The following is a 138,528-nucleotide window of genomic DNA, read 5'->3' as shown; positions in this document are numbered from 1 at the left end:
TTCAGTATTGGCTTAGGACACTAAAAAATGAGCTCTGTCATTATTTGTCAGGTAAAAAAAGGCAGATTTATTCACAAAGCAGGGGTTATGATGACATAATACATGGTAAATGTTCCATTACATGAAACTTCATACCACGCAGAGTCTGTTCTACCAAACAGCCCCACCGATCTCAGCAGGTCCAGGTCCCACACCCAGGAGCCTTAGGATCACATTGAGAACGAGGGACCCACTGGTAAAGGGAAGTACACGACTGGCAGATGCTTTTGCTATGGCACATCTGGTGCATGTTACAAGATGTTTCCCACTGTATAACTGATGCAGAAGAGTGCAAGGAGTGTCTTGCCCCATCTGGCAGATCTATCCTTGCAGCTAGTTTCAGTAAGAAGTTGTTAAGCCCCGGAGCCTGAAGAACAAATCAAAACGTTGGTCGCAGAGTGACTGCCAGAGGTCATCACAAATGTCTAACATCACATGGTCTGCAGCAACAAAAATGAAAAATCACCACAATGTTTTATCAAAAGCCCAGCAACTAATAACAAATCTAGAATTAATGTATAAGCACCAACCAAAGTGGCATACCTAAAGGTTCCTCCAGATTCTCTAGTCAAGCAAAACATCCCCAAGATGCCAAGAAAGAAGGAACCAAGCTTCAACAAAGCTCTCATAAAAACTCCGAACACAGCTAAGGTGCCTACAGAGAAGCTGCCAGAATAAAACTTCCTGTCACGGTCTATGGACCTTCTTGTGCCTCCTTGTAATCTCTCCTGTCATGCGCTTTTCGATTTACTATCTGTTTCATGTTAGCCATGTTAACCAAACAAGCATTTCATTATTCCAACCAGGTACTTTGTTAGGCCACAAATCCATAGACATGTGTACCAGAACAAGTGCAGCAGTAAAGATAATGCCACAGAGTCTGTGCCAGTATATCCAGAATAAATCTCAATCCTAGTCTAGACAGATACTTATGGTAGGTACTTGATTAGACTTGCACCAGATGATAAGCAGAAACCGGTAACACCCTATAAACAGTGTTGGTCAAGTTACTTGAAAAAAGTAATCAGTAACTAATTACTGATTACTTCCCCAAAAAAGTAATCCCGTTACTTTACTGATTACTTATTTTCAAAAGTAATTAATTACTTAGTTACTTAGTTACTTAGTTACTTTTTAAAAACACGATTTACAACCTGAATAGGTGATAAAGTGATAGATCTGTCAACCCAATTCTACTTTTTCTGCATAATCCATCATACAAAATGTAATCAAATGGAAAAGTCTCTTTTTTTAAAACTTGTTTTATCCGTTTTAATCTTTTAACTTTATGCATCAAGCAAAAATTAAATTATATGCACCATTCTCTGACTGGAAGAAATTAGTTTAACATTTAAACCTATTTTCTGCACATTCCAGCACATAAAATAAAATATTTTTTGTGTTTACACTCAGTCTTTCAAATAGATGCAAGTGAAACACAGCAGAAAGTAAATAAAATCAAAGACTAGCAGTCCTGTTGCTCTATTTTCACCTGTATAGCAGGAGTGGGGCAGGTGGAGGTTTACCCTGGTGCAGGTGTGGCGCAGCGGTCAGTGGAAGAATCCGCGAGTTTCTCTGTGAATTTCCCATTACGTCCTTGCGCACTCGGTGCTTGTTTAGGGGTTTTTTCGGTGTAAAAAGAAGTTTTCTTCCCACGCACAACGGACACTAATGTTTTTGTCACTTTTTATGGAATCAAACTCAAAGTAAGGTCAGTACTTCCACGCTTTAAACGCTGCACGCTCATACTCTCTCCCGCACTCGATATATGATCCATTGTTGATCTGCACACAGCTGTTGTCACAAACGTCGCACTCGCTTACGTCACTGTCATGAGACATTCTTGCAAAAAAATCACGGTTTTAGTAACGCAGTAACGCAGCGTTCCTACGGGAAAGTAACGGTAATCTAATTACCGTTTTTGCAATAGTAATCCCTTACTTTACTCGTTACTTGAAAAAAGTAATCAGATTACAGTAACGCGTTACTGCCCATCTCTGCCTATAAATCAGGAAAATGTTCCTGAGGCATCACCCACATTCTCCGCTGCACTTAGGAGGAAACCTGGCAGATCAGCCACACCTAAGGGATGCAGAGGTCATGCAAACTTGCCCCAAAGGACTTTTTATGTCTTCAGTACATGGATTTGGACATCCACTAAAGCTAACCCAACAAAAGTAATGAAACCCACTAATCCAAAGAAAACGCTGTCTTTTGTGGAACTCCTCAAAGTATTCTGCACAATGCTGAAATAATTAAACTCAAACGAAAAGCTCCCCAGTCTCACCCCCAATGAGGTTGACTATTCTGTGTTTGATAAGTCCACAGGAGGTGGACTGCAAAGGTCAAGCCAGTGGAGTATCCGTAGTCCACAACAGGAAATGCTGCACAGGTTTGAAACCTAGATGCAGTGAGCAGGAGGACAATATGAAACCTTAGATCCTCTATGATGCCCTCCAACACAAAACTCTCCTGACCAGGTGTAACGAGCAACTCATCAAGGGTCACTTTTTGGTGAAAGAGCAGCTCCTCAGAGTTTCTGTGCTGCTTAAGTTTGCAGTGCCAGTAGTGCTAATGAAGTTAGACCAAAATGACGCAGATGGTGCCCTCATGGGTTTATTCATGATGTAATCTAATGAAGCTTGTTCTGTCCGCGCTGGCTAAATTTATCCCTGCTAAACTCTTGGTGAGGACCTTCTCCTTCCATCAGGACTGTTAGTTTATTTTTACAGGTGAGGTGTTTTTGATCAAATGTGCATACAGTCTGACGGAGGCAGTGACGACGTGAACGTGCAGACGGACTGCGAGGAGGGAAGACGTCCAGAGAAACGTGATGAGAGGTGGAGGATCATCGTGTGAGTCAAACTGAAGGATCTATTTTTTCTGTGTGGGCAGGCTGCAGGACACGTCAGTGTTGTTAGAAGCCCCAATAACCTCGACACCACCTCCACTACAAACTGCTACTCTATCACTGAACGCAGACTCACTGCTGCTATTCAAAGGCATTCACCCCCACAGATTCACTCACTCACACTCCACTGCAGCTAAATTAAACCTGACTTCATTTGTCATCTGTAACTCATATCTCAGGGACTCTTCTTTTATTTAGATGTGAGAAAGACGAGTCCTCTGGCGGAAGAGTCGCTTTGTGTCAGCAGGTGAAAAGAATCAGAAAATTTCACTTTTTATTTATTCATGATGATGACAGGATGACCTACATGATCGTATGTGAGGCCCAGAGTTCAGGTTTTCCTGTTATCCCCAAGAAGCAGACAGTGTTTTGTGTCTGTGAGGGCTTATTTCAAACATGTTAAAACATAAACTATACAAACAACAATCACAATAAATAACATAATCAAAAAGGAGCTGGAAGAAACCTAAGCCTGTTTAATCCCCATGTATACATGCTCACTGTATGCTACAGAAACAGATAGAGAGGAAAAATCTTTTATCAGAATAGAATAGAATAGAATAGAATAGAATAGAATAGAATAGAATGCCTTTTTTTGTCACTACACACACATGTACAATGAGATTCAGAGCATCTCCTACTCAGTGCAGACATGAGGCAAAAGTTCTGCAGCACTACATACATATGAACAGTATTCAAACATATAACAAGTACAAATATACAAATATTGGGGGGAAAAATACATAATGTTATGTATTTACAGTGTGGGTTTTTGCACGTAACTCAGTATTGCACAGTGCTGATGGTAGCTGTGTTGTCTGTGTATAGTAGTCCTTGGATTGGGGGCTGGAGCTGTGTTGTCAGTGCATGTGTGAGTTCAGGCTGGTTATGGCTCTTGCAAAGAAACTGTTTTTGAGTCTGTGGGGTTTTGTGCTGATGCACCTGTAGCGCTGCCCTGAGGAAAGCAGGCTGAACATGTTGAAACCAGGGTGGGAGCTGTTCTTGATAATGTTTGCTGCTCTGCTGAGGCAGCGGGAAGAATAAAGGTACATCAAGGAGGTGAGAGGGCAGCTGAAGCCTCACTCTGTCCGCCTTAGTGCAGTTGCTGTACCATACTGTGATGCAGTGTGTAAGCAGGCTCTCCACGAATGAGCGGTAAAAGGTAGGTTGGAGTCCAGCTTCTACTTCCTGAGGACCCTCAGGAAGTGCAGCCGCTGTTGTGCCTTCTTAACGACCGCTGAGATGTTGTCTGTCCAGGAGATGTCAGTGGAGATGAGGACACCAAGGAACCGGAAGCTGTGGACCCTCTCCACACACTCCCTGTTGATGTAAAGGGGGGCTAAGTCAGTGCTGTACCTCCTGAAGTCGACAATGACCTCTTTGGTTTTCTTCGTGTTCAGTGCCAGGTTGTTCTCTGAACACCAGGCTGCCAGCTTCAGGACTTCCTCTCTGTAGGCTGCCTCGTCTCCCTTTGAGATGAGTCTGTGGTGGCATCAGCAAACTTGATGATGAGATTGTACAAATAACAGTGGATTCAGACAATCGCTGTACCTGGTGTCTTTCATTATCCTAGTCATCATGTTGATAATGATGATATTAATATACATTACTAATTATTTGTAAGTACTTGGCCCCCACCTCCCCCCAATGTCAGCACCGGATCCCCACAGGGCTGCGTTCTCAGCCCCTGATGTACACCCTGTACACCTATCCACCCAACCAACTTCATCGTCAAGTATGCTGATGACACCGCCATGTTTGGGCTCATCTCTGATGGGGATGAGACAGCGTACAGGGTGGAGGTATAGAACTGTGACATCATGAAACCATGTTTTTTGAGGACTTGTGTGTGCAAACCAAACTGTTTCCACATTCAGGAATAACAACCCAACCAGGAAGCTGGAAGCCAACCCCGAGGAGAAACTGGGCACAGTGGTTGGCCGAGTATGCAGTCAGTTTGGGACTCCAACACACACAACTGCATCACCCCAACCAACCTGGGATACTGTTCCTGGACTTCAGCTCGGCCTTCAACACCATAATCCCAGATATCCTCCATCGAAAGCTCACCCATCTCACTGTGCCCACCTCCACCTTTCCATGGAACACCAGCTTCCTGATGGACAGGCAACAGCAGGTGAGACTGAGGAGTATCACATCCCACACCAGACCATCAACTCTTCTCCCTCTACACCAGGGGTGGGCAACTCCAGGCCTCAAGGGCCGGTGTCCCTGCAGGTTTTAGATGTGTCCTTGAACCAACACAGCTGATTTAAATGGCTAAATTAGCTCCTCAACATGTCCTGAAGTTCTCCAGAGGCCTGGTAACGAACTAATCATGTGATTCAGGTGTGTTGATCCAAGGTGAGATCTAAAACCTGCAGGACACCGGCCCTCGAGGCCTGGAATTGCCCACCCCTGCTCTACACTGACGACTGCACCTCAGAAGAACCATCTGAGAATACCTGAAGTTCGTGGAGGGTTAGGGAGACCACTGTTACTGGTATGGTCCAGAACGATGACGAATCTGCGTACAGACAGGAGGTGGAGCAGCTGGTCCACTGGTGCAGTCAGAACCACCTGGAGCTGAACCCACTCAAGACTGTGGAGATGGCGGCTGACTTTAGGAGAACCCCGGCTCACCATCCTCAACAGTACAGTACCCACTGTGGATCACTTCTTTTATAATATAAAGCACCTTGAGGCGAGTGCTATATAAATAACACTGAATTTGACTGAATATCTATTAAAAATACATCAACAATAAAAGGATGTCTGTCTACATTACATTACTTGTTCATGTGTTTCTTTTGAGCAGTTTAGACCTGATACAAAAACCTGCAACTGGGATTTTACCAAATCAACGAGCATGTTCCTGTACAGAGTAAACTTCCTGAACACCTGAGCTCACCTGAGACTGTCATTTAAATGGAGGGTCAGAACTTTATTAATGGAAGAGGTTTATCCATAAATCATGTTTGTGACCAGTGTTGGTCAAGTTACTTGAAAAAAGTAATCAGTAACTAATTACTGATTACTTCCCCAAAAAAGTAATCCCGTTACTTTACTGATTACTTATTTTCAAAAGTAATTAATTACTTAGTTACTTAGTTACTTTTTAAAAACACGATTTACAACCTGAATAGGTGATAAAGCGATAGATCTTTCAGCCCAATTCTACTTTTTCTGCATAATCCATCATACAAAATGTAATCAAATGGAAAAGTCTCTTTTTTTAAAACTTGTTTTATCCGTTTTAATCTTTTAACTTTATGCATCAAGCAAAAATTAAATTATATGCACCATTCTCTGACTTGAAGAAATTAGTTTAACATTTAAACCTATTTTCTGCACATTCCAGCACATAAAATAAAATATTTTTTGTGTTTACACTCAGTCTTTCAAATAGATGCAAGTAAAACACAGCAGAAAATAAATAAAATCAAAGACTGGCGGTCCTGTTGCTCTATTTTCACCTGTAAAGCAGGCAGAGGTTTATCCTGGTGCAGGTGAGCCGCAGCGGTCAGTGGAAGAATCCGCGAGTTTCTCTGTGAATTTCCCATTACGTCATTGCGCACTCGGTGCTTGTTTAGGGTTTTTTTCGGTGTAAAAAGAAGTTTTCTTCCCACGCACAACGGACGCTAATGTTTTTGTCACTTTTTATGGAATCAAACTCAAAGTAAGGTCAGTACTTCCACGCTTTAAACGCTGCACGCTCATACTCTCTCCCGCACTTGATATATGATCCATTGTTGATCTGCACACAGCTGTTGTCACAAACGTCGCACTCGCTTACGTCACTGTCATGAGACATTCTCGTAAAAAAGTCACGGTTTTAGTAACGCAGTAACGCAGCGTTCCTACGGGAAAGTAACGGTAATCTAATTACCGTTTTTGCAATAGTAATCCCTTACTTTACTCGTTACTTGAAAAAAGTAATCAGATTACAGTAACGCGTTACTTGTAACGCGTTACTGCCCATCTCTGTTTGTGACCTCTTAACTTTTTAATGTTGCGTGTTCTCACATGCTCTGAAGATGAGTCCTTACAGGGTGGAGTCAAACAGCTGTCACAGAGGACTGGCTCCTCCCACTATTTCCCCACTGCTCTGACGCTGGGTTTCAGGTGACGATCACATCTGCAGGATTTAAACGAACATGTGTGACGGTCTCGAGCCTGGCCCTCTAAGTCGTGCTACACGAGTCCACTAACTTGACCTGACTTGGCTGTAGAGGTCGGAGGTGTGGTGTGCGGGCTCTCCCGCTCATACACTCACTGATTGGTCTACCGACTCCGCTCAGATCCGTGTTTTCATTCAGATGGCGAGAATCTTTCTTCTCGCCTCACATTGGCCTCAGCAGCGAGTCAGTTTGTTCAGACGCCCACAGAACAGAGTGACAGATGACTCACGAGCGTCAGGGGGAGGAGAGGAGCCGTCTGACTTTAGCATTTCAGAGATGTTTGAAATTCTGCAGAAGGAGCCTTTAATTGGCCTGAGCGCATATAAACAGCAGAGCCATGAAAATACTGTGTGTGTGTTTGTATCTGTGAACTGGTTTTCCCTATCATGGTGGGAACCAAAATCTGAAATTTACTCTACTCATGGGGACCATAACCCAGGTCCCCATGAGGGCTGAAGGCTTTTTCACAATGAAATGTGATTTCATTGTCAGGGCTACAGCTGGGTTATGACTGTGGTTAGGCTCAGGGTTAAGCATTCATTTTTATGGTTAGGGTAAGCAGCAAAGGAAAGCATTATGTCAATGGGAGGTCCCCACGAGGATAGAAACACCAGACGTACGTACATGTGTGTGGGGGGGGGGCTCCAGCTGAGACAAAGAGTACCTTTCTTACTTAACTTGAAGCAGAAATACTACTGTTGAAAAATACTCCAGTAAAGGCTGAAGTACTGATTCAACTTCTTTACTCCAGTAAAAGTAAAAAGGAACTGGCTCTGAAATGTACTCAGAGTAACAAAGCAAAAAGTAGTTGTTAGTGATGCAAAAAGTGATGTTACTGTGCAAAGCTAACTGAACCTTGTGCTACATTAACATAATTATAAAATGATAGATAGATGGGAATACAAACTTTAGTCTATCTTTGTTTATACAGCTTGAATCAGAATAAAAACCATAGAAATGAAAACAAGCCTCTATTTCCTGTTGCCTACATTGTAGAGGGGGACTTTGTCTCCAAACAGGAATATGTGTGCAGTCAGAGGTTAACGTGGATTCAGCAGGTGGAGGAACCTTTAAATCAGCTGTCATGTCTCTGTGTGGGGGAAAGAGTCAAAGTCATTTCCACTGAGAGCTCCAGTAGAGTTTCTTAGTGTGCAGGCTGTGATCAGCTGACCTGCTGCTCTCTGTGGATGTACACACCTGGATTCATCCAGATTTGAGCAAATGTAAAATTCATATGAATGAATGAACGAATTCCTATAAAAAGTTTTTTTTAAGTACTTTTATTGCACCATACTTTTTACGTTTACTTGAGTACATTTGTGAAGAAGAAACATTACTTTTACTCCACTATATTTGGCAATATTCAACTCATTAAAATAATTAATTTCACTAGATAATGCTACTAATGATAGATCATGCCCCCAGTGCAGTTTCACCAATCAGATGTAGCCATGCAGTTACACGACCAGTTATACACTATGGGGGGCAGAGCGACCCAAGAAAGAAGAAACACGTAAAAACATGGCAGAGGCAACCGTCTCCACTAGAACTGAAGAGGATGAACACCCTTGGCCTCAAATACAAAGCATGTTTCACTTAAATGTAGAACAAAAGAACAGCTATATAACGCGTGTCTTCAGTGTGAGCCAAAACAAACCGACATTTCAGCATGAAAAAACTCGTCTAACCGTGTCACGGTAAGTTTACTCTAAATTTCTTTTTAACTGTGGTTAGGTGGATGTCAGTCTAATGTTGTGTTTTCATGTTTGCGTAGTCCAACACACATGAATTAAATGGCTGAATTGCAACCTCAGCATGCAGTCAAGTACTATAGAGTCCCGCTAATGACCTAATAATTTTATTCTGGTGTGTTGTGGTGAGGACATTTAATAGTTTCAGGACACTGGGCCTCGAGGATTGGACCCTGTCCACCTCTCCCATGTGGAGAGGTCTGTCACATGACTGTGAGGATATGGAGGCGGTTTTCCTCCTGCAATCAGTTTGATTGAGCTAGAATCACATCATATTTTCGACGCTACATTGTGGTGAGATACGTTTCTGGGTGTTGTGTCCGCAGCTTTGGCTGTCCTTTTAACCTCTCACTGGTTAGCTGGCATGAGCTACAAGCTAACAGCTAGCCTGGTTAATGAAGCTAAAGTTCCATGCACATGTAAGCACAGCTCGTCTCTACTGCTCTAACTGTTAAAACAGAAGGCAATACTGCGGTTGACAGGGTTTATTATGTCAAACAGCAGCTTATTAGGTTTAAACAGCCTGCATTAGGAGGCTAGCCCAAGGGTGGGCAATCTCAGTCCACGAGGGCCGGTGTCCCTGCAGGTTTTAGATCTCACCTTGGGTCAACACACCTGAATCACATGATTAGTTCGTTACCAGGCCTCTGGAGAACTTCAGGACATGTTGAGGAGCTAATTTAGCCATTTAAATCAGCTGTGTTGGTTCAAGGACACATCTAAAACCTGCAGGTGGTGGTGGCAGCATCATGCTCTGGGGGTGCTTCTCCTCAGCAGGGACAGGGAAGCTGGTCAGAGTTGATGGGAAGATGGATGGAGCCAAATACAGGGCAGTCTTGGGAGAAAACCTCTTGGAGTCTGCAAAAGACTTGAGACTGGGGCGGCGGTTCACCTTCCAGCAGGACAACGACCCTAAACGTAAAGCCAGGGCAACAATGGGATGGTTTAAAACAAAACATATCCATGTGTTAGAACGGCCCAGTCAAAGTCCAGATCTACATCCAATCGAGAATCTGTGGCAAGATCTGAAAACTGCTGTTCACAAATGCTGTCCATCTAATCTGACTGAGCTGGAGCTGTTTAGCAAAGAAGAATGAGCAAGGATTTCAGTCTGTAGATGTGCAAAGCTGGTAGAGACAGACCCTAAAAGACTGGCAGCTGGAATTGCAGCAAAAGGTGGTTCTACAAAGTATTGACTCAGGGGGCTGAATAATTACGCACACCCCACTTTGCAGTTATTTATTTGTAAAAAATGTTTGGAATCATGTATGATTTTCGTCCCACTTCTCATGTGTGCACCACTTTGTGTTGGTCTTTCACGTGGAATTCCAATAACATTGATTCATGTTTGTGGCTGTAATGTGACAAAATGTGGGAAAGTTCAAGGGGGCCCAATACTTTTGCAAGCCACTGTATGTCATTTACTGTAGCTATTGGTTATAAAAGCTTTAGGTTGTGAAAAACTTAATCTGGATGTTTTTACGTATGTTCTTTTTGAAAATACTACAATTTTGTATTTTTATTTATTTTTGTTTGTTATTTAAAAAAAATAAATCAGACATTACAACCAGTTACTCAGTACTTGAGTAGTCTTTTCACCAACTACCTGTCACTTTTACTTGAGTAGTAATATTTTAAAGTGACGCTACTCTTGAGTACAATTTTTGGATACTGGACCCACCTCTGGTAAGGAGTAGAAAGTACAGCTACTAGTTTAAAAAAGTAACAAGTAGTCAGGAAAAATTACTCAAGAACAGATACCTGAGAATTCTACTTAAGTACAGTAAGTATTTGTACTTTGTTACTTCCCAGTTCTGGTGAAGAGTGTGTGAAGTGTGCAGGTGGGCTGCAGCGCGTCTCAGATTACACGGTGCCAGCTTTAATCCCTGAGCCTCGGCGAGACCTCTGCACTCCTTTCTAAGCAGACTCAGGCCTGAGAGCTCGGCCGTGCATCAAAGAGTGAATCTCATGTTTGAGGTCAGTGCTGCTGCGCACATGCTCAGTCTGTTAGAACAGATTCAGGTGTCAGCTCTGCCGTCACGGATTCACTGCACATTTGGTTTAAGGCTGCATTGAAAGAGAGGATGACAGATGACACCTGTGAACAGGTGACTGTGGGGACCACATATGGAGCACCAACGTTTGGGAGAAAAAATCAGGCTCTGTGATATCATCAGGTCTTCATCACCAGACACCTGCTGCAGTCGCTCCTCATCGTCACAGGACTGGAGGATGTTATCAGCAGGCAGGTCTTGAACGGGCTTTATGAGCCTGTGCTGTTTCTGAACTCCACACCTGCACCCAAACAACGAGAGCACCACCCAGAGGACAAACCTGCTCATTACAACAGCCTAACATTTTAAAAGTTGCTGAAGCACTCCGTTAGTAAACAGCGAGGACGTGGGTCCCGTGCTTCACTTCATAAAGATCTCACTAACAGAGTGAGCTGTCTGCTTGTATGCTTCTACCCCACTGAAGAGCTCCAGTTAGAAACCAGCGTTTCAGCTTTTTAATCCTTTTTTTTTTAAATTGTTTTAAATGTTTCTGCATTTAAAACCTCCACAGTAAGTAGATCAGATCGAATGATTGATGGGTTGGTGTTATACTGAGTCAGGGCCATTTGTTTTTGGATAACAGAGTCAGAATCAGAGAGACTATCAATCCCAGAGGGAAACTGAGTTGTCATAGCAACAAATATATAACCAACAACAAGCGCTCGTATAAAACGAGAGTAGAAGCAGAGATATTGATAGGTAACTATGAGGTGTGACTAATCCCGTTCCACATGTGTGGATCTGACACCAGTGGATGAATGACAGCAGAAGGAACGGGCTCCTGTTCCCTCACACAGCCAGGCTGAAGGAACCTGTTGCTGAAACTGGGAGTCACTGATCACCTCCTCCAGGGTGGGAGCTTCAGAGCTGCACACACTGAAGGATCTGAGCCGGCTCAGACTCTTCCTGTAGGCAGCGTCCGTGCTGGCAGACCTCTCCAGCTTCTCATCCAGTTGAACGACACATTATTTGTAGTTTTGCCTCTGTGATCCACCACAGGGGATTTTAAACTGATCAATCAAGCTGAGACTGATGTGCACACTTTCAGTTTTTATCAATAAAACAGTAAATGTCTTAATACTTGTCCAATCAATCAGGTGAGTAAATCCCAAAAGGTTGATTCTGTTCATCTGGATGTTTTCAGTGGGAGAAACGTTTGTCACTCATCCAGGTGACGTCTTCAGTCTCAGCTGACTGCAGGTTTCCCCAACCTTAGAAACAGGACATTTGCACAATGACTGCTCCACTGAGTGAACAATGGGCTGGTGAGTTCCTCGATCAGTGGGCTGGTTGTCCTGTTGGTTGGAAACCTGCAGTCAGCTGAGACTGAAGGATCCACGACTGTGACAGACAAAGGTTTCTCCCACTGAAAACATCCAGATGAACAGAATCAACCTCCCGGGATCAGTTAATGTTAAATGGACTGTTCAGGAATTACGGCCATTTTATACACACTTCTATAACTGGAGCATCATTTTAAATAATTACTCTTCTTAAATACTCGTGTACATACTGACTTTGTTCATATTTTAAAGTCATCTTTGGTAGTCACTGTTTGTTTCTGCCACAGTCAGATGAATTCCCGAGAGTCTAATATGAGTTTAATATGTGTAAAGGATTTTATAACCCACCCTGCCTGCACCCTCTTCTTCTCCTCTCTGCTCGACCCGACGTATTTGCCTCTCTTTGCTACCTGTAGCTTCACCTGTCCACCCGTATTCTGTCTTCTTTCTACTGACTTTCAGTCTTCTTCTCTCCAGAGCACACCTCCACCTCTGCAGGCTCTCCTCCACCCGCTCTCACCACAGAGACGCCTTCAGTCTGTCCGTCAGCACTGCAAATGAGAAGGACAGATCCCTGATGTAATCCCACCTTGAAGCCATGTGTCACTCCTCACAGACTTCTCTGCCACTCCTGACTTGCTCATGCAGTACTACGGTTCCTCTCTCAGCAGCCAATCATCTGCTTTCTCTGATCGACAAAGACACAGTAACATTCCTCCTGACCTTCTCCATCAGCTGTCAGAGCAAACATCACACCTGTAGAGCTCTGTCTCTACAGAGAGTCGCTCTGAGGTGATGCAGGCGGTCCCGGGTCTTTGATGCACTGTTTTTCTGAATCATAGTCTTTGACTTCATTATTTGTCTTTTGGTTTTTGTTCCTGTGTTCCTGTGCTCCATGTAAATCACTCCCTCTGTCTCCCCGGTCAACTTCCTGTTTTACTTTGACAGTCTGTGTCCTACGTCGAAGTTTTCTGTTTTGCTTCCTCCCTGTCTCGTCATGTCTGGTAAGTCGCAGCTGTGTCTCCCTCCCGTTTGCTATTTCCTCGTTCCCTGCGTCCTTCGTCGGATCGTCTGTTTGTCGTTCCCGGTGTTTTGTGTCTCTTCATTCCCGCTTGTGAGGTTTTTGGAAACGTTTTCCACTGTTCCTCGTGTTCTTTATTTTAGGTTTTGTTAGTTCCTTTCTAGTTATTCCTCACCTTTTGTTTGTGTTTTTTTCAGCCAAACAATAAAGGCTTGCCTTTTGTTTATCCCACCCCCACCTCCATGTGTCTGCACTTGGGTCCTCTCACTCCCGTTTCCACACGGTTTGCCTCACGAACCACGACCACAGTGTCTGTAACAATGACTGTATAAAAGATGGACAACGCGACAGCGCCTCCTCCCATTGTGCAAAAATGAAGCCAAAATACCCCGCTTGTGGAGGCTGCCATCTTGCAAATTTGGAGCCAGAGTCTGCGCAGTAGTGACTTGAGGTGGAGCGACTGTGTAACGCTCCCGCCCACATACCCGCTGGACGTGACCGCAAACACGCCCCCTACACTTTTTACGTAGCCTGGCGGCTCGAGTTTTTTGCTGGTTTACCGCGACTGACGACTCGTTTAATTAAGGTAAATACAACCATGTCACTGTTATAAAAAAAGACACACAGCTTATCATCGTATAGCTCTAAAACATCTAAAATCGCTCTGTTGTTAATTCGTTTGCTAGATTAGCCGTGTTAAGGGTTCAAATATTGAGGAGGGATACAGGAGGTAATCCAAATAACAACACTGATCCAGCCGGGTGGAGTCAAACGATGATTTTAATGAACACACGCGTGGGAGATGTACACTGCAAAACATCAGCTGTAGATCTCTCTTAACAATACACAAAACAGTTATTTTATATCATCAGGGAAATTTATGACGCCCCTTAATGCGTTAAGCAGATACAATATATGCGTACGTCAAATCAAAACCACAATGACTTTTAACACAGTTTGAAAAAGCAACATCGCCTCGTCTCCATGCCAGGTGTCTTCCTGTCGCTGCCGGACGCTCGCTTATCGTCTAAACATTAGGCCCACATTCTGCAACAAACTGTTCTTTTGCAGGCACAATTTTGCAGTCACAAGAAAAATATGATTACACTTTCACCTATAAGTGAGTCTATCTACTGCGTGTGTGTGTGTGTGTGTGTGTGTGTGTGTGTGTGTGTGTGTGTGTGTGTGTGTGTGTGTGTGTGTGTCGACCTGAAATGCACTCAGTTTCACCTCTCACCTCACCAGCTAAACCTTGTAACCTTTCCACCAGACCAGAGGCTCATCCTTATGTGTAATAACCTAACTGAAACTATATGTGTAATATATTGAATAAATGTTTTAATCAAGAATCTCTACTAAAAGCTTAATCAAAAGATATAAATGAATAAAAGACAATAATGAATAACCTGGTTATTCAAATAGCATCCTCCCAACAGCTCCTCAAAGTAACTCACACTTAGACTCTGCTTTAGTTTCACTTTCACAAGCACGCTCTGCAAAAGCCTGTGCTTCCTGTCTACTTTGGCACAGAGTGCACTCAGAGTTAGGCCTTTCTTTTATAATGCAATGTAATCTACATATAAACATTTAAGATTATAGATTTAACTCAACAGTTTAAAGTGGTTATAACTGCACCTGTAATAAAGGCTAATTGGGTACCAATATGTTTAAACATCTGAATGCAATATCAATATTAATTATTAATGCAGTGGTAATGATGATGATTATAAACAATAGCAGCAAAATATTTCTCTAATCCCCACGCTCCCTCTCTTGGTGACCCTCTTTCCTTGAAAAGAGGGTCACCACACTTTACTTGTGTCATTGCTCTGACCCTCTCTAGCCGTCCTCTGGCTCAGCCAATCAGACAACAACCTCATGTCATCCAGGTGGTCCAGTAATAAAACGCCGGCTCCCACTTGAGAACACTCGTGCTTGAGGTTAGTCACACCAAAGTATCAGTGAGCCTAAAGTTGGTCAGAGGCTGGAGAGAATGAGAGTGCGAGCTGAGCTCAATCAGCACTCCTCCCTCACCACTGAACCCACTCACACCGGTGAGACACCCCTTACACCTGTGAATCTCCAGTGGTCTGTCCTTTTTCTGGGTCCCTCTCTTGTGGCTCCCTTCGGTCTCCGGCCTCCAGGATCCTTGCCAGCCCTGTGGTCGCCGAGACCTCCTGCAAAGGGAACGAAACACCTTTTCCTACGCCTCCCTAACTTATCATGTTTGGGACTCTTTAATCAAAAGCATGATCCTAATTATCTCCTCCCTTATCTTATCATCAACATCCTGTACACAAAACTGACACTGCTGCAAGTGCCTTAACTCTAATCTAAAGTCACCTTTCACAATAAATCACAAGAAAATCATTATAAGCGCCTATTCTACTAAAAGATCAGAGAGAAAACAACCATTTTAATCAATTAAGTTTAAGCATATAAGCAATTACTCATGCATAAATTTTATTATAGCTGCCTAGAAACAACTCCTGTGTGTTAACACTCACTTCATTTTAAAACTCACATTTCCTGTGTTATAACCTGTTCTCGATACAACATATTTTGATTTCATTTTGCTCCTCTATAAACTTTAGTTGACTCCTATAGTGGCCTCTTTTGTTAATGGCACGAATCATATCAACAAGTTTCTCCCCTCTAGCATTACCCCAGATAAGACAAATGTGGAGCTGCATGTGTTATTTCGGTACTTTACACGTCACACAGTTTCATTACAAGCAAAACTCCTATTCAGTTCCTCTTTTCTGTCACTTGTTGCTAGGCCAGCTCAAATTCAGTTACAAGTTCAATGAATGTCAGGCCTTTGGCCTTACATGTTTATTGAGTCTCTGTGTTTGTAAGCGTGTGCGGCCTTCTATGCTCTAGTCAAAACCACAACCACCTCTTGATTTCTTTAGTAAATTTCTTTAGTAAATTCATTCACCTGCACAGATTAGCTAAACGAACGAGAAACCGGAAACACGTGACCTCCACAGTAACCGGAAACACGTGACCTCCACAGTAACCGGAAACACGTGACCTCCACAGTAACCGGAAACACGTGACCTCCACACTAACCGGAAACACGTGACCTCCACACTAACCGGAAACACGTGACCTCCACAGTAACCGGAAACACGTGACCTCCACACTAACCGGAAACACGTGACCTCCACAGTAACCGGAAACACGTGACCTCCACAGTAACCGGAAACACGTGACCTCCACACTAACCGGAAACACGTGACCTCCACACTAACCGGAAACACGTGACCTCCACAGTAACCGGAAACACGTGACCTCCACAGTAACCGGAAACACGTGACCTCCACAGTAACCGGAAACACGTGACCTCCACACTAACCGGAAACACGTGACCTCCACAGTAACCGGAAACACGTGACCTCCACAGTAACCGGAAACACGTGACCTCCACACTAACCGGAAACACGTGACCTCCACACTAACCGGAAACACGTGACCTCCACACTAACCGGAAACACGTGACCTCCACACTAACCGGAAACACGTGACCTCCACACTAACCGGAAACACGTGACCTCCACACTAACCGGAAACACGTGACCTCCACAGTAACCGGAAACACGTGACCTCCACACTAACCGGAAACACGTGACCTCCACAGTAACCGGAAACACGTGACCTCCACAGTAACCGGAAACACGTGACCTCCACACTAACCGGAAACACGTGACCTCCACAGTAACCGGAAACACGTGACCTCCACACTAACCGGAAACACGTGACCTCCACACTAACCGGAAACACGTGACCTCCACAGTAACCGGAAACACGTGACCTCCACAGTAACCGGAAACACGTGACCTCCACAGTAACCGGAAACACGTGACCTCCACACTAACCGGAAACACGTGACCTCCACAGTAACCGGAAACACGTGACCTCCACAGTAACCGGAAACACGTGACCTCCACACTAACCGGAAACACGTGACCTCCACAGTAACCGGAAACACGTGACCTCCACACTAACCGGAAACACGTGACCTCCACAGTAACCGGAAACACGTGACCTCCACACTAACCGGAAACACGTGACCTCCACAGTAACCGGAAACACGTGACCTCCACACTAACCGGAAACACGTGACCTCCACAGTAACCGGAAACACGTGACCTCCACACTAACCGGAAACACGTGACCTGCACACTAACCGGAAACACGTGACCTCCACAGTAACCGGAAACACGTGACCTGCATGGATCATTAACCTTGCAAATCGATCGTAAAGGTTGGTACAGAGTCTTCCATGTATAAATTTGCTGTTAATAATTGTATAATTCTAGGATCATCTACTTTGCTTACACTGATGTTGGCACTTTGTTAGCGTTACAACAACGGTCAGACCCCCGAGGTATCTAAACTTAAGTAAGGAACGTGTGTACTTTTGACACCTCTGGTTAGCATTTAGTGGTCCCTTTCAAACGTATTTGATTTTTGCTTGTTATTGAACAAATTCACTTCACTGCTTTTCACTATCTGACATCAATGCACATTGAGTGACATTATGATGTCAGCTGACTCCGGAGCATCCTCAGTCATGGTTTTGTTGGACTTGACATCTGCCTTTGACCATACCATCCTGATTAACAGGCTCCGGGACGTAGTCGGTGTGTCCGGTCTGGCTTTGAAGTGGTTTCAGTCATACGTCTCCAACAGATCTTTTAGTGTTTTTGCGAATCGGTTTTCTGTCACATTCTAAAGATCTGACATGTGGGGTACCGCAGGGTTCAGTTCTGGGTCCTGTTCTTTTTCTTTTGTACATGTTACCTCTAGGACTTATAATTAGGCAGTTCCCTGAGGTGTTTTATCACTTCTATGCTGATGATATTCAGCTCTATTGCTCTTTTAAGCCGATGGAAGTCCATAAACTGTCCTCTTCAATTAAATGTTTAGCTTCCATTGAACAGTGGCTTGGTGACAACTACTTACAGTTGAACTCTGAGAAGTCAGAAACATTAATTATTGCCCCCGACAACCAGATATCTCTAATCAAACAGCATCTTGGTTCTCTTGGCTCATCTGTTCACCCGAGCCTCAGGTACCTTGGTGTGATGTTTGATTCTGCCATGTCCCTAGAACAACACTCTCGCCAGTTAATTAGGAACTGCCTTTTTCAGCTAAGAAACATCTCCAAACTGCGAACTTTGCTGTCTAAGTCTGAGTTAGAAATGGTTATTCATGCTTTTATTTCATCTCGCTTAGATTATTGTAACAGCCTTTTTCTTTGTTTGAGCAAAAGGAATCTTGAGTGTCTCCAGTTAGTCCAGAATGCTGCTGCAAGGCTTTTAACTAAGACACGAAAAAGAGAGCACATTACACCAGTGTTACGTTCATTACACTGGCTTCCAGTACATTTCAGGATTCATTTTAAAATCTTGGTACTGACTTTTAAAGCTTTGAATTGTGATGCCCCTGCTTACATTTCTGATCTTTTAGAACCCCACGCTCCCTCTCGCAGCCTGAGATCTTCTAATCAAAGGCTGTTGGTAGTCCCTCGAACATATTTTAAAACCAGAGGTGATAGATCTTTTAGAGCGGTGGCCCCCAGATTGTGGAATGGTCTCCCTCCATCATTACGTTGCCTTGATTGTATTTATACTTTTAAAAAGCAGCTTAAGACTCATTTATTTAGATTGGCTTTTAATTAGATTTGTGCTGTGTGTTTTATTATTAATGTATTTTATGTATTTCTGTTTTATATTACTGTGAAGCACTTTGTGGTTTTTATCCTGTGAAAAGTGCTATATAAATAAATTGATTTGATTTGATTGTTCCATTTACTGCATATTGCGCTTTATTCATGTCTCTCATTCCACCTGCATCAACATTGTAAAGTTTGTCACAAAGAGATTTATACATTTATAAATACTAATACTCTCTATTCCATTCTGTTCTGCTTTTTTATTGCCCAGATTTTAGTTAGCCTTTGTTAAATTGTCTGTTATATGTCAACATATATGTATGTCATAAATAAAAGTGTCTTGTAAATTATGTTTTTGTAAAGAATTTTGTCCCCAAATCTCTTACATGCTAACTGTAACGTGTTATTTCTGCTAAAACCTGAACTTAAATGTGTATATGGTGTTTATCTGTTTTTCTCTCTGCACATATCAAATTGGAATTCTGCCTCCAAGCCAGAATTGCAGGAATGCACCACGTGTTGCAGAAGACTGTTTCACTGCCCTCTGTGCCCCACTTTCAGCCCTACTGTCAGGGCAAAGATTGAGGAGCAAATAAATGGACACATTAAAAATGCTTTGCCTTTCAAAGGTATGTTAGTATTAAATATACCTCATAGTTAAAGTTATAAATATGCACTTCTTTTCAGCACTTGCAGTCTCTTTGTTGACTTAAAAATTGCTTTTCACATGGTACAGTTCAGTGCATTCATCAGCAAGAGAAAAAACTGTGTTTTCATTAAATTTTTTTTCCTGTTCACCACATTTCTTGACAGCTCTTGTGATCCACAGCATTTTGCTTTCATTATTGAGCATGGCTTGGATATTTTTGTTCATATGTACAATCTGATTGTTAGATAAACTGACTGCATTCTATACAACTACATTTAAATTACATGTTGTTGTTTTTCTTTTTTTTTCTCTCTTACAGACAAAATGATATGCCGGTGCACTTTCACTGCCCTGTCTGCAACATGACAGTCATACAGTGGGGATATGGCAAGGCAATTATTGTCATGTCAGCATTCAGGACTGCTCCCCACTGCACTCTCGTGGAGCCCCGCCTCCCTCCCGCTGCACTCTCGTGGAGCCCCGCCTCTCTCCCGCTGCACTCTCCGTGGAGCCCCGCCTCTCTCCCGCTGCACTCTCGTGGAGCCCCGCCTCTCTCCCACTGAACTCTCGTGGAGCCCCGCCTCTCTCCCGCTGCACTCTCGTGGAGCCCCGCCTCTCTCCCGCTGCACTCTCCGTGGAGCCCCGCCTCTCTCCCGCTGCACTCTCGTGGAGCCCCGCCTCTCTCCCACTGAACTCTCCGTGGAGCCCCGCCTCTCTCGATGTCTTGTCTCCAGCATCTAAACCATTTTCTGGATCTTGGGTAGAACATTCATGTGCTCCTCCCTCTGTGCTAAATGAAACTGCGGCTTGTGGAAGGTCCATGAAAATGAAACGCCCTCACTGTGGTCTTAGTCTTCTTACAAAAACCTTCAAGGCTCACATGATGAGGAGGAATTCAAACAGGTCAATAGATGTTTGCCTGGCCTGTCATCTACAGCAGCGGTCTCCAACCTTTTTTGCGCCACGGACCGGTTTATGCCCGACAATATTTTCACGGACCGGCCTTTAAGGTGTTGCGGATAAATACAACAAAATAAAACTAGTACCGGTACCGAAAAAAAAGAAGATTTATTCATAACACACGTGAAAAGACCCAGGAAAACCGAGTTAACGATAAAAACGATAACAAAATAACGCTGAAAACCGATAAAAACCCTGAAAACCAGACATTTCACACCTGAGCCTCAACTTTTGCGGCCCGGTACCAAACGACTCACGGACCGAGGCCCGGGGGTTGGGGACCGCTGATCTACAGTGTTTTTGTGTAGAGGGACTTCTTCCTCTTTGTTTTTCAGTTTGCAGAGGACATGGAGCTCTTTTTAAATGTGCTGACGAGCAGAGACTACAGGTCAATGCGATGTTTGACACTTAATGGACAGATGAAGGCACTGGCTGTTTGTTTGTGGTTTTTATGTGTTGTTGGGGGGGGGGGGTTCAGTGTACAGAATTCCAATTAAGCTTATGATAAAATGTTGTTCACTTGTTTTATGTCCATACTTATAGTAAAAATTTTAGTGTAAATGTAACAGCATTGTTTATACTTGTAACTTCAAAGTAAAAAGCTTACAGTTGCTATTAACATTAATGTGTTATCCTGTAATCAATAATATTTTTAGACATTTTACGCATTAACCCTCTGGGCTCTATCCTGGCCATTTGTGGTCACTTCACTTCTTTTTTTTTGTGACTACTACACTGCAGTGGATCAAAAGAATGACACAGGTTTGATCTTAAGGATCTAATAGTTGTGTGTGTTTGTGCATGACATTGCAACGCAAACATGTATTTGCAAGATAGACTGGAATAAATTATGACGCATCAAATATTACACAGGCTGCAGTGAATTTTTGTTGATACAGACTATTGAGCTTTGAGTTTCCCAGTCAAACTTAGCTTTGACCGCATGCTAACACTTTTACTCTTGTGCATTTCATAACAAGACACCATAGCCAAAATGTTAACAAAATATATATTAATAAAAGATTCAAAGCTGCAGCACATACAGCAACACATACTAGTTAGTAAATGTGTCCTGGACTTTATGCAGGTACAGAAAGTGCTGCTGCTGTAAGTAAACATAACAGCTTCCAGATCACTTATTTTTCTGGAAAGATGGCAAGAAGGGAATTACTGCTCATTTCTACAATCTCCCAGATCTTGGAATACAAGCCTTTGTCCCATGGAAATCACTTCACAGTACTAAGAGTCCACTAAAACCTACAAATGAAGAGTGATCCTGGAAGAAATGGGGCACACACTAGTGACCTCAACAATTGCAAGACAGCCTTGTCCCCGATGCTTATATGAAAAAATAAATAAATAAAAAGGAAGATTTATGAAACCATTAGGACTTTATCACCTTTTTATCTGAAACGTTATTGGTACTATATATAACCTAACTGGCATTTAAAGAGTAAAAAAAAGAATGTAGATAAAATTTTGGTTTTGATGAAAAGGACTGGAGCTAATTTAAAGACTCAAGTCGCTAAAAGTAGATAAATGTTTTAATAAATACACATTTTACAGCATTTTGTGAACATACACAAAAGTTGCAGATAAATAGGCTACGACAAAATAAAATGATACAAACAAAGACAAAAACAGTGGTATTTTGTAAATATAATAATAAAAGAATTCGGCTGTGTAATTGTGAAACTTTATGAGCAGCGTCCTCCTGAAATACGCCAACAACATTGTGAGTAACGTCCTCCTCTCTGCTTCTTGATGCTCTCTGGTCGCTATGGTAACGCGTAAATAGTTCTTTCAAAATAAGACACTCGACCACAACACGGGAAAAGACCCAGGGAAACCGACTCAACGGTGTACAGGAGACACTGTACTAGGTTGGTCTACAGCAATCAGAACGTACAACACAATGTACTGTAAAAAAAAAATAAAAAATAAAAATAAAATAAATCAGCGAAACAGTCCGCAAAAGGTGAACCGCGTTATAGTGAGGGACCACTGTACAATAATTTCCAGTAGCACTGCTGATATATGAAATGGTGAGTTTTGAGGTTGTCTTCAAACACGTGCATTGTACTAGAAAAAGGTGTTTGAAGGATTAAAAATGTAAAAAGTAATGACTAGTTTATATTTATGAAAAAACCTTTATGCAGAAAAAGTAGCAAAGAAACAAAAACATAACACATGGACACTTTTGCCACAAACAAGCTGAAGGGATGGTGATTTTTTTTTTTAATAAACCCAGAGTGTTAAAAAAAAACACCACTTAGAAACAAATTTATTTATCAGCAGCATGAATAGTAAAAAAATACACAATTTCGTTTTAGCTGTCAAAGTCGATTTAACTGAAGTTACGTGTTTCCGGTTAGTGTGGAGGTCGCAATATGGCGCTCCCCAGTGGCTGCAGCCAGACGCTCTTGAAATGAACCCTGACAGCCGAGTGCTCATCTTAGCTAGCTAGGTCTCAGGAGCTAGCTAAGGACGGTAGTTACGGATTAGCTTACAAACATGTTTAACTTACCGAAAAAGTGCAGCGGGGCCTCGGGTCCTTCTGTCGGGTAGTCCAGTTTACTGAAGAACACCTCAGGCTGTCAGGTTAAAACACTCGGTCGTGTTTTCGTAGCGTAAACGCTGGCCCTCCTCTCAGAGCCTACGCTCTATCTGCTATTCCCGAACAGAGATACGCAAGTTTCTCCGTGACTGCAGCTGCCAGTCAAAGCTGTTATGATGACGTTTCACCCCAATTTAACATCACGGCGGTAGGAATTAGAATCAAACTTATGGGAAAGGAGACCCCTTGGACATAAATCAGTGTGATGAGAACTATTGAAAACAAAAGAAAGAAACTTTTGAAAGTTTTAGTCTGACCCCAGTCCCATCCGCTAACATGGAGGAGGCGGGGTTTATGACCTATACTGCAGCCAGACACCAGGGGGCGATAGAGACGTTTGGGCTTTATTTTTGGGGTGCTGTCGCGTCGTCCATGTTTTCTACAGTCATTGGTCTGTAAGCCTGGAGGCCATTTGTTGAGTTTGTCATGGTCAGGCTGGAGTCATTTTCGAATTCTCTAAACATGAAGAAACAGTTTCATGCAGTGTTGACTGGTTTGTGTCGCACCAGTCTCCCAGTTCACAGCTCTACACCAATCAGGCAGCAAGGAAATGCGCATGCTCTTTGCGAGCGCGTTCCCAGTTAACCAGTGTGCGCTGACGTCAAGGGTGATCATTGGTTAATGTTAGTCATGTGACTGATGCAAGCCAGATCCTTTTATTTAGTAACACTGTGATTAATAGTGAAATACTAATAGTATAATAATATAATAATAGAGGACACACTGTTGACCTACTGATCTCCAAGGACCTGAGCATTTCAAAGGTTACTGTGTCTGATGTGGGCCTGTCTGACCATTACTGTGTTTTCGTTGAAAGTAAAATTTCAGCCCACATAAATATGTCAACAGCAGTGATCACAAAACGGTGTATAACTGAATACAGTAGTGAGATCTTTAACCAGGTCTTCCCATTAACATCTGGCCTGCCCAGAGGTTCAGTCAGTGAGCTTGTCAATAGCTCCCTCTAACAAACTCCCAGAAAGCCTCAGATCAGCTGAAACACTCAGTTTATTTAAATCCAGGTTGAAGACTCACCTGTTCTCAGCTACATTTGAATAAAGCACCAAATCTGCACTGTTCTACTTTTAAGCTTAAATTTCAAAACTTACATTTTAACTACTGATTCTATCTACTGCTCCTTTCTTCTTCTTTTATCCCATTTTAAATGCTTTTTATTTGTTTTTGTTTTTTAATGTCTCTGTAAAGCACTTTGAATCACCTTGCTGTTGAATTGTGCTATATAAATAAACTTGCTTTGCTTTACACCAGGGGTCGGCAACCTGCGGCTCCGGAGCCGCATGCGGCTCTTTAGTCTTTATTTTGCGGCTCCGGGTGGTTTGGGAAAATAAATTAGAAGTATTTAGCTGAAGTGTATTTTATTTGTGTTTAGTTCTTTTTTAACTTGTAGTTCTAAATTGGAAGATTATTGTGATTTTGAAATATAAAAATAAAATTATATCTTATTATTTTTTCATCGCTCAAAATAAGGGTCACACTCGCGGAAGCCGGTATACCCGCCGAAATGCCGTGCATTTGTCGAGACTTTCGACCCCAATTATGGATCTTCGGATCCACATTATGTCGGCAGCTGTTCTCCACCGTGAACTATGTTAAAAACAAACACCGCTCACGCCTCACAGATGACAGCTTACAGTCCTGCGTAAAGATGAAAGTGACTTCGTACCAGGGCAGACCCGCTCCTTTTCAGCATCTCTTTATTGACCGCTTTTCACACACGGTTGCTGTACGCATACAGCTGGCTGTAGCTTTTCAGCTCACAGCCCGACACACACCAACACAACAGCAGAGACAGCACAGACTTTAAGGTGGCGAGGCGTGATTGCGGGTGCCGCACAGGTGCGTCCGCCTCCCCTGCAGTGGCGCTGCAGACCACGCCCCGCCGCACACATTAACCAGGTAAAATACATATGTAGGCAGAATTTTGCAAATATCTATTTTTCATTTTTTAGCAGCATAGAGCTTTTTTTCCCAATTACTTTTTAAAAGTCAGGTCAAGGCTCCAAAAGCCCAAAGGAGATATAAGGGCGGCGGCTCACAACAGTTTTTGTTTGCTGGATCATTTTAGTTCAGCTGGGTGTCTTTCCTTTTGTTATATTTCTTTAAGAGTTCAAAATGTGTTAATTACATAAATAAAATGTAATTTTCTCTGTAGCGCTTCATGGATTTAAGCAACACACCTTAGTTGCTCTGTGGATTCTTTTAAAAAGCAGTTAAAAACGTTTCTGTTCAAACAAGCCTTTTGTTGATCTACGTATTTTATATTCTTTACATTATTTACATTTGATCTTTTACATTGTGTATAATGTCTATTGATTGTATTGTTTATTTTAATATTTGTGTACAGCGCTTTGTGACTACCTGTCTGTGAAAAGCGCTTAATAAATAAACTTTACTTACTTACTTTAGTTGTTCACACAAAGCATAAAGGTAAAAAAAAACAATATATACAGTGTTATCTTCATTTTAGATTTCAAAAATTATTTGCGGCTCCCAGTGTTTTCTTTTGCGTGGAAACCGGGTCCAAGTGGCTCTTTGGGTGTTGAAGGTTGCTGAGCCCTGCTTTACACGGATATGAACAGAACTGTTCACCCTGCGGTCCGCTGAGCGGCGCTGCAGTCTGTGGGCGGAGCTGAAAGCTGTGTTTCCGGTTCCGGCCTCCTGGTGTTTTGTTGTGTTGTCCGTCGTCCTGTGGCAGCAGTTTGATTCTCCTCTCCCGCTCTTTACCCGCTCACATGTTCCGCGCTCCAGACAGACATCAGCGGAGTCCCGGAGCTCCACGACCGGCGTCCGGCTGGGGCTTCCCCCGCTCCCCATACGGAGGCTCCTCGCGGGGCTACTCCCCCTACTCACCGGGATCTCCAGGCTACTCTCCGGGTTCTAATCGAGGATACAGAGACGGATCTCCAGCCGGGTTCGGAAACGGTTCCCGGGGGTTCGGAGATTCTCCGGCCGCGTTCGGCAGCGGCTCGCGCGGTTTCCGGGGTCCGATGCGGCGCAGAGGGGACGGTTTCCGGCGGCCACAGTCCCTCAGTCCAACTTCAGCTCCGAACTTCAAGGTAAGGATCCGAGGCTGGATCAGAACTGGCAGCACTCCCAATCAGACAGCCTGATCGGTACAGATGATCCGTGAGTCATTCATAAGTCAGCCTGATCATTAATAAGATCGATTTCAGGTGACACTTCTTTGTCTTGGGTGGGTGGGGGGGGCTCATGATCAGCAGGAGGTCGTCCACCTGAGGACAGGCGGAGGTTTCGGGGAGGGGGGGGGCGTCACTCTCACTGTAATCTCAGAGCAGAGAGAAGCAGATGTAGTGAGTGTTTAATAAACAGCTGTTAAACCAAAACTTCCTGAAAAGCTGACTCCGTTAGAGAGATTTGTCACGTGACGTGTGAGAGACGTGTGTCTGTGACGTGTTTTAAACGTGTCATAACTGCTGTCTGTTTCAGTCTTCAGACGCGCCCGTGCAGAAATACTTCAGCCCGTCTATGATGCAGGATCCGTGGAAACATCTGCAGCCCGTAACCACCGTGGATGCCGCTGCTGCCAGGCAGATCACATGACTGGAAATACTACAAGTGGTGACCACATGACATCACCAGCAAGGATCAATAACTGATGAGACGAACTGAAGTTTTTAGTCAGATGTTTTAACCTTTTTAAAAACTGTTTTTTAAACTGTTTGTGAAAAGAAGTTTTAAGTTTTTAAAATATAAAAAGTTTAAATTTTGCTTCAAATCGTCATTTGTTCTTTAAGCTCTGAAAAGAAAAGGAAAAGGTGATCCGCATCGACTCTGTGCTCTGCATAATTTAAAATGACAAAAGTATGTATGCACATACAAGGAACTGGGCTCGGGTTATTTAAAGAACAACGAGCACACACAATAGCGACAGCAGCAACACTGGGTGTGTAGTGGCAAGAATATGCAGTATGTATGACAGTACAGGGGAGGCAATACTAAAAGCCAGACGTTATTACGTTAAGACTGGATTTAATTTTAGGAAAACTCACAGTAAACAGTCCAAACTATGAAGTGCTTAAAATGAAACTGAGGGGTACGTGGACAAGTTCACATCTGCCTTATCAGAAGTCAATCAAAAACTACGTTCATGAAAAATCAACTCTTCGGTTTAACATGAAAAATATGTAAACAATGTAACATTGAGCTCTTACTTATTGAGTACTTTGATTTTAAAATAATAATTTAAAAAAATGCTCTCTGCAACTTTCACACAGAAATAAATCCAAATGAAACAGCTTGAAGGATTCATCCAAGTAAACACAGCAACAACATAAAGTGCTAAAAACTAAATATGCAGCCCTGCAGTGGAACACTTTGTGCAACCTGAAAAAGGGAATTTACTTATTAAATGTTACATGTTGGAGTGTTTTCTCAGTGCTTACCTTTCAGTTTCCACATTAGTGTGCAGAAATACAAGCTTGTCCACGTGCTCGGCTCTCAGGAATAGGGCAGGGCATTATGGCCAAAAATATTCATCACTAGATATATTTGAAAATTTGTGATAACGATATGACTGACGATATAATTGATGTGAGACAAAATAGATAAACAGACGCAGGAAGTTAACGTGTTCACACCGTCATACGTGTTCCTGCAGAGCAGGTCTGTTTACCTGTTAGGTCACCACGGTAACCAGTGCCCATCAGCGTTTTAAATGAGCTGATTCAGTTTGCCGAACACCAAGCCAAACAGGAAGTCATCTGCTTCAAAGTAAAGGTTCATCCTAACATTCATGCTGATCACGTCATCGATCCACCCGCTGAGGGACGGCTCGAGCTGAACATTGATCATCCTTCATCGATCTCTCAGCTGACTCTGGTCGATTCCCTCTGAGTCAGTTGGACCAAATAAACCTCAGATCTGGAGGTAATCGATCAGAAGAGCCGTAGACCCTGCCTCACTCCCTGAGTAGAGCAGGGCGATATGGCCAAAAATATTTATCACCATATACATTTGAAAATTTGCGATAACGATATAACTGACACAAGACAAAATACTTTACAACTCCACAACTTTATTAGTGCAAAAAAAAAAAAAACATCAATGTATTTTCACTCTTGTGTTGTCCTTGGGTCATTTTTGTCCTCTAAAGAAATCTTTTGCTATCAAAAATGTGTTTTTTATTCATCAAATGGTCTGAAAATAACAGAAGTTATTCATTACTATGCTATGCATGATTGGAATAAGTTTTAAGTAATTTGATTTATTTATGGGGTTTTTATTGGATTTTATAACACCTGTGGTCCTCGTGTACAAAAATGACCCCAAAGTACAAAGTGTTGCAAAGAGTCATATTTTCACACCATACTGCTTTCAAACATCTTTGATCTTGGATCACTGATGTGTGGGGTCAAGCACTGGTCATAACAACCACAACAACAACAACAGGCAGCACAATGAGGAGGCAGGTGCTCTATATTCAATGAAATTTTATTTATACAGCGCTGAATCAAAACAACAGTCGCATCAAGGTGCTTACTTTTTTTTACTATGTTGTGCAAAGCAATGACCAGTAGAACAAAGCACATATTGTCCTCTAGTATAATGAGGAGGAAGAATCAATGTTCAGGAAGATCCAGGGTTAGAAGATATAGAAAATATTGTCAATATTTAGAGCACATGTTACCCTTTCTCTGAAAAAGCACATCACCCACCTGCAGAAGTGGAAGAAGGCTATGAAGTGAAGAAAAGTGATGAAGAATCTGAACTATGTTCAAGTAGGTTCTCAGGCATCCAGCACATGGTAGTCTGAGGAGCTTGGAAAGAAAGTGAGCTGGGCTTCTTGAAGTTTCTTGAATTTTCAGAATGTGAAACTGAAATAAAAGATGTGTCAGAGGACTGCACATCTTCCATTTCAATTATGATGAAGAAAAGAATCAAGTAGGAAAGAGGAGTCAGCTGAGACAGAGGAATATTTGCAGTAATGTGAGGAAACACTGATCTGGTCTTCTATCCTTCCCAGTGACAGACGATGCATGACTCTCTCGTGTGCCTCAGAGAAAGACAATCTACCACAGTCCAAGCACATGTGCCAGGTCCCATACTCCTTCAGTGGCTTTTCTACTCGAGCACTGAAAGCATTATACACAGTGTATTCTGCTTTTTAACGTTCACATGCCAATGGATGCATCAGAGACCAAGTTGGGGTTCAGTAACTTGTCCAAGGACACCTTGGTAAGAACTCCAGACTAGAGCACACAGAGATTGAACCAACAACCATCCAGTTAGCAGATGGCCTGCTCTACAGCCAACTCAATGACGAACAAGGAGGGACAACGAGAGAGGAAGAAAAATGGATCGAATGCAGCTGTAGGCATATGTGGGTATGTTGATTCCCACATATGTTGAGCGTATCTCTGTTCTGTTGCAGTGAGGGAGCGTGACGCATAGGCAACGGGTCTCCACTCCTCGTCCCATCTTTGAAGCAACACACCCCCTAAGCCATACGATGATGCGTCCGCTGACACCTTGCAGTCACGGCTTGGGTCATACATGGCCAACACTGGCGGTGATGTGAGCGCATCTTTCAGGTTCTGAAATGCTCTAGCCTGGTCAATGTCCCATCTCCAACAGTTTTTCTTAGAGAGTAAGTCTCTTAGAGGTTTGTCCCTCTCTGCGAGCTGTGGGATAAACTTCCCAAGCTGGTTAACCATTCCCAGAAAGCTCCTTAACTCACTCACACTTTGTGGCTCCTTCATCTCCCTCACAGCCTGGGTCTTGCTTGGGTCAGGACTGATACCGCTGGCTGAGAGAACATGACCTAAAAACGTCACCCGCTGTTTCGCGATGTCGCACTTGTCAATGTTTAGGGTGATGCCAGCTTTTTGGATCCTGCCCAGCACAGCGTGTAGGCGAGAGTCATGCTCCTCCTGCGTTCTGCCCCAGAACAGCACGTCGTCCATGTGGCAAACCACCCCTTCCATACCATCTGTGACCTCTGTGACCATCCTGTTCTGGAAATGCTCCGGTGTTGAAGCAATCCCGAAGGTCAGTCTCTTGAAGTAATAACATCCGAACGGTGTGATGAAAGTGGTGTATTTGGCTGAGTTTTCCGTTAGAGGTATCTGCCAAAACCCCATATTAGCGTCCAGCTTGCTGAATATGCTGGCACCAGCCAATCTGCCCAATGTTTCCTCCACCGATGGCAGTATGTACTTCTCTCGACACACAGACTCATTGAGGTGTGGAAGGTTGACACATATGCGTACATCTTCTGTCTTCTTCGGTACCACCACCATGCCTGAGCACCAATCAGTTGGCTCCTCAATCCTGCTGATCACCCCTAGTTCTTCCATACGGCCAGCTCCTGCTTAACTTTGTCCATCAGAGGCAACGGAATTCTTCGTGGCGTCTTCAAGGAAAAAGGTTGAGCTCCAGGTTTCAGTTTGATGTCGTACGACTGACGTACCTCTCCGAGACCACCACATAGCTTTGGGTAGCACTTTTTGAGCGTCTCTATAGTTATGCTCTCCAGACGGGCCACAAGCTCCAGCTTGCTAATGGCAGGTCTCCCCAGCAAAGCAGTGTGCAGGTGTCTGATGACAAAGACATCCACTGTTCTACTTCTCTGGTTTGGCAAACTAGCCAGGAACCTCGACGTTCCATCAGAGTGAAGGTGGTGAAAATTGCCAACAACTAGCGGTTGCACCACACAGAAATAAGAAATAAACAATAAATGGATGGACATTCTCAATGAAAATACCAAAACACTGCTTTTGAACATTGATTCAGTATGACAACACAAACTATGGAGATATTTCTTACATCCCTAGTACCAACACGTACAGCATTTTTAGATTTATGGTGCAAAAGTGGTGGAATAAATTGGTGGTAGATAAGCTGCTACTATAGAGATAGAGTATACACATGAGGACCTGACCATCTGTGAGGGTTCTCAGTCATCCCTGTGGGAGTGTTCCCAATAGGGTCTTGAATCCCCTACCCTTACACAGTTGAGCAGAAAACATGAATCTGTGATGACTCACAGTTTCAGAGACACAGATGATGTCACACAGTCACTATCAAGGTTTATTTATTTATGTGTGTCAATACGTTTTAATCAGCTGCATCCCAGACATGAAGTCATGTCACTTCCTGTCAGCTGGTAACCACCTGATGGTATGCGTGTGTGTCACCCCGAACTGCAACCTTTAGGCTGAAGCAGGACACTCTGAAATGCCAAACCTCTGAAACTGTCACCTGATATTACACTGACTGTGTGTGCGTGCGTGTGTGTGTGTACGTACTCATGCTGGTGTTGTGCTTTTAAACATCCAGATGTTCTAACAGTCAATAATCTGAAATCTGCAGTCACACCAAAGGTTTGAACACTGAGCAAAACACAAAATGACAGGTTAGCGATGTTGAAGCTGAAAGCATCAGGTCCTACATCTTGTTTAAAAACAGTTTCCAGCAGGTCAGCGAGGCGTCGGCATCCTCCCGTGGTTCACGGAGAAGCTGAAATGTGTCAGAGTCTGAGCTCAGATTTTGGTGTTAAAGACTAAGGCTACGTTCACACTGCAGGTGAAAGCCAATCAAATCCAATTTTTTTTGACCCTATGCGACCCATATCCGATCATGGTGTGACAGTGTGAACGGCACAAATCCGATATTTTCAAATCCGATCTGGGTCACTTTCGTATGTGGTACTGAATCCGATACATATCCGATGTTTTAGAAAGCGACTGCTGTTTGATGGTCATGTCGCATTAAATCCGTCTTTTACGTCACTGACACAAGACAGACGCCAATTATCAGCGCCGGAGAAGACATCGCGAACACTTCCATCCCGTGAAACTGTTGGGAAGACAACGTTGGAGAAACGTGAACATTTTATTTGTACTGTATAATCTGCAGATTCTGACAGAAATCTGCAACTATCCTTCGAAGCACCGCTCCTCTAAAACAGCAATAAGGATCATTATTAGGCCAAATGTAGATAACAAAATAACTTTATAACTTAAAGGAAACTGGGAAACGTAAACAAGTCTTTACATTAAGGCCATCAGTCAAACATACTGTTGGTCTGGGTCTAAACAGAGCGCGTTGTGTGTGACGTCTTCTTTTGCGCATGCGGCCGCTTTGAGGGTTCACACTAGAGCGCGTTTGCTGTCACATTTTATTTGTCGTGTGAACGAGCAGACAAAAAAATCTGATTTGATCAAAAAATTGGAATTGAGCATTAAGACCTGCAGTGTGAACGCAGCCAAAGTCAGCTTTATTGTCAGAAACCGCATGTACAGATCATACGCAGGAATTTGAAATTGCAATGCTACCACGGCCCTCAGTGTGACACTAAACAACATAAAGATAAAAAAGTAAAAATCTTATAGAGTCCAACACAATCCAAGAGTTTGTGTGCACATGGTGTGGGACAGTCAGTGAAGGGTGGTGGTGGTTCAGAGTGTGTATGTTTGGGGGTTCAGAGGGAAGAGGTGGATGCAGGTCTGGAGTTCATGTGTGAGAGCAGGGAGAGACTTCAGCATCCTGATAGCCTGATGGACGAAGTCTCTCAGTCTGCTGGTTCTGGCCTGGAGGCTCTTCAGTCTCCTTCCTCATTGCAGCAAAGTGGAGAAGCTGTTGAATGAATGGGTGGAGTCACCTGTAATGCAGAGGGCTTTCTGGGTGAGGTGGGTGCAGTAGATGTCCTGGAGAGAGGGAAGAGAAGCAGCTGTGAGGATGCTCTCCATGCGCCCTCTCCACAGCAGCACCATTGATGGTTAGTGCAGGGTGTAAGTTCTCCTGAAGTATATGATGATCTCCAACCCAGCATCTGACCAATCACAAAGGGGCATTTCACAGGTCACATGACCCCTCCTCCACAGAAACGATCCTCGTGAGTGCCACCTGCTCCACACGTTATCAAATGGTGACAAAAATCTCTAAAGATCATGAAAATATAGCAGTAAAAATTCTTCAGTTAATCACAACAAACCTTTTAACTCTGGTTAACGGTTTTATCACCGAGCGCGCTCAGAGCTGCTGTTGGTTTCTAAGGCGACGGCTGCACAACCTCCCCTCGCAGCTTTGCGCGCTCTCAGCTGCAAAGAACAAAGTGAATTCAAATCTGATCTGAGCTCAGCCGGTGCAGCGGACCTGTTCCAGGAGCAGATATTAATGCTGCTCACTGCTGCTGACAGAAATAATAATGAACTTATTATTTATTAAAACATCACACTAGTAAAAACTTCACAGCCTCCGACTGTTCACACACAGAGCTGTGAGGGATCTTCCAGGAATGGCGACAATATTTTCTGGAGAACTGATTGGTCAGCAGGCGGTGATGGAAACATCAGTAAATCGCCATGTTAAGAAATGAACCACCTTCACAGTCCAGAAGCCCCAAGCTTAACCTTGAAGGTATCCGGATAAGACGAGGTCCTGCGTCACAGTACAGCCTGCAGCTTCAGGCTCAGACCTGTCACAGGTGTTATTACAGCACAGCTTATTATACAGAAATGCATTTAAAGCACTAAACACATTGAAGCCCTGTCAGTTCTGTCTTTGTCTGTAGCTGGAGACCACGGCGAGTTCACAATGGGAATCTGTGACAGGAAGCAGGAAGCAGGAAGCACTTCACAGTTCTCATTCCTGTTCTTGTTTGTTGTTGTTGTTGTTGTTGTATGTGATTGTGTCCACTGCCGTGTGTCAGTCTGAAGGCCAGCTTCAGCTGCTCTAGGGCAGTCTGTCCTCTGGTGTGGTTCCTGCAAATTTCAAACATGCAGCAGTGCAGCCGCTGCTTAGGAAACCTGGCCTTGATCACACAGTCTTAGCTAATTATGTTTCCAAGATGCCTTTACTTTCCAAGGTTTTAGAGAAAATTGTTTTTAGTCAACTGAGATGGATGGATGGAATTTTTTTTGTGTGATTTATTTAATTATTTTATTTAGCATTTATTTATATCTTATGTCATTTTATTATTTGGTTCAAATCTACAGCACTTTGTGCTTTACGAATAAAAGTGATGATGATGATGCTCTGCTGTTTGTGGATGAGCTGTGTTCATGTTGATGGTATTCAGGCATGGTCCACAGCTCTGAGGGTATGAACATCACCAACCTCTGAGCTCTGCTTCATGAATCTCTGAATCATCAGCACAGACGATGGAGTCACTGACCTTGTTCTTACCTGCTGACCTGTCTGTTCTTGGCTGTTTGTGTCACCTCTCTCTGTGTCTGTTGATCTTGTTGTTCAAATAAATGTGAACTGAAGAGTCTGGGCCTGTGTAAATTTAAGTTTGAAGCAGACGTATGACCCTTTGTTGACACCTGAGTAACTCTGCTGTGGTTTGAACTGCTGCCGAAGTGTCCTTAAGTCAAACCTGCAGAGCTCAGCTGTGAGTTCTTGTTTGTCTGCAGGACTTGTTTATCTGTGGAAACAATCAGCTTGTCCTCCGCTCCACTTAGCACAGCGAGGAGATGTTTCCCAGCATGCTCTCTGCCCGGTGCAGTCCTGGTGACATCAGCTGTCCTCTCACTGATGTCATGGTTTCATGCTGTAGTGTTTTTTTTTAGCTTTGTGTGTGTGTGTGTGTGTGTGTGTGTGTGTGTGTGTGTGTGTGTGTGTGTGTGTGTGTGTGTGTGTGTGTGTGTTGCCCTCAGTAGCACTTGATTCACTTCCTGTGAACACCTGAGCTCAGAGCAGCTGCAGGCTGTCACAGATCAGAACACCTGAGACTCATGGGTCTCTGTGGCTCCGCCCCCACCCCTTTAGACACACGGAAGATTCACATTAGGTACCTATTACCTTGCAGTACTGACCTTTGACCTCTGAGACCGTTTTCTGTCCTATATCAGTTGCTTGTCCACTTAACAACAGCATAACCACAGCCTCACCAAGCTTTAAACTGTGCAGCACTGTCATCGCTCAGTTCCTGGCTTTTAAAGTGGAAACACACACTTCTTCTCATTCTAAATATAAACAGCTGTCCTGTGAGCTGCATGTCATAAACCTGCAGATGAACCACGGCAGAGTTTGATCTGCTGATGAACTGCTGAGACCGACATGAGAAGATGAAGAGGATAATGCTGATGAAGGTGGCGTGGTGTTAGACTTCCTGTGATGTTTGACTTAAGCTTGATAAAATCTTGTGGCAGCTCCTGCAGGCAGACTCCCACTCAGTAGACAAAGTCAGCCTTTTCTCTTTCTCTCTCTCTCTGTTTACTCAAGTAGCTCAGGAAAATGTACTGGTTCATTTCCAGTAACTGATCAGCTGACCGAGAGCAGTGATCATTCAGACAGGTGATGAGCACAGGTAGGACGGAAGTTTGGAAACGAGGCTCAACAGAACAGTTCCCTCTGATTTTTTTCTTCTTCACCTCTGATTTGGACTTCCTGCAGCTTATATGTTATTTATTCTTATTTCCTGCTGTCTGGTGTAAATGTCAAACAAGCATCTTCACACTGGGCCCTGCAGGAGCCCATCAGAGCTCCTTCAGACCTTTATCAGTCCTTATTCGTCATGGTCCGGGGTCTGTGACCCAGCATTTTGTGTTTTTGAATTATGAATAGTCTTTGATTTCATTGTTATTTAGTTTCTAGTCTCTTAATTTCTGTCTCTGTGCTTCCCCTGAGTTCCTTGTGTCATGTCTGATCCAGTTAAGTTGTCTCATGTTTCCTGTTTTACTTTGACAGTCTCGAGTGCCTGTCTCACGTTTCCTGTTTTACTTTTCAGTTTTGCTTCCCCCAGCCTCGTTGTGTGTCATTTCCTCGTTATCCCTCTACAATCATATGACCCCCTCAGAGGGGTCAATTGTGTGTTTAAGCCCTTGTGTTCCTCTGTTTGTTGCCAGATCATCTACGTATTTCCCAGTGCATTTCCTATTTTTCAGTTTTCACAGCTCAAGGTTTTAAAGTTGTTTATACTTGTTTCTAGTTTCCTTCCTGTTTAGCTTTTGTCAGTGTAGTCATTATCTTACTGCGCTGTGTTTGTTCTGCCTCAACAAAAGGTGTGTTTTCAGTTTAAGTCCGTTGCCAGTGTTTGCATTTGGGTCCACACTCTCTCCACTCCACCCGTTTGCTACAACAGTCAGGTGGAGTGGAGAGTATTGTAATGTAGACCCTACAATAATACATACAGAGAAAAACCCAACAATCATATCACCCCCTATGAGCAAGCACTTTGGCGACAGTGGGAAGGAAAAACTCCCTTTTAACAGGAAGAAACCTCCAGCAGAACCAGGCTCAGGGAGGGGCGGGGCCATCTGCTGTGATTGGTTGGGGTGAGAGAAGGAAGACAGGATGAAGACATGCTGTGGAAGAGAGACAGAGATTAATAACAGATATGATTCAATGCAGAGAGGTCTGTTAACACATAGTGAGTGAAGAAGAAACACCCAGTGCATCATGGGAATCCCCCAGCAGCCTACATCTATTGCAGCATAACTAAGGGAGGATTCAGGGTCACCTGATCCAGCCCTAACTATATGCTTTAGCAAAAAGGAAAGTCCCCCATCAGACATCCATCACGATCTCTTCACACCTCAGGACTCTTTCCAGTCATTTGATCCACAGTCTGATTAATCACACATCAGTCAGTAATCAATAACAGGCCCTGATGCCCTTTAATTCAACTTTCTGAACATTGTTTTGTGTTTAAGCTTTGAGTTTTGATTTGAAGCCTCCCCTGTGAGTTTTCATTCTCACTGAGAGTCTGTCAGAGGTTCAGCTTCTCCTTGCTTTCTGTCATCTATCTCCTGTTTCAGTGCTGGATTTTCATATTAAAGCGAGAGCAACAGCATCTTGATGTGGCCATCTCAGGCACAGCAGCCCCACCCACCTGTCCAAACCTTCAGTCAGAAGAAACTGAGTGGAGAGTCAGTATCAGAAGGATCATTTTGAACTGTGAATCATACAAAGCTGCTCTAGAGTCCTGGGATAAACATACAGCACTTAAATGAACATGTTTGAATGCTTTGCTGTGATCTATCCTTGTTAGGAACTTGTTCCTATTAAAAATGATCTCTTCCAAAAATATCTCTGTAAATGTCAGCGAGAAACTGTGAGGAAGAGGAGCAGGAGGAGTTTCAGACGATGAAGATTTTTGTAATGGGAGGAGAAAATGTTGCATGACGGTGAGCTGAGGAAACCTGGAGGGTTAGAAGTTGCAGGGATAACGTTTGTGCTCCATCTCCGTCCAACACAGAAACTCGGCAAGGTTCAAAAACCCGTAAAAACGTCAAAATGACAAAGTCCTCATTACAAGTGTTCAGGCTTACTGAGGAGCACTGAGAAGATGTTCATTAAAACAACACATGAAGAAGCTGCTGTCCTCGGTCCAAGTCATTTGACTCCTCCCCCCCTGCTGATGAGGCGGAGCCTAACACCCCCTAGTCCTCAAAGGGAGCGGGGTTTGTGTGACAGACAGAGAGTGGCAGAGAGGGATAGAGCGTCGGAGCTGCTGCTACTCTTTCATCAATAATCAGTCATCATCATCTGATGCAATTGCTGTCAATAACCTACAGATCCACAGGGGACGGTCTGATCAGCAGCTGGAAGGTAAGACTGCTGGTTTGTGTATTTAAGGTCAGAGTTGGCAAAAACAGCAGATTTAAGAGTGAGGAGAGCGTTTTCAGATTACTGGAGCAGATTTAACGGGATGAAGAGGAGCTTCAGATTAACAAAATCCTTTAAACTGGGCTAAAATATGTTTCTGTAATCACACTTGTCCAACGTTGTACGTTTGCTTCATAAAAAGTTCAGAGGGTAACATAAAGAGATGCTCTGCAGCAGCACTCTGAGATAAATCCTTCAAACTGAGCTCATTTACATCGCAGTAATGTTACCAAACTGATTATTGGAAAATGACTGACAGTTACATTTTGATTCATTTGTCTCAGGATTTTGTTAAAAATTCAAAGTGAGCTGAGAACTCATTCACGCCCTGATAGATTGTAATGACATCATCAATATTAAACGAGAGGACAGGTGCTTACCGTAAACTTTCATTCTCTCCTGCCAGCAGCTCCTGCCACTGACATCTTTTTGCTGGGCACGCCTGTTAACCTCAGAGATGAACTTTCTGCGTCTCCCGAGCATGCTCACTGTAATCATCCTTTCCCTGTGGGAGAAGTCCGGCTGCGGGGCAATGACGCTGAACTCCGTGGCCCTCCTTCAGGTGTCAGGAAGAACACGAGGAGGGGGAGCGGGTGTCTACTCCACCCAGAGCAGGAGGAGGAGAAGCTGGGTGTGGAACCAGTTCTTCATCCTGGAGGAGTACACGGGAGACGAGCCGCTCTACATCGGAAAGGTACGAACTGTAGATTTACAGATTTAGTCTAAATGACGGCTCCAGGCCCAGGGCCCGTGCAGGTGCCCGTACCGGTCCGGGCCTACGTCCTGGCTCTGCATCATAGATGTGGGGTTCAGATGTGTCGGTGCGAAGGAGATGTTTCTGTGCAGCTTTGTTGCAGCAGATTTAAAGTGTCTCTGAACCAGAACAGAAACTCGTTTTTGTTCCCAGCAGCAGTTCATAGCTCATACTTTTGTTTTGGATGAGAACTTAAGCATGTCAAAGACGCAGAAGTCCAAACAGAAACCAATAATGAATAAACAAAGTTCTTCAGGGAAAAAATTAAGAAACATAAAGCTAGCGGTAATTCTACTGAATCTAAAGTGGATTAAAAATATGACAAACTTTAATCAGGAAGTTCTTCTGGGTACTGGATTAGGACTTTTCCAAGAACATTACAAGACATCGGATATCAAACTGGTATTTGGAAATCGTTCATTTGGAGAAAGCCCAAAGACGAAAGGGAACAGAGTGAGGGAACTAAAGGACATCAGGAGGAACTCCACTCTGAGCAGAGTTTATGGTGTGGATGGATGTACCTGGTGAACCTGGTACAGTGTGTCTGTGGTTCAGGAGTAAGAGTGGGACATCTCCTAACTGGGAGGTTGATGGTTTAATCCCTGGCGTATACTGAGCTCTTACTTGTCCATTGTACTGTGTGAATGTTAGCAGCACTGAGTCAGGCTTGTAGTAAGAAATGTGGCATAAAAACACCAGTTTGTTGATTGTGCAGTTCAAAGGTCAAAACAGTGAAACAGGTGATGCTTATTTAAAGTGAAACGGGCACATTTGCTTTGACTGTTTCACGGCGAGCTCCATCTTTGAAGGTTCATTTTCTCAATAATAACAATAACTGGTTTCCTGCAGCTCCACTCTGACCTGGATAAAGGTGACGGACAGGTGAGGTACGTCCTGAGCGGCGAAGGAGCAATGTCCATCTTCTCCATTGATGAGGACACCGGAGACATACACACCACCAAAAGCTTGGATCGGGAACAGCAGGCGTACTACACACTGAGAGCTCAGGCTCGAGACCGAAATACCAACCTGCCGCTCGAACCCGAGTCCCAGTTCATCATCAAGGTCCAGGACATCAACGACAACGAGCCCAAGTTCCTGGATGGACCGTATGTGGCCCGGGTGGCTGAGAGGTCACCTGTAGGTGAGTCCAGAACCAGCTTTTGTCTTTACATAGTCCCGTGTGAACAGGCAGATTTCATGTGTGAGTGGAGTTAGCTTTTTTACAGTCCACTCGTTTCTATTTGCACTGAAGTCACCTCAGCTGAACGTGAATTAGATCAGCAGGGATTCAGCAAGCAGAAGCCATTTTCATAGACTTCTGCTTGTAATGTGAAAACCTGATGTCATGCAGGCTTTTAATGTGAAAGTCTGAGGTTGAACAGGCAATGTACAAATCAGAGCTGAGCAGGTTCTTGTTGTGAAACTTACTGACAGACTTAAACACCTGGATAAGTTTTCTGTCCTCCAGGTGAGTCTCCTGTTGCTGGTCCCATTGCACATGCTCACTAGTGTTGATCCTGAAGCCTCACGTTAAGATTTCAGTTAAGTCCCTTGGTTTGTTTTATGAAGACACCATCTCAGAATTCACTAGTTGGAGCAAATCCAAATTTAGGTTTGACAGCGTTTCTACGAGACGGCAGCACTCCCTGTTTGAATAAAGTTTGATTTTGTACAGGTACGTCTGTGTTGACCGTGGTGGCGACAGACGCCGATGATCCAACCTATGGAAACTCCGCCCACCTGGTTTACAGCATCCTGCAGGGGCAGCCATATTTCTCTGTGGAGCCAAAGTCAGGTGAGCGTGTGGCTGTGAAACGCAGAGAGCACTTGGTGACGCCACGACCAGCTGGGATTAAACTGCTACAGACCATGACTGACTTTACCCATGAGCCTTTGGCTGCAGAGTTGTCTGTAACCACCTTCGTGTTGAAGGTGACACGGTCACGCCTCTCTGAATCCTCCTTTGCTGCTTCACACATCAGATGTAGTCAGATTGCAGCAGATTAAAGCGGATTAAAGCAGCTTCGGCCTCTTCGCCTGAAGCCGCTTTATTTACTGTTTGTAAATGAGGCCACATGATGTCACGTTCACATCGGTTTGTGTCGGCGCCGCACAACACCTGTGACCTTTTTAATGTCAGCATGTGGATCAATTATGAATGCGTCATGTTGATTATGTCACATTCCAATGTTTGTCATCTGGGCGCTCATGCTCACCTTCAGACTGTGCTAATGTCTCACCTGTCTGCAGGTGTGGTGCGTACAGCCCTGCCCGACATGGACCGAGAGCTGCGGGACCATTACCTGCTGGTCATCCAGGCCAAAGACATGATTGGTCAGAAGGGAGGTCTGTCAGGAACCACAACGGTCACTGTGATGCTGACTGATGTCAACGACAACCCACCTCGCTTCCCCCGCAGTGAGTCTCACCTGAGAGCGTCCTGTTAACACCTGTTCATTGATATTTGACTCTCTCCTAATCCTGTCCTTCTGGATTCAAACCTAACAGAGTTTCTTTAGAAATCACAGCTCCTCCATCTGCCTGCTGGATTTTTAACTGAGCCTGCAGAGCGTCGGGACCTTATTCCAACATGATGTCCTGAGACTGCGGAGTGTTACAAGTATTTAGGGTTGTTCTTGACCACAAACTGTGTTTTGAGCCTCATGCTGATGCCACTACCAAACGAGTTCAGCAAAAACTGTTCTTTTTAATGTCTTATCTGAAATGTTGTCCTTGTTTTACAGAAGTTTTATTGAATCATTTAGCTGCTTGGTTTGGTAACATGACTCTGAAGAACAAGAATCAGTTGGGACTTTGGGTAAAAACTTGCAGCGAACTCTCAGGGCGTTTGGCAAGACGGACTTTTGACCATTTATAACAAGCATGTGCTGAGGAAGGCTCATTCTGCTAACCGTTTGAACCATCCACTTCACACTGAGTTTCACTTGTTGCCCTCTGGCCGTTGTTTTAGAGTACCTGTGAGGACGACCAAAGACTCCAGGTTTCTTTTATCCCGACTGCAACCCGTCTCCTTGGTGGAAAATAAATGTCTTGTGGCTTTTTATTATTGTTTTGTTTATTCTCATTGTTGCACTGGTCACGAGCTGCCTCTCTGACCCAGCGCTTTGCGCTTTTTTGTATTTTTGAGTCTCTTATGTTAAGGTTGTATGATAAGTTCCTTTGTTATTCTTATTTAAGGTTTAGTTGAGTTTTGGTTTGCCATTATTATCATCTGTCTCATGAGTTTTTTAAATTCTGTTTCTTGTCTTTCATGTGTTTTAGGGCTGTGTATTGTGTTGTCATGTCTACGTCTCCATGTTTCCTGTTTTATTTTGAAAGAGTCTGGTGTGTTCTTGTTCATTGTGACTTTCCCCCTAGTGTCAGCTGTTTCCCCATGTGTTCCCACTTCCCCTGATCACCTCCTGTGTATGTAAGTCGTCTGTTTTCTGTGTTTCATTGTCAGGTCATCTGTTATCCCCACCATAGTCTCTCATAGTTTTCATGTTTATCTCCTGCCACCAGCCAAATAAAGGCTCGTTTTTTGTTCACCTGACCTCTCCCTGCCTCTGGGTCCTGTTCACAGCACATACCCCGCTGTGACTGCGCTTGCTGCTGCACTAATTTCCCCAGAGACAATAAAGAATTGAATTGAATTGAACTGAAGGGGGCGCTGCAGGCACTCATTCAGGCTTCATCCTCTGTGACCCACAGAGAGTTACCAGTTCAGCGTCCCAGAATCCACACTGGTGTCAGCGGTGGTCGCGAAGATCAAAGCTCTGGATGCGGACGCGGGTCCAAACGCTGAGATGGACTACAGGATCCTGGACGGGGATGGACTGGGAACCTTCAGGATGCTCACAGACCCCCACACACAGGAAGGACTGGTCATCCTGATCAAGGTTCTGGATTGTTTGTAGGTCACAGAAATCTCCAGTTTTTGGTTCTGATGTTTCTGTCCACTCTTCCGAGTCGATCCGCTTCTCGGGACGCTCCCTGTGATCGTTGCATCATCAGCACTGGCCTCGTGTGCCGGCGGCGTCCCAAAGGACGTCCCTGCTGCTCGGCAGCTGCTCACAGCTGTTTAAATTTAGCTCGCTGCGTCTCTTGCAGATGACATTTTTTTTATTGTTCTGATTTTAGATTCATCGCTCAGATAAAGGTTTGTGCCAGCACAATGAGAATAAATGTGGGTGTCGCCTCCACATAATCGCATGACCACGTTTTACTGATGGCCACGCTAGTTTATTCAACCCAGTAACATGATTTACAAAGGAGAACAAAAGTAGATCGGTTTCCAGCTTCGGTCAGTCTGACCTCCATGTGTTGCTGGCTCCAGCGGTGGGCAGCAGATAAATCCCATCTCCCCATGTGTAGTTTCAGATCTGGGCACCACTAACTGAAAGCCCTGCTGACATGAAGTCAGATACATCAGGGCCTGAGCCATCCTCCGACTTTTAAACCATTAGCAATACTTCTTGGAAGCCAAGACAGGGAGTTGGAGTGATGTGCTCTGTTTTCTAACTGCAGCCGTCTTTCCAGCCTTAGAGGAAGCCAGTAAGTAGAGCATCGTCATCCCTGTACACACGAATAAGCCTCTCAAGTCTTGCTGGACACATAAAACATCTCAGGCTTGTCTCTGTTAAAGTGGCAACTCGAGAGCCAACTCGTCTGTGTAACCCACCCTGCATTCATGACATAATGGACTGGAGGACTGACCCTCGAGCCTCCATAAGGCATGGAGCTAATTCCTGCCTTCTACCTGTCTGAGAAGCACACCTGAGTTCTCACCTGTACTGAGGTGTAACAGTAACAGGGTCTGTTTTCAGGTGACCATCTTTTAACACCTTTATGAGAGCAGCTTCTGTGCTGTGACTGAAACATTCAGCATCATAGTTTGATTAAAAGTCACTTTCTCTTACCGGTAAATTTCACGTTAATGAACACTAAATGCAGGATATCATTTCTGTTCTTTAACGATGCAGAGGAAACACCAGCAAAGAGAGGATGTGTAAGACGGCAGAAACACCCTGGTAGCTTCAGTTTTCTTTATAAAGAAAATGACTGATTTGAGTTTGTAGGTGAAATAAGCTCCTGAGGTTTTTACCTTCTGATTACGTTGGAGAGCCGTGTTCTCGTCTGACTCGCAGCTCTCTTAATAATTACGCTGTCGTTCTTTTCCTATTTGCTGCCAATGTGACGTTTCTAATGTTGTAAGCTGGACAGTGGTGCACAGACTCTGTCATAGCTCTGGCCTCCATTCCCATGAAGGCCCCTCTTGATGAGGTGCAGCTCAAACATCTGTTGGTGCGCTGTCAGGCGGCTCAGCTCTGTAGGAGCATCCACAGCGCTTCAGAAACGTAGTTAATGCATCGTGGCGTTTTTGTTACGCTAAATATTCAGAAGTACTCGGATCTCCAGGGAGACCAGCCTGCACTCAAAGGCACCTGTGATGTCATGTCCTCCCTCCTCCTCAGACTCTGGACTTTGAGACCAAGACCAGCTATGCTTTACGCGTCGAGGCATCCAATCGCTACATGGACACCCGCTTTCTGTCAGCTGGGCCGTTCAGCGACGTGGCGACAGTCCGGCTGCAGGTGGAGGACGTGAACGAGCCTCCGTGTTTTTCCCCCCGCATCAGCCAGATGGCGGTTTCAGAGGCAGCGCCGGTGGGAACTGAGGTGGGATCGGTTTCAGCTCACGACCCCGACGCCTCAAATTGTCCCATCAGGTAAGACGCGAGGCGGTAAAATCACTGCAAACACATTTACACCAAAACGCAAAGACAACACCTGTGCTCCTCTGCAGGTACGCCATCGACAGGAAGTCGGACGTGGAGAACTACTTTGACATTGACAGACAATCAGGCGTGATCCGGACGAGCAGACGTCTGGACAGAGAGCTGAGCGCTCTGCACAACATCACTGTGCTCGCCACAGAGAGCTGTAAGTCACATGACATCAGTTTGTCTTCCTGCGAGCAGCAGGTGTATCTGACAGGTGTGTCTGTCTCAGTGGATCACTCTCAGGTGGGCAAAGCCGTGGTTCTGGTCTCTGTGACAGACGTCAATGACAACGCTCCAAGCTTTCCCGTCGAGTACCAGACATCCGTCTGTGAGGACGCCCAGCCGGGACAGGTGAGGCTCACTTGTGGCTTACAGACAGGTGTTCACAGAAAGGTGAGCGAGTGTGCAGGTGTGTAGACAGACAGGTAAATACAGCTGCTGTGGCTGTGATGTCACTGATATCCGTTATTTAATGAGCGTCGTCTGTGAAATCTCTGTAGTCTGTTACTGAGATGGATCCAGAAGTCCCATCTCAGGTCACATGAGCGTTGGTGACTGGATGTGCTTCTGATTTTCTGCCTCTGTTTGACCTTTGACCTTTAGATCATTGTGACGCTGAGCGCCGTGGATTTGGACGAACCCAAGAATGGACATCACTTCCTGTTTTCTTTGGCTGCCTGGAACCAAAGCTTCGTCCTGAGAGACAACAACGGTACAGTCCACCTTAATCAGTATACAGCAGAACTGTGCAGTCCACCTTAAAACCAAAAATAACTTCAATGAAACAGAGCAGCTCTGTGGTGTACATGGACCAGCCTGAATTTAAGGGTTAACGCCTCCTGTGTCAGTGATGTTGTGGCTGGTAGTCACGAGTTTATTGGTTCATGAGGAAAATAAGGGCCCTTAAACTGAGTGTAAGGGGATCACTTTAGTGCTGCAACAGTGAATTTTATGTTAACAAGCTGACGTCATGCACCGTCTGTCCTTGTTGTTCACTGGTGGCTACCTGCACTGAAACAGGCTCCGCCCGTTAGCCGTAATGTTCCCATTTGGAGACACTTTGTGAGGACTGTGTGGAGGACAGCCTGAGTTGTGTGACCTGTCGGTTCAGCGGACCGCCCGGTTGGTGTCCCACGTTGTCCCGTCTGTGTGTGTTTGTCCCTCATGGTTTCAGCGAACACACTGAGCGGTGCCATCTCTTTCTAACCCATTACCACAAAGCAAAAACCTTCACAGGATCTCCAGCTGCCAATCATCCATGAGCTTCTCGCTGTAGCTCCTCCCACATGTTTTTAGTTCTTTGCTTGGCATGGCACCCCCTTAAATAGCACTCTGTGTTCCACCTTAAAAGCTGCTGGTGATGACGTCGATCTGTCTGTCTGTCCTCAGACAACACGGCGTCTGTCCTGACGTGGCGGGCCGGGTTCCTGCAGCGGGAGCAGGCGCTTTACTTCCTGCCGGTGGTGATTTCAGACTGCGGGACTCCGCCTCTCAGCAGCACCAACACGCTGACCGTCACCGTCTGCGAGTGCGATCTTCATGGAAATCGTCGCAGCTGCGTCCAGGAGATGTCAGCGCTGCTGCTGCCAGAAGGCCTCAGCCTCACCGCTGTTGTCCTCCTCACCTGTCTGCTCACGCTGCTGGGTATGACCTGAGACAAAGTCGCGCCTCTTCAAGTTAAACTCAGTAAAGTCAGAAACAAGAAGTAGAACCTGGTTGGCTTAGAGCTGATCCAGAACCTCTGTCCATGAGGTAAAATAAAAACTAGCTGAAGCTGGAGTAGATCATCAAACTGATGAAACTAGAACCAAATCTGAAGTCACCTGAAAGCAGCGAGCTCACCTTTTAGTTTTTCTCCTGTTTTTTATTTTATTGGGTGTATTTTATGTTTTTTTTAATTATTTAGTTCCAGTGTACAGCATTTTGTGTCAGCTGTGGAGTGCTTTATAAGTGATGATGACTTCATTGGGACACTGACGAGCTCAGCTTTCACGTGTCTGCCAGGAACATTACCCCGACCAGCTGTTCTCAGCGTCACCTGTACCATCTTGTCAGGGTTTGGTGGGGTCTGTGAAAACGATCGAGTCAGCTGCCAGTCAGACGCTGCGTAAGAAAACCTGGAGTGGTGTTCCACACACAAAGAGCATAACTTCAATGCAGTTGAACTTTATTTACAAAGCGCCCATTCACAACAGCAGCCACCTCGAGCTGTTTTACACTGTGAGGTCGTACGATATCAGAGAGAAAGCGGCAGTCAGAAACTCCTCCAATGACTCTTTGGAGAATTTCTGACATAGAAAGGGTTAGAACAGACGACCTTTTAAGGTAATAGTTTCATTGTGAATTTTGTCTGTTTGTCAGCCCATCTCCATAGAGACTGTCTCTATGGAGATGGGTTTGGGGGGTAGCAGGAGGAGAGAAGCTGCAGAGAAGCGTGTAAGACTGCAACTCTGCTTCCTGGTCCCAACTCTGGATAGTCATATTTTGGGGGGTTTAATAAATTTGTCCATATTTCTAGAAATGAGAGCTGCTCCATCCAAAGTGGGATGGATGCCGTCTCTCCTAACAAGACCAGGTTTCCTCCAGAAGGTTTGCCAATTATCTATGAAGATAGCTGGAAGCTGTTCGTTGGTCTGTAGCAGGGAAGCAAACGACAACAACTCTACCAGTGCAGAGAACAACAACAAATATCACACAAGGAGCAAAGTAGGATTCTGATATTGTGTGTGTGGAATTCTGAACCCGTGTCACTTTCAGGAAGATGAAAACTTCCACATCCAGGGTCGTGCTGCAGAACTTCATTTAAAATTACTTGACTTTGCCGCAATCACCTCTGCCTTGTTAACTTTTTAAGATGACTCCACCCCTTCGTCTGCCCTCAGGTGTCGCTATGGTAACAGGGGCCATCAGACGCAGAAGGAAGGAGCCTCTGATTATTGACGATGAGCGAGATGTTCGTGAGAATATTGTTTGTTATGACGATGAGGGCGGTGGCGAGGAGGACACCGAGGCCTTCGACATGTTCACGCTGAGACACCTGAACGAGACCAAACGGAGCTACCATGCCACCGCCGCTGAGCCCCCGCCATCCAGGGAAGATAAACACCAACTGTTCCAGGAGTTCATCAAGGACCGGCTCCGGGAGGCCAACCTGGACATGACGGCACCACCCTTTGACTCTGTGCAGACGTACGCTTTGGAGGGCAGCGGGTCAGCTGCTGTGTCGCTGAGCTCGTTTAGCTCGTTAACCTCGCTGGAGTCGGAGCAGAGCTACCACTTCCTGAGTGAGTGGGGGCCAAAGTTTCGGAAGCTTGCAGAACTCTACAAAGACCGCGAGGGAGGTGGTGCTTCATAGAGTGCACGCCTTGCGGCAACAGGTGTGTGGTCTGTTTAGCCCATATGAACTGGATTAGTCCTCACACCAGGAGCTCTGAGCACCCTGAACCAGAGCAGAACCCGTAGAAGTACCGGCAGCTGGACCTGGAACCAGCCAGCTCGAGCTTGAGCTGCCTGACTGGACCTTTACGTAGTTACTGTGAAATATTTCCTGCTGTTGCTATTTCACAATAAAAGCTTGCCAGTGGTGCTGCTTTTATTTTGTAAGCCTGAATGTGTAACAACAGAAATAAAACTGAATTTATGAAAACTGCAGCTGCTGTTTTTACTGCTGTAACACGTCCCAAACGCTCAGCCTCTCCGTGCTGATGTTGTCCTGTGAAGTATGCACAACTCTGAATTTGGAGGAAAAACTTTTCAGCAAAAATGTTTTTAGTTTGTGATTCACTTTGATTTTTTTTTAAGATTCTGATGAGTCCAGACTGAAACCCTGATGGTTCTTCACGTGTGCTCACGTGTGACAGGGTTAGTGGGCGGGGCACAGAGATGCTTTCCACCATACAAAAGACATCTGGTATGTTAAGTGGAAAGAGCGTTTGCTGTCCACTGAAACTGAAATGAGTAAAGGTGACTGTGAGTCGCTGCTGGAACAACCCAAATATTACAGATATAATGCATCTTTTTTCCCTCCAACTTTATTTCAACAGAAACTTTTAACGACCACCAGCATCATACAACTGTAGTGTAAAATTATCATACAGACAAAGATGGGTGTGTATAATTAAACACATAGGAAGAAATACCGATTAAAGGGGGAAAACAGTGAGAGATACAGTGACGCCAAATAATTAAAGACATTAAAAATATTACAAATATGGTTTTTAAAGTTTTCTTGTTGTGAGAGGAACAAATGGTAGATTTCTGTTTCTGTGCTGAAAGTCTGAGAACTTCAGATGAGCGAGTCTCTCTCAGTCAGTCGTTTTGATAAGACGCTGTCAGAAACGAGCGACTTGTTTCCACGAAACCTGAGTAAAGCTAAATGTTTCTATATCGCTCTCATGGGTTTAGAGGAAGCTGTCACTACCCGATCCGTACCGGAAACCCGATCGGTACCCCGCATGCACGAAAGGTGTCTACTTCCGGTCGTAGCATTTTACGATAGTTATGGGTCAGAGTATCTGTTAAGATGTTAAGAATAATAAGTATATCTTAAAATGTTTGCAATAATGAAGCATTTCAGTACAATGTAGACAAAAACGAAAAATAAAAAGATAGTTACGGATCGGGACTCCCCGATCCTTACTGCGCATGTGCAAAGTCGGACCGTACAAATCGGGTCTACCCGATGGTTGATAGGTGGCCTCCAGGGCAGCAGTCTTCATACAGTGCAAACTTAAAAAATTTTATGGGAAAATTTAATCTTGTGGATATTTGGAGAGAAAAATTTCCAGATGATAGACTCTTTACTTGGAGCAATAAGACAGGATCCAGGCAATCACGTATTGACTTTTGGCTTGTTTCTGACTCTATTGATAAAGATAATATTACCGTTAATATACTTGCCACCCCCCTCACTGATCATAGAGCAATTTACATCAACGTCCAAATGTTTACACTGGATGATATACCTCATAAATTCTCTTATTGGAAGTTAAATAATTCTTTACTAAAAGATAAAATGGTTAACATGCAGATTAATAAATTAATTGTTTATTATTGGAACAAAGCTAACAGAGAGAAGTCCTTTTGTACCAATTGGGAACTTTTTAAATTTGAAGCATGCAAATTCTTGAGAAGATACGGGAGTCAAATTGCTAAATTAAGGAAAGCTGAAGAACAAGAAGTAATAAGCAGAATTGCCTCTTATTACCAGAAGTCCCCAGAAGAAATCTCAGAGGAAGATAAATTGAGTTTACTAGAACTTCAAAATAAACTGGACGGTTTATATCGACGCAAGGCTGAGGGTGCTTTTGTAAGATCCAGGAAGAGGTGGCTGGAGGAGGGCGAACAAAATTCTGCTTACTTTTTCAGACTTGAAAAATACAGATCAAAAACAAACTCTATTCATCAACTAAATATTAATGGCATTGTCTCTGACAATCCTGGAGAAATTTCACATTTCTGTGCCGAATTCTATACTAAACTATACAACTCAAAATATAATGAGGCTGTCTCAACAGGATTTTTCAATAATATTAAAAACCTAAAATCTATTGTTGTGGAAGATAGAAGTTATTGTGACAGCCCTCTGACTGTGGAGGAAGTTTGTAATTCCATTTCTGCACTTAAGGCCAATAAATCTCCCGGCACAGATGGTTTGACTGCAGAGTTTTATAAATCATTTTCTAATCTCCTGGCTCCGTTTTTACTGCAGGTTTTTACAGAAAGTATAGAGAATAACACCCTCCCTCCTTCTCTTACTCAAGGTCTCATAACACTTATTCCAAAACCAAAGAAAGACTTACTCTTTATTGATAATTGGAGACCCATCTCCCTGCTCAATAATGACTATAAGGTTATGGCTTTAATACTTGCTAACAGAATTAAAGAGGTCTTGGAAACAATTATTGATGAGACACAATCAGGCTTTATGAGAAACAGAGACATTTCTAATAACATTAGACTGGTTTTGGATTTACTTGATTACTCTGATCTGGTACCTGACAATAGCTTCATTCTCTTCCTGGATTTTTATAAGGCTTTTGATACAATTGAACATCAATTTATTTTCCACTGTTTGGAAAAATTTGGCTTTGGCAAGTTTTTCTGTAAAGCTGTCAAAACCTTATACACAAATGGCAATAGTTCTATTAAAATGATTAACGGCTCCACCCCGAGATTTGACCTGAAACGTGGTATTCGCCAAGGATGTCCTATTTCACCATATTTATTTTTACTTTGTACACAAATTCTTGCAACTAATATTTCAAACAGTGTTGTACAAGGAATCACCATAGCTGATAAGGAGCTCGTCATCAGCCAGTTAGCCGATGACACCACACTCTTCTTGAAGAATGCAAACCAAATCCCACCAGCCCTTACTGTGATTAGTGATTTCTCTGAGGCCTCTGGTTTATGCCTAAATCTAAAAAAGTGTGAGTTACTAGCAATTAAAGACTGCCCTGCAAATACTATCTGTAATATCTCTGTTAAACAAGAAGTCACATACTTGGGACTGTTAATATCCAAAGACCAAAAATCAAGATGCTCTTCAAACTTCACTCCAATTATACAGAAAACCCTAAAAAAGTTCAACCAGTGGCTGCAAAGGGACTTGTCTTTGAAAGGTAGAGTGTTAATTACTAAAACTGAAGGGATATCCCGATTAACATATGCTGCTCTCTCCTTACATCTGGATAAGAAAATTAGTAAAGATATTGACCGTATGCTCTTTAATTTTATATGGAAAAACCGTACGCATTATATTAGAAAAACTGTTGTGATGAATAAGTACGAATGGGCTTAACGTCCTAGACTTTTCTACTTTAAATAACACTTTCAAAATTAATTGGGCTAAACATTTTCTTAAAAACCCTACCTCTATCTGGAACTTCATACCATATTATATTTTCTCTCGTTCTGGTGGCTTTAATTTTATTTTGAATTGTAATTACAATGTTGAGAAACTCCCTGTAAAGCTTTCATCCTTCCATAAGCAGGTCCTCTTAGCGTGGACCCTCATTTATAAACACAACTTCTCACCTCACAAATACCTTATCTGGAACAACAGAGATATTTTATATAAAAATAAATCACTTTTCCTGGAAACTTGGATCCAAAATGGGATCCTATTGGTGGCTCAGCTGGTTAGTAAAGAGGGACAACTACTTACTCACGACGACTTTATTGCACTATATAATTTTCCAATCAGTGTTCAGGAATTCTCAATGGTGCTTGGTGCCATACCCTCAGGGACTTTAATGTTATATAAAAACACTGACAGCTCAATATCTACCTCAGTCACTCTCCCTGATCCAGCTGAGTCACCAATAGGAAAAATCTGCTTTTCACAGGAACTTGGTAACAGCAATAAGAGAATACGTAGTTTATTCCAAGAAGATATCGTCTCTCTCCCATATATAATATCTTATTGGAACCGCTTTGTTCCAGATATCAAGTGGAAGACAGTCTGGATGGTCCCCCATAAATATTTGATTGTAAATAAGGTGAAAGAAGTCTCATTTAAAATTCTACATAAATGTTATCCAGCCAGTCACTACATGGTAAAATTTAAAAGGGACATAAATGCTAATTGTACTTTCTGTGGGGATCATCCAGAAATTGTGACACATCTTTTTTGGTACTGTTCTTTTACACAGAGATTCTGGAAGGAATTTAGCAGGTTTGTTATTGTCCATATTTTAAGGGAGTTTTCTTTACGATGGGAAAATGTTTTATTCTGTTTCTTTAAGTTCCCCAAGAAGTATGATAAATGTTTTTTTATGATAAATTTGTTAATACTTTTAGCTAAATTTTTTATCCATAAATGTAAGTTTACTAACAAAACACCATATTTCTGTCATTATTTTAAGGATGTGGAAATGTACATACAATCAATATCAGACTCCACCAACAAAAAGGCTCTCAAAACAATATATGTATGTGAATTTTTGCGTGTATTCTTATAATTGTTACCTTTTTCTTTTACCGTTGGCTTTTTGTGTTCATGTTCTGTTGTTTTGTATGCTTCATCTGTTCGTATGTTGTATACTCATTGTTTGTTAAATAAAGTTTGAAAAAGAAAAAAAAATCGGGTCTACCCGATCCGTACCGCGCATGTGCAGATGTTTTCTTCTTCTTCTGTTCGTTTAATGGCAGTTTACTCCCCAGTGTACGAGGATACCGCCACCTGCTGACCGAGCGAATGAACCCTTTTGTAAACTGAATTAGCGTCATTACAAACGTGTGTTAAATTTGATTTAGTGATAGTCGAGTGTGTTTATGCTTGTCTGTGTGGAGAGGATTGACTGGAATAGTGATGATGATGTCCGCTATCACTGTCAATTGTCAGTAAACACTTAATCCGGCTGATGAATCTTCACGTGACACATTGCTAAGTCAATATTATTAAGTCTGTAATTAGGCGCCATTCTTCTTATTTTACGGCGCTGTTGTTCAATCGGGGGACGCTCTCTGTTGAGGAGAAAAGCATGAATTTGTTTGTATACGGAGGTGTCCATTGTTTAAATGTCCCGGGCAATCGAAAAGGAGGCAGAGCTGTTGAGAAATGCTAGGAGCTAACTGGACGCTAACCGTATCATTCAAATATATTGAATGTCGCAATGTTGGCAAAGAGAGGAAGTGACGTAAGATTTGCGCATGCGGGGTACCGATCGGGTTTCCGGTACGGATCGGGTTTTTTTTTTTTTTTTTAATTAAACTTTATTTACAAACAACAGTATAACATACAAGGTACCATCATTAATCCGATTATGTTACATCCTCGGTTGAGCATTATAGCAAAAAAACAAACAAACAAACAAAACGAACAAAAAAAAAAAAAACAACAATAAGCACAAAGCTAAAAGAGTTAGCACAAAAAGAAAGAACAGTCATTGAAGGATTTGAACCAAAGGCAAAAAATAACGTGCAAAAAAAGGGCAGTCATGATTATAAAATAGGGAATTTTTTTTTTAACATAGGTTAAATTCTTTAAATAAAACAACAAGTTTATGAGCTTTCTTGTTATTCACAAGTTTCAGCGATTTAGCCCAGAGTCTAAAGTCATTCAGCCATCTGTTTATACATGGTTTAGCTTTAAAGTATCTGCATTTGTGAATAAAAAATTTTCCCATTAACAAAAATGTCCTAATCAACAGGTCAAAATCTGCATTCTCAGCAAGTATTCCACATTTTATTACTGTCACCGTCAAATGTGGTAACTGAATTCTCCTGGACTGTAGCCAGCTCCACATGTCAGTCCAGAAGGAGTGCACTGATTCACAGTAGAAAAAGAAGTGATCCAGACTTTCAATATCATCTTCACAAAATGTGCAGGCGTTCACATCTAAGTTAAATTTCCGTCTTAAGAATTCATTGGTTGGATAAACCTCATTAATGATTTTAAAGTGAACCTCTTTTACTTTAGGGGAAAGAGGAAGTGAAATATACTTTTGTCTTATCGCCTTAACCTCCATGGTCTCAAATTCTTTAAGGATATAATTTCTTTTAACCGGATTAGGGCAAATTTCGTTTATCAAAATATTCCTGATCACTTTGTTTGTAAACCTGCTGTCACCAAATTCAACTCCAGCTATGCAGAGCTGCCTCAGTCCAGGAGAAATTTTAGAGTGCACAATATCTTCTTTTCGGTACGGATCGGGTAGTGACAGAAGCTCCAACAGGTTAAAATGAAATGACGTCAGTACCCCAACGGGGCGGAGCATAATCACGTGATTGAAGAGGCGCGCGGAGCTGCAGCGGGCCCGCGCGGGGGCGCTGCTCCTCGCAGCCATGAACACCACAGACGAAGAAGAAGAGCCGGATGTTCCGGACCGTGTGAGGTGGCTGTCGAAGCGATCGGGTCCCCGGGTCTCTATGGTCTCTGTAGCCGGATCCAGGAGCGGGTCCTCGGGGATGGGGCTCCTGCTGGTCTGCTTGGCCCTGCTGGTCTCCGTGGTCCCCCCTCTTAGCGCATGGGACGAGGACCTGGAGCTGCTGGACCTGGTGGAGGAGATCCCGCAGACCTTCTACCAGTTCCTGAACGTGGAGCAGGTCCGTGCCGAGCCGGGTCTGGTTAACTGTTGTCATAATGAAAGATTATAGCGACGATCACAGCTGATAGATCCGTTAGAGAAGGTGATCAATAATCAGACCAGATGTTACCTGATCATGTGTTTTTTTAACCTGATCAATAGAACCTGCAGCAGGTGGAGCCAGGTGGGTGGGGAGGCTGTTATTGGTTGCTTATTAATGTAATGCTGTGTTTCTGAGCATGTGCAGTTCACACAGCAGCAGGTTGCTCTGTGATGCAGACGGCGTCGGACTCTGACATCAGGCGGCGTTGAGCTGCTCAGAGGAAGTTGGTGTTTTTCAGGCCGATGAAAAAAACCACAATGACTCTTCTTCTTCTTCTTCTTCTTCTTCTTCTTTTAATAAACGGGCTGAAGAGGCCGTCTCTGATTGGTCAGCAGGTGCCTTTATCTAGCTTTGACTGATTCTAATGCAGGTGCTCAACGCCTTCCTGAGCACTTCCTCTACACCTGTGACATCAAAGGAACCCTGGTGGGAATCAGCTGCGAGAAAGTAAATGTTCAAATAAAGACGAGTCACAGGAAGTTCATCATATCCAGGTTTTCTCTTAGTTATCTCAAACGCCATCAGAGATGATGTCTGTGGCCACGGTGGTTATCCGCCGTCTCCGTTAACCCGGGCTCTCTGCTGCAGGCTCCGAGTGCCGCCGCTGTGTTTCCTGAGCCGCGTGACAGAGACTCAGCAGCGGATCAGCGTCGTGTTCTACACCATCACACGGGCCTTCATTCACTGCTGTCAGAGGAAACATCACCTGGTCTCAGGTGTCCAACGCTGACCTCTGACCTCTGTCTCCCTTCAGGAGGCGTCGGGAGCAGAGATAAAGAAGGCGTACCGCCGTCTGTCCCTGATTCTGCACCCCGACAAGAACAAGGACGAAAACGCAGAGACACAGTTCAGACAGGTGGGAACAACGACAAACAACAACAACCTTAAACACAACAGCAGCACAAACGACACCCTCGTGAGACCTGATGACTGTTAGCGTGTGTGTATTTGCAGCTGGTGGCCATCTATGAAGTCCTGAAGGATGAGGAGAGGCGCCGCAAGTGAGTGTTTACATCTGTTTACGTCAGTCAGTGAGAGCCAATCAGAGCTTGGCGTTCTGACAGGTGTGTGACTCCTCAGGTATGATGACATCCTGCTGAACGGGCTCCCTGATTGGAGGCAGCCGGTGTTTTACTACAGACGGGTGAGGAAGATGAGCAACGTCGAGCTGGGCTTCCTCCTTTTCGTCATCCTCACCGTGGGGCACTACGCCGTCATTTGGTCCATCTACCTGGAGAAACAGCTGGTGAGTTGGCCAATCAGAGCGAGGTCATGGTATATCTGCTGCAGCCAATCCGAAAGGAGCAGATAGAAATAGCCAATGAGGGCCGGTCTTCTGTCTGCAGGATGAGCTGCTAAGTAAGAAGAAGAAGGAGAAGAAGAAGAAGCTGAACTCCAAACCTGCAGAGGAGCTCAGGTGTGTCAGTCAGGAGCGGGCTGACAGGTACGGTGTGACATCATCACCTGTGGAGTTCCTTTGTGTGTGTGTGTGTGTGTGTGTGTGTCTGATGTGTGTGTGTGTTTCAGAGACCAGGAGCGACCTCATTGGCAGGACATCCTCCCTCTGAAGCTCAGCATCTGGATCTACCTGTCCATTAAGAACCTCCCCCAGGCCGTGCAGGTAAGAGTGGGCGGGTCTCCTCAGTAGGCCATAGCCACAATGCCTCTGCCTACCAGGACGTGAGGGGGCGCGGGTATGGCAGCAGTCTGGGCCAATCACAAACCTAGATGTAATTAGAGCGACTGCAGACTGAGCAGCGCTGAGGAAGGAAAAGCTCCACTTTAACAATAAAGTTTGGCCTGTTTGAATCCACAGCTGTGAGATGTGCACACACTGATCAGGGTCACATTTGTGATCTGAGGGATTCTTTAAAGTTTAACGCTCTGGATTCAGAGCAGATCTGACCCCAGGTCAGCCGGTGTTTTAGGACCAGAACAACTGTAACAGGATCGTGTCAGATGCTTCACACCCTAATGCTCTAACCACAGTGGGATCTTCCAGGAATGATGACACTATTTTCCAGTGATACGATTGGTCGATGAAACCCCGTCAGAGATGACGACCGTCAGCACAGAACCAGCTGAGCCCCGAGGGCCCTCCTGGGCTTCCTGCTGAAATCAATGGAGTGTTTCTCTGCAGTTACAAAGCTGTAAATATCACAGCAGATGTTACTGTGTCAAAGAGGCTGGGACACAGGAAAGTAGGTCGCCTCACTGATTTCTGCATTTTATTGCATAGAGCCTCTTTGAAAATATGCTTCAGTCAACAGTAAATATATTCATCATCTGTGCAAAGATTTGTGCTGTGAAACAGTGAGAGATCACTGTTGATGATAACCAGGCGTTTGGCACCATCTGTCAGTTACATTTAGAGATGAAAGCAGAAATGATGGAAGTTTATTTACACGCCTAAAAATGTTTGGTTTGAGTATTTGTCAAGAGTCGCCTCCACTCTCAGGTACACCTTTTCCATTTAAAGTCTGAGCGGCTGTAACTCTGGCTTCTATTGGCCGATTTGCATGATTGACACCTCTTTTTAATCGTTGAGCCAATAGAATCACGGTAACGTTGTCGTGTTTACGTCAGTTCCATCAATCAGAAGTTGCAACACGAAAAGTACACGTGTTACTAAATTTAAGATCCTCGTCCAATCAAATGTCTTTAACTGGGCAGAAAACTGGATTGTTTTAAACAGGAAACGGCTCTGAGGCATTGTGGGAGATTGAGTTATTAAGGAAACAAGCTGGATGTTTATTCTGTGAAAGCAACGGGAAAAGTCTGACTTTATGTCATTATCGAGCGGTCTGCTTCTGCGGCTGGTTCGGTAAATCTTCGTTGGAGCGTGACGAAACTCGCAGTTTAGGAATCTGTACTGTTCGCTCGGTTAGCTCGTGCTATCGAGGCTCTGTTCTGCTTGTTTATGGACATTTCATGAAATTATGTGACCATTAACTGTTTGTTGTTTTCGCTGTTTGGTGTTCGTAGAAACAGTTTATACGAGCTTGTAGCTGAGATTCAGAGGTTCCTGTGGATGCCACACACGCCGGGACTTACACAGCCAACCTCCTGTTACAACCGATGTAACGGGAACACACCCTCGGTACCGGTACGCTTTGAGCTGGTTAATGTGGCGATCTTTGGCACAGAGCGGGAAAAGGTGACGGCTGCAAGATAGCGCTGTATCCATGGAAATATGAAAGCTTCCTGTCCCACAGCCTGATGACGTAGCAGTGGAAATCCCTTCTGGTCCCGGCTCTGGTGCTCCTGGTTCTGACCCAGTCTCTCTGTTGCAGGAGGTGAAGCAGTACTATGAGGACTATCAGCAGATGAAGCAGGAGCAGAGAGAGGCTGAAGCTGAGCAGGAAGTGGCTCCACGTAAGAACAGCTGATCAATAATCAGTTTTCAAGCTGCCAGTTTGCCTTCAGAGTGATCAGTAATCAATCAGTAATCGCTAACCCGTCCTCCTAGGAGAGAAGCGGCCGAAGGTGAAGAAGCCGAAGGTGGAGTTTCCCGTTTACGAGCCATCGGCAGAGAACCAGAACCACACCCAGAGTTATGACCCGTCCACATCTATCGAGGACATCGAGGAGCAGATGGACGACTGGCTGCAGGACCGCAGAGCCCCCAAGAAGAAGGTTATTGATCGCGTATTGATTGCTCACATCAGGTGTTAAAGAGGACCTGTACTGGTTCTGTTAAACGCGATCCAGCCTCTGTGAACGCTCTTTGTCTGTCTGTCCTCAGGCTGCCGATTGGACTGAAGACGAGCTGAGTCTCCTTAGCAGGTTGATGGTAAAATTCCCAGGTGGAACTCCGGGCCGCTGGGAGAAGATTGCTCATGAGCTGGGTCGATCTGTCAGCGATGTAAGTGTGTTTGGTCTCGACGGGCACTCTGCTGTGAAGGCTGTCCTATCATCATCTTCTCCAATCAGTTCAGTTCAATTCAGTTTTATTTACACATAAATCACAACAACAGTCGCCTCAAGGCGCTTTATATTGTAAGGTAGACCCTACAATAATACATACAGAGAAAAACCCAGCAATCATATGACCCCTATGAGCACTATGAGCAACAGTGGGAAGGAAAAACTCCCTTTTAACAGGAAGAAACCTCCAGCAGAACCAGGCTCAGGGAGGGGCGGCGGGAGGAAGACGTGCTGTGGAAGAGAGCCAGAGATGAATAATCACTAATAATTAAATACAGAGAGGCGTCATTTAACAGGGACATACTCTCCTGGACCTTCTCTGCTTCCTGTCACAGAGTCTGTTTCCTCTACAGGTGACGGCTAAAGTCAAACAGATGAAAGACAGCGTGAGCCACACCTCAGGTAACTCCGCCCACCTCCAGCTTGCCTTCTAGACAAAAATGTCGCCACAGTTCAACGTCGATAAACTTCTCATTTCCAGGTCGCGTTTCTGTGGCGTAGCTTTGATTACTGATTACCGTGAACAAAGTTTGTAGATGACCAAATAAGACGCTGTAAAAATATGTTGTTACATTTTTGACACCAGTAATAATGTCAGTCGTTTACATATGTGTCCAAGTTCCTTATAGGACTGTCACGTTCTACTCTTTGGTTCTACTGTCGGCTCTGTCCATCAGCCGTACTCCGATTCTCTCGTGTTTCAGGTCTGGTAAAGCTGTCGGAGCTAAAGGCGCCTCCTCTTCCTGTGAAGTCACATAATGTGGACGACAGCATGATGACTCAGAGGGAGGGCGAGGCTTGTGAGGAGGAACAAGAGGAGGAGGTGGAGGCACCGACGGTTCGCAGGAGGAACAGGAAGTGTTCGGATGGGGGGGAGGTGAAGGTCAGAGGTCGTCGGCAGAGAGATTTTGACCCGGCGGCAGTGGACGAGGAGGAGGCGGAGCCTCAGCCGGAGCCCACCGTGTGGACTCAGAACCAGCAGAAACTGCTGGAACTCGCTCTGCAGCAGTTCCCTCGCGGGACGCCCGAGCGCTGGGACCGCATCGCCAAGGTGGTCCCGGGAAAGAGCAAGGTGAGGCGGGGGCGGGCGAACTTTCGACAAGTGATTGAGAAGCGATCAATAACTGACGGATTGTGTGTATCGATTACAGGAGGAGTGCATGATCCGCTATAAGATCCTCGCCGAGCTCATTCAGAAGAGGAAACAAGCCAAGAGCTGATGCACGGTTCTGACTCCACCCCCCTCTGGTCAGGTGACCGGTCCGCTGCCTCCTGATTGGACAGAATCACAGCACTTAGAGGATTGGACAACGAGGCGACACACACACAGATAACTGATCAGAATATTGATTAGACGTTCTTCCAGACTGAGCATGCTCACAGCATTGATCAGAAATTCTGTGTGATATCAATCGACTGATCGATATTCTGATTTGTGATCATCAGCCGGTCACGCCTTTGCTTTTGGGCCCCACCCTCTGCTGTGTGTGTGTGTGTGTGTGTGTGTGTGAGAAACAGGAAGTGACCTCACAGTCTGATGTGCCTTAATCTCTCTTCAGCCAATCTCGTGTTTACTCATCAATAAACAGTATTTATTAGCTGCCTATTTGTTTTTCTTTGACTGAAATATTTACAATAAAACCTTGTTTCTATTGATTGATTGTCATCGGCACTGATCAGCTCATGAAATAAACGTCTGATTTCTTTTCCTCTTTACCTGTGGTCAATAGTTTGAGTTCTGCTCTTTAACACCTTTTTTAAATATTGATCAAACTCAGTTGATAACGTTGTATTACAATATTATTTTATTGATCATTTTCACAGATCAGTGCCCTGTAGATGCTGAAGTGATCAATAAGGTTATGCTTATTCAATTCCACCGTCAGGCCGCGGTCTGTCTGTGTGTGGTTAACATGTTCCCGTGTCTGAGTGGCTAACTGCCCACAGGTGTGAATGTTTGTCTTCCTCTCTGTGCTAGCAACACCTGACCAGGGCGTTTCTACCTAAGACAGCTGGGACAGGCTTCAGCCGCGAATCAGAATGGATGGATGCATGTTTCCATGGTAACCAGGTAACCAACTGATAAAGAAATGAAGCAGCAGGAAGCGCTGTGGAAAGTACAGCGTTTATAGAGATTGACAGACCACGTGACTTTCGCGCATTGCATTGTAGGTACGAGTGGCAACAAAATCAAAACACTGCATCAAGCGCTAGCATTTCCAGCACCGGTAATCACCTGGGATCACATCCATACAGCAGCAGTGACCGGAACCTGGTCTGTGTAAGCCTCTCTCATTACGAGCTCTTATTTTGTATTTAAGGTTTGAACTCCGCCTTTGTTCTGAAAATCCTGCCGGAAGCGGCCGGGTTCTTCCTGCCAGCTGAGCAGAGCCGCAGAGGAAGAAACTGCTGTCAGTTAGCGTTAGCATTAGCCTCGCAGGTAGCACATTTCTGCCGCGCACACGTCACTGCTGCCGTAAGTAACGTCAAAGCTTCCTTTTAGCTTCTGAACTTTTTTAAAAAAAATATATGAATTACTTCACAGATCAACGTTTAATACCGGGCTGACGTCATGTTAGCATCATAGCTAACGAGCTAACGTTCAAAGGTATGCGAGTTTGTACAGGTGAGTTCATACCTGTACAAACTTCAGCTTTAAGGGTCGAGTAAAGGAAAACCCAAAGCTGTCCAATCAGAGCACCTCAGAAATATCGCCTGCATTCAGCTCACGTGGGTCAGCTTCAAGAAGAACAAGCCGCACGGTCCAGGTCAAAGGTCACGGGACAGCGATCAATTATCAGTAGTGAATAGACCGGATCAGCAGCGTGTGTGATATAAACACCTGTGTAAGCAGCTCTACAACAGCTGACGTCATCAAACTTTCCTGACCTCTGACCTTTAGGAAGAGCTCTGTGAGTAACGCTTACAGTACAGTATAGATGGGTTAGTCACGAGGTGAGGGAGAATTTGGAGAACTGACCAACCTTTGATGGGGTGATGCTGAAGGCACGCCACGGCGAACCTGCAGAGGGTTCATGTTTGTTCAGGTTAGCTGAAGTCGACAGACGTGTCTCAACTGTGACGTGGTCGGAGAGCTGCTTCGTTCATTGTAGTGTTTGAATAAGAGGACAACGTCATCAGACTTCATGTGTAATCCACTCAAAGGGTAGAGTTGGGATTATGGCAGCAGTACAAGCTCTGTGCCCCCAAAGCTAGGTCTGCGTATCGCTGGTTTCTACAATCTGCAGTTCTGATTCACAAGGTCCTCATTATAATTCTGATCATTTATCAGTTATATCCATGTATACAAAGAAAGCTGTGAGACTTCATCAGAGGTGTGAGCATCACAGCTTTGTGTCAAAGTAACTGAGGATAAAACATGAAGCAGATGTTCCTGGCCTGGCTTTTTATAGCAGATAACCTTAAAATATTCTGCAGTAGAACAAAAACTGAAGAAAACCATGAATCAACATGTGAACATGAACTGGTGCTGCTGAAGGGAAGCAGAGCAAAGTTACAGAGGTTTGATTACAGACACAGCTGAGCAGTCATTGAGGTTTACATGTGTTCAGTACTGTAGAGCAGAAATGGGGCTGTGACGTCAGAGGCCGACACACTGAACACAGCAGCAGACTGGTTCATGATGATAGCAGAGCTTTGATGGTAAACTGGTGTGTGAGCACACTGAGAGAGAGAGAGCTGTAGGGCTGTGCGATATGACCAAAATCTTATATCCCGATATAAAATATCTATCGTCTGGTAACGATATAAATCACAAAAATGTAACATTTTCTGTAAATTCTGTGAATCTCGGGCAGCTCGACTTGCGTGAAGTGTTTCCAGCTGCGCGTCGTGTACCTGGAGTCGAGTGTTTTAACCGATGCATGAAACGATACATTTTTAGACATAGGTTGTAACAGCTGCCGTTTTCTTTGTGAGTATTTATTACACGGCGTGCTGCGGGGAAAAGCCTGTTCTAACGTTTGAATCTAAGGTTTATTTTTTAGCACCTGACGGCTCTTTTTTGCTTCTCATCCGTAAACACTGCATCTTTCACGTGATTCAGTTTATTTTGAAAAGTCTCAACAGGATCTTGAGCTTTATTGTGAAAGGTGTATGTGGAAAATAAACAAGCGGACACGCGGTGGTTTTACCGTTGTTGTTGCTAACAACAACACATAAAAACAAGTGCTTGTCTGTCTGTAGTGTGGTTATATTAAATATAAGAGAGAGAACTTTAAGAAATTAATACAGCCACTACTGTGACCATCAAAGCCATGAACAAATATTGGCGTAAACAGTTTATTTTGCGACACCACGAAACAAACGATAGCGTAAAATGAAACGACAGATGTTTTTATATCGTCATCCGATATATATCGTTATATCGAACAGCCCTAGAGAGCTGTGCAGGAAGTAAGAGCCAAAGTCAGAGGGGATGAATGAGGATGTTTGAAGCGTACTTTGGATCTTCTTTGGCTGCTGGTTCAGTCAGTTTAGCTCAGCGTGAGGAAACCTGCAGAATCTGCCAGATGTCGACTTTCAGCCCGTCTGTGAACGATCCACGCTCTGTGTTCACGTCTTTGTGTGGAATGCGTGTACCTGCTGTTTGCTGTTGTTGAAGTAGTTTTGTGAGCTTTAAGCTGAGACCCAAAATACATTTAAAACTGATTCAATGAGTCGATGTCACAATAATCAAACTAAAAGATTTTACTTTTAAACCCACTGTCCCCAACAGTGACAGACGGTGAGCGTAGAAGGGATGGCGATGTCAGTGCTAGGTGAAACGAGGCGGAGCAGGTGGTGTCTCGTCAGACGGGCGCCGTACAAAGGTTTTGGGTGTAAACAGAGAGTGAAATAAACACTTACGATGACATCATAAAACAGGTTAGACTGGGTTTAGTCACTGGCTACCTGACTTCCTGTCTGAGTCACTGCAGGTGATCTTCCTGACCTGTGCAGGTGAATCGGGAAGATGCACTTTGAATGATTCGTTTGGAGTCGTTATCTCGGCTACAAACAGGAAGTGACCTCTCTGATACGCTCTTTGTCCTCAGGTGTGATGCAGATGCCATGTCCTTGCAGGCTGTGCTCCAACAGAGGATTAGCTCTGCCCAGCAGCTGCTGCAGCGGGCGGAGACGCTGTGTCTGGGTGTCGAGGGTCACCAGAAGCTGTGTGGGAAGCTGCGAGCCGAGCTGCGCTTCCTGCGGCGGGTGGAGGCAGGAGAGGTGCACGTGAAGGAGTCTCACCTGCACAGCACCAACCTCACCCACCTGACAGCCATCGTGGACTCTGCACAGAGTCTGGATGACATCACAGCGCTGCTGCACGTCTTCACCTACCAGGACTCTGCCGGGCATCGCCGCACCCTGGTGGTTGACGTGGTCGCCAACGGGGGACACACTTGGGTGAAGGCAGTGGGCAGGAAGGCGGAGGCTCTTCACAACATCTGGCAGGGGCGGGGCCAGTATGGCGACAAGAGCATCATACGGCAGGCCGAGGACTTCCTGCAGGCAAGCCGCCAGCAGCCTGTACACTACTGCCACCCGCACGTCATCTTCGCCTTCTACAACGGCGTCTCCAGCCCCATGGCTGACCACCTGCGGGACATGGGCGTGTCCGTCCGCGGTGACATCGTGGCTGTGAATGCTGTGGCAACTGAGGAGGAGGAAGAGCAGCACCAGGAGGAGGAGGAGGAACAAGCTGAGGACGGCGAGGTGGACGAGGAGGAGGAGGCCACGTCAGAGCTCACGCGGGTTGACCGCGGCACAGTGGTGGCCAGCCTGGCGTTCCCAGCACAAGTGCATGTGGAAGAGTGCCGGCGGGTGAATCTGGACATCACGACACTCATCACGTACGTGTCATCGCTCAGCCACGGCCGGTGCCACTTCGCTTTCAGGGAGCATGTGCTGACAGAGCAGGCCGCCCAGGAACGCCGCCAGCAGGTGCTTCCGCAGCTCGACGCTTTTATGGAGGGCAAGGAATTGTTTGCCTGCCGTGCCGCCGTCCACGACTTCCAGGTCATTCTGAACACGCTTGGCGGGCCTGGTGAGAAGGAGCGCGCTCAGAAGCTGCTGGCCCGCCTCCACGTGGTGGATGACCAGCCGTCGGAGCGCACTCTGGACCTCACGCCCAGTGCCAAGATCAACCGCCGTTCACTCATGATCTTTGGCACCGGAGACTGGCTGAGGGCCGTTACCATGACAGCAAACAGCCGCTTTGTCCGGGCGGCAGCCAATCAGGGCGTCCGGTACAGCGTGTTCATCCACCAGCCAAGAGCGCTGACCGAGGGCAAAGAGTGGAGGGCCACACCCGTCTGAGGCCACGCCCACAGTTGACTCATCTGCGGCAGACTGTTTCAATCAATCAGGCTGATCAGACATCAGTGTCAATAAAGCTTGGGTTTAAATGAAAGTTTACAGTGTGGAGAAAAAAAGTTTAGTTCAAAGAAAGGAGAGAAAAATGGAAAACTTTAGTTTGAGTCTTTGTGTGGTCACGTGCTGCTTAAACTTCCTGTATATGTATCTGCTCAATAAAGTAAATGTACTGATCAATTCACTGAAACCACGAGCCTTTTTAAATAAAGTAACCCTCCAGCTGCGAGGCTATGCCTTTACTCTGAAACTCTGTGGGCGGAAGAGGGCGCGTCTGTTTTTCCAGTCGGGTCAGTTAGCTTGTTAGCATGTGACTGTGGGAGCGGCTGGATGTTCAAGCTCTTCCGCGCTTCTGAGAGCCATTTGTGGGGGAGATGCCGCAGGTCGAGCGGGAGGCGGAGCTCCGCACTCTGACGGAGGTGAGAACGAGACCGTGAAGCTGCCCCTGAGCTTCAAAATCAAACTATAAGTCTGATAACAACTTTCTGCTGCTGCTAGCCGGTCAACTGGGGTTAGCTCGGCAGCTACATGCTAAAAGCAAGCTCCTCCTCTTCCTCACTCTGGCTGTTGTCTTCCTCACTCTGGCTGATGTCTCTTCCTCACTCTGGCTTATCTTTCCTCCTCTTCCTCACCCTGGCTGATGTCTCTCTTCCTCCTCTTCCTCACTCTGGCTGTTGTCTCTTCCTCACTCTGGCTGTTGTCTCTTCCTCCTCTTCCTCACTCTGGCTGTTGTCTCTTCCTCCTCTTCCTCACTCTGGCTGTTGTCTCTTCCTCACTCTGGCTGTTGTCGCTTCCTCCTCTTCCTCACTCTGGCTGTTGTCTCTTCCTCACTCTGGCTTATCTTTCCTCCTCTTCCTCACTCTGGCTAATGTTTCTTCCTCCTCTTCCTCACCACGTTTCATCCTCCTCTTCCTCACTGGCTTATCTTTCCTCCTCTTCCTCACCCTGGTTAATGTTTCTTCCTCCCCTTCCTCACCATGTTTCTTCCTCCTCTTCCTCACCATGTTTCTTCCTCCTCTTCCTCACCATGTTTCTTCCTCCTCTTCCTCACTCTGGCTTATCTTTCCTTCTCTTCCTTACTCTAGCTAATGTTTCTTCCTCACCCTGGCTGATGTCTCTCTTCCTCCTCTTCCTCACCCTGGCTAATGCATCCTTATCACTGTGGTTTAATCCTCCTCTTCCTCACCGTCTTCCTCAGTGTGGGTACCTGCATCCAGGTGAGACCCTGTGTGACCTTCACTCGGTTCAGTCTCTGTTCCCTGATCTTCGTCTCTACGTTGATTTTTACTGTGAGTACCTCAGAAATGACTTCCTGTTGTTTTATTTTGTCAGGCCCTTTCTCAACTCTGAAGCACGCGAGTCCGTTGGAACGCCAGCGTACTTGATGATGTCACAGGTCCGGAGTTTTTACTGCCGTCCCCTCTTAATTTAACTGTGATTAATATGTTATGAAGCTTAACTTCAATCATAGCCAAACTGATTTACTCAGGAACAAATAAAACACTGAAATAAACCAAACATTAACATTTAGAAGTGATCCAAGTGACTTATAGATCATGTTTAACCTGAGTAGCGAAATCTCTATTAATAAAATCAGTGTACATGCATGCCTTAATAAAAAGCAGGTGAGATGTTAGAACACTTTTATTTTTATTTTAGTGGACACTCAAACATTACAGACAGCTGCTGGGGTTTGGAAGAGAACTGAACAAATATTTAAATTATAATCTGATCATTTTGAAACAGCCTTCAGAATCTCCATGTATTAACACGCTGGTGAAAAACTTTCCTCCTGAATTGAAACATATCTCAGCCAAAACTCAGGAGCAAATAAAACACTGAAATAAACAAAAAATTGACATTTTGAAGTTACCTGAGGGACTTGTATATCATGTTTAACCTGAGTAGTGAAAGACCACGGGGGGGGAAACGATGTGCCGGGAGTCCGCTGTTCTCGCCGGCTCTAGTGATCCTCGACCTCGCTGTCTGCTGTGGAGCCGGCGGGTCACAGACGTCTCCGAAACATCGGCGCACGTTTGGAAATATATGATGTCTTGATAAATCGAGCAGATATTTGAAGTTTACACAGCTACATTCTCGCCTGAAAATAACTTAAAAGTTTATTTTGTGACCCAGAAAGAGTAATATTTAAAAGTTTTCAGCCGCGCTCGTCCGCCATTGCCGTGTTTCAGTTTTGGACGAAATGCATTCTGGGATATTTAGCTGTACCAAGTCCACACAAGTCACCACCAATGCATGCGCGATAAAAAGGGCGGAGCGAGAACACATCCGGGACTTTTTCGCGTTCTCGGCTTGATGCGTACTTTAAATAGGAACAGTACTTGGTCTCCGACTGATGACGTATCACGAGTACGCACAAGTACGCATATTGAGACAGGCCCTTAGACTTGGTAAATCAGGGCGATTTCCTGTTTCAGAATAAGAGTTTGTGTTTCAGGTTTCCCAAATAAACAAAAGAAGAAGTTGTTGTTTCTCGCCGGGACACTTCCTGTTCAGTACGAAGGTGAGCCTCCTAGCTGTCGGCCATATTGTCTGTTTACTGTTTGTAGTGACATCATGAAGGTCAAGCTGGCGCTTTGGTTTTCATACAGGAAGTGAGTATAATATCCCAGTATGCATCTGGCTCCACGAGACGCACCCGTCATCGAGGCCTCGCTGTTATGTTTGCCCATCGGTCTCCATGGTGATAAACCCGACCTGTCCGTGCGTGGACGCTGCCGGGAACATCAGGCTGGACGCGCTCACAAACTGGGCTGAGGTAAGATGTACTGAGCATGCTCGCTCAGTGGGGCTGAGTCAGCTTGTTCAGTGGGGCTGAGTCAGCTCGTTCAGTGGGGCTGAGTCAGCTCGTTCAGTGGGGCTGAGTCAGCTCGTTCAGTGGGGCTGAGTCAGCTTGTTCAGTGGACAGGTGTTCTGTCATGTTATTTGTGCTCTGACCCAACAGAAAACTATTAGTGAAAATATACCTGAAAACACATGTTTAAGAAGGTGGAGCCTCCACACAGGCAGAGGGCGGAACTAAAAAACTCTCTAAACATTATGTTTATGCCACTTATTGCTAGGGCGTGTCCAACCTGTCACTACTCGTGTCAGAGATGAGGCGGGCCTTCCAGAAGGATACCCCCCTTTATAGCAGGTGCCCTGTGCAAACTCCGCCCCCTGCAGATGAACAGGTGGCAGCTGACAGGTCAGTTCCTCACCGTGTGTTCAGTCAGTGTTTCCATTACTTCGATGGACTGACGAGAGTGGGTTCTCCTTCTGCAGCCTCCAAAGTCCCCTGCACAACTGCACCTCCTTCTCCCCGCCGGGTCGCCAACTTTCTGAAGTCACCTTCCAAAGTCCCACCCACTCCAGCCAGTGTGAGCAGAGTGGGGAGGTGAGGGCAGCGAGGTCATACACCGATGAACTGCTGGGGATTGACTTCAGTGCTCTGCCTCCCACCTCCAACCGCCACACCAACCCCTTCCTAAACTCCTCCTCAGGTGAGTCTCAGAAAACACGAACAAGCTCCAGGTGAACGTGAGAAAAGTTGAACCCACCTGGTTCTGGTTCCTGCAGGTACAGAACCTCTCAGCAGGATGATGGGTGAGCTGAGGCTAGATGGAGACTCGCCTGCACGATCTGTCCAATCAGAAGCAGAGCGACGCCGTCCAGTTACGGGACGGCCGTCCGCCGCAGCACCCGAGCTACGGCGTCCTCAGAGATCTCAGTTACAAGCGGACCAGGTGAGCCAGACTCTGGCGTCTCGGCAGCTTCTCCAGTCTGTGTCCCGGACGGCGGCGCGGCTCCCTCCAGACCAGGCGGCGGTTTTTCTGTCTCTGATGGCGATGGAGGGGCGGAGCTTCAGTCTGGCCGATGTCTTGGAGGCGGTCCAGATCAACAGAGACTTCGCATCAGCTCTCAGGTTCCTGAGCCACAGCTGCCCCATCTGTCAAGAGCAGGTGTCCTTCAGCAAGGTGAGCCACAGGTTTGAACCGGCCAATCAGAGCGCGCGCAGCCGGCTGATGTTCTTCTTCTCTCTCTGTGTTTCCCCGCAGATCATCACAATGACGCACTGCTCCTGCTTCCTGTGTCAGACGTGCTTCAAGATGTTCTTCACAACAGCCATTAAGGAGCGCAATGTCGATCAGCTGGTCTGCCCCCAGTGTGGCCGACCGGAGGTCAGAGGTCAGGGCGGGCTGGAAGAGTCCATGGACTACTTCAACCTGCTGGATACACAGGTGAGGCGCATTCCAGCCTAGTTTGTGTTTGCGTGGCGACGACCAGTTCTGACACGTGTCTGTTTGTCGGTGTAGATCCGCCACTTTCTGCCGGCCGACGTCCACGAGCTGTTCCAGAGGAAACTCAGAGACCGAGCTCTGCAGGAGATGCCCACCTTCTGCTGGTGTGCTCACGTAAGAACCCGAACGATCTGAGCCTCGCAGTCCAGAAGCTCACAGAAGCAAGAAATAAATACCGCTGCTACAAACTGTGATCATCTGCTGCGTGACGTTCGGTCCTCAGACCCGTGACGCTGTGGGATACTTTTTGTCTCTGCAGCGTGGCTGTCAGAGCCTGTCCTGAGCCATGACTCCATGACAAATAAAATCTTAACCATTAGAGAAATGACTAACGAACTCGAAATATCCTGTCTCAGAGTGATGCTGAAAAACTAGTTCCTGCATTTTTTTACTTCCAGGCTGGACGACTGTAATTCATTACTATCAGGAAGTCCTAAAAACTCCCTGAAAAGCCTTCAGTTAATCCAAAATGCTGCAGCAAGAGTCCTGACAGGGACTAGAAAGAGAGAGCAGATTTCTCCTGTTTTGGCTTCCTGTTAAATCCAGAATTCAAAATCCTGCTCCTCACATACAAGGTCTTAAATAATCAGGCCCCATCTTATCTTAATGACCTTGTAGTACCATATCACCCTATTAGAGCACTTCGCTCTCGCTCTGCAGGCCTACTTGTTGTTCCTAGAGTATTTAAAAGTAGAATGGGAGGCAGAGCCTTCAGTTTTCAGGCCCCTCTTCTGTGGAACCAGCTTCCAGTTTGGATTCAGGAGACAGACACTATCTCTACTTTCAAGATTAGGCTTCAAACTTTCCTTTTTGCTAAACCATACACCCAGTGCATCATGGGAGTCCCCCAGCAGCCTAGACCTATAGCAGCATGAGTAAGGGAGGCTTCAGGGTCACCTGATCCAACCCTGGGTGTTTCTTCTTCACTCACATGTGTTTATACACCCTTCTGTATTTAATCATTAGTGATTATTCATCTCTGGCTCTTCCTCCCCCGACCCCCAACCAAGCCCCTGAGCTCTGCCAGAGGTTTCTTCCTGTTATAAGGGAGTTTTTCCTTCCCACTGTCGCTGAGTGCTTGTTCGTTCGTTGGGTTTCTTTGTATTACTGTGGGGCGTTGACCTTACAGAACAAACCTTGTTGAGACGACTGTTGTTTGGTGTTTCAGTGTTCATTCGGGATGCTGCACGAGGCCCAGCGCCTCAGGATGGACTGTCCAAGCTGTAAGAAGAGCACCTGTTCTCAGTGCAGATCACCTGTAAGACACTCTCTCACGCACACACACAGGTGAACCAGCCTCAGATCGGGTCCTGACCACAGTCCCTGTGTTCTGCAGTGGTCCCCCGAGCATCAGGGTCTGTCCTGTGAGCAGTTCCAAGTGTGGCAGCAGCAGAACCAGCCGGACCCTCACAGCACCTCCCTGCTGTACAGCAGCATCGGTACGAACCCAGAACCAGGTCCAGGAGACTCTGAGGGCCTCCTGCAGGACCTGAACCTAATGTTTCACCCCATCACTCAGGTGGTTATAAGCAAGCAGGTAGAAATGGAAGCAGTCAGCATGTGACTGAAGGCTTTTTTACTCTTGCTGTTTACAAACTAACACGCGAGGCCTTCAATCACCGAAAGCGTGACGCTCAGAGGACTTGAACCGGTCCAGTCAACGATCGGCGTGGGTGTTCTCGCCAAAAAACCCAGAAAGCAATGCCTGGGGGCTCTGAGCTGACACGCCGGGACCTGGTCTGTCCTGGTCTCCAGCTGTTCCATTAACGTTTAGCATCCATGAACAGAGGACATGGTGGCTGCTCAGGCGGTAGAGCAGGTCATCCACTGACTGAATGGTGGTGGTTTGATTCCTGGCTTTCCCGTAGTCTGCATGCCAAATATCCTTGGACACTATGTTGCTCTCCGATGCATCCATGATGAATGTTAGACAGACGCTAACGCTAACAGCTCAGAAAAAGTGCTTGTGTGAATGAAGTATAAGAACATCCATTTACAAACTGTCCAAATGTTGATTGTGTCCTTCTGGACGTTTCCACCATCAGGTGACTTCTTCAGTGTCAGCTGACTGCAGGTTTCAACCTTATATTAAATATATTATATTTACATAATGGCTGAAACCAGCCCACTGAATGACCAGTGGGCTGTGAGGTCAGTTTATGATCATTAATATGCAGATTGCCACGCCCACTGATCAAAGAGTCCCATTCAACGAGAGTTGGGGAATGGCTGCATTCACAGCATTGTAGGTAGGATGGTGGCCCCCTCCTCAACTCCGAGATGGCCTTACGTCTTTTCACTCGACTCCTCGCTCAAACCAGCGATTTCCCTACCTGGACGAATGAGGTTTAGTCGAACTAAGGCTCAGCCTGGTCCGTCCTGGTCTAACGTTTCCCTCTGTGTCCTCAGAGTGTCCAAACTGCCAGCTGGTCTTCAGCCTGTCCAAAGGGGGGTGTCTCCACTTCACCTGCAGTCAGTGCGGTCATCAGTTCTGCGGCGGCTGCAGTCAGCGCTTCGTTCTGGGCTCGGTGAGTTCCAGCTGTGCTGTGTGTAAGCGGAGCTCCAGGTGTTTGGTCAGAGAGAGATGGATTGTGGGTAACGAGTGTTAGACGACTGAAAGGTGTTCCTCGGTTTCATATTTACATCGTTATCAAACGAGCCAATCACAGCGGCTCACCTTATAAACGGTCTGATTATGAGCAAAGGCACCTGCTCTGATTATTCATGGTGCTGATAATTTGGGTTCTTTAATGTTTTTGAAGTTAACGAGAAAATGGTTCGGCTTCCAGCACCGAAGTGCCCGGGCCAGGTGCACGAGACAGGTGTGTTAGAGACTTGACACCTGTGTTGTTTAACCTCTGCAGGCCTGTGGCTTCTCTGCAGACTGTACGAGCAAAGGTCTTCATGCTCACCACCCCAGAGACTGCCTGTACTACCTGAGGGACTGGAGCCTGACCCGCCTCCACCTGCTGCTGCAGGTGAGAGCCAGCAGATCAACCTGAGGTGTTCCCAGCTGTTCTGTGTTCAGTACTTCACAGGTGTGCTGTCTCCTGTCTCAGCATTACAGAGTGTCTCCCTCCTGGTTGGAACCGCCCAAGGTCAGCTCACCTGACACCGCTCTGCCAGGTGAGACCTCTACCTGTCTACCTGGCATCTCCTTTGTCCAAGAGTCACTGACAGGTGTGTTCCCGTTCCAGCATCCTGTCCAGTGCTGGAGCTGAGAGACGATGGCAGCCAGAGGGAGGAGCCCTGTGGTCGACCTGCGTTACCTGAACACCGAGGATACTGCCAGTAAGACCACAGCTCCCAGTAAAGATGTTCTGCCAGATGTGCGTGGTCTTAGAGGCTCCGCCCCTTTCTCCTGACAGGTCACACTATAAGGAGCGTTTGGTGGAGCTGATTAACCGTTACCGTGCTGACCCAGCGGTCCTCTTCAGTCTGGCAGAAATAAAGGCGGAGCTTCAGCGTTGGCATGTTACCGTTCCGACCAGAAAACCCGAGGAGCCAGAGCCACTCTACACTCATCGCCTCCGCATGGTCAGTGACATCACCAGATGGTGTTGTTCGTCATCAACCATGACGTCTGAGATTTATTTTGAAAGTCTGATGTGCTGTTTCAACCATGTTTCTTTTCAGCCAATCACAGTGCAGAATTCTGTCTCTCTGCAGACGCTGACCAATAGCACTCCTCTCAGGAAACAGCGCTGCTCTCCGGTTAAACGCATTAACAACCTCTGTCCTCTGCCCGGCACCGTGCCTGCTGGAGCCCCGCCCCCTCATGTGCTGCTAAGCGATTGACTCCACCCACTCCTAAAGTATGACCTCCCACTACACCCATCAGTTGCTATGACAGGGCGGCCCTGTGTTTTGATTGGCTCAGCACAAATATACTAATTAGGGACCAAATATGAGCAGCCAATCAGAGTTCAGCTAACAAGCTAACGATGGAAGCTGCCAGTTTTAGCATCTGTTAGCATGTCTTGAGCAGACTTCAGGAGGCGGAGTTTGAGCATCCTGTTTTTGTTCGCTGCACTTTACCTGTTTAACCAAGTTTAATGAATAAATGCTGTCCTAACACACCTCGGCGTCCTGTCTTCCGTTTCCATGGTGACCTGCCGTCAGTCACACAAACACGCGGGTGCTTTCGTAGAAAACTTTTATTTAAACTTTCCAAACAGGAAGGTGTGCTCCTTCTCACACCTGTCAGTGTGTGTTTAGCTCTTCTTCGGTGGTGTGGCGTCGTCTCTGGGCAGACTGAAGGGGACGATCGCTTTGACGAGTCGCTCTGTGATTGTTTTGCTGTTAGCGGCGATGATCCTCCTGGACATCAGGTCCACGTCGCCACCTGAACACGGAGACACCGTTAGCTGGAAACACCTGAGCAGGGAAATGTGCTGTTGATGGGTTAGCTTACCTTCAACGTCCATCAGCACGCCGCCGGCCTCGGACACGATCAACGACGCGGCAGCCACGTCCCAAACGTGGATCCCGATCTCGTAGTACGCCTCCACACAGCCCGACGCCACCAGACACATGTTGATGGCGGCGGAACCCGCCCCGCGCACCCTGAGACAGATGGACACGTCAGCTATGGGAAAACAAGCGTGCAGTGATGTCAGCGTGGCGGCAGCCTTACCCGTGAACGGGGAGGCAGAGGATGTTTCGGAGGCTTTGGAAGATTTTATCAACAACGTCGGCGTCTCTGTTCGATCCAAACTCCGTGGCCACCATCGCCTGTTCCACGGCTGATGACATCACACGCAGATAAACAAACAGGTGACCGACCGTCCGCATAAGTGATGTCACTGATTTATTGGTTATCGATTCGCTGAGCGCTGACCTTCCTGCCGGGACACCTGCAGCGGCTCGCCGTTACAGAATGCTCCCTTTCCCCGCCTCGCCGTGAACATCTTGTCCTCCACACAGCTGAAGACAACGCCAAACTCCACCTGAGGGAGGGGAAGAAGAGTAGAGGCCGCTGTGAGGTCAACAGGTGAGGTCGTTCATGCTCATCCTCAGGTGGCCTGAACACCTGAAGCTACCTGTTAGTGTTTAGAGAGCGCTGACGTTTTGCCAGCAGGCTCAGTAAACTGATCGCAGGGCCAGTAATGTTGTGGGGATGGAGCTGGACTCCGTTAGGGTGGTGTCAGAGAGGCAAAGACAATTATGGATAATACCTCCCACCCACTCCATGACGTGCAACCTACAGGAGCACGCTCAGTGAGAAGCTGAGATTACCCATAATGCACCACACTCATCTCCCTGTACAACTCCATCTAACACACTGTAATCACTGCAGTAGTTACAGCCTTTTGCACGCGCTCTTTCTACTCTACTGTTGCTGTTAATCTTTGATATTGATTATTGAGTGATTTCTATATATTAGGGCTATTTCTTAAATCTGTAACAGTTTCTGTACTGGAGCAACTGTAACCCACATTACCTGAGGGATTAATAAAGTATGCTGATTCTGATTTTCTCTTTTTAGCTGCCAAATCGCCATGGTAACAGATGCTGAGCACCTCACCTAGTCAGGAGCAGGTGAGGTGCCGCGTTTACTCTTTTGGTCATTTTATATGCTGCAGCAGATGGAGCGCCATCGCTTGCTAACGCGTGTGTGGGAACAGCCACGCCACCTCTCCACCTAAGGAAACACTCCCAGGTGAAGCAGACAGTGGTGATGCTGCACCTGTGAGCCAGGGCGAAGCTCAACTGAAGAAAGATGCAACCAGAAATGGCGCCACTCTGAAAAGTTTCCACCAGAGGGATGAGACCCGGGCTCAAGTAACCGAGGCTCACCTGAGGCTACGTCTGCACGTACACGGGGATTTTTGAAAACTGAGATTATAGGTTTTCTTTTTTTTAAAATCCCGTCCACAGACGCAAAAATGAAGGAAAACGGTGCTAGGAACATGCCAAAGCAGCAGTTGGCGATATATTCCTAACCGTGTAGAAATGTTGGCCAATCAGAAGCCTAGAAGCCTGGGTGGGAAAGAGTAAACAAAGACGGGGCACAGAAGCAGAACTGAGTCCTATGTGTGGAGGGACAGTAACTGTGTGTATGTAAGCATGTGAACACTGCAGAGAGTAAAATTAACAGTATTTTGTCCAAGTCCGCCATTGTAGAAATTCATTTCACCAAAACAAAAACATGGCGCACAGTGTGATGACAAAAGAGGCGCACACCTTTGACGCTGCGTTTTCTCCGTGTTCCTCGTCCACATGCAAACGCAAAATCTGAGTTTTTGAAAATGTCCACCCTGGCAGGAGTTTTTAAAAATCTCCGTTTTCAGTGACCGAAAATGCCGTTTACGTGTGGACGAAAGGTGCAAACGCATAGAAAATCTGCGTTTTCAAAAATACCCCTGTACGTGTGGACGACTCACTGTGGCTCAGGTGAGAGCGTCAGAGTGGATCAAAGACGAGGCAGGAGGTTCCCGTTAAAACCTTTACTGCGACAAAGTCCTTCATCAAAGCATCAACAAACTGCAGAAAAGCTGCTCCATCCACTGCCGCTTGTTTTACAGAGAAACGTCTGATTCACCTTTAAACCGAGGCTGGCGGCAGCGTCTGTTTTACATGGAAGCAGCACACAGGTGCGTCAGAGGCGGGGTTAGCGACCCCATTTTCACTTTTCAGTATTTATTGCTGCTCATTAATAAGACAGAAGGATTTCTTATCTGATTAATCGACTACTAAAGTCAGGGCTGCAGCCCTGTGATGTCGCTGCTGATGTCAAAGGTCAGGAGGTTGGTGCTGATGTGGACTCAGACCTGTTTGTTGATGGCGAATCCGATGGAAATGGCAACAAAAGGAAACCTGTGAAGGAGAAACAGACGCAGGAAGTTAACGTGTTCGCACCGTCATACGTGTTCCTGCAGAGCAGGTCTGTTTACCTGTTAGGTCACCACGGTAACCAGTGCCCATCAGCGTTTTAAATGAGCTGATTCAGTGTGCCGAACACCAAGCCAAACAGGAAGTCATCTGCTTTCAAAGTAAAGGTTCATCCTAACATTCATGCTGATCACATCATCGATCTACCCGCTGAACATCGATCATCCTTCATCGATCTCTCAGCTGACCCTCTGATCGATTCCCTCTGAGTCAGTTGGACCAAATAAACCTCAGATCTGGAGGTAATCGATCAGAAGAGCCGTAGACCCCGCCTCACTCTCTGAGTAGAGCAGGGCGATATGGCCAAAAATATTTATCACCATATACATTTGAAAATTTGCGATAACGATATAACTGACACAAGACAAAATACTTTACAAAATACAAAAAACAAAAAAAACCATCAATGTATTTTCACTTAAACAAGCAGCTGTTTTTTATCTGCATTAAAGTTATATAAAAATGTAACACTGCAAATGCAAATCCTCGCTGACAGTTTAACCAAAAGGCATTTCCAGAGGAAACTGGCCGACATATCCTCAGCATAACCATGTATAACATCCACACAACTTAAAAAGAGGTTCTACACACACAGTACGGTAATATTATGTTGAAGCACAGTACGTATCACTGCGCGAGGCTCCGCCTACGACAGCCGTAATGCTCCGACAATCCATCAAGCGGTGCGGCTTCGTAGCTTAGCAAAGTCGTACTACAACATCTGACAGATTTTCGAGCGCCGTGTACATAAAATCGTTGCGAGGTCAGTAAACACAACCAGAGTTCATACATAAGGCCCACGGGATTATAAGGGGCTCTGTCGACTTTCAGAAAAATCAAAGGATTGATTTTAAGTGCGCCGTATTTTCCAAACAACACGGTGATAACGACGGCCCGCTAGCATGCGCTACCAAAAATAGTGCTTTGTTGTGTATCTGACGGACGAAAGCCAAACCAGTTCCACCAGTGAAGCTGCAGCATTTTATAAACCAGTTCTGGTTCATCTGTTTCATTCAACGATCCACTTTCGCTCTTCTCGTTCTGCGTCGCCTCCATGTGCGTATGAAAACAAAGGCACTGCGCATGCGCGTTTTACCCATATTCTATCGCCATATTTCATTTTCCTATCGTTGCCCAACATTACACCGGTGTTACCGTGAACGGTTTGATATGGCCCAGCACTATCTCTGAGCGCCCACAGGAAACAAAGAAGCTGCAATGATGATGTCAGAGAGTGCAAACTCACGCGTGAACAAAGTTGGTCGTGCCATCAATGGGGTCGATGATCCAGGTGGGCGAGTCAGAGAGGACGCAGGGCTCACCTGCAGCCACTGACTCCTCCCCTATAAACCTGAAACGCACAGAACAGGTGAAGCCGTTACACGCTGAACGAGGAAGAGCCACGAGATGGCAGCCAGAGATGTTCCAGCAGGTCATCTCTGCTCCTACTCAGCAGCACACAGCTGGATCCCTGAACATCTGGATCTGATCATAACGCTTATCTTTGTAAACTGATGATCAATAATCCGACTGGACATGCACAGAGGGGGTGGAGCTTCATACCTGTGGGTGGGGAACTTTTCCTTCACTGACTGGATGATGAGCTGCTCCACCTTCTGGTCGGTCTGCGTCACTAAATCCACCACCGAACTCTTCGTCATCACTGCCCTGTCGCCACGCAGAGCGTCACACACCACCTGATCAATGCACCAATAACTGATCAATATTTACTCCTGATCAATGCACTGATAGCTTATCAATCAGAAGCTGATCAGCCAATAGTTTCAGTTACTAAGTCTGTCATCTGGGGTTAACCTGAGATTTCAAGATAAAAGCCTTTGTTTCCTCTTTGAGCTCAGAACGTTTCAGAGAAGAAGAAAGTGACTCCACCCCCTCCACAGAGGGGGTGGAGTTTCTTCACTTACTGAGCTCAGTAAGTGAAGAAATGGCAGGAAGCGGATTCTGCAGTCGTGACGGCCGTGCGTAGTCGTCAGCTAACCCTGAAGGTCACATGGGCGAGTGACGTTCAGGTGAAAAGAATGAACTTCCTGAGACTCCTCTGTTTCATAATGAAATCACCTGTAGGCCCTGACAGCTGAGTCTCAGGTGGGAAAGAAAAAGGAAGAAGATGACTGACCTCTCCAGCTTTTCGTGCCACGGCGACAGCGTGGTCCATGGCGTTCTGCCAGGGGTCAGCCATGTTGGAGGAGGAACTTCCTGTGGAAAGAGGAAAGACTGCGTGAGGTGTGTTCCAATATTCCACTTTGATCAGGAAGGTTCCTCACTGACATACGCTTCAGTTGTCCATACACTAGGGGAAGAAGTTTCAATGCTTCCTTTATGACCTCCTTTAGCAGAGGAGACACTGGACCATCTTTATGAAAAGGGAGGAGAAAATGGCGTCCCATAATTCGTTGTGACGGGCCATCCGACCATTCATGAAAACATAATCACAGTAACCAAAGCGGAGCAGATCATGTAAATGTCCATTCTAAGTGTTTTTTCCTTTTCATTCAGAACCTGTATATATATTTATTTATAGCTTTAATCAGCAGCAGTGAAACACAGCTGAACCCTGAACGTCACATGAAGAGCACAGAACGCTGTATGAGCTCAACATTATGATCTATATGAACTGATCAAAGTGTGCTTGTCTGATCAGTGATCGTTAGTAACGTCCAGTGTTGGGAAGGTTACTTTTAAAATGTATTCCACTACAGATTACAGATTACATTCTCAGCACTGCTGAGAAACAGAAGCTGAGTTCACTTCATTTCTGCTGTTTCATGGAAACAGTTACTGAGGACCAATAAGTGGGCTCACCTCTGAACGCTCAGCGTGACACTGATGAAGAGTTTTAGGACACAAGTTTTAGTAATATCATCATTTTAGTAGTATTGCAGTAAATGTTCCTCCTCCTTTAAAACACCAGAAAGATATGCTTTACAGACTGTTATCGTTTCTATGACCTCCATAAAACAAGAACACACACTGTGGTGAAGCTAGACCAGCCTTTTGTAGTTCGTCTTCTGCACATTGTAGTTTCAACACGGCAGACTTCCTGTTAAAGAGACACCAGTGTAAGGTTGTTCCGGTTCTAAGTGCACGCCTCTTCCCTTTTCCTGAGTCCTCAGCAGTTCTCCTTCTCACCTTTGACCTCAGTGACGTTTTCATCGAGGTCAAGGAAGAGCGTCAGGAATAGGAGACATGAGGGACTTCTGGAATGCACCAGGAATGCCCAGAGTCCTCATCATAAGAACCACATCAGTAATCAATAACATCAATCTGGGAGGTGATGGATCGATAATCCAGTTACACCAATCCTGACCTATCACAGCGGGTCCTGAATTGACCACAGGTGACCGCTAAGTGGCTGTCTCAGCGCGTCCTCTCATCGAGTTTACGGTCACTAACCGAGTGTATATATACTGATTATCAATGAGCGTTACCTGGTGGCACGTGACGAAGTGTCGAAGAGCGCCGACACCTTTCCGTGCGCGTGCCCACCGGAACTGCCGCGCCGTATGAAATCAGCTGATTTCTGAACGGAAGTACTACGCCGCTGATTCCCGCCACAAATTCCAAAACCGGAAGTAAGGCGGCGGATCAACGAGACGTTTCGAAAACAAGTTTCGAGGAACAGCGCGAGCCCTGAAAACGCACCTGAGGCTCTCGAGGTCGGTCTGAAGGTAATCCGTAACGGGTTAGCAGCTCCACTTTCGGGTTTCTTCTTCTACGTTCTACGACTGAGCGCTGCCGCCTCCTACTGGACATTGACTGTCACAACAACAACACTAGAAAAAGTTGCATTTCCTGCGAAAATGCAGTGTGAACGCCGTGTAGTGGAATCTGAAAACAGCAGATGGAGAGCCATCTGTTGAAAACAGGTGTAGAAGCTGAACTCTGCTTTATTTGAAAGACTACACTGAAGAGTGTCAAGAAAGCAGATTACATGCAAGCAGGGAAGATGTGCAGCATCTGTCCCATGTAGTACTCGAACCCTTGCCCCCAGATCTCACAGCAGCTGCGCAGCCCACTGCGCCAAACCAGTTCTGGTCCCAAACAGAGGTATGATGAGAGGAAAAAAAACGTGCACTGTGCAGAAGACGCTAAATTGTGCTGAAAAGAGGTGAAAATGCTGAATGTTCAGCAAAAAAGAGATAAGGAACCTGAAAATTGTGCTGAAAAGAGGTGAAAAGGCTGAAAACTGTGCTGATAAGAGCAGAAGAGGATGAAAATTGTGCTAAGAAGAGGTGGAAAAGCTGAAAATTGTACTGAAAAGAGGTGAAAAAGCTGAAATTTGTGTGGAAAAGAGTTTAAACAGTTGAAGTGTTAACTGAAGAAAATGTTGCCATAAGCGGGATTCGAACCCACGCCTCCTGGTCTGAGAACGGCTGCTCATCTCACTGAGCTAAAACATGGCTCAGCCCGGCAAGCAAAACTGGTGATCACACTGATAATGTGGTACCTGTCAGCAAAATGGGCCAAAAATGGCATAAAAAGCTGAATATCTCAAAAAGTATAAAAGTTATCATCACCAAAAGATATAGCAGTGGAAAGCAGAAATAGCAGAACAGTTTAAAGTTTGAATGGTGAAAATCGACTGAAAACTGAGGGAGTAGTTAAGCAGCAAAGAAACGGAGCAACTAGAATAATAAAGGGTAAAGAATAAAGAGAAACAGGAACTCAATAGATGCCTTTGAGGCATCCACACAAATACATCACTAAAGCCTACTACTACCTACTGGCGTGGCACGGTTTTCAGGGTTTTGCATTAGGTCATAGTACCTGGTACTTTTACGGTACCTGCACAGCCGTAATTCGTACTTTATTTCAAACACAGAACATTACAGATCAAAGATCTTGTACATATCCAGATAAGCAATGTTAGAATCAGCATACTTTGTTAATCCCTCAGGAAACGATGTGGGTTACAGTTGCTCCAGTACAGTAACAGAAACAGACTATTTAACAATACAATATGTTACAGATTTAAGAAAAAGCACAATATATACAAATCACTCAATAATAAATAACAAATCAAATCACTTTTATTGTCACATCACATGTGCAGGTACACTGGTACAGTACATGCAAGTGAAATTCTTGTGTGCGAGCTTCACAAGCAACAGAGGTTTGCAAAAATACAATAACGTAAGAACAAGCAAATATAAGAATGGCTAAATCTGAGAGTAATAAATATATGTACAATATAAGAGTGTATGCACATTACTGAATGTGTATACTAAATGTGTGTGTGTGTGTGTGTGTGTGTGCATATTTAAAAAATTAAATAGAGTAAACAATAAAATAAAATATACAGAGGTTGGCAGTTGGACATGTGCAAAACAAGTGGCATTTATATACAGTATGGAGTGCATAATGTTGAAGTTCCAGTAGTAAGGGTGAGGTGTCTATGAAGTGTTCAGCAGTCTGATGGCCTGGTGGAAGAAGCTGTCTCTCAGTCTGCTGGTTCGGGACCGGATGCTGCAGAACCTCCTTCCTGATGGAAGAAGTCTGAACAGTTTATGGCTGGGGTGACTGGAGTCCTTGATGATCCTCCCCGCTTTCCTCAGGCACCGCTTCCTGTAGATGTCCTGGAGGGAGGGAAGCTCACCTCCAATTATCCGTTCAGAGCACCGCACTACTCTCTGGAGAGCTTTGCGGTTGTAGGCGGTGCTGTTGCCGTACCAGGTGGTGATGCATCCAGTGAGGATGCTCTCAATAGCACAGCGATAGAAGGTCCTGAGGATGCGGGGGCTCGTGCCGAATCTTTTCAGTCTCCTGAGAAAGAAGAGGCGCTGCTGTGCCTTCTTCACTGTTTTGTTTGTGTGTCCTGACCACGTAAGATCCTCAGCCAGATGTACACCAAGGAACTGGAAGCTGCTCACTCTCTCCACAGCAGCGCCGTTGATGGTGATGGGGGTGTGTACTTCTCTGCACCTCCGGAAGTCCACTATCAACTCCTTTGTCTTTGCGACGCTGAGGGTGAGATGGTTGTCTTGGCACCAGTGGGTCAGGGCGCTGACCTCCTCCCTGTAGGCCGTCTCATCACCTTTGGTGATAAGACCCACCACTGTAGTGTCGTCCGCAAACTTCACAATGATGTTGGAGCTGTTAGTGGCCGTGCAGTCGTAGGTGTAGAGTGAGTACAGCAGAGGGCTCAGTACTTATAGACAGGAATATTACAGTAAAATAGAAAAGAGCGTGTGGAAAAGGCTGTAACTATTGCAGTGTTCACAGTGTATTAGATGGAGGAGTTGTACAGGGAGATGGCCATGGGCAGGAACGACTTCCTGTGTCATTCCATGGTGCATTATGGGGTATCTCAGTGAGCGTGCTCCTGTGGCTGACCAGCATGTCATGGAGTGTGTGGGAGGTATTCTCCAGCATCACCTTTATCTTGGACAACATCCACCTCTCCGACACCACCCTGAGAGAGTCCAGCTCCAGGCAGGTGACATTAAAGATGATATTCAGAGAAATAAAGGTAAGGGAATGATGTAAAGTAACGCTCTTCTTGGTCACACTCATGAATGTTGTATTTGCTTAGTGGAGGAAAAAAGACAAACATAAGTAAAATAAAATAATTCCATGCAAAGAGCAGTTTACAGCAGGATTGTTTCAGCACTAGGGGGCGATAACAGACTAGAGAAAGAGGCTTCTACAGCTTTAATTGCCTTCAGGTTTTGTGATGGTTGAACACATTGAATGTGCTGTTTGAATTCATCTTTAGAGAACATAATGCAGGGTTAGTGCCTCTGAATGTACACTTATGTATATAAAACTTGGCCATAATTAGGTCAGTTATATTTACTGTGTCAGGCTTCTTTTGTAGATCTGTACAGTTTTCTGTAAGATGTCCTTCCAAAATAAAGGAAAGACTTCAGCACTTTGTTCACACTTGTTAATATTCAGATCTAAGTCAGAAGCTCCAGAGAACGCTTTCACTGATTCCAGAGCTGCAGACATTTGGTTTTTGTTCTTCAGAATAAGGGTTGGGGTAGTACCATCAGCCAGCTGAGTGATGATCAGACTTCTGTCCAGCAGAGAAATACCTTGAATTTTACTGGATCTAATATGGTCTGCTAAGAGTTGGGCGACTAGTAAAAAGAGGTACGGAGAAACAGGCCATCCTTGCCTGATGCCTGTCGACAGATCAGATCTAGGACAGGTTCCACCAGCTAGTGTCACTGAGCTGTTAGCGTTTCTGTAGAGTCTCTGTGGATGAACAAAAGTCACTTCCAAAGCCAAGTTTATGTAAGGACTGTGAACTGGCGTTCCACAAAAATCTAAAAATAACACGACTCCATTGTCATCAAAACGTTGGCAGTAGTCTAAAATGTCCAGCACTGAGCTGACATTGTTGGTTATGTGTCTGTTAGCCACAAACCTGATTGTGTTCATCTATGAGGCAGCTCGGGACCATTTTGAGCCTCTTTGTTAAAATTAGAGCAAACGTCTTGTAATCATTACGAAGCAGACAAATAGGCGCCAATTATCTCGAAGTAAACGATCTTTATTGGGTTTGCGAATGAGAGAGGGCAGTCCCAACACGGGCCCAGCAGCAAAAACCTGATAAAACTGCAGATGGACCGTCTGTTCCTGGTGATTTGTTATTTTCTTCAAAGGCTCCCGTTGCTTTCTGACAGGTCGTCTAATTTAACTTGAAGATTTGCCAATTCCATTTTTTCTTCCTCTAATAAAGTTTCTGGTCTTTTATTGGAAATAGTGAAAGTATTTGCTACAATATTAGCCTCTTAGGCTTTCCGTGAACTTTTTAACAACCATGTTTCAAATTTACAAAGTTACCAGTTCCTTCTAAAATCAGTATCCTTTGTCCAGAACGTGGAGATCAAGTCTTTTATTTCTGTCTGAAACTGATTATTGTTTAATAGTGAGCTATTGAGTTTCCAGTAACTAGAGTTAGTAGCAGGTTCAGACATGGTGGATATGTTTATTTTAATTGATATAACTTTGTGATCAGTAAATGGTGCAGGGCAGTGATTCGTAACCATGGATGGGCCGCCAGCCACACCGTGAGTTTAGTTTTACACCTGTGGGCCGCGTGATATCATAAGTTATTAATCAAAGACACCGGGGACTACTCTCACCCATGAAAATCTCAGTTACAATACAGCTCCCCACTGCTTGGTGAGAGGTGTTTAATCAGCTCAATAAGCAAGCAGAAGACGACGCTGTCTGCCATTTACAGCTAGATATGGAGACGTTCTTAAAACACAAAAGATGAAGATGGAAGTGACAAATGACACTGAGCTGCCGTATCACAGACAGGGCCTGAGACATACAGCATCGGTTTCTGGAAAGAATTAAAAGGAGTCCATTTGTCTCTTTGCAACTAGGCGAGTCCACTGATGTCACCAATGCTGCTGGTTTCTGTTCGTTATTGCTGGGACAGCAGTTTGCATGAAGACTGGCTGTTTTGTGGAGAGCTACCAACACTCAGGATGTTTCACTGAGAATGACCTGGACTGGCAGAACTGGTGTGCAGTGATGCTGCAGCTTCAATGACTGGCAGCCATCAGGGCGTCATTATGCTGATTCTTGATCGTGCACCAGAAACGATGTGACCAGAGTTCCACGAGATGGTGGAATGAAAACAATCAACTTCATTAAAAACAATGCTGTGAACTCCAGATGTTTTGTGAGGACATGGAAGCAGATCATGTCAGCTGCTCTACCACAGTGAGGTGAGATGGGACAGGACTGGTCCTCAAGCGTTTGTTTGAACTGAGGAATGAGGTCTTCTCTTATCACACGGAGAGAGAAAAAAGAAAACAAAGAAGAAAGAAGTCTCCTCTTAGACATAATCATGCCAACTCAAAGTTCACAGCTGAGCTTGTCTACCTCTGTGACGTTTTCTCACTGCTGAACATCTCACTTCAAGAGAGAAACTTGCTTTGTGGACTAAGAGGGCCCAGGAGAAAACGATGGACATCTTTCCACTTTTGTCCCACACCTCAGAAAACTCCCCTCAGGTGAAGGTCAGTCTGTCAGCACCTTTCACAACTGACAGAGTCATTTGATGATCCCTGAGGATCCCAGAGAAGGGCATGTGTGGATTTATGGACCCATTTTCTGTGAATACCACAGAAAATGATGTTGCTTTGCCCTCACATCTGGAATCCCAGCTTCGGGAAGTTTCCACCGACAGCACTCTAAAGTTGCAGTGGGGCAAACTGGACCTGGGCTCCTTCTGGAGTCCTGTCTCAAAGGAGTACCATGTCTGGCACTGAGAGCTGTGAAACGCCTTCTCCCATTCACAACTACACATCTGTGTGAATCAGGATTTTCCATTTAATTCAGTTTTATTTACACAGCGCCAAATCACAACAGCAGTCGCCTCAAGGTGCTTTATACTGTAAGGTAGACCCTAGAATAATACATACAGAGAAAACCCAACAATCATATCACCCCCTATGAGCAAGCACTTTGGCGACAGTGGGAAGGAAAAACTCCCTTTAACAGGACGAAACCTCCGGTTCAGGGAGGGGCGGGGCCATCTGCTGTGATTGGTTGGGGTGAGAGAAGGAAGGATAAAGACACACTGTGGAAGCGAGACAGGTTCCATCATCGACCGTATCGCTCCACGCCAGACACGGTTCGCCACTTCAATGACCGACTCTGAACCAGTATCAAGAAGGTTAACTTTGCTCTCCCAAGCCTGATTGGTGGAGGTGATAACAATGATGTTGGTGGTGATGAAGGTGATTACAGGCATCCTGCTTAAACTGTGAAACAAACAGTGAATGAAGCGTATTTGTTTGTTACCCACAGCAACAGGTGATCAGGATAAGAGCCAGTTCAGAGCGCACAGGTGCATCTACAGTGGACAGACAGCGAGGAGGAAGAGGAGGGGAATGAAGAAGACCAAGAACAATCATCACTGATGATATTTAGTCAGCTATTGTAATCCATGTCTGTCCTGTTACTGCAGCCTCTGCTGCTTTTACTGAACTGTAAACATTATTGTAATGTACATAAATCTGGAGTGCCTCTACTGTAAAGACGCAGAAGTCTCTGTGTCACCTACAGGAAACTACTGCGCGTCTGTTTTAGAGGAACCTGGAAAGGCCCCATGAATACACCGTCACAGATGAAGCAGGGTTTAAACTGGCGAGGGGAAGGCGGAGACACTGCAGCATAACAGCGGGGTTCTCCTCACGCTTCTGTGGCCTACAGGATATGAACAGCTGGATCACATTCCCGGGGAAGATGTTGCCTGATGTGGATGAGGTGTTCCGACATGATGCTGCAGAATTAGCCTCAGCAACTCACAGCGATGTGCTTTCCACTGAGATGTCATTGTGCTGATTTTAGCACTGGCATGTCATTTTGCTAAACACACTTTCAATAAAAACTTCCTGTTAACGACGGCTTTCGCCGCCCGTCTTAAGCTCCGCCTTCCGTCTGATGATCGGCCTGAGCAAGTCTGACATCACCATGGTCATCTGAGAGCTCACACTTGTTTAGTCTGAATCAGTCATGTGTTCAGAAGGCTTAAGCTCACCAATCAGGAACAGGAACGTTTGCACGCAGATTTTTATTGGTTCATTGATCACAGAAGTGTCACAAACCACTTTCAATACGTTATCGTCTGCAGCAGCACACTTCCTGTCAGCTGACCTACAGTCTGTTCACACCGGTCGCCCTGTGTTGGTCATCATCGTCACGGCTACAGGGGAACGGCCGGATCACCTGAGCGATGCGACTGGCTACGGCGGCGGAACTGGCGGCGATGACTCTTCGGGACATCATGTCAAACTCTGAGCCTGAGGACACACGGACCAATTAGACGACGCCTCGCAGCTAAAAAAGGTGACACGACATCGTGCGGCAGATACAGACCGTCTGTATCTTTGACAACTCCTCCAGCTTCCCGGACAATGATGGCGGAGGCAGCGATGTCCCAGCAGTGCATCCCGATGTGATAGTAGGCGTCGGCACCGCCTGTCGCCACCTGACACATGTCAACCGCTGCTGTGCCCAGTGCACGCACTCTGAAACACGCAAGCAACAACACGTCAACACAAACGCGAAAAAAAAAAAAAAGTGTGTCGCCAACGTTTAAAGAGACATCCCGTGAAGGTCAAAGTTCAAAATGCAGAAAGAGCTTTGGTCTCTTCCAGGCTCGTAGGTCGGTACATGTGCCAACAGGTCAGAGAGCATGCAAAGGTCATGTGACCTTCACATCTTTTAGGAAAGCTTCGGGTGTGAAGTCCACAGGAAGGTCGGTCGGACCTGAACACCACACCAACCCTGAGACCGACCTCTGACCTCTCAGCTATTGCTGCACTTCGAGCTGCTCTGTGATGGATCCAATCAGTGATCAATGAAGCACTCTGAATCCTGATTTTGTTTCTTCTTAATTTCATTGGTGTGCTGATTCAAACTTTATTTATACAGCACACCAATGAAATTAAGAAGAAACAAAAATCAGGATTCAAACCTCAGATTCAATGCAGGTGCACTGAGCATGCTCAAAAAGCAGGGCCGGGGGGCAGGGGGGCCCGGGGGCAGGGGGGCCCGGGGGCAGGGGGGCCCGGGGGCAGGGGGGCCCGGGGGCAGGGCCTTACCCGTGCACAGGAAGCTTCAGCAGTCTGAAGATGTTGGATGTCACTGTGGACAACGCAAGGTCATCACGCTCTGCCCCAATCTCTGTCACCACCACACACTGGCTGATATCTGATTGAGACAAAGGTCAGCGTGAAGCCGGATCCACCTTAAATGCACGCCACACAAGCATGATGTCCTGTGTGATGTCACCTTCCTGTCCAGAGACGTGCAGCGGCTCTCCGTTCAGGAATGCTCCTCTTCCTCTTTGAGCGTGGAACAGTTTGTCATCAACACAGCTGTACACGATCCCGAACTCCGTCTGAGAACAGCAGTACGAGTCAGTCGGACCACTCTGACCCCCGACCCCGGAGACCGATGGCTCAGCCTACCTGCTTGTTGACAGTGAAGGCGATGGAGATGGCAACAAACGGGAACCTGATGAAAGACAGCAAAGGATCTGTCAGCGCAGTGCTTCCCAAAGTGGGGGGTGTAAGACTTTAAAATAAAGGGGGGCCTTGGGAAGCACTGCTCTAACCTCTGTTACCTCGCGGTCTCCGAGGGCAACGACGGTCCTAAGACTTCATGTTTTCAGGTTCTCAAACCTTTGTGGGGTTTTAAACTGGGGACACCGTATGTGTGCGAGTTCATAATGTGGGTGGAGCCACTCACCTGTGGACAAAGTTCACGGTCCCATCAATGGGGTCAATGATCCAGGTGGGGAGATCGGTCAGCTCTACACGCTCACCTGCAGCCACAGACTCCTCCCCGATGAACCTGAGGTCACAGGTGTAATATCATCTACCTGCTAACTTCCTGCCCGCTGTCACTAGGCACACTTTAAGACAGTTTACAACCTGGGCATCCAATCTGAATCCAGTTTGTGCAACGGGTCACTCCCCAGAGTTCATGCTGGATTAATTAGTCGACTGTGACACAATGAAGCAAAATAGAGACAGTTGTGACAGTAGAACTCAATAGAACCTGTGCTGAGGATACTGGCTCCTGATGGCAGACAAGATGATCATCTCAACTCGTTGGTCCGTTTCTGTCACCAGATCAGCCGGAGAGCTTTTGAGCTTCACTTCCTTCTCCTGTTGGAACGCTGTCAGCACCACCTGGTGGCAAAGACGCAGGTAAAGGCACACAAACGTTTGTGTGCGCGCGCGTGTCCATTCATGCACGTGTCTGTGCGCGCGTGTCCATTCATGCACGTGTCTGTGCGCGCGTGTCCATTCATGCACGTGTCTGTGTGCGCGCCTGTGTGTGTAAACTCTGCTCCGTGACATTCCTGAATGTTCCTAGGAAACCTGACCCCTCGCTGAACCTCAGTGTCATCATCACCTGTAGCTGATTGGACGGCTGCTCAATCAGGATTCACACCAGAAGCACCTGTTACAATTAAAAACGCCACACCATGACCTGTGACCTCAGTGCTGTGTTGTGATTGGCTGCTGTGTCACTTACCTTACTGGCCTGTTTAGCAACGGAGATGCCGAAGTTCAGACAGTCGGTCCAGTCGGCCATTGTGAGCGAGCGATGTTGGCGAGGAGGAGGAGCAACACTGAGGACACGAAGAGAAGGAGAGAAAGCAATGAAACCAGAGAGAAAAGAACAAATCAAAAGATGAAAGAAAGAAGAGACTGAAACACACGGCGAGCAGGAGGAGCAGAAGAAGAACACAACAGGAGGAGCAGCAGCAGCAGGAGGAGGAGCAGAAGAAGAAGAACACAACAGGAGGAGCAGCAGGAGCAATGTTCACACCTGTGACATGAAGAAGAAAACTGTTGCAAACACCTCCGCTTTTTCCTGTTTTATGCTACAAACAGCCAATCACAGCTCGCCTCCCACCACCTGCAGTACAGCTGACCAATGCTAGCTCTGCTAGGAGCACCAGGCTCCTCCCCTTCATATCAACCTCATGCACTAACACTCCATGTGAGCGTGCTCAGAATCAGCATCAGGAACACAGAGTACAGCACACTGTGTGTGAGAAGCTTGGGGGCAGACAGACTCTGGAGGTTCAGCCTACGACTCCCAGAGTGCATTTCTCTTCGTGTCTGTGCTTCAGGGCTGGTGCCATAGCAGCAGAATTATAGAGGGCTTCCTCTGGGCCATTCAGACTGTTTAGGGAGAATTAGCTGAGTGTGAGGATTATGGGTAGTGTAGTGTTTATGACAGCTGGAGGAAGGACTTTCTGTAGGACCTCTGAGTCCTATCTGAAAGGGTTTTTTTTACCTTCAGGTGTAAAGAGGCGTCATTGAAGGGAGGGGCTAAACACTGACAGCCCTGTCACATGACTGAGTTCAACGCACAGGCTCTGCTACAGCTGGCATAAATATAGTTTACGCTTTAAAAGCAGACAGCCTAATTGTAATCTGATTACATTTCATGCTCACATGTGATGGCAGCACCTGAGTATCACCTTAATCAGCCTCAGCAGGTCAACTTGGATCCACAAACCGGGTCCGAGTTCACCTGGACGGAGGGGCGGGTCCAAGGTGAATCCGGATCACAGATTCAGGCTGATCCAGCTCATCTCACAGCGGCTTTTCCCAACACTGTTCCCGCACATGACTCATCTTCCTTCGCCATGGCGAATCCAGCTGTCACCACTTATGACTAATCGATGCAGAAGGGGAGGAGTCAGAGGAAGAGGGTGGGGAGGACTTTATTTATAGACCAAACCCAGCGAGGGGGTGGGGCTTCAACCAATGAATAATCAGAGAGCAGTTTGGTCACATGACTCTTGCAAAGACGACACCATCATGGGAAAAAAACTTTATTCTGTTAATTTGTACAAATAAAGTTTCTGTTGTTCATAAAGTTCACTAGCAGCAGCTCTGCTCGCTGGTGATTGGCTGTTAGGTGGAGGTTGAGGCAGGAGGCACTCATCATCTGCCCTTCTTCGTCTTGGCCACCTTCTCCTTCCTCTTCTTCACGTGCTTGGGTACTTTGGTGCGACGTTTCTCTCGCTGAGCCTCCTTCACCATCTTCTTCCTCTCCTGAAAGGAAACATGGCGAGACGTGACGTCAGGAACGACGCGCACAACACTTTGAGCTCTGACCTGCTGCAGCAGCCATCTTCTTATTAATAACGTGACAGTTCCCAGTGCTCAGAAAGACGGTTTGAACCGAGTTCTCTGAGGAGTAACCTTCTCTTCTGCTGCGTGCTTCCTGTTTATAGCTCTGTATGTGTGTTTGTTATTTACTCCTCCAGCTACGCCTGTAATCGGCCTTGTGTTCGTACATGTGCCACAAAGCTGTGGCTGCTCCACATGCAGGAGGCAAACACAGTCGGAGTAAATAACACTGAAGAGGAGCATAGACAAGAAGACTTTCACTCTTCTCAGAAACACCCTTTGATGGTATTTACGTGCCATTTAAGCTCCGCCTCTTTGCTCTTCACCGTGTGCAGACAGACTCATTAAACTATGACATCACTGCTGCTGCTGTGTCATCAGTGTGTTTGTGGGCTTGATAATGTCACACGCCACTCACAGACACGCTTCTACTGCAGGTCTATTTTTAGTCATGTTTCCATGACGATCACAGAGCGCTACGAGTTCAAACGAAGCCCTGAAGCAAAAACTGATCGTCATCTGCCATTGATCAGTGCTGGACCCATAAACACGCTCAGCCTCTCTCTGACAAACGGAGGCGCCGCAGACCTTCAGGCTGTCAGCAGTTTAACATTGCTGGCAGTGGGCGGAGCAACCCCTCCTAGCCTGCTGGTACGTTCAGCTCTGGTGTCGTTTGTAAAATCCCAGGTGACATCAGAAAACCGGCCTCTGACCTTGAATTCACAGTCACTTCAAACTCGTTAGACATTTTTGGTGGACATCGTCTCAATCTCGAGTTGTCGCTTTCACAATCTTGGGTGTGCAAACCTCCCGCCCACCCAGCAGGGTGTCGACACACCCCACAGTCAGCTGCACCTGACGGTGAAACGCTCGCCCCAGCTGTCTTAGCTAATTCTAACCTTCCTTCTGTCGAACAGAAGAGCCAGCTGCACAAACAGATAAACCCCGAACACCGCTGCTGCTGCTTCACCTTTCTGTCCATCTGAGCATCCTCACTTTGCTGCTGCTCCTCCTCCTCCTCCACCTCCTCCTCTTCATCCTCCTCTTCCTGTGAGGAGGAGCAGTCGTCCTCCAGGAGAGCGGGAACCTGAGGAGACACCAGACAGGTGAGATCACCTGAGCTGTTTAGGCCCTTTCAGGATCTGATCAGCTCCCTGTGAGGGAGTGGATCGGTTAGTTCTCCTCTCTGTGGAGCTGTTTAACTGCCCAAATAACTGCCTAGAGGGGTTTTAAGATGGCAGCCACAGAGCAAGACCTTCCTCCTAAAATACTTCACGCCCACGCTACGCTAAGGGCCGCCTGACGTGTGACGTACCGTCTGAACTCCAGAGAGGTCCTTCTTCAGCCCTGTCAGCGTCTGATACAGGATCTGAGAGACACAAAATACCTTCATCATCAGCATCTTCAGCATCATCATCAGCATCATCGAGTTGGTGGTCTTACATTGTCATTCTGTCCACTGATGGCCGACTCTTCCTCCTGCGTCCTCACCAGGTCAACGTCACGCTCGTAATGACTCACCTCAGTCAGAGTACGGGGGATGTAGGCCTTTTTAAACACCTGAGGGGTCAGAGGTCAGAAGTGAGACTGGCTCAGAAAGGGCAAACTCATCAGTGTAAGCAGCTGTGAGGCATCACCTCCTCGTCCACGCCATCCTGACTCGATCGCTCCTCCGACGTCCTCTCAGCTGCAATCACCATCGCCTGAACAATCAGAGAGGAGTGCGATAAGTGTCAATAAAACAAGTTCTGCACGTTCTTCTAAAAACATGACCCATGCAGCTGTTAGCACCTTGTCCAGGTACTGGTCAATGTTCTGGCTGGTGATGGACGGGTCAGTGATGAAGTCAAAGAGCTCCCTGACTGTCATCACAGCCACGCCGTGCTTCACGAAGAACTCTGGGGAAGAAGACAGTGCAGTCAGAGGCCAGAGCACGACATCTTCAGAAGAACCTGCTCTTCACTTTCACCTGTTATTGTGAAAGAACCCCTCTCACCATTGATGTTGCTGCAGTCCTTCCGCAGGAACTCCAGGGCGTGAGGATGATCGTGCTCCACCGACTGCGACACATCGATGATGTAAGCGTCTCCGTTGTGATACCTGCAGACAGCCGGAAATACATCAAACACACTGAAGGGTCCACAGGAAGTTTACTTTGAAAGAGTCAACTCACAGCATGTTGAACTCGCTGAGGTCGGCGTGGACGAGTCGAGCCTCCTGAAACATCTTCCTCATGTTCTGTATGACCTGCAGGTAGAGCTCCCGAGCCTTCGACTCCGAAAGTGAGGCGTTCTTCAGCAGAGGGGCTGGACTGTCCCATGAATGAAAGAGACAGCGATCAACGCAGGAGACTGAGATCAACGCAGGAGACAGCGATCGACGCAGGAGAGAGCGATCGACGCAGGAGAGAGCGATCGACGCAGGAGAGAGCGATCGACGCAGGAGAGAGCGATCGACGCAGGAGACAGCGATCGACGCAGGAGAGAGCGATCGACGCAGGAGAGAGCGATCGACGCAGGAGAGAGCGATCGACGCAGGAGACAGCGATCAACAAAGGAGAGCGATCGACGCAGGAAAGAGCGATCGACGCAGGAGAACGATCGACGCAGGAAAGAGCGATCGACGCAGGAAAGAGCGATCGACGCAGGAGAACGATCGACGCAGGAGACAGCGATCGACGCAGGAGAGAGCGATCGACGCAGGAGAGAGCGATCGACGCAGGAAAGAGCGATCGACGCAGGAGACAGCGATCGACGCAGGAGAACGATCGACGCAGGAGAACGATCGACGCAGGAGACAGCGATCGACGCAGGAGACAACGATCGACAAAGGAGAACGATCGACGCAGGAGAGAGCGATCGACGCAGGAGAGAGCGATCGACGCAGGAAAGAGCGATCGACGCAGGAAAGAGCGATCGACGCAGGAGACAACGATCGACGCAGGAGAGAGCGATCGACAAAGGAGAACGATCGACGCAGGAGACAACGATCGACGCAGGAGACAGCGATCGACGCAGGAGACAGCGATCGACGCAGGAGAGAGCGATCGACAAAGGAGAACGCGATCGACGCAGGAGAGAGCGATCGACGCAGGAGAGAGCGATCGACGCAGGAGAGAGCGATCGACGCAGGAGAGAGCAATCGACGCAGGAGACAACGATCGACGCAGGAGAACGATCGACGCAGGAGAGAGCGATCGACAAAGGAGAACGATCGACGCAGGAGAACGATCGACGCAGGAGACAACGATCGACGCAGGAGACAGCGATCGACGCAGGAGACAGCGATCGACGCAGGAGACAGCGATCGACGCAGGAGAGAGCGATCGACAAAGGAGAACGCGATCGACGCAGGAGAGAGCGATCGACGCAGGAGAGAGCAATCGACGCAGGAGAGAGCGATCGACAAAGGAGAACGCGATCGACGCAGGAGAGAGCGATCGACGCAGGAGAGAGCAATCGACGCAGGAGAGAACGATCGACGCAGGAGAGAGCGATCGACGCAGGAGAGAGCGATCGACAAAGGAGAACGCGATCGACGCAGGAGAGAGCGATCGACGCAGGAGAGAGCGATCGACGCAGGAGAGAGCGATCGACGCAGGAGATCACAACTCCAGGAAGAGATAAAAGTTCTGAGGTGGCCAGCGTATGACCCTGATTTTTTACCTACTTCCCACGATAGTAGATTTAAACCATGGGTGTGGCATGGAATCACTGCTGGGTGTTCGGTTATTGTAAAATCTAAAATTATGGCTTTTGATACCCTATGCAAGACTTACGACCTCGAGAAACAAGACTTTTTTCGATACTTGCAACTCCGTGACTATATTGGCAAAAGCCTAAAGAGCTGTGTCCCTGGAGACTTCTCGATTGTTAATATTTTCATTGATGCTTATGACTCTGGGAGTAACAGAGCCTTGATAAGTAAATTGTACAAATGTATGACTAAGCTCAAAGGGAACTCAATGATTTACATAAAGCAGAAATGGACATTGTGATTACAGAAGATGGGTGGGCACGGATCTGGGAGACACAGTTTACCACAACTAACTCCAACATGTGGCGGACTTCTGCTGGAAGAACATTATACGCTATTTCATAACGCCTAAACAGAAGTCTAAATTCAGTGCTGCACCTGCGTTTTGCTGGAGGAATTGTGGGGAAGACGTGGCTGATTACGGTCATATATTCTGGTCCTGCCCACTCATACGACCCTTCTGGACGGCAGTTGTAAAGATAATTACAGAGGTATTGGGATTCCACGTGTCTCGTACATTTACCTCATTGTACCTGGGATATTTTACAGACGATTTAGTTGCAGATGATGTTTATCTTCTGAAAGTTCTCTTGGCTTCTGCGAAGAAGGCCATAACAAAACGCTGGCTGTGTAGAGACCCACAAGCATTATGCCAATGAAGGTCCTCACTAAGATAGCTGACCGGGCTTGTGTGCGTGTGTGTGTTTCGTACCCAGGTTGATCTTCTGTTCATATTTCCTCAGAGCTTTGTCAGATGGCGTTGTAACACTTTTTACCTCTATAGTGGAAGACATCAAATTGATGGAGTGTATGACTTTCACTCTGCGACTGCAGGGAGATTTGGGAAGGAGACGACGGAGAAAATGGCTGGACTTTACAGCTTGTGGCAGCACCCTTTAATGCATAGAATTAGTAATGCAGACTTGCTGACGTATGTATGTGTGGATGTGCAGATGCATGTACGGGCGTATGTTATCTTCCCATGACCTCATACTGTTTCTGTTTTTTCTTTTTTTCTTTTATCTTGTTGCATAAAAATGTTCCTAAATAAATAAAAAGTGTCAAAAAAACTGTAAAATCACCTTAAAGTCAGCGTAAGACTGATGTGATCGATTATTAATCGGACCGATACTTACACGTTGTCTTTTCCAATGAACCCCATCAGCAGAACGTGGCTTCTGAGGAGGAGCGGTTCTGGACTCGGGATTCCCGCCGTCTGCAGCCTGAAACACACACAAACCCTCGAGTTCTACTGGGTTCTAGCAATCACAACAAGTTCTGACAACGGGACAGGTTCCATGTTTTTAACAGGTTATGCAATCAGAGCGGGTCCATGTTATCAGTAAGAACATCTCTAATGGACTCGACACAGGCTTTACTGGGTTCTACCAGTCAGAACCAGTTCTGTTTGGTTCTGGGTGTGGTTACAAAGGTTCTGACCTGATGAGGTTCCTCATCTCCTTCTCTGCCCATGTTCTCACCATCTTCCGGGGGTTTCCTTTACAGTACCCATGACGGAACCTGCAGAACAACAGGACAAACTGTTCCTGAAGGAGTCTCCTGCTGTACCTGGAGGCAACAGGAAGTGCTCGCGGTGTACCTGAGCGCTCTTCTTCTGTGGTGCCGGACTCACCTGAACTCCCCGCTGACGTACTTATCGCGGTCTTTGAACAGCAGGATGGACGTCTTGTAGATCTTGATGGCTCTGCTGTCCCCAGCTGCTGTGCTGGCGTGATAAACGTTTGCCTGAGAGGGACGAGTATTGATCAGCGCACGTGTAACTGTTCAGCGCATTGATCGAGCGATTAGTGAATGGTCTGACCTCCTTCCCGGTGCTGATGCAGCCGTTGATCTCGGAGATAATTCCTCGACTCAGCATCTTAAAGAGAATCATTCGAGTTCGAGGGTCTAACACCTGAAGAAGAAGAAAGCATCAGCTGCTTATTGATCTTCACCTTATTGATTATCTTTCACCTCCTGGCAGTTCTTTCCTAAAGAACTCAGTAAAAGTGGTAGCATCGCATCACAACAACAGTCGCCTCGAGGTGCTCTAGATTGTAGGCCAGAGCCGCTACAGGAACTCACCTGTTCCACTGTGGCTCGATCTGATTTGTCCCTCACTCTGTACCTGTGGAGAGAAGCCAATCAGGATGTGAGTCACAGCAGGAACACCACGGCTGATGGCAGCATCATCGGCTGCTCTCAGACTCACGTGTCGGCTTCTCTCTGTTTCTGCATCGTCGTCACTTTATTGATCACTGAGTCTGCGTAGTTCAGTTTGTCTGCCGGAAAACAAAGACGATCAGTCAATTCAATCGATTCCTGATCATAACTAAAAAGCCTACACCGACGTTGGACCAGAGACACAGACTCGATGATGCTTCACTGGCTCCAGACCTCCACAGCGGCTTATAGCAGGCCGTTGGGTGCAGGTGATCAATCAATACAATCAATACTGACAATCAGCTGTGAGCAGACAGGTCGCTCTGAAAGGCGGATGAAATGCCACATCGATGTCGTTTTAGAGCTTCACGAAACTAAAAAGCTGTGTGTGAGTGTGTTCCTGTCTAGCTATCTTTGTGAGGACCAAAATCTGCATTCTGCTATACTTGTGAGGACCAACAGTCACTTGTGAGGACACACTCACCTTCACAAGTTTGAAGCCTTTTTGAGGCTCAAAATGTGGTTTTATGGTCAGGGTTAGGGAAAGCATTATGCCAATGAAGGTCCTCACTAAGATAGCTGACCGGGCTTGTGTGTGTGTTTCGTACCCAGGTTGATCTTGTGTTCATATTTCCTCAGAGCTTTGTCAGATGGCGTTGATGACGGCAGCTTCTTATTGGACGGATTCTGTCTGTTGGACTGCAGTCGGAGACTCTGTGCACAAAAATAACTCAGGTTATAACGTCTCACACACACAGACACACACTCTTTGGCATCGAGCTAGCACTACAGAAGAGGAGCAACGCTGTCAGCTCATTTCTATTAGCTGACATTTATCAGCCCAACAAACATCAGCAGTAGGCCTGCACAATAAATCGAAAATTTATTGTCATCGCGATATCAGCCTGCGCAATGGGCCCATCGCAAAAGACGACGTAAACTGCGATAATTGGGTACCTTAAAATGTTTACACACGTGCTTTAAAGAATTTACCAATCAAAGAAACCCCTTTATACATTTGACCAGTCGAATAGAGCCCTTCACGGCATTAACCAATCAAATGGATTAGAGGCCCGCCTCCTACGCAGGTGGGGAGCGAACAACGCTGCAGCAACGAGTCAGAGTTGTAAAGGCTGAAAAATAGTACCTGGCTTATTTGGAGGTACTTTGGATTTGGTAAAGACGACGTTCTCCAAACACAGGTGCTCTGCAAAACTTGCCGAACACTCGTGGCAACCACCAGAGGAAACACGACTAATCTCCACCATCATCTTCAATACAACCACAGAGAACTGTTTGAAGAGTTACAGAAAGACAGGGCTAGCCAAACAAAGGTTGCTAATGTTAAGACAAAGAGCGCAGCAGTCCAACAGCCGTCTCTGTATCAGAGTTTTTCAAGTGGAACAACTTATGAGAAAACGTTGAAGCGCTACAAAGAAATAACAGAGGCCATTACACATTTTTTGACAAAGACATGATGCCTATAAATACAGTTAGCAGAGAGGGCTTCACCAGTCTGATACATAAAGTGGACCGGAGATACCGCATCCCCTCACGAAACTACTTTTCCCATGTCGCCATTCCACAAATGTACGAAACATGTTTGAACTGAGCCAAGCTGAAAACTACGCAACAACTACAGTAAAGTTTCCTCTCCAGTTTTGACGTACATCATAACTACTTGGTGAGTGGTAAAATGATGAACAGCTGCACTGAGATAATTTGCAGTATAATTCAAATTCAAATTCAAATTTTATTTGTCACGTACACAGTCATACACAGTACGATATGCAGTGAAATGCTTAGACAACTGCTCGTGACCTAAAGAAAAAAAGAAAAGGCTATGAATAAGATAGGAAATAAATATGAAAATTAAAAAGGGTAAATTTAACTAGGAAGGAATAAAATAAAATATAAAAATTAAAGTTAAAAATGAAATAACTGTACAACACAAATTAGAATGAAGGGTAAATTTAACTGGGAAAGAATAATAATTCTTTCTAATTTAAGTTATGTTTATTTAAAACTAATTCTAGAGACCAGGAAGGATGTCTTTCAGAATTCAAGCCTCAGAAATGTTTTTATGGGGGCAATGTTTCAATGTTAAAGTGCACTTTGTCGTTACACTGCTAATACAGCAGCTTTCTTTAAATAAAACTGTTGCAGCAAAACGGAAATTATGTACATTTTTTTTGTTTGTTTTTTTGCTATTTATTTTATCGCAAGTCATATCGTTATCGCAGTATTGATCACAGTTATCGCACATCGCAGGTTTTCCTAATATCGTTCATGCTCACAGTTAGCTTATACCAAGGTATGGAGGGCCAGGAGTACCAAAAACAATTCAAATTTTATTTGTCACATACACACACACACACAACCATACACAGTATGACATGGGGGTGGAATGCTTGTAGCTGTGCATTGCCCGACCATTAAATGACAGAAAAAAGTTTTTCAGTATTTACAATTTACAGGTTACTACAAAATTTACAAGCTAACTTAGAAATTTACAGTAAAAAATGTGCAAATAGCAGAAAGAGATTATAAAGATTATAAATTATAGGAAATGTGTGGTGGTGCGTGTGGTGATGTGTGTGAGAGTCCAGTCTTATAGTGATGTGTGTGAGAGTCCAGTCCTACACCTGGTTCAGGGCCCGAATAGCCTGGGGGAAGAAGCTCCTCCTCATTAAATAGCCCATTAAATAATTAAATGTTTAAGTAATGAATTAAAATGGAAAGAACCCTGACTCAACAATATGAATTTTACATTTGCTCAAATCTGGATGAATCCAGGTGTGTACATCCACAGAGAGCAGCAGGTCAGCTGATCCCAGCCTGCACACTAAGAAACTCTACTGGAGCTCTCAGTGGAAATGACTTTGACTCTTTCCCCCACACAGAGACATGACAGCTGATTTAAAGGTTCCTCCACCTGCTGAATCCACGTTAACCTCTGACTGTACACATATTCCTGTTTGGAGACAAAGTCCCCCTCTATAATGTAGGCAACAGGAAATAGAGACTTGTTTTCATTTCTATGCTTTTTATTCTGATTCAAGCTGTATAAATAAAGATAGATGGGAATACAAACTTTAGTCTATCTATCATTTTATAATTATGTTAATATAGCGCAAGGTTCAGTTAGCTTTGCACAGAAATAGTCCTCCAAGGAACTACTCATCTCCTCAGTTAGTCCCTCTGTTAGTCCCTGTTAGCTCCTCTGTTAGCCCCTCTGTTAGTCCTGCTATTAGTCCCTGTTAGCTCCTCTGTTAGTCCCTCTGTTAGCCACTCTGTTAGTCCTTCTATTAGCTCCTCTGTTAGCTCCTCTGTTAGCTCCTCTGTTAGTCCCTGTTAGCTCCTCTGTTAGTCCTGCTATTAGTCCCTGTTAGCTCCTCTGTTAGTCCCTCTGTTAGCCACTCTGTTAGTCCTTCTATTAGCTCCTCTGTTAGCCACTCTGTTAGTCCTTCTATTAGCTCCTCTGTTAGCTCCTCTGTTAGTCCCTGTTAGCTCCCCTGTTAGCTCCTCTGTTAGTCCCTGTTAGCTCCTCTGTTAGCTCCTCTGTTAGTCCCTGTTAGCTCCTCTGTTAGTCCCTGTTAGCTCCTCTGTTAGTCCCTGTTAGCTCCCCTGTTAGCTCCTCTGTTAGTCCCTGTTAGCTCCTCTGTTAGTCCCTGTTAGTCCCTGTTAGCTCCCCTGTTAGCTCCTCTGTTAGTCCCTGTTAGCTCCTCTGTTAGTCCCTGTTAGCTCCTCTGTTAGTCCCTGTTAGCTCCTCTGTTAGCTCCTCTGTTAGCTCCTCTGTTAGCTCCTCTGTTAGCCACTCTGTTAGTCCTGCTATTAGTCCCTGTTAGCTCCTCTGTTAGTCCCTCTGTTAGCCACTCTGTTAGTCCTTCTATTAGCTCCTCTGTTAGCTCCTCTGTTAGCTCCTCTGTTAGTCCCTGTTAGCTCCTCTGTTAGCTCCTCTGTTAGTCCCTGTTAGCTCCCCTGTTAGCTCCTCTGTTAGTCCCTGTTAGCTCCTCTGTTAGCTCCTCTGTTAGTCCCTGTTAGCTCCTCTGTTAGCTCCTCTGTTAGCTCCTCTGTTAGCCACTCTGTTGCATAATCAGGCGTTCAACACATACATCATCAACTGATCTCCTTTTACACCTGGAAGGCTGTTGGTTCTTCCACCTCTACTCACTTCCTGTCTTACCTGCAAGCCACCCGCTGCCTGGTTGTATCTTTTGGCCAGATCTGCTGCTGAGCTCCAGGCCCACTCATCCTCATCATCCTCATCCTCCTCCTCCTCCTCACTGAAATCCTGCTGCTCTGATGAAGGCAGTGCATCACTGATGCGAGTCAGCTCCACTGATTTGACGCTGCACAACAAAAACAAACAAACAACAAAAACACAGTCAGAGCTGCTGAAATCTCTGCGAAAGTTACTCATACAGCAAACAAGATGTAATGATGAAAGAGGAGGCAGCCCTGGTGCCCCGATGGTCAGGAAGGCAGAGGCCCGAGCTGTGAACTGGTCCCCTCTGTGAAGCTATCAGAGCTCCTCTGTGGGTTAAAGTTGTGGTTCTGTTCTTGTGCCCTGAAGCCTGTCGATTGTATTTATGTAGTAAATATTAATGAATTTTACCTGCAAATATTGGCCTGAAACAAGAAGCCCTGATGGTGAGAGGCTGGTTTCTGTATGGGCCTGAAACACCAACAGTACGGCCATGGAGACTTATACTGAGTGTGTGTGTGTGTGTGTGTGTGTGTGGGTGTGTGTAAGGTGCGTCAGTAAACGCGACAGAAAAGCTCACACATGAAAACATCAGAGCATCAGCTGCTGAAACCCAGGCTACACCTGAGGTTACCTGGATAAGACTGAATCCTGCTATGGAGTGCAGGCCTCAGGTGACGCGTTACCATGGTGATTTAGCCAGGTACAGCCTCACTGTTTACAGCGCAGCATCAAAACAAACAAACGAACTCACCTGTCCTCCTCCGCGTCATCAAACTGCCCAGGTACACACGCCGGCTCCGCCATGACATCAAAGCCTCTTACACGTGCACAGGTGAGCGCTGAACCTTCTGGGCCGACTGTGCTGCGCCGCTCCTCGTGTTTACGCCACTTCCGGGTTCGACCACGTGACTACGGAGAGCGGCGCGGCTCAGAGAATGACGTCACATCACATCTACCGATCCGACTCTCAAACACACACACGCGCGGTAATCTAGCTTTCACCCAGCAACAGGTGTTCTGGGAATCCATCCTACCTGACAAACCATCCTACCCGTTGTTTCTGCGCATGCGTACAACACGAAATTGAGAGGCGAACCGTCCTACCTTTGTGAATAACAGCTAGAAAAATTCTCTGGCGGGTAAAATGAAGTGGCAAACCATCCTGGCTTCATGAATATGGGCTACAAGCATACTCTGATGGGTAACGTTAAGAGGCACTCCATCATACCTACTTAAATTCGTGCTGGAATTGCTCTGTGACATAAACTACTTACGGTAGGACGTTTTGCCAAAGTAGGATGGTTTGTCATCCTTGAGGCCACTGCTGTTGTGATTTGGCGCTATATAAATAAAATTGAATTGAATAGTGAGAACAGCCAGTGGGGAGAAAAGATTCTTTTCAGTCATAGATCTAACAGATCTGGAGGTGTGGCGATTTGTTTTAATAAGTTCCCAGGCGAGATCATAACTTACAAAGCTGATAGACAGGGCCATTGGTTGACTGTAGTCTTGAAGAGCGAAGGTATATTTCTAATTGTCATAAATCTTTATGGACATAATAATGAGGGTCAAAATAAAAGTCTATTGGAAAATCTAACAAATGTTATTTCAGAGTTTAAAGTTATGTACCCCACAGATTACATCCTAGTAGGAGGAGACTGGAACATGACACCAGATGAGTGGATGGACAGATGGCCTCCTCGCTTAGGAAGGAGGCAACAGAATAATATTATTGAGAACTTTGCTAGTGATAATAATTTTACAGACATTTGGAGAAGTTTGAATCCTGGAGTTAAGAATTATTCATGGTTTAAATCTAATGGAGGAAGCAGGTCAAGAATTGATTATTGGTTAGTGAGCGATGACATTTTGAGGTGTACTTCACAATCTAAAATCTCCAAAGCACCAACAAGGATGAGACGTAGCAGCAGGGGATATTGGAAATTTGATGCCAGCCTTTTAAATAAGGACAAGTATTGTGATAAAATTAGACATATAATTACAGATATAAAAAATGATGACTCAGTAGTGGGTAATATACAGAAATGGGAATTTGTTAAATTCAAAATCAGAGAATTCACTATAAAATTCTGCAAAGAACTGAACAGGAAAAACGGGAATATGAAAGTAATTTACTTCGTGAAATAACTCAGTGCTGTAGTACAGAAAAACTAAACGTGCAAGAGAAGAATAAATTGATGGAGTTACAAACTAAATTAGACGATCTTTACCTAGAGAAAGCCCAGGGTGCCTTTATAAGATGGAGAGCCAAGTGGATTGAGGCAGGTGAAAAGAACTCATCATATTTTAGTAAGCTGGAAAAGTGTAGACAGCAGAGAAATCTAATCACAAGCTCGTGATAAATGGGACTGAATGTAAAGATTTCAGAGAGATTGAAAAGGAAGTCTTCACTTTTTATTCCAAATTGTACTCCTCAGAATATTCAGCAGCTGATTCTGATAGTTTCTTTGATAAGATTCATAATCTCATCCCATGTATTGACAAGCCGTTCAAAGATCTGTGTGATTCAGAGCTTAAAATTGAGGAACTGGATTTGGTGGTCATGAAAATGGCGTTAAACAAGTCCCCAGGGACAGATGGACTCACTACTAATTCTTATCAATTCTTCTGGAAGGACCTAAGAACCTTATTATTTGATGCATTAAAGGAATCGATAGAGAAAAAAGAACTGATGCCGAGCATGAAACAAGGGTTGATAACCCTGATCCCTAAATCGGGTAAGGATAAAAGAATCTTAGACAATTTAAGACCCATCACCTTACTATACATGGACTATAAGATCCTGTCTGGAGCTGTAGCTGAGAGGCTAAAGAAAGGCATCTCAAACATTATCAGTGAAACACAATCAGGTTTTTTGAAAGGAAGACTAATTCATAACAATATTAGGCTGGTTTGGGACCTCCTTGAGTACAGTGAAATAATCCAAGAGAGAGGCTACATCCTGTTCTTGGATTTTTACAAAGCATTTGACTCAGTGGAACATACGTTCATATTAAAAACTCTGCAGTCTTTTGGTTTTGGAGAGGAATTTATCAATGTTATAGAGATGCTATATAATGACATCAACAGCTCTGTTTTGCTAGAACATGGTACATGTTCAAGGTTTGAGGTTAATAGAGGGATAAGGCAGGGATGTAGCAGCTCACCACTTCTGTTCATCATGGTTGCTGAGCTGTTGTCTATTTTGATTAAAAACAGTCACATTGAGGGGTTAACTGTGATGGGTGAACAGATAATAATCAGTCAGCTGGCAGATGATACCACCCTGTTTTTAAAAATGAGGACCAGATTCCTTTAGCCTTACAGGTGATCAACCACTTCTCCAAAGCTTCTGGCCTACAGCTGAATATTAATAAATGTGAGATACTAGCTCTGCATGAGTGTCCCCTGCAAGAAATAAATAATATACAGATAAAAAAAAGAGGTGAAGTATCTGGGCATTGTAATTTGCAAGGATAAGACATCAACAGAAAATAAGAATATCTGTACCAATATAGAAAAGTGTAAGTAAATTTTAAACATGTGGCTGCAGAGGGACATAACTCTGTTTGGGAGAATCTTGCTAACCAAAATGGACAGTCTGTCCAGACTCATCTCTCCAGCCTTTTCTCTGCCCATATCTCCAAAACTAATTCAATCTATAAATAATCTTAATTTTAGGTTCATATGGAGGAACAAATGTCATTATATAAAGAAAAATGATATGATTAAGAATTATGAAGAGGGTGGGGCTAATGCCATTGACTTTGATGTTATGAATGGTGTACTAAAATTGGAACTTTTGGAACATTATTCCCAGTGTGATTTTTGGCAAAATGGGTGGAATAGACTTTTTGTTACGTTGTGACTTTGATTGCAGTTCGTTACCTGTTAAACTCTCAGCTTTCCATCAGCAGGTCCTTCTCTACTGGAAATTAATCTATAAACATAACTTTACTCCACAACACTGGAACAACAGGTGTATCCGTTTGTGTAGGAAATCTGTGTACATGGATGAATTCCTTTAATTTTAAATATGTTTATATTGTCTATTCTGTAAAATAGTCAGATGTCTATTCTTATTAATGTACAGAATCCACCTGCTTGCTGCTACTACTGCACATTCACCCAATGTATATACTATATATATATAATGTTCTTCCTCTACCCCCCCATTTTTGCAGATGTCGAGGAGCGTGTCAGGTTACATTTCACTGTGTGTTATACTTGTATAACTATGCATGTGACAAATAAAGAACCTTGAACCTTGAACCTTGAATGGAGATCTAAAGGGATTTTGGCTGTAGCTCATTTTATGGATGATAATGGGGTCTTATTAAAACATGAGACGTTTTGTGAGAAATTTGATGTAAGATGTACTGCTAAGAGATATAAATCCCTAATGAAAGCCATCCCAGTCCCTTTGAGATCAATGATAAAAGAAGATATTGTGCACTCTAAAATTTCTCCTGGACTGAGGCAGCTCTGCATAACTGGAGTTGAATTTGGTGACAGCAGTGGGATCAGTGATCAGTAATATTTTGATAAATGAAATTTGCCCTAATCCGGTTAAAAGAAATTATATCCTTAAAGAATTTGAGACCATGGAGGTTAAGGCGATAAGACAAAAGTATATTTCACTTCCTCTTTCCCCTAAAGTAAAAGAGTTTCACTTTAAAATCATTAATGAGGTTTATCCAACCAATGAATTCTTAAGACGGAAATTTAACTTAGATGTGAACGCCTGCACATTTTGTGAAGATGATATTGAAAGTCTGGATCACTTGTTTTTCTACTGTGAATCAGTGCACTCCTTCTGGACTGACATGTGGAGCTGGCTACAGTCCAGGAGAATTCAGTTACCACATTTGACGGTGACAGTAATAAAATGTGGAATACTTGCTGAGAATGCAGATTTTGACTTGATGATTAGGACGGTTTTGTTACTGGGAAAAAAATTATTCACAAATGCAGATGCTTTGAAGCTAAACCATGTATAAACAGATGGCTGAATGACTTTAAACTCTGGGCTAAGTCGCTGAAACTTGTGAATAACAAGAAAGCTCATAAACGTGTTGTATTATTTAATAAGTTTAGTCCATGTTCAAAAGAAGCCTCCCTATTTAATGATCAGGATTGCCCTTTTTTTGTTCATATTATTTGTGCCTTTGGCTTCCTTCAATGACTGCTCTTTCGTTTTTTGTTAACTCTTTTTGGCTTTGTGTTTATTGGTTGTTTTTTTTTCTTTTCTCGTTGTAACGCTCAGCCGAGGATATTGGATATTTGAATTAATAATGGTGCCTTGCATGTTATACTGTTGTTTATAAATAAAGTTCATTTTTAAAAAAAGTCTGAACACCGGAATATCCTCCAAAATAAAAACAACGAACACTTCCGGTTCGCTACCGGGAACTTCTAAGCTGAAAAGCCGCGACCGGAAACACGTGCAGTTAACTCGCAGCCGGAGAAAATGACGTCCTCGGAGCTGGACCGGACTCCGCGGACTCTGTTGGTCTCGGAGAGCTCCAGCTTCTTGGACCCGAAGAACCGGATCAGCGCGCAGGTGCAGCAGTTGCATTTCAACCACCAGGTGACGCTCTCACCTTTCACCTCTGACCTTTCACCTCCGAGCCGTTAGCTTCACAGCGGTAGGCTCGCGGACGGCTTCATGTTCATTTGATGGAGTGCAAGGAGAGCAGTCACGGGTAGAGCAGGGCTCAGTGTGTGTGTGTGTGTGTGTGTGTGTGTGTGTGTGTGTAGCAGGGCTCAGTGTGTGTGTGTGTGTGTGTGTGTGTGTGTGTGTGTAGCAGGGCTCAGTGTGTGTGTGTGTGTGTGTGTGTGTGTAGCAGGGCTCAGTGTGTGTGTGTGTGTGTGTAGCAGGGCTCAGTGTGTGTGTGTGTGTGTGTGTGTAGCAGGGCTCAGTGTGTGTGTGTGTGTGTGTGTGTAGCAGGGCTCAGTGTGTGTGTGTGTGTGTGTGTGTGTGTGTGTAGCAGGGCTCAGTGTGTGTGTGTGTGTGTGTGTGTGTGTGTGTGTGTGTGTGTAGCAGGGCTCAGTGTGTGTGTGTGTGTGTGTGTGTAGCAGGGCTCAGTGTGTGTGTGTGTGTGTGTGTGTAGCAGGGCTCAGTGTGTGTGTGTGTGTGTGTAGCAGGGCTCAGTGTGTGTGTGTGTGTGTGTGTGTGTGTAGCAGGGCTCAGTGTGTGTGTGTGTGTGTGTGTGTAGCAGGGCTCAGTGTGTGTGTGTGTGTGTGTGTGTGTAGCAGGGCTCAGTGTGTGTGTGTGTGTGTGTAGCAGGGCTCAGTGTGTGTGTGTGTGTGTGTGTGTGTGTAGCAGGGCTCAGTGTGTGTGTGTGTGTGTGTAGCAGGGCTCAGTGTGTGTGTGTGTGTGTGTGTGTGTGTAGCAGGGCTCAGTGTGTGTGTGTGTAGCAGGGCTCAGTGTGCGGCTGGAGCAGCAGTAGGTATCTTTTAGGTTTTATCCGATACCGGTGCCAAACCGGTACTTTTGAAACGGTGCCGGTGCTTAAACGGTGCTCGAACCGGTGCTTGGAATGTCCTGGGAAAGGTAAAATGATTTGTAACCTTCACTAAAGCTGTTTCTGTGCTGTGAGCAGCTCTGAAACAGAAACTGATTTTTGAGTGGAGACCATGGATCTGCAGTCCTGACCTCAACCCCACGCAGCACCTGTGGGAGCAGCTCGGGTAGTCTGTGAGCACACTGAGAGGGAGAGAGCTGTGCAGGAAGTCAGAGCCAAAGTCAGAGGGGATGAATGAGGATGTTTGAAGCGTACTTGATCTTCTTTGGCTGCTGGTTCAGTCAGTTTAGCTCAGCGTGAGGAAACCTGCAGAATCTGCCAGATGCCGACTTTCAGCCCGTCTGTGAACGATCCACGCTCTGTGTTCACGTCTTTGTGTGGAATGCCTGTACCTGCTGTTTGCTGTTGTTGAAGTAGTTTTGTGAGCTTTAAGCTGAGACCCAAAATACATTTAAAACTGATTCAATGAGTCGATGTCACAATAATCAAACCAAACCAATTAACCAACCTGCTTCCTGGAGTACCCTGTTTACAGCATCACTTACCATGGTTGATAGGTTTGTAGCATAAACCTATTTGCAGGAACGTTCAAGACAATCCTACTACACAGCAAAAGCAAGACACGAGTAGGCAAAGTTCTTTGTGTTACTCATGCATGAGAGAACCACGACAAAAGCTTCGCTTGACCCCAGTCGCTCTCGTCCTCGTAACACTGCTCTTTATTGAGGTCACATGAATATACATAGGTGCATTAACATATGACGTCTTACATACAAACAAAGAGTACCGTGTGTGTGTGTGTGTGTGTGTGACCCCATAAAGACTTCCCTAAACCTGCTGGTCTGGAAGTCCAGCAGTTCATCTAAACAAAAGGCACTTAGCCTAAAACAGACATAGATGTGTTTGCTACACCATATATCAACAAGAAAAGATACGACCTCTCCCACGCTCCCAGGATGTGAGTGTGACTGCCAGAACACTCTGGAATGCGCACAACGTCTTTGCAGACTCCTGAGGATCAAACCTCTACCAACATGACATTGATTATAAAACTCTGAGCATATATGATTCGATATTTCTAAGCATAATTGACAATCCACTAATATAAACCTGACAATGGTGATAAACCCCAGGTAGCAGTAAGTGAAGCATCTTCACAGTACAGAAACCCGGCTGACTCTGAGGTCACCTGAGGTCACCTGAGGTCAGGGCTGGCTGAGGAAACATGTTTCAATCAGCTCCAAACCAACCGTGTGTGCCTGACACTGCGCTGCTACACTCATTGTTTCTGCTTTGAATACAAAAAATCTGAATGAATTGAAATGTTTGATTTTAACCATCAGCTGTTTCAACTGTGCAGGTGTCTGTGCTGCTTCCTGAGTGTAGCTCCGCCCCCTCTCACCTGGACTCCGTGTTGAACAACTTCAGCAGCTTCTATCTGATCAGGAAGCTGCCGGTGTACGAGCTGTTGGACCGACACTTCCTGGAGACGGCCGTGTACCACGGTAACACACCTGTGCGCGCACACCTGAGCTCCATTCCAGGAAGAGAGTTTGAAAAGAAGCCTCTAAGGTTCCCAAACAGCTGATCAGAGTCAGTTCTGTAATTTCGCCATGGCAACGGGTGAATAAAGAGCACAGGCTCCATGTTAATCCAGAGGAGCAGAAATATGAATCACGTCATCGTCACCAAGTTATTGTGACGTCCGTCTTTGAGTTTCAGCTCTGAACTCTATTTTATATCTAATGACATTAGTTACCCATAGCAACAGACTCGCAGACACAGGCCCTCACCTGTCCACGCCCTCACCTGTCCACGCCCCCACCTGTCCACGCCCTCACCTGTCCCCCTGCGTGACTGTCTGTGTTTCAGGTGCCGTGTTCGGTCTGTCCTACAGGACTCGCATCGATGAAGATAACTGCGTTGCACTGATGCCAAACGGTAACGTTTCTTTTCTTTTTGTAAACTAACCTTTATTTCCAACACTCCCATTAACAGTGAACGTCATCGTCACGGGGCGAAACAGTAAACTGAGACTGGGCGCGCTCTCCCGGACACATGCTCCTCGTTCAGAGGCGTCGCAGAAACGGTTCCTCCAGGAAAACGACAAACTTCGTCTTTACATTCGTAAATGTCTGTCTGCGAAGGCGGAGCGTTACAGGAAGTGACATCAGACCGAAGCGGCAGGTTTTTCACATCTTGGTGGCGACAGGAAGATCCAGAGAACCTGAGCAGAGCGGGAACAAAGTGTTTTCGAGCGTGGAGGCGGGATGTTGTGGCGTTTTTAAATCACACGGTGTCAGCGATGTGATGTCATAACATAAAGATTTGAAATCACTGATTGGCTTGTTGGATCTGTGCGTATCACTATGGTTACAACAGCTGTACTGCAAGAAGCTGCTGAAGAAAGCTGCAGAGTCGTCAGGGAGCAGGATGAACTTCCAAACAGGATTGCTCCGCCCACCTCTGTAACGGTTCAGACGAACAGATGTTTGATGAAAGACCCTCCTCCTTTCAGCCGCGGAGATCTGCAGGTGATTGTAGTTGATCCTGATTGGACGAGAACCTCTGACCTTCTGGACTGATATGTGACAGAACTGCTCACAGGAATACTGCGTGCTGATTGGCCAGTAAAAGATCTCGCTGGTGAGATGAAGATGGAGTCTCATCTGCCCGCTGACTGATGCAGGTTTCAGGTTTCCCTGATGGCGGCAGATTGGTCGCTTGGCAGGTGGTGCGGTTCGTGCTCAGGTTTGTGGAGGGCGGTGTGCAGGAGAGGCGGAGTGCGCCGCCGTCTAATGGGTTTGTTCCTCGTTGGGTGATAAGGCCCTCCCACACCGCCCTGTTAGCAGAGACGTAGCTGCACGCTGTGAGGCGACCCGAGCACACCAATCACCGAAGGATCCAGCGCTGTACGATGGTTTAACCTGATTATATCGCTTTCTCACACACGTTACTCCATCATAAACAGTTTCTTACTGAAGCACAATCAGGAGTCCAGGCATCCATCAGCACCTCCACCTTCAGCCTCCGTCACCGTTTTCTGTACTTCCTCCTGTTGTGGAGGAACCGCTCAGTGAGCCGACGATTGAACTGCAGCTCTCCAAAGTTCTGTCGTTCTCCTGGTCTTTGGTCATTTTCAGGCAAACCAAAGACCAGATATAAGAGTGGTCTGACTCCGCCTCCTCACTGGCTCGAGAGGTGTCATTGGTCACCTGTCGCCGTCACCTGCTGCCATTTTCCTGAGTAATTAGCGTGACTGCTGATTTAGAGCCAGGGCGCCGTCCTCTAACATCCTGGTGATGTAATCAGTGATGCAATGACAACATGGCAGCGAGCAAAACAAAAATGGATTACATTTTAATGAGCCGCCATCTTTAATCTGGACTTTGCTCCGACTCGATGACAACACGTTGCTTTTTCTGTAACCTGTGACCTCGGCAGGTGCCCGACTCCACCTTTTAAAGGAAGTTGCTGTATTGTTCTGTTAGTGCGTACCGCCATAAAGCCGTTGTTCTGACAAAACGTCCTACCGTAAGTAGTTTATGCACATTTCTGCTGTCACAGAGTAATTCCAGCACAAATGTAAGTAGGTATGACGGTTTGCCACTTAACTTTGCCCATCAGAGTATGCTTGTAGCTCACATTCATAAAGGTAGCATGGTTTTACACGTATTTATACCCGTCAGAGTATGTTTCTAGCTCTTATTAACAAAGGTAAGATGGTTCGCCACTTAATTATAGCTGTTAAAGTATGCTTGTACATCACATTTACAAAGGTAGGACGGTTCGCCACTGAATTTCGTGTTGTGCGCATGCGCAGAAACAACGGGTAGGATGGTTTGTCAGGCAGGATGGATTCCCAGAACACCGTGACCACAGAATCGCAGTGTGGCGGTCTAAAGGGAGCGACAGGTGTGACTCGATCAGTAACCTGTAAATGGTAATCCAATTACTGACTGATGGTAATCTGATTACTAAGGTAATTTGCACACTCAGCATGTTTTTAGTTGACACAGAAAACTGTCTGCTGCAGGGATGTGACATCACTTCCTGTTTCCTGCTTAAAGTATGCCGTGTGTCTGCAGGTCACCTGACCCTCTCTCTGGATAAAGACTCGTTTGAGATTTTGGGCTTCGAAGGGAAACCGTCCAGATTCAAGCACAGAACTGCCACCAGATTCGGTCTGTCCACTTCCCATTTGTAATCTCATTACTCTGAAACGATATTGTAATCCGATTACATATCCGATTACATTACATATTATTGATTAGCATATAATTTCATTACTGCTCACCTGTAATCTGATTACTCTGTCTGCTGCAGTGGTATCTGTGGATCTAACTGACAGCAGCATGGCTCCTGGTAGGCGGAGCTACCTGAGGCTCCTCACAGGTCTTAAGTCCCGCCTTCAGCTGCAGACCGACTTCCTGTTATCACATCATCCAGGTGAGTGACCTCATCACCAAGGTTAGCCTGCTGTGTGTTTCCCACAATACTCTGCTCACAGTTCTGTGTTCTTCAGGGGGCGGGGCCTCTCTTCAGCCCCTCCTGTCTCGATGTGATTGGTCGCAGCACAGACCGGAGGTCAACTGCAGCGTTTTGACGGACCTCTCCTGCCCCGCCCCCCGGTCATGTGACCCTCACAGTTTCCTGGAGTGGCTAGGAGCCGTTGACGCTGGCATCAGCTGGTGAGACCTCCTGATGGGCTATGACATCATCGCTGCTGTGTCACGTTTTCAACGTTGACAGTTCTTCTTCTGTGGTTTCAGCGAGAACTCGTCCAGCAGCTTCCTGTCGTCGTTTGTCTGTCCCGAACCGAACACGATACATCGCCACGCTCTGAGCGTGTCCGTGAGCGGGATGCTGCTGCCACACGACATCCACCGTCTGCTGCAGGAGCTTAGGTGATCACCTGTCAGACTCTGTGACCTCTGCCCTCTGTCGGACTGTTCTGACTCACCTGTGCTCACCTGTCCCACAGGCGTTACGTGGAGCAGCCTCGGCTGGCGTCCTGGGTGTCCATGACGGTTCGCGGGTTTGCTGACAGTCCGGTATCCTGGAGCAACCACGAGCACGGCTTCCTGAGGGGCGGAGAGAACTTCTACACGCTGATGATGTTCCACGACCACACCTACCAGCTCCACCTCGCCACGGGAGCACATGATGTCTGCCCGCCCTGACGCACCTGCGTACCTGTGCGCGGGCAGAATTTCCTCTACTCTGATTGGTTTCGTTGTAGAAACGTTTTGATTAACAAAATTTGGTTGAATGAGCTGAGCTGAGGCCACGCCCACTCTGAGACCCTGAGAAACGTGTCGATAAAATGTGCTTGAATAAAGTCAGTCTGATGTCATCGTGTCTGGGGGGTTTTCTGATTAGTCTTTGGCGACAGGTTATTGATGACTTCCTGTGTAGCTGACAACGCATCACAACTGAACAATGCACCACAAAAGTAAGAAAGAAGCTCGCCAACGGCTGTGTAGCAAGGAACAGCGAGAGACTCGGACAATATTCACAGAGGATGACGAGGGAATGGGAAACAGCTGGGAACGCCGCTTACCCTCAAACAGAGTAATGAGAGGCAAGCGCAACTGAACGTGAAACATACGAGACAGACTGAGAATAAAACGGGAATGTGGCCGAGGAAACAAAGGATAACAGAACACGGAGACAGATGGCGAGGACAGAGTAGGAGCTCCAAATAACAGTCACAATACAAAACTTCACAACTAACGCACAATCAGAACATGAGGATGTATTCAGGTCAAAAGAAGGAATCAGCCAAACTTGGGCTGAAGCACCGCCTGTGCTCACGAGCAGCGTCGTTCCTCCATTCTGCTCATGGCAGAAAACAAAGTCGCGTGATCATCAAACTCTTAAATGCGACCCTCGTCACACCGGCGCAGTGTCGACTGCGGTGCCAGTGAGTCTCCATCCTGCCGTGTGCGTGATATTCAGACAGTACCTGAAGGAACTTTGATCCTTTCAGACCCCATTCCTACGAATCACACGTCCTACGTCTCGTTCATCCTTCAGGCAGCTGATCTTTATTAATTAGCCATGCAGAGCTGGTAAAAGTACAGACATTGTGTACTTTAGAAGTACAAATACTACTGTTAAAAAGTACTCCAATAAAAGTACAGATTCAACTTCTTTACTCAAAAGTATAAAAGTACTGGCTCTGAAATGTACTCAGAGTAACAAAGTAGTTCTTTGGAGGTTTCTGTGCAAAGCTAGCTGAACCCTGTGCTACATTAACACAATGATAAATGACAGATGGAATACAAACTTCAGTCTGTGTTTATTCTGTGCTTGATACGTGTTGGAGCTGATGGAGCGACACCAACAGTGTTTGCAGTTGCACATGTTTTTATTTGCACTGTTTCACTGCTTGTAGCACACACACTGGCTAGCTCAGGTCCTAGCACAGCTTTTATCAGGGAGCCATGACCAGGTGACAGAGCTCAGGTGTGTCAGCCTCCCCTGGACCGTGTATATATGTACATATATGTATGTTGTGTTGCCTACGTTGTAGTTGTCCTGGCTGATTTCCATCCTCCACACTGACAGCACACTCTTTGTCTTCTTCCCAGACGGTATACATTTGGTGGTCAATGAATCACTTCGTCAGTATGGAGGACCAGGAGTGCCAAAATAAATTAAATATTTCATTAAATACATATATAATGAATTAAATGCCCATTCATTTCATTTAAAATATTACATTATTTCTTTCCATTTTAATTCATTACTTAAACATTAAATTATTTAATGGGCTATTTAATTGTTTTTGGTACTCCTGGCCCTCCATAACTTGGTATAAGCTAACTGTGAGCATGAACCCACAGCCACTGTGCAGCAGTCACACACTCTACTGTAAACCCATCACAGTGCAGCGAACTCACCTGTTCATCCTGCAGAGGATTCTCATGCAGCCTTTAAATGACAGTCTGCCTCAGTTTGATTAGCAGCAGGTTTATGAACAAACACTATGGCTGTAAAGGCTTAAAGGCTGCATTTTAAGGCCGATTACGTCACAGCGACGCGCCGAAGGCTGTCCCAATTCAAAGGCTGCTCGAAATGCGGCCCTCAAATGCGTCCTTCATCTCCCTGAATTTTAAGGATGTGGCAGTGTAGACTTCGTGGCCCAACATATCCCAGAATGCATTGCGCGGCGGTGGGTGTGGATAATTTTGCCAAAAAAAAACGGCGGAGGGGCGCCCGAAGAGTAAACTTTAATTAAGTACTGAATATGATGTCACTTATTTATGTGCGAATGTTTAATAACGAAGAACATTAAAACATTCCTGTTGGCCGCATGTCGGCAGAGTTATGTGACATAAGTGACGTTTGTACTAACTTGGTTTTAAAGCCTTTACTTTAAAATATACGCCGTTCAACAGCTGAGCTTAATCTTACAGAGAATGTGAAGATTTTATGGATATTTAAAGTCAGCACTGAGACAAATTTAGTAATGCCAACATACTAAAAGAACAATATTTGTCTGTTATATATAATACATTTATATGTACAGTGCTAAGGAACCTGTCTTTGAGTGAAGATTTAAGGTGACAGGAAATATAAATAATATAAATAAATGCAGCTTGAATCTTTACTGAAGCTCAGTATTTGAAACAGTCATTCACTGCTGTAATAACTAATAATGATTGAACTAATAACTATAATATTGGCCATATTATATTTACATTACCAAAGTGAGATGACTTTAGTCTCATGAACAACATCAGCTAATTGTTATTTAATCTTAAATGACTGTTCAGTACAGAAGTGAAGCCCAACAATCATGATTTCAGTCCTGTGGTCTGAGCCTCAGATACTTATCAACTCAAAGCTCATGTAGAAACAAACAAATGAACAAAAGATTTTCTCCTTCAATTCTGTCAAAGCCGTATGAAGAGTTTCCCGCTGTTAGCATCATGGTTGCTAGGCAACCTGGGCAGCGACGGAGGCTAGACCGTCCCATTTCACAAGCCTCGCACTTCCGGCCTCAGCGGTCTTTGAGTACGCGGCCCTTGTGGACCGTTAAGGCTGCAGACCCTGAATTGGGACACAGCCAACGTGACAGATTTAAAACCACGAGGACTTCCATGTGAGCTTTAAATGAGCGTCCTTCTTCCTCTCCTGTCCTTCTTTCTAATCTGTCTCCATCTCTGAGTGAACTTAGCTTTCTGTCTTTTCTCTCCCTGTCAAATACAGCAGCTGGACCTTTAGCTGCAACACACTGTGAGACCCACAACACAGTTTGTGTGTTTGCTGATGTTTGTTGAGCTGATAAGTGTCAGCTAATAGAAATGAGCTGACAGCATTGCTCCTCTTCTGTAGTGCTAGCTCGATGCCAAAGAGTGTGTGTGTGTGTGTGTGTGTGTGTAAACCCATCACAGTGCAGCGAACTCACCTGTTCATCCTGCAGAGGATTCTCATGCAGCCTTTAAATGACACAGTCAGTCTGCCTCAGTTTGATTTATGAACAAACACAATGTGACATTCATAACTATTCTCCTGAAAGTCTCTGACTGAGCTTTTTACCGTCAATGCTGTTTGTAACTGGTATTCCTCGGAGGCTGCTCTCTTTAAACCGCCTTCAGGAAACATCAGACCAACACCACGCTGGGAGGTTGTTCAGATTCTTAGCAATCCTTTCCTAACTCCTTATCAACTCTCCTAGCCTTCTTTCCTTGACCTCAATTATATTTTTGCCTAGATCAAGGAAAGGAGGCTCAGACATGCCATAAGTACAGAAAAAAGGATGGACTTTTTGGACCACACCGTGAGTTGACTGAGGTCAAAAGTCCTTTTCTCATGGAAGAGGCACCCCTGCTGCAGGGTCATGGCCCTCTTTGTTTACAGTCTGTGCTGATTTCAGGTAACAAACAGAGCCAGACAGCGTCATGTGACACATTCTGAGTTTATTCTGGCAAAGAAACACGGAGACCCTGAGACAGTCAGCCCACCGGCCAGAGGTCACCGTTTACCCACAATTCATTGCTGTAGCACCTGTATGCGCCCCCTGCAGGCTGAACAGTCTAGAAGAGCGCGCTGCAACACAACATCTTGACCCCAGGGTCAAAGTCAGGGACAGAAACACTTTATTTAGGGTTAACCCTGACCCCGCATGACCCCAGGTAAACACAACCTCAGGTAAGGAGACAGTCCCACATACAGGTCCCATCAGTCTGTTAGCCTAGCTTAGCTTAGCATGAAAGCTGGCCGCAGGAAATCTGTTAGCTTAGCTTTAATTAGCATACAGGCTAGAAGCAGGGAACCTGTTAGCCAAGCTGAGCCCTGAGGAAGACCGTAAGGCTCCTGCGGGTGGAGAGCCCTCAGTTTGGTCTGTCAGGCTAAGTTTAAGTTTGAACTGAAACGTTTAAAAAACGTATTTCCTAAAACGCTCAGTTTGTCTCCATGCTCTCCCCATCACTGGGTAACCCCACCCGTCACAGGCTGGCTTCCACAAGGAGCCAACTGAGGCCAAATACAAGCATCACTTTCTCCTTGCCAGATTCCTGCTAACTGGAAAATAAACTGTATGTCTGATCATTATGCTCTGTAGATGCTGCTAGCTTCTGTTAGCATCTATTAGCTTTTATTAGACTACGTTAGCTCCTGTTAGGCCTTTTTAGCATCCCTGTGCTCCTGTTAGCTTCCATTTGCAACCTTTACCTTCTTTTAGTGCCTGCTAACATCTGTTAGCACCATAATAAACAAACCCAAGCCTTCGTCATGAGCTGACAGCTGGCATGGGGGTAAGTTGGGGGTAATTATGCACAAACTATAGCCCTCACAGTCTGATTGCCATGTTTATTATTTCTGTCCAGTCAGATGGCATGATGTCATGAGGAGGCGGAGCTTAGAAACAGGAGGTAAACCGAGCATTTAACACGCAGTACAGTGGGAGGAGCATAGAGATCCATGACAGGATGACCGTCAGCGGAGTTGGATCCAAGCCAGCTAACCCGCTGCGGCTAGTTTACAGAGAGCAGAGGAGGCACCGTCCTCAGTCGGACATGTTGGCGTCTTTCGCAGAATCCGCCACGCTTCAGTCAGCGCTCCGAGTCCTGGTCACAGTTCCAGTTGTGGTCCTAGCAGAGCTCGGTCCTCCTCTGCAGGTACTGCAAGATGGCGTCGGTTCCCTGTGAGGAGCCCCAGACCCTCTTCAGGGCTTCACACTCGCGCTCGTTAGCTTGCTCCAGAGCACTGCGACTCGTGTTCCTCATTAGGGCCTTGGACTCCCGCAGGACCTGCAGGACAGGAAGTGACACCACGCCACACAGAGAAAGGAGAAGGACAGAGTCTGTGATAGGAGCAAGTAGATCAATGAGTTTGTGTACTGATCTCTGATCGGAGTCTGAAACCTGCGTGTAGGTGACATCAGTCACAGAGGACAGCACCTGTGGGTGGGTGTGCACCACCACACCAGCCTGGCCCCCTTTTTAAAAAGCCCACGGCTGACCCCGCCCACCTTGAGCGTTTTAGGCCAACTTCAATTTCACGCTGCACTCACCTGATGAGGGTCAGCGCCTGACGTCGGGGTGAAACGTACTGTGACATTTCACCGCAGACGCTTCAGTGCTGACCTTTGACCTTAGCCCCACCATCAGGACCAGATCTGATCAGGAATCAATACAGTAACCATGGAAACGTGTGTGTGTGTGAGAAAGAGAGATAGGAACTGACCAGTGAGTCAACAGCGACCAGCTCTTTAATCCGCAGCATCACTTCCTGTGTGAAGGTCCCCGGCCACAGCACCTGAGATACCAGCCCTTTAAGACACGCCTCCTGAGCTGTCAGCTTCCTACCGCTGAGCAGCAGCTCGTTTGCCTGAAACACAGCACAGGAAGTGAGGCAGAGTTGCGAGGCAAACCATGCAGGACATTTAACAGTGGACTGACCGCAGCGAGCCCCATGATGCGAGGGAAGGAGAAGGAGGAGCAGGCGTCGGGCGTCTGGCCGTACGCTGTGTACGGTGTTTGGAACCACGCCTTCTCATTGGCCCACACCACATCACACAGCGGCAGAATGGCGGCGCCGAGGCCAACGGCCGGCCCGTTCACTGCCGCCACGATGGGTTTCCTGAACTGGATGAAGGTGTTGATGAAGGTCCTGAGAAAGAGGGCACAAGGGTCAGGGGTCAAAGCGCCCAGCTCACTGATGCAGCGAGTATTCCATCGAGGAATCAGAACAAACAAGCACAAAAACACGGGCTTTTCACAATAAAAGGCTCCAGTTTATCAATGACTCTCTTTGCTCTGAGAGTGTAGATGTTAATTACTGTTAACAGCTGACGTCAGCGCTGTCGTGGGATGGCGGCACAGCAGAGCGCATTCCCGGCGTTCCAGTTAAAAGGGCTTCAAGACGCAAAGAGGAACGAGCAGCAGGAAATACAGGTGCTGGTCATAACATTAGAATATCATCAAAAAGTTGATTTATTTCACCAATTCCATTCAAAAAGTGAAAGATGTCCAATGTTTACGTTCAGTCCACACAGACTGACATATTTCAGGCGTTTCCTTCTCTCAGCGAATGAAAACCCCAGATTCAGCATCTTATCATATCATGAATATTACTGAAGACCAATACAAACCAAGTGTTTTCAGGAATCTTGGCCAACTGAACAGTCTGAGCATGAGCAGCTCTCGATACATAGCTGGGCTCCTTTTGCCTGAATGACGCAGCAATGCGGCGATCAGTCTGTGGCTCAGGTGTGATGAGAGCCCAGGTTGTTGTTATTATTGGCATTTATTTGTCGTGTTTATTATTCTTATCGTACCTTCCATATTTCTGTTGGTCAGCGCTTTGGTCAGCCATGTGTCGTTTTTAACGTGCTATAAATGAAAATTTGGATGGAACTGGTGAAATAAATCAACTTTTTGATGATATTCTAATGACCAGCACCTGTATATAGGACACGAGCTACGAGACCAGATCTCGGCCGCAGGCAGCGCCGCAGAGGATGACGACAAGCGTGCAGAAGTAGGGCTGTGCCACATGACCGAATGAAAACGTCTGTCATATTATACGCTACCGTTTGTTTCATGGTGTCATAAAATCTACCGTTTACAGCGAAATGTTTTCATGGGAGCACAGAGAATCCCAGCATGACCCGGGAAGACGAGGCAGAACCAGGCAGCTCCAAACAGAAGGACCAGTCCACACAAACCCAGGACCTTAGTCCTAAACGGGGGGCCGCCTCTGCAGCAGGGAAACCGTTTGGTTATGAAACGCCTGACACGGACCAGAAAATTGGACGATGCACATTATGGCACAAACCGGTGCCCACCTCAGACTCAAACCCCACAAAGCTCTTCTCACGTGACAGAGGATGCAGAGTTTACGGACGAGAAGCAAAAACGAGCCGTGAGGCGCTCCAAGTAAACCTCAGACTCAAACATCAGAGCAGGCTCCTCCCCGCAGCACGCCGTGGAATAAAGACTCACAAAGAAACAACTTGTATCTAAAAATGTATCGTTTCACGCATCGGTCAGAACACTCGACACCCGGCTGGAAACACCGCACAGGTCGAGCTGCCCGGGGTTCACAGGAAAAGCACATTTAGGGACAGAGATGGTTATCGGGAGATTGTGGTCATGTGGCACAGCCCGAGGCAGAGGCTTGCTGTGGTTAAAGAAGGACGAGAGGAGGAACCTCCGTCGACGCTGGATTCAGTGGATCGCTTACTACCACAAAGACTGGAGCTGGACTCGACTGAGCTACAGGTGGGAAGAGCCCATCGCCACGACCACAGCAGCCTGGCAGGAACGTGGGCTTGAATTGGAAACACCTGCACCGTGATTATGCACCCGAGGTTTTAAAGCGACAAAGGGAACATGTTGGAGCAAAGGCAGTGCGGAAAGAGAGGATTTCAAACCCTGTTTGCAAAGATGAGGTTTTGGTGAGGTTTGAGGGAATGGTGCTCCATGACTCAACCAGCGACGCTCAAACGCTCGGAGACTTTACTGGAGCGTAGCCGGCGGTTGCCAGGGCGCACAGACAGAAAAACACAAGCCTTTCGGGAAAGACTGAGTTTTTAAACGCTAACAGCAGGAATGTCGGCTGGACACAGAGAGTTTAGCAGCTGACCGAGCAGTAAGACAGTAAAACAGAGTCGAGCACCAACACTGCTAGAACAATGGCCACTGGCTGGACGCCATTAGAGGGCCCTTCCTATTGGAGGGTGAGAGAGCCCCTGAAGGCCCCACAGCTGGAGGTCAGCACATGTCTTTTTCTTGATCATGTAAAGAGTTCATGTTTTATACAGCTGTAATGTTTACATGTGTATACTGGGTCTACTACTGGCACGATACCAGTCCTTCCTTTTAATGTTAATGGTCTGTCAAACCCGACGAAGTAAAATGAGGAAAGAAAAGCAGCTCAACTACAGGGAACACGACAAACGCATCTTCATCCTGTTATAACTCTGGACAAAGACGACGAGATGCAATCCTTTAATTAAGCAAACATCGATGGATAGATTACAGGTGTCCAACTTATTGTAGGGTCTGCCTTACAATAGAAAGCACCTTGAGGCGACTGTTGTTGTGATTTGGTGCTGTATAAATAAAGTTGAATTGAACTGAGGGCCGGTGTCCTGCAGGTTTTAGATGTGTCCTTGATCCAACACAGCTGATTTAAATGACCTCCTCAGCATGTCCTAAAGTTGTCCAGAGCCTGGTAACAAACTCATCGTGTGATTCGGGTGAGTTGGCCCAGGGTGAGAGCTAAAACCTGCAGCACAGCGGCCCTCGAGGCCTGGAGTTCCCCACCCCTGCTTTAGAAGATATATATAAATCTAAGTATTTACAAGTCTGAGGCAGAGCCTTCAGTTTGCAGGCCCCTCTTCTGTGAAACCAGCTCCTAGTTTGCAAAGAATTTTGCAAAGAAAAAAAAACCTGAATAACAGGAAATACTGAAAAATCGACTGTTTGTGAAGCAAAGCGGTTATAAAGGAGGCTCTCAGTCAAACCATTGGCCCAATATTTAAGACAAAGTATTAATATTCAGGGGAATACTGATTAGCCTGCTATACTGATGACATTCTGATTTATTTGGGACTACCAGCTAACTCAGTGCCTGTACTGATGCAGGCGTTTGGCTATTCAGGTCAATTATAAAATGAATATAAGACAGGTACTCGATTACACCAGGAGAGAAGATGAAATAGTTACAGAACTATTCGAGTGCCATTATTCACCAGTACAGAGGATGCAGTAACACACAAACAATCCATCAGAATGAATCTACCACCCAAGTTAGTATATTTATTCCAAACCCTGCGGCAGGAGTGAGTGGGAAACAATCCCACGACTAGGGATGGGTATCGTTTAGGTTTTATCCGATACCAGTACCAAACCGGTACTTTTGAAACGGTGCCGGTGCTTAAACGGTGCTCAAAGAATGAAGAACACAAACTTTATCCAAAAACCTCTCATGTTCAGCTGTTTTTTGTAAAAAGATAACAATGTTAGCCTTTTCTGCATATATAGGGGATTTACGGTATCACTCTTGGCTGGAAGCAGTGCTTAAACAATGGAAAAAAACACACAAAAAAAACACAAACTTTGTCCAAAAACCTCTCATGTTTAGCTGTGTTCCACTTTTTCTTTGGTCATTTTAGCCTTTTTGGCCAGGGTGAAGGGAGCATCTGCCATCAAACAAGAGGACAGCTGCATGTAGCTATGATGATGTTTGCTAGTTCACCTTACATGCATTAATGTAATAACGTGGTTAGCCTACTCAACGTAAATTACACACGAACAACATTAAGCTACTCACGCAGAGAAGAACGGCTGCTGCTGCATCATCATCCTCATCATTTCTGCTACACTGGCAGGGCTAGGGGCCAGGACTCTCCTCTTCGGGTTTTTGGGGGATGTTGCTAACTCCGGGTCGATAACAGGCACCACACCCGCACTAATGTGCTCGGTGTGAGGTCTCGCAGCAAGCTATCAAATACGGCGCATTTCTCGGCTTTTAAAAAAACGCTATGCGTCGCCAGGTGTTTCATCAGATTCGAGGTGTTACCTCCTTTGCACAGTATCAGCTTAAAGCACTTGTTGCAGGCTGCTGAGTTTGCATCTTTTGCTGTGAAGTACAGCCAGACTTTGACCGCTTCGCCCTGGACATTTTTAATCTGTAGCTCTGCTCTAAAAGAACGGACGTACCTGGACCCGCCTACTATCCTCAGAAACGTAAAATGATTGGCTGGAATCCAAAGTGTATCACATCTCAGGGAAAAAAGCACCGAAATGTGCGCTGCTTTTCGGTCTGGTTACTACCATTTATGTCAGAACCAGTGCCATCATGGCACCGGATACCGGTACCCATCCCTACCCATGACTGGGACAGAGTGTTGTCCAAATATATCCGGCAGGCTGAGGGAAGAGGAGGGTGGGGCCTTCGATCGGGCAGCACAGTCAAGGCCTAAAGAGCTGCAGCTTTACGTGAGACCATGAAGGAAGGCAGCCCACTGCGTTTCTGTAAAAACATCTGTATTTACACACGAGGCTGTTGTCAGAGGAAACCTGCAGACGGATCATTTCTGCCTCCCACGCAAACACTCGGCTCTGTATGTAATCGATATAACACAACACGGGCGCGAGCTATGACATCATTCAGCCCACTGAATGATGTCATAGCTTTTACCCTCAAGCTGCTCGCAGATACGGTTCTACTGCAGGTCTGGTTTTGGCCACGTTTCCATGCCGACGACAGAGCGCTACAGAGTTTAAACGAAGCAAACGTTGGCGTACGTTTGAGTTACTGTATAACGGCTGCAGCCTTAGACGCCGCGCAGCGTTGCCGCGCGTTACCTGATGGTTTCGGCCATTTTGATGCTCTCCTTCTTCCTGTCGTCCGTCAGGCGTCTGATGAAGTACAGGAAGTCCAGTCCGCAGCAAAAAACGCTGCCGACGGCGCCGAGCAGCACCAGCTTACTGTCGTCCGACGCCGCTGTTGCCATGGCGCTCTGGATCTCCTTCATCACCTGACAGGGACGAGACAGAGGTGAATTTCTGGGCATGTGGGGGCAGTCTGACCGCAGGGGCGGGGCCTCACCTCCGGGTTGAGCGTGTTGTTGTCAGAGCTTTTGGTGGACAGCAAGATGTGGGTGAAGCCATCTTGTTTCTTCACCACGATGTCACGGTAACGGTACGCACTCTCCGTCTGACGCACGCTGAAGCGAAGCCGTTTGTCGAACGCCGAGCGCTCCTCCAGGCGCCGCTTCCCTGTCACCGTGGTCGCCCCGGCAACAGCACTCTGCAGACCCGACATCCCACCAACAGCGACGCCCTCAATCAGTGGCGAATTTCCTAGAGAGAATGCAGAACATCAGAACGCCCACTTCCTGTCCACAGACGAAACAGCAGGTCATGGGACAACGACCAATCACCAGGAAGGAGGCGGAGCTTACTGTAAAATGAATATGGTTCTCATATATCACTATCAGACTGAGGCTGTAAGGAGCTCTCCTACTGGCTGTTAGAAACACAGCTGCTCTCACCTGAGCGTGACGCCGCCTCGTAACCGATCAATCAGTCTAAGGATCGATCCTGTGGTCCGGCTGACTGATTACACCATTTGGTAATGGCTGATTGATCGGTTATTGATCTTGGCGATGACAGTAGCATGCTTTTTCCCCCCCTGGGCGGGACTCACCTCTGCCACTGAGCAAGCGCATGGCAGCTGGCGTGATGGGGGCTCGTGGTGGCGGCGGTGGGTTCTGACTGCGGGGTCGGGTCCCCATGCGCGCTCGCTCCTCTCCAGGCCCCAGCTGGATCCCTGACGGCGGTTTCTCCAGCAGAGCGACCTCTGGTGGGACCAGCTGAGCCTCGCCTGCCTCCAGGCTGTGTGCCGCCTCGCTGGGCGACTCCTCGGCGTCTGGGCGGCCATTCATCGGGCTCTTTGGGACCAGGATCTTGATGCCTGTTTTTGACAAGTCCACGCTACGGCGGGCGGGGCCGGCCGGAGACGCCGACATCAGCCCAAAGCTGTCAGCCGGCAGCGGCTGTTGTAGGGGGCGGGGCGGGTTGGCAGGGAGCAACTGAGCTGGGCTCGGAGGAGACCTCGCCTGGTTACGGTCGCCCGAACCGCTTCTGATGTCCGCATCGACGTCGCCGCGAGAGGCATGTGGCTTGCAGGGCGCTTTGTGGACGGGGCCCCAGTGAAGGTTAGGCGTGCTGCGTGTGGAGCGCAGCAAGGCGCCGTCTCTGTGGCGCTCGGCGTGCTGGCGGTTGAACTGGTGGACATACGCCATGCAGGTGGACAGGTGACTCTCGGGCTCCCAGGTGTCGCCCTCAGCGCCGTACCCTCGCCACCTGACCAGGTACTCGACCCGACCTTTCCTGTTCCTGCGCCGGTCCACAATCCGCTCCACCTGGAAGACACAGAGGGCGGAGCCCACAATAAGCATCACGCCACTACTTTGGTGACGTCACATTGTGAAGTATTTACAGGTATTGTTCACTAATCAGATCAAAACTTCCTCCGCCGGAGGGCACGGACCACCTCAAGTGTGAGCTCCCGGCAGGCTCGCGAGGACAGTTACAGGGAGAGACACCGGAAGGCTAACAGACAGCTAACTGTGCTCACGTGCGGCCCCTCTAGCTACTAGCTGTAGTTTTTCTCTGGACTTCTCTCCAACCGTCTGCCTCGGACTCGATCAGTCGATAACTGCCTACTTTGTTCGACTTGCCTAACTTCATAAACTCCGCCGCTTAGCATGTTAGCATTAGCTCACATTACCTCGTAGAGCTCCTCTGTCGCCATGGAGATGTCCGCGTGCACGGGCAGCTTCAAGAAGCTACTTCAGGGGCGCAGCAACATGAGGGACGGTGTGTGTGTATGTGTGAGTGTCGATCCGCGCGGAGCTGCAGGTGTGTGTGCTCCTGTTAGCTCAGGTAACTATACCCCGGTGTTAGCTGTTAGCACGGTGGCGTCTCACAAGCTTCCGCTCTGACCATGACCTTCAAAATAAAAGCCCCACCACGGCAGGAAGTGACGTATTGCAGTTTTATGCACTGATGTGTAATTTTCTTTTTATTTGTTTCTAATTTAAATAATTAAAAATGGAAACATGTTTATTTCTGCTATAAAGTTTAACCAGCTGGGGCCTCTGCTGACCCTAGAGGAAGTGCAGTGTTTGGTACTTCCTGTGTGTGTTTCACGTTTTTTTTTTCCACTCTGGGATTCCAAAGGTCAGTTTTCCTCAGTTTTGCAGCTATAGTCAGAGCTGTTTCAGTTGTCCATACACTAGGGGAAGAAGTTTCAATGCTTCCTTTATTAGCAGAGGAGACACTGGACCATCTTTATGAAAAGGGAGGAGAAAATGGCGTCCCATAATTCGTTGTGACGGGCCTTCCGACCATTCATGAAAACATAATCACAGTAACCAAAGCGGAGCAGATCATGTAAATGTCCATTCTAAGTGTTTTTTCCTTTTCATTCAGAACCTGTATATATATTTATTTATAGCTTTAATCAGCAGCAGTGAAACACAGCTGAACCCTGAATGTCACATGAAGAACACAGAACGCTGTATGAGCTCAACATTATGATCTATATGAACTGATCAAAGTGTGCTTGTCTGATCAGTGATCGTTAGTAACGTCCAGTGTTGGGAAGGTTACTTTTAAAATGTATTCCACTACAGATTACAGATTACATGCCCCAAAATGTATTTTGTAACGTATTCTGTTACGTTACTCAATGAGAGTAACTATTCTGAATACTTTGGATTACTTCATATATTATCATGCGTTTTACAACTACATGAATGTCCTATTGCTGTGTGATTTATTACTATTACTGAAGGTTACTCTCCATACCAACACCAACTAGATGTTAAAATCTTAATATAAATGAGTAACAGTAGGTGGACATTAGCTAAGGCTGCACTTTTTGCAGCGATCTCGTGTAGAAAACTATTCCGCGCGTATATAAAACAGGTCCGCGGCTCCGAACCGTAGTAAAGGGACCTCTGGCTGATACGTAGGGTTCGTGTCGGGCTCGTAGCTGAAAACTAGCTTTACTTTGTTGTCTGGGTCAACTTTGCTAGCGAGAGACAGAGAGAGGCGTTGAAAGGCTGCTGCAACAGAACTTATTGTTTCAGAGGAAAACACGAACACAGTGTACAGTCGAGTCTTAATAGCTTACTTACAGCTGGGCTACACTGCCCACGAGGCTACATTCTTTTTATGTGTATTTTATGTGGAGTGAATAAATAAAAGTATATTTACAGTGGCCCCTAGAGACAAAGCACATACAAACTCTAAAACGCAACGGAAGTGCTCCAGGATGCTAGGGGGCAGTGTTGAGCTTTTGTTACCTGGTGGCTACACAAGCCAGGAAGTACCAACAATCGGATTGGGTGTGTGGTAGTAACAGGTAAATGAAGTTTTTTTTTTTAATTATTTGAATATATATATATATATATGAGTGTTTGTGTATTAATACAAAAAATAGACATATGAATTCGATTGTGTAATTTAAGTGATCTAGGTAGCTCTGTTTTGGAAGTTCAGTTAATGCTAGAAATGTGTTTTGGAGTTTGTACGTGTTTCGTCTCTAGGGGCCCCCATAAATATTTATATATAAACATACATAAAGAAAACCATGTTTTTTTACATTACTAATTCCTTTTGTGCATAATTTTATATTGTTGTTGATAATTAATTAATTAATTAATTAAAGCAACAAAACAACCTGAAGAGCTGGTTGGGAGCCGAAAGAGCCAGTTCTCTAAAAAGAGCCGGAAATCCCATCACTAGTGTCCGCTACTTTGAAACGCTTGGGCCGCTCTGCCCGCCACAGTTTCAAACTGGTCATGTGACTGCATGGCCACATCTGATTGGTAAAAAAGTTACCGGAAACTCCACTGACGGCATGTTATCTAATGTGTTAAACTAATTATTTTTTTAAAAAGTAACGAGTCGAATTTTGCAAATGTAGCGGAGTAAAAGTATCGTTTCTTCTTCACAAATGTACTCAAGTAAAAGTAAAAAGTATCATGCAAAAAAGGTACTTTAAAAGTACATTTTTTTCAAAAACTTACTCAAGTAAATGTAACTCGTTACTACCCACCTCTGCATACAGGGGATGTCCTGATATAACATGGCAGCCTCATGCTTTTACCTGCAGCACCGAGGATCTAACACCTGAGCTCAAGGTTTCCCAGCCCAGGGTGGAGTCTGTCTCTGTCTTAGATATGAAGCCAAATAAACACAAGTTATTACAGTTTACAGGAAGCGTAGTGACATGGAATAACTTTAACATCATGCAGTTATCTATAGAGAAGCGTTTGGCTGATCAGAAGAGTGTGAAATGTTTGTGTTAGATTTGTATTGTTGGATTGTCATTTATGCCTAGAAATATGTATTTATATATGCTTAGAAGTATATAATCGTTTGTAGATTGAGAGAATGTCTCATCCTAGGAGGTCTGTAACAACTGTGTAGCATGAAGAGGGGGGTGCGTTCACTCCTCTCCAGAGTGTTCTGGCATAGATCACACTCCTCTTTGGATCATGACAGAGGTCGTATCTTCTCTTCTGATATGTGGTATAGCAAACACACATATATCTGTTTAAGTATAAGTGCCTTTGTTTAGATGAACTGCTCGACTTCCAGACCAGCAGGTTTAGGGAAGTCCCCCCACACACACACACACTTGCACAACGCACAGACAAGGTACTCTTTGTATGTATACGTCATATGTTAATGAACCTATGCATATTCACGTAACCTCAATAAAGAGCAGTGTTACGAGGGAGCGGACGAGAGCGACTGGGGTCAAGCGAAGGAACGGCGTTTGTCCAGCTCTCTCCCGTGCACGAGAAACACGAAACTTTGCCTGCTCGGTGTTCAATGCTTTTTGCTGTGTAGCTGAATAGTCTTGAACATTCCAGCGAATAGGTTTATGCTACAAACCTCAGTTTGGTGTTCTCGAGTTCTGCAGTCTGATAAAACAGACCTCTCAGCATCAGATCATTTTACTTAAGTCCGGGTACTTCTTTCTCCTGTGCTGGAATTTTACTTTTGCGGCAGCATTCATTTCAAAAAGCTTAGCGATAACAGAGTTCCTCTCTTAGCTGTTCATCAAAACTGTCTACCTTAGTAGTTAACTTTTGTATAGCCTCAACAAGAGCAGAGTCAGATCTTTGTCATGGCTCTTAAGCTTCAAGGCAGGAGCTGTGGACTGCATGCTATTGCTGCCTGCAACCTCCGTGTAGTCGTGTTCACATGTGGAAGAGGCTACACCAGGTTTATCTTCTTCTTTTCTCGGGCGGCATGTCAGACTTCTGGTTCTGGGGATGTGTTCAACAAAGGAAAACAATATTCGGGGCGGGTAAAGGTGAGGCGACAAACACACGTGTCCACTCCACCAGCTTACCGCCAACCTGTAACTGTAACACTGAGTACTTCCTGTGCGTACCTGTGTTGTAGCGGGACACAGGCTGGTTTGTGTTTGCACTCTGAAGGAAACAAAGTTTCATAGAACACATTTTCTTTGCTTTTGTTTTATTGATCGCAGCTGTTTTAACAGAACTTTTTTCATCGATCACTGTGGGATTCAGGCCGAGCTGTCTCAGATCAGAGGAAAACGTCCTCGGCTAGGCCGTGATTCTGGATTGGTCTCAGGTCCTCTCGGTAGTCCTTGCCATCAGTCTGACTTCTTCTTGCTTTTTTTGTGGCCTCCCAGCGGAGGCGCTAACGGTGGCGTGCCATCTTCATCGACCACAGTGGGGCGGGCCTTAAAGCACAGGTAGCAGAAGCAGGCGCCAATGGTAAGTGGAAAGGCGACCAGAAAGCAGCCGAGCAGCGGCGCGTGGCTGAAGACGGGCTGTGTACGAGAAACATACAGTCAGACTATTTAAACAGGAAGCAGGATGATGATGATGATGATGTGACTTACTGCCAGCGTCACTCTGGTATCATAAACGAGGCGTCTGACTCGTTGAAGGGCGCCGTTTCCTCCGTGACCCTAAGGCAAAGAGCAGACAGATGTTCAGAATCCAGCAGCTGCTTCCTGTCTGGAGGTGAGCCTCACCTGACTCACCTGCACGCTGCCGTTCAGCACGCCGTCCAGGAAGTCCAGCAGGTTGTGCTCCGTTTGCACAGTGCCAGGGGGCAGGAAGTAGCCATCATTGGACAGATTCACCACGATGAATGTGGGCACAATGATCTCACTGTTGAAAACAATGACAAGTCAAAGGCGTCCAATCAGAGGAGTGAAGCTGATGTCAGAGGTGAAAACTCACCCCATCACCAGGCCGCTGATGTAATCAGAGCCGGCCATGAAGCCGAAGTACATCTCCCTGAAGGGGCGGGGTCAGACAAGAGTGGGCGGAGAAAGGTAGAGAGGGAATGAGATCGGAGTTCGCTCCCTGTTTCCTGTACTTTTCAGAATAAAAGTCTGACCTGCTGTAGATCTCTCTGTGCTCTGCAGCCACATTTTCCAACAGACTCTTATACCTGAACAGGTGACAGGAAATGCTTCAGAGCACAGTCACAGGTAAATTTTACCTGGAAGATGAGTACTTAGATACTTAGAACTTTTTATTGTCATTGTGCAGTTGCTTGCACAGCACAATTCGAATGCAAGACCACAAAGATGCAAAAGCAAAGAAAACAATATACAAAGGAAAAAAACAATATAAGTAATATAAGTACACTATATGCATGGTGTATGAGTTACAGAAACATTGAGGGGGTGTGTACAAGGACAATAATATAAAATCATAAATAAATAAGGGTGGAAGGGCTATGGTCACTAGGGATGGGGACAGTAACTGCACAACCGCCAGAATATTGCACAGAGGGTACAGAGAGAGAGCAGATGGGGTTACCTGAGACTTTCTTCACACAGGTGCTTCTCCTCCACCAACGCCAACAGCACCAGCTTACCTGCAGGACAGAGGCGGAGTCACTGCACCTGAGCCAATCAGCAACCAGTGAGTGAAATCCAGGCATTTCAGTGCTTTGTCCCAAACAGACCCGCCTGCTTCCAGTTTCATTATTGTTCAGGTGAACGTCTCCCTGACAGGAAACTCCATGAACAGATGGGTCTGTTTCCAAAGTCAAAGTTGTTCAGTGCTTTGGCTGAAGGTACCTGATGACATCACAGTGCACTCAGGTGTTCTGTGTTACCTGTCTCTCCCATGGCATACAGAGTGTAGCTGTCGATCTGGGAGAAGTTTGGGAACCGTTCTCTGTTAATCCACAACTTCAGGTCCCCGTCACGTTCCTCTGAAAGACAGTAAGCAGCTTGTTTAAGTCAGGTTAAATGGACACAGCAAATGCATGAATTCCCCATGTCAGTCTCATTTGTAACAGAAGCGTTTTCTCAGAAGAGCTGACACATGATAGGGTGGGGCCAGGTTTCACAATGAGCTCACCCGAAACCCTGGCTGATTAGGACCCACACCCGCTTTCACACCTCGGCTCATGTGATTAGGTAGAGGATCATTAGGGGGTCCTTTTGTCCCTCTTTGGGGGGAAACTCCCACTGGCTTTAAATCTGGGACTCCCCACCATTTGACCTTAGAACTGAAGAAGCTTCTCGGATGAGAGGTGAAACGTCTTCAAGCAACTCAAAGAAGTCCATTCGCTTTTCTTTCCAAGCTCCTTAGACTTTATTGTGTGAAGTTACTGTGTTGTAGCTGTACAACACGATTTTCCAATTTTTTTTTGTACAAACAAGTTTTGGTGGCTGAAGACATTTGTGCAGAGCTGTAGCTTTTTTGCTGTTATTTGATATTCCACGAGAAAGAGTTCTGTTGGCCCGTTCATCAAAATTAACTCACCGCTGTAGGTGAAGTAAGTCCCATCTTTAAATACCACCACAGCAGGCAGAGTGGACAGAGACACCGCCTGAAACAAAGACACAGATTATCTACAGACTCAGACGCAGATTATCTACAGACTCAGACGCAGATTATCTACAGACTCAGACGCAGATTATCTACAGACTCAGATTATCTACAGACTCAGACACAGATTATCTACAGACTCAGATTATTAGAGTTAGTTTTGAGAGATCTCGCAAAAGTTCATTGTAACTTTTTTTTCTCCCATGTCCCTTGCGGGGCTCCGTATTATCTACAGACTCAGACGCAGATTATCTACAGACGCAGATTATCTACAGACTCAGACGCAGATTATCTACAGACTCAGATGCAGATTATCTACAGACTCAGACACAGATTATCTACAGATAAAGACACAGATTATCTACAGACTCAGATTATTAGAGTTAGTTTTGAGAGATCTCGCAAAAGTTCATTGTAACTTTTTTTTCTCCCATGTCCCTTGCGGGGCTCCGTATTATCTACAGACTCAGACGCAGATTATCTACAGACGCAGATTATCTACAGACGCAGATTATCTACAGACTCAGACGCAGATTATCTACAGACTCAGACGCAGATTATCTACAGACTCAGACGCAGATTATCTACAGACTCAGACGCAGATTATCTACAGACTCAGGTGCAGATTATCTACAGACTCAGGTGCAGATTATCTACAGACTCAGACGCAGATTATCTACAGACTCAGGTGCAGATTATCTACAGATAAAGACACAGATTATCTACAGACTCAGATTATTAGAGTTAGTTTTGAGAGATCTCGCAAAAGTTCATTGTAACCTTTTTTTCTCCCATGTCCCTTGCGGGGCTCCGTATTATCTACAGACTTGGATGCAGACATGTTCCTCCAGGGTGGGAATGATGATTATAAACGTGTCTTTTTAAAGGAACACACTGACGTTCCAGGAAAATATTACACCTGCTGCTGGATGTCCACCACATTTTGAAACCTTGTGGACATCGGGGGGATTTTTAAAGTTTTGTCTCAGCATGTGGAGAAGGTCAGCTCTATCAGGTGATGGACACGTTTGACCAACAGACGACAGAGTTTTCTGACCTTCGGTAGGACGTCTCTGCTGGTTGAGAAGAAGTAAGTGTGGACAATCAGCTGCTCAGCGACTGACGTGTAGTTTCCCTGAAACACACCACAGGTCAGTTGTGTGTGTGTGTGTGTGTGTGTGTGTGTGTGTGTGTGTGTGTGTGTGTGTGTGTGTGTGTGTGTACCTTTAGCGGTGACGTGGCTCCTACATAAACAAACATGACATCATGGCGGCTCATGGCGTGCTGGAAGAGCTGCACACTACTTAGTGATCGAACCAGCGGCCTGAGCAATAAGACAGTGTGATATCATTGTGACATCACCGCCATGTTAAACATAATTTTCCCTTTTTTTGTGTCGGCTGTCAAAACTCACCCAGCAATCCGATTAGCAAAGTCCATTATTCCATCTTTGGTTCTCACGCCTGAATAATTATATTTTATATTCTTCTTTAACCTGGAAAAAGGAAATAGCTGGTTAAAGATCTGCAGCATGCCTGCATCACTGTCACACCTGTCACACCTGACCATGGTGTATCTCTGCCTGTTATACCACCTGACTGAGGTGCATCTGATGGTGTAAAATGAAACACCTTGTGGTGTTTGGAGCTGCGGTTTCAGTCAGTGGATCTGATGTGTGTGTGACGTCACAGTGAGGACTTACATAAGGATGGCTGGATACGTTCTGACGCGAAACTCTTTGGCCAAACCTTCAGACAGAGAGAACACATCTGACCTCTGGGCTTTTATTTTGACAGTCACTGACAACAATTTGCTGGTAAATCAGTGCTTTAATTTTTACAGTGACTGACCGGTGTTGGCAGTTGCATCTGATTTGCCGACGTGGACCGGAGAGCCGAGACTCCTAAATTCTGATCCAATCTGATGCCAAACCGGATCCAGTTGTTTACAGAATGTACACCAGGGGGTGTAAAACTGCAGCGAGACACGACAGGGGCAGACAACACTCAGAAACACTCAAGAAGTACTCAGAAAATACACAATTGCATGACAAGTACTCTGAAATGAACCGCAATACAGTCTCAGAGGATGTTACTAACGTCCAATATCAGATTTATCTCTGCTTTCAAAGCAAAATCTCCCTGCTCTGATTGGACCCGACTGTAGGATCAGGTAATCTCTCTGCTCTGATTGGACCCGACTGTAGGCTCAGGTAATCTCTCTGCTCTGATTGGACCCGACTGTAGGATCAGGTAATCTCTCTGCTCTGATTGGACCCGACTGTAGGATCAGGTAATCTCTCTGCTCTGATTGGACCCGACTGTAGGATCAGGTAATCTCTCTGCTCTGATTGGACCCGACTGTAGGCTCAGGTAATCTCTCTGCTCTGATTGGACCCGACTGTAGGCTCAGGTAATCTCTCTGCTCTGATTGGACCCGACTGTAGGATCAGGTAATCTCTCTGCTCTGATTGGACCCGACTGTAGGCTCAGGTAATCTCCCTGCTCTGATTGGACCCGACTGTAGGCTCAGGTAATCTCCCTGCTCTGATTGGACCCGACTGTGATGCAGGTGGAACGTCACCTGTGTTTTTCGTGCTTTTATCAAACAGAGTCAGTGCGGACGTGCTCTTTATCACGTGGAGTACCACTCGGCTCCATCCTCAGACCTGTTTAGCTTGCATCTGTTTCCCCTCAGTTAGTTAATCTGCAGGTATGCTCAGGTGGCCTCAGATTTCTACTTTCTTTGAACTGAACTTGGATTAAGTCTTTGTTCTTGATCCTAATCATATTTTTTTACCCTGGGCAAACAATTACCAATCTGTACAACCTCTTAATCAGTGATCATTGATCACCCCCCCCCGACCATGCAGTGCTTTTCGTGTTCTTGGTTCTTCTTGTTCGGTTGTGTTTTAACGCTGCTGCATTCTGTGAAGCACGACGTTTAGAAAGCTGCTGCAGACACGTAGTGTTTAGTATTATTATTAATAAGTACAAATAAAAATAAGTAAAGTACACACAGTACACAGAGTAAACTCATCTGTACCTTGATGAGCCAGATTTCATCGTCGCCTTTTGTCTCCATGAAGCTGAAAAGACGATCAATCAGCCTGATTAGTGATTACTGATCATCAACCTAAAGTCAGTTAAATTCAACATTCAGTTTGAACTCACGAATCATCGAGCTCCTCCACGAACGCCGCCGCAGACGCAAACAGCAGCACTGACCACACATACACACACACACACACAAAGGTCCATTAACTTAGTTTCCAGGCCATTTGACCCCGATCCCATTGATCATGCTCTGATATTTCAGGCCTTCGTTCACCTGATACATTGAGTCACATGACTCCATCAGACGTGGAGTATGAATACCTCCAATTAAAACTTTCAGATTAAAGTTTAATCTCACAAACATCAATCTGTGATCAGATGATTTGGGGCCGGCTCAGGAGGAAGCTGATTTTTAAAAATGGACTCTGTATGTATTATTGTAGGGTCTACCTTACAATATAAAGCACCTTGAGGCGACTGCTGTTATGATTTGGAGCTATATAGATAAATAAAATTGAACTGAATTGATTTCAGCTGAAACCAGAAACAGATTCAGACTGTTTTCAGATTAACAGCTCAGTAATCTGACTAATCCATCTGTAGGTTCTCGAGTCTCGAGCTGCCCTTTCCTCACACTCTGAAGCTACGATAAAGAGGAAGAAAGTTTGGACATACCTGAGAGCAGGACTGTGGTCCTCCTGTCCGCCATAATGGCTGAAACTGGATTAACAGCACAGAACTAATCTGCTATCTGCTAACACAGAACACACTGCTAATCTTACAGATTAGCAGGCTGCATTCAATCCACTCAAACTTTATTCACAGCTGCTTCACATGAACAACAACGGCACAGCTGACATTAAAGCTGCAGGAGGCCAGGGGAGACCAGCAGGGGGCACCACTGCACCAGAGGGAGACAGGAAAGAAGGACAGAAGAGGAAAGAGATTTGGAGGAAAGGAAGTGATGAAGAAGAAAGGAGGGGAAAATGGACAAGCAGTTTGTTTTCTGCTCTACTGATCTATCGATCGATCGATCTAGGCTCAAACAGAGCTCTGAGGCGTCTGTGAGGTGGAGGTGAGGAGCAGGTGGGCTGCACTAATGACAGTCACACAGATTTAAACCACACAGAGTGGAGGCTAATTGGCTCAAAGAAGGTGGGCAAGAAGATGATTGGACTACAGTGATTTGAATGCGACTATCTGCTGATATTTGTTTTTGTGGTGCAGCATGAACGTCAAATGAAAATAACATGTTCTTAATGTTCTGACTCAAGATGCCATGTTAAAGAGTTTCTACATGCTTTACAGTACCGTGAAATTAATTTATATAGCATCCACAAATTGTCACTAGTTGATTCTTTATCAGTGTGTGCTTAATAATGAGACTTTACAGGGCGGCTTTCATTTTTTATTTTTGGATATAATTTGGAGCATTACACATCCTGGTTCATTTGAAGGTAAAAAAAAACTTTTTTAACATTTCAGGGTTTGATCTTTAGAAGCTTTGGAGATATTGATGCTCAAACACTGCTGCAGATTTCAAATTTCAATCACGCCTCACACATCATCATGTTTCTGTGGTAAAAAAAAAAAAAAAAAACTGAAGAAATTTAGCTTGAACTGAACTTTATTGACAAATTAATCAGAAAACCGAATCGATCACATCACAGGAAAATCAATCAATATTCACATGACGCTCAAGTTTCCAATCAGCTGCGTAACCGTGAGTAACACAGTGATGTCATCACCATCAAAGGCCTGCATCACTCCCTGATCTCATTTCTTCTCTCCATCTGATCAAAACCTTTGACCAGTAAGAGCAGAACCATGAGAGCAGCATCACAGAGGAGGCAGCAGAAGTTTGGCCTCGAGCACGGCGCCGTCAGATGAACTGGCGTCGGTGTGGCCCACGTGCTGCCTCGGTGTGGTGGAGTCCAAGGGGTTAGCGGTGACCTCTGAGAATGCCTGCCTCTCTGATCTTCTGCTCGCGCCATCGGCATCGCTCTCCATCCAGCACGACTTGCTGTCAGACACTGAGGATAGGCGGTTCTGAGCCTGGTGGCCATTGGTCCTGACGCCGGCATTAAGTCGACCTTTTGGCGAGCTGGTAAAAGTGGTACAGCGAGACGAAGTGGCGCTTGAGCTGAAAGAGGAGCGCAGGTCCTTCTCCTGCAGCCGTAGCACGCTGCGAAGAAAAGGGACATGGTGACCAATGGCAGCGCGGTACTTTGGGTGTGTGATGGCATAGATAATGGGGTTGTGGATGGCAGAGGCCTTGGCGATGACAGCTGGCACCGAGTTCATGTATGGCGTCAGCAGGTGTGCGTAGCCGGCGGTGGCGGTGAGAGCAACCACAGAGTATGGCGACCAGGAAACGATGAAGAGCAGGATTACTCCCAGAGCCACCTTAGCCATTCGCCACTCGCTGCGCAGACGCTCATATGCCTTGTTGACCTCGCCACAGTTCAGCTGCTCTATCTCCCGCCCCGCCTGCTGCACTGCCCGGAAAATGGCAAAGTAGCACGCAGCAATGACAGCGAGCGGGATGAAGAAGACGAAGGAGAACAGCAGGAGGGTGTAAGTGCGTACAGCAGCTGTAAAGCTCATGTAGTCCCAGCTGCAGGATGTCTGCAGGCCTTCAGGGACGTAGGCGCTCCACCCGAAGAACGGCGGCAGACTCCAGCCCAGAGAGTACAGCCACACAACTGCCACCACCACCAACACTCTCTGATGACTCACCCCACCCAGCATCGCCAGAGGACGCGTGATAGCCAGGCAACGGTCCGCCGCAATTGCCGTCAGCGTTATCATGGAGGTGATGCCAAAGAGAGCACCGCAGAAGGCGTACAGCTCGCAGGCCAGCTCCCCAAACACCCAGCGGCGATGCAGGCTGGCCACAAAGAAGACCGGAGACTGTGTCAAGGACATCAGGAAGTCAGCGGCCGCCAAGTTAACCACTAGCAGGTTGCTGGGCGACCTCAGCGTCCGACTGCGACAGAACACGTAGATGACCAGAGCGTTTCCCAGCATGCCTGTTACCCCTACCAACAGGATGACTGAGCCAATGATGTAGTGGGCGTGGTCAGGGACATCCACGGTAGGAAACAGGTGAGACTGGGCGTGAGCACTCTGTGTAGGGGCGTGGTCAGGCAGGTGGAGCAGTTTAGACATCCTAACCTGGTGATGGTGCTCAGTGCAGTTTCCTCCCAGAGGGCACAGAGCTGACTTCCTGCTCGAGTGGATGTGACTCATTGCGATGGCAGCCGGATGCCGGCAGGACGTCCGTGTGGCGTTAACAGGATTTCCGTCGGATGATGGCTGAACGCTAACCGGATCGGTTGGATGTGGGCTCGAGCTCTCTTAGTTGGCTCTGCGTGCCGGCTCGGTCAGGCTGCGGCTCTTTATGTTGGCCTGATCGATGGATGGCGGCGCATTATCGAGTTGACCGATCCATTAACTCTCTGCACTCGGAGAAGAAGTAAACATCTGGATCAGATATGACCTGATTGCTGCAGGTTAATGTGGGCCATTTCTGAGGTTAATGAGCTTTTAGTGAAAACACAGTCAGATGTTCGTTTATAGGTCACAGTGTTTCCTGTCCAAGTCCTAGAAATGAGCCAAATCATTAAGTCATGCCATTAGTCAAGGACAGAGGGGAAAACGGATGGTTTTGTTTTTCAGCGTTCAGAGCTCAGTGGGTCAGTTTGTTCTTCCACTGAAATGGCTCAAAGACACAACCATGAAGAGGAGAGATCTGTCCACAGTGTCACAGCGAGACATTCATATGACACGTCATAATCTCAGTATCTCAATACATTTTATTTGTGGGCGCCCTAATAAAACCCAACCGTACCAAGCATAAAAGACAAGTAGTAAAAACCAGCATTGGACAACAATACTGGAGTCAGTGTCAGAGAGGGTGAGCCAGTTTAAAGAGATGGGACTCTTCCCCATAGTGGCGAGACGGGCAGAGGGAACAATCAGGTGAACGGCAGACGAAGACCCAAGAGAACGAGAGGGAACGGCAACGTGGAGTGACTCACACAAGCAGGGATTGCCCAGGTTAGGGATACGTATGACAGCATTATTCTGAAGCAGAAAGTGGAACGACACCTGAGGAGAGGGCAGGTTGGAGGAGCTGTCACTATCAATGGACAACCTGTGGGATTTGGTTAGAGTGGAAGCTGTGCTGACAAACTTTAGTTTTATTACTACAGAGTTTGAGAAAATAGGAGGAGAGCCATGATTTAACCTCCATGAGGCAGTCACAGAGGGGGATGGGTGGAAGGCTGAAACTGGGTTTGGAAGAAATATACAGCTGAGTGTCATCTGAGTAAAACCGGCAGACACAGGAAGTGAAC

General features: G+C 45.9%; 12 protein-coding genes across 28 annotated transcripts; 6 read left to right on the top strand and 6 right to left on the bottom strand.

Annotated features, from left to right (window-relative positions):
• The first annotated feature begins 25,786 nt into the window (after positions 1-25,786).
• mplkip (M-phase specific PLK1 interacting protein) lies at positions 25,787-26,899 on the top strand. Its single transcript, XM_084913743.1, has 2 exons — positions 25,787-26,226; positions 26,618-26,899. Exons 1-2 carry the CDS (start codon positions 25,903-25,905, stop codon positions 26,729-26,731), a joined length of 438 nt encoding a protein of 145 aa, XP_084769869.1. The 5' UTR covers positions 25,787-25,902; the 3' UTR covers positions 26,732-26,899.
• Positions 26,900-37,580: 10,681 nt separating this feature from the next.
• Positions 37,581-47,923, top strand: LOC146368730 (cadherin-7-like). Its single transcript, XM_084913246.1, has 12 exons — positions 37,581-37,687; positions 38,151-38,438; positions 39,348-39,642; positions 40,177-40,296; positions 40,752-40,923; positions 42,217-42,400; positions 43,976-44,229; positions 44,307-44,443; positions 44,513-44,634; positions 44,887-44,995; positions 45,673-45,927; positions 47,166-47,923. Exons 1-12 carry the CDS (start codon positions 37,628-37,630, stop codon positions 47,636-47,638), a joined length of 2,469 nt encoding a protein of 822 aa, XP_084769372.1. The 5' UTR covers positions 37,581-37,627; the 3' UTR covers positions 47,639-47,923.
• A 6,134-nt stretch (positions 47,924-54,057) lies between these two features.
• On the top strand, positions 54,058-60,060 carry dnajc1 (DnaJ (Hsp40) homolog, subfamily C, member 1). Of its 2 annotated transcripts, none has more exons than XM_084912432.1 (12): positions 54,058-54,333; positions 55,172-55,273; positions 55,372-55,418; positions 55,498-55,663; positions 55,764-55,861; positions 55,945-56,038; positions 57,711-57,792; positions 57,887-58,053; positions 58,163-58,282; positions 58,698-58,746; positions 59,049-59,416; positions 59,496-60,060. In XM_084912432.1, the coding sequence occupies exons 1-12, from the start codon at positions 54,073-54,075 to the stop codon at positions 59,562-59,564; spliced, it is 1,623 nt and encodes a 540-aa protein (XP_084768558.1). In that variant the 5' UTR covers positions 54,058-54,072; the 3' UTR covers positions 59,565-60,060. The 2 variants fall into 2 exon arrangements, with proteins under 2 accessions (XP_084768558.1, XP_084768559.1); XM_084912433.1 differs by having other exon boundaries at positions 54,151-54,333; positions 55,355-55,418.
• A 616-nt stretch (positions 60,061-60,676) lies between these two features.
• Positions 60,677-64,899, top strand: c18h7orf25 (chromosome 18 C7orf25 homolog). Its single transcript, XM_084912434.1, has 2 exons — positions 60,677-60,820; positions 63,402-64,899. The coding sequence occupies exon 2, from the start codon at positions 63,418-63,420 to the stop codon at positions 64,663-64,665; it is 1,248 nt and encodes a 415-aa protein (XP_084768560.1). The 5' UTR covers positions 60,677-60,820; positions 63,402-63,417; the 3' UTR covers positions 64,666-64,899.
• An 88-nt stretch (positions 64,900-64,987) lies between these two features.
• LOC146368727 (E3 ubiquitin-protein ligase RNF31) lies at positions 64,988-73,099 on the top strand. 10 transcript variants are annotated; one of them, XM_084912427.1, is made up of 17 exons: positions 64,988-65,138; positions 65,918-66,008; positions 67,178-67,243; positions 67,332-67,498; positions 67,803-67,927; positions 68,005-68,222; positions 68,299-68,696; positions 68,778-68,960; positions 69,036-69,134; positions 70,189-70,278; positions 70,357-70,459; positions 71,430-71,548; positions 71,885-71,998; positions 72,080-72,146; positions 72,218-72,311; positions 72,389-72,557; positions 72,690-73,099. In XM_084912427.1, the coding sequence occupies exons 1-17, from the start codon at positions 65,094-65,096 to the stop codon at positions 72,816-72,818; spliced, it is 2,277 nt and encodes a 758-aa protein (XP_084768553.1). In that variant the 5' UTR covers positions 64,988-65,093; the 3' UTR covers positions 72,819-73,099. The 10 variants fall into 10 exon arrangements, with proteins under 10 accessions (XP_084768553.1, XP_084768552.1, XP_084768555.1 ...); XM_084912426.1 differs by having other exon boundaries at positions 72,657-73,099; XM_084912429.1 differs by lacking the exon at positions 65,918-66,008 and adding an exon at positions 66,052-66,115 and having other exon boundaries at positions 68,299-68,960; positions 72,657-73,099.
• A 63-nt stretch (positions 73,100-73,162) lies between these two features.
• Positions 73,163-87,575, bottom strand: LOC146368726 (inositol monophosphatase 1-like). Of its 3 annotated transcripts, none has more exons than XM_084912441.1 (9): positions 87,512-87,575; positions 78,052-78,131; positions 77,478-77,611; positions 77,161-77,265; positions 75,794-75,839; positions 73,861-73,969; positions 73,657-73,765; positions 73,435-73,586; positions 73,163-73,365 (listed from the first exon to the last, which is right to left on the bottom strand). In XM_084912441.1, exons 2-9 carry the CDS (start codon positions 78,112-78,114, stop codon positions 73,235-73,237), a joined length of 849 nt encoding a protein of 282 aa, XP_084768567.1. In that variant the 5' UTR covers positions 78,115-78,131; positions 87,512-87,575; the 3' UTR covers positions 73,163-73,234. The 3 variants fall into 3 exon arrangements, with proteins under 3 accessions (XP_084768567.1, XP_084768565.1, XP_084768566.1); XM_084912439.1 differs by lacking the exon at positions 87,512-87,575 and adding an exon at positions 79,578-80,595; XM_084912440.1 differs by lacking the exon at positions 87,512-87,575 and adding an exon at positions 79,364-79,571.
• On the bottom strand, positions 86,464-90,157 carry LOC146368725 (inositol monophosphatase 1-like). Of its 3 annotated transcripts, none has more exons than XM_084912438.1 (9): positions 89,914-90,157; positions 88,956-89,052; positions 88,473-88,606; positions 88,161-88,265; positions 87,881-87,926; positions 87,702-87,810; positions 87,512-87,620; positions 86,784-86,935; positions 86,464-86,707 (listed from the first exon to the last, which is right to left on the bottom strand). In XM_084912438.1, exons 2-9 carry the CDS (start codon positions 89,013-89,015, stop codon positions 86,562-86,564), a joined length of 861 nt encoding a protein of 286 aa, XP_084768564.1. In that variant the 5' UTR covers positions 89,016-89,052; positions 89,914-90,157; the 3' UTR covers positions 86,464-86,561. The 3 variants fall into 3 exon arrangements, with proteins under 3 accessions (XP_084768564.1, XP_084768563.1, XP_084768562.1); XM_084912437.1 differs by lacking the exon at positions 89,914-90,157 and adding an exon at positions 89,253-89,871; XM_084912436.1 differs by lacking the exon at positions 89,914-90,157 and adding an exon at positions 89,143-89,869.
• Positions 90,158-90,254: 97 nt separating this feature from the next.
• riok1 (RIO kinase 1 (yeast)) lies at positions 90,255-101,694 on the bottom strand. Its single transcript, XM_084912431.1, has 17 exons — positions 101,452-101,694; positions 100,677-100,842; positions 97,099-97,204; positions 96,540-96,609; positions 96,413-96,455; positions 96,150-96,242; positions 95,961-96,073; positions 95,768-95,848; positions 95,464-95,550; positions 92,745-92,882; positions 92,568-92,671; positions 92,363-92,469; positions 92,209-92,274; positions 92,015-92,131; positions 91,887-91,940; positions 91,542-91,658; positions 90,255-90,493 (listed from the first exon to the last, which is right to left on the bottom strand). The coding sequence occupies exons 1-17, from the start codon at positions 101,502-101,504 to the stop codon at positions 90,383-90,385; spliced, it is 1,626 nt and encodes a 541-aa protein (XP_084768557.1). The 5' UTR covers positions 101,505-101,694; the 3' UTR covers positions 90,255-90,382.
• A 4,425-nt stretch (positions 101,695-106,119) lies between these two features.
• rpp40 (ribonuclease P/MRP 40 subunit) lies at positions 106,120-112,583 on the top strand. The gene is made up of 8 exons (XM_084912435.1): positions 106,120-106,290; positions 108,588-108,732; positions 109,100-109,168; positions 111,316-111,411; positions 111,554-111,676; positions 111,753-111,918; positions 112,000-112,134; positions 112,212-112,583. Exons 1-8 carry the CDS (start codon positions 106,171-106,173, stop codon positions 112,408-112,410), a joined length of 1,053 nt encoding a protein of 350 aa, XP_084768561.1. The 5' UTR covers positions 106,120-106,170; the 3' UTR covers positions 112,411-112,583.
• Positions 112,584-116,137: 3,554 nt separating this feature from the next.
• Positions 116,138-125,216, bottom strand: cdyl (chromodomain protein, Y-like). The gene is made up of 7 exons (XM_084912430.1): positions 124,988-125,216; positions 123,902-124,619; positions 123,302-123,555; positions 123,058-123,230; positions 118,141-118,351; positions 117,926-118,069; positions 116,138-117,489 (listed from the first exon to the last, which is right to left on the bottom strand). The coding sequence occupies exons 1-7, from the start codon at positions 125,009-125,011 to the stop codon at positions 117,331-117,333; spliced, it is 1,683 nt and encodes a 560-aa protein (XP_084768556.1). The 5' UTR covers positions 125,012-125,216; the 3' UTR covers positions 116,138-117,330.
• A 2,793-nt stretch (positions 125,217-128,009) lies between these two features.
• LOC146368721 (protein disulfide-isomerase tmx3a-like) lies at positions 128,010-135,248 on the bottom strand. 3 transcript variants are annotated; one of them, XM_084913012.1, is made up of 16 exons: positions 134,843-135,007; positions 134,285-134,333; positions 134,157-134,199; positions 132,962-133,085; positions 132,814-132,859; positions 132,526-132,606; positions 132,336-132,435; positions 132,169-132,246; positions 131,046-131,112; positions 130,390-130,488; positions 130,089-130,146; positions 129,661-129,714; positions 129,501-129,557; positions 129,299-129,428; positions 129,155-129,223; positions 128,010-129,082 (listed from the first exon to the last, which is right to left on the bottom strand). In XM_084913012.1, exons 1-16 carry the CDS (start codon positions 134,874-134,876, stop codon positions 128,903-128,905), a joined length of 1,269 nt encoding a protein of 422 aa, XP_084769138.1. In that variant the 5' UTR covers positions 134,877-135,007; the 3' UTR covers positions 128,010-128,902. The 3 variants fall into 3 exon arrangements, with proteins under 3 accessions (XP_084769138.1, XP_084769140.1, XP_084769139.1); XM_084913014.1 differs by lacking the exons at positions 128,010-129,082; positions 129,155-129,223 and having other exon boundaries at positions 129,315-129,428; positions 130,089-130,307; positions 134,843-135,237; XM_084913013.1 differs by lacking the exons at positions 128,010-129,082; positions 129,155-129,223; positions 129,299-129,428; positions 129,501-129,557; positions 129,661-129,714 and having other exon boundaries at positions 129,724-130,307; positions 134,843-135,248.
• Positions 135,249-135,308: 60 nt separating this feature from the next.
• Positions 135,309-137,530, bottom strand: opn4.1 (opsin 4.1). Its single transcript, XM_084913011.1, has one exon. It carries the CDS (start codon positions 137,417-137,419, stop codon positions 136,007-136,009), a length of 1,413 nt encoding a protein of 470 aa, XP_084769137.1. The 5' UTR covers positions 137,420-137,530; the 3' UTR covers positions 135,309-136,006.
• Positions 137,531-138,528: the final 998 nt, after the last annotated feature.

Source organism: Perissodus microlepis, chromosome 18 (assembly GCF_051167445.1).
Source record: "Perissodus microlepis isolate ML-2025 ecotype Zambia chromosome 18, ASM5116744v1, whole genome shotgun sequence".
NCBI lineage: Eukaryota > Metazoa > Chordata > Actinopteri > Cichliformes > Cichlidae > Perissodus > Perissodus microlepis.
Note: the sequence above shows the minus strand (reverse complement) of the source record. Positions and strands in the feature narration are given on the sequence as shown.

Coding starts and splice junctions, on each gene's coding strand:
- LOC146368726 (XM_084912441.1), bottom strand. CDS start 78,114: ATGGCTGACCCCTGGCAGAACGCCATGGACCACGCTGTCGCCGTGGCA. Junction 77,266..77,477: donor GAAAAGTTCCCCACCCACAG/GTATGAAGCTCC, acceptor TGTGCGTTTCAG/GTTTATAGGGGAGGAGTCAG. Junction 73,970..75,793: donor GATTCGCCATCAACAAACAG/GTCTGAGTCCAC, acceptor CCCCTCCCTCAG/GTGGAGTTTGGCGTTGTCTT.
- LOC146368721 (XM_084913012.1), bottom strand. CDS start 134,876: ATGGCGGACAGGAGGACCACAGTCCTGCTCTCAG. Junction 132,247..132,335: donor GAGCCACGTCACCGCTAAAG/GTACACACACAC, acceptor GGTGTGTTTCAG/GGAAACTACACGTCAGTCGC. Junction 130,147..130,389: donor GTATGCCATGGGAGAGACAG/GTAACACAGAAC, acceptor TCTGTCCTGCAG/GTAAGCTGGTGCTGTTGGCG.
- LOC146368730 (XM_084913246.1), top strand. CDS start 37,628: ATGCAATTGCTGTCAATAACCTACAGATCCACAGGGGACGGTCTGATC. Junction 37,688..38,150: donor GTCTGATCAGCAGCTGGAAG/GTAAGACTGCTG, acceptor CTCTCCTGCCAG/CAGCTCCTGCCACTGACATC. Junction 44,444..44,512: donor TGTGCTCGCCACAGAGAGCT/GTAAGTCACATG, acceptor TGTCTGTCTCAG/TGGATCACTCTCAGGTGGGC.
- LOC146368727 (XM_084912420.1), top strand. CDS start 65,360: ATGTCTCTCTTCCTCCTCTTCCTCACTCTGGCTGTTGTCTCTTCCTCA. Junction 68,223..68,298: donor CTTCCTAAACTCCTCCTCAG/GTGAGTCTCAGA, acceptor TGGTTCCTGCAG/GTACAGAACCTCTCAGCAGG. Junction 68,961..69,035: donor TCAACCTGCTGGATACACAG/GTGAGGCGCATT, acceptor TTGTCGGTGTAG/ATCCGCCACTTTCTGCCGGC.
- riok1 (XM_084912431.1), bottom strand. CDS start 101,504: ATGGCGGAGCCGGCGTGTGTACCTGGGCAGTTTGATGACGCGGAGGAG. Junction 96,610..97,098: donor TGAACACAAGATCAACCTGG/GTACGAAACACA, acceptor GTTTTCCGGCAG/ACAAACTGAACTACGCAGAC. Junction 91,659..91,886: donor ACCTCTCTGGAGTTCAGACG/GTACGTCACACG, acceptor GTGTCTCCTCAG/GTTCCCGCTCTCCTGGAGGA.
- mplkip (XM_084913743.1), top strand. CDS start 25,903: ATGTTCCGCGCTCCAGACAGACATCAGCGGAGTCCCGGAGCTCCACGA. Junction 26,227..26,617: donor CTTCAGCTCCGAACTTCAAG/GTAAGGATCCGA, acceptor TGTCTGTTTCAG/TCTTCAGACGCGCCCGTGCA.
- opn4.1 (XM_084913011.1), bottom strand. CDS start 137,419: ATGAGTCACATCCACTCGAGCAGGAAGTCAGCTCTGTGCCCTCTGGGA.
- dnajc1 (XM_084912432.1), top strand. CDS start 54,073: ATGAACACCACAGACGAAGAAGAAGAGCCGGATGTTCCGGACCGTGTG. Junction 55,664..55,763: donor TCTACCTGGAGAAACAGCTG/GTGAGTTGGCCA, acceptor TTCTGTCTGCAG/GATGAGCTGCTAAGTAAGAA. Junction 58,283..58,697: donor TGGGTCGATCTGTCAGCGAT/GTAAGTGTGTTT, acceptor TTTCCTCTACAG/GTGACGGCTAAAGTCAAACA.
- LOC146368725 (XM_084912438.1), bottom strand. CDS start 89,015: ATGGCCGACTGGACCGACTGTCTGAACTTCGGCATCTCCGTTGCTAAA. Junction 87,927..88,160: donor ACCGTGAACTTTGTCCACAG/GTGAGTGGCTCC, acceptor GTCTTTCATCAG/GTTCCCGTTTGTTGCCATCT. Junction 86,936..87,511: donor CTGAAGCTTCCTGTGCACGG/GTAAGGCCCTGC, acceptor TGCGTGTTTCAG/AGTGCGTGCACTGGGCACAG.
- c18h7orf25 (XM_084912434.1), top strand. CDS start 63,418: ATGTCCTTGCAGGCTGTGCTCCAACAGAGGATTAGCTCTGCCCAGCAG.
- rpp40 (XM_084912435.1), top strand. CDS start 106,171: ATGACGTCCTCGGAGCTGGACCGGACTCCGCGGACTCTGTTGGTCTCG. Junction 111,412..111,553: donor CAGAACTGCCACCAGATTCG/GTCTGTCCACTT, acceptor TGTCTGCTGCAG/TGGTATCTGTGGATCTAACT. Junction 111,677..111,752: donor CCTGTTATCACATCATCCAG/GTGAGTGACCTC, acceptor TGTGTTCTTCAG/GGGGCGGGGCCTCTCTTCAG.
- cdyl (XM_084912430.1), bottom strand. CDS start 125,011: ATGGCGACAGAGGAGCTCTACGAG. Junction 123,231..123,301: donor ACAACACGCTCAACCCGGAG/GTGAGGCCCCGC, acceptor CGTCCCTGTCAG/GTGATGAAGGAGATCCAGAG. Junction 118,352..123,057: donor AAAATGGCCGAAACCATCAG/GTAACGCGCGGC, acceptor CCTCTTTCTCAG/GACCTTCATCAACACCTTCA.